Source organism: Neophocaena asiaeorientalis, unplaced genomic scaffold (genome assembly GCF_003031525.2).
Source record: "Neophocaena asiaeorientalis asiaeorientalis breed wild unplaced genomic scaffold, Neophocaena_asiaeorientalis_V1.1 scaffold241, whole genome shotgun sequence".
Classification (NCBI taxonomy): Eukaryota; Metazoa; Chordata; class Mammalia; order Artiodactyla; family Phocoenidae; genus Neophocaena; species Neophocaena asiaeorientalis.
The window spans coordinates 1,770,140-1,914,318 of record NW_020172287.1 but is presented as its reverse complement, the minus strand read 5'-3'; the positions used below and the strand labels follow the sequence as shown (position 1 = coordinate 1,914,318).

At 44.2% G+C, this 144,179-nt stretch overlaps 3 protein-coding genes across 11 annotated transcripts in view; 2 read left to right on the top strand and 1 right to left on the bottom strand.

Annotated features, from left to right (window-relative positions):
• Positions 1 to 42,526: 42,526 nt before the first annotated feature.
• On the bottom strand, positions 42,527 to 107,085 carry SNAP47 (synaptosome associated protein 47). 4 transcript variants are annotated; one of them, XM_024764677.1, is made up of 5 exons: positions 106,579 to 106,951; positions 95,673 to 96,217; positions 71,577 to 72,067; positions 63,978 to 64,102; positions 42,527 to 46,520 (listed from the first exon to the last, which is right to left on the bottom strand). In XM_024764677.1, exons 2-5 carry the CDS (start codon positions 96,170 to 96,172, stop codon positions 46,374 to 46,376), a joined length of 1,263 nt encoding a protein of 420 aa, XP_024620445.1. In that variant the 5' UTR covers positions 96,173 to 96,217; positions 106,579 to 106,951; the 3' UTR covers positions 42,527 to 46,373. The 4 variants fall into 4 exon arrangements, with proteins under 4 accessions (XP_024620445.1, XP_024620471.1, XP_024620464.1 ...); XM_024764703.1 differs by having other exon boundaries at positions 95,673 to 96,017; positions 106,579 to 106,944; XM_024764687.1 differs by lacking the exon at positions 42,527 to 46,520 and adding an exon at positions 60,342 to 61,200 and having other exon boundaries at positions 106,579 to 107,085.
• An 18-nt stretch (positions 107,086 to 107,103) lies between these two features.
• Positions 107,104 to 112,282, top strand: JMJD4 (jumonji domain containing 4). Of its 5 annotated transcripts, none has more exons than XM_024764644.1 (6): positions 107,104 to 107,460; positions 107,716 to 107,881; positions 109,945 to 110,070; positions 110,420 to 110,687; positions 111,265 to 111,411; positions 111,919 to 112,282. In XM_024764644.1, exons 1-6 carry the CDS (start codon positions 107,196 to 107,198, stop codon positions 112,162 to 112,164), a joined length of 1,218 nt encoding a protein of 405 aa, XP_024620412.1. In that variant the 5' UTR covers positions 107,104 to 107,195; the 3' UTR covers positions 112,165 to 112,282. The 5 variants fall into 5 exon arrangements, with proteins under 5 accessions (XP_024620412.1, XP_024620402.1, XP_024620429.1 ...); XM_024764634.1 differs by having other exon boundaries at positions 110,456 to 110,687; positions 111,862 to 112,164; XM_024764625.1 differs by having other exon boundaries at positions 107,196 to 107,460; positions 111,862 to 112,282.
• A 29,810-nt stretch (positions 112,283 to 142,092) lies between these two features.
• Positions 142,093 to 144,179, top strand: part of LOC112412815 (zinc finger protein 354B) — a 31,170-nt gene continuing 29,083 nt past the window's right edge. Inside the window, exons 1-2 of one of the 2 annotated variants that reach the window (XM_024764558.1) lie at positions 142,093 to 142,271; positions 143,314 to 143,401. In XM_024764558.1, the coding sequence (XP_024620326.1) occupies positions 143,369 to 143,401 (33 nt within the window). In that variant the 5' untranslated portion in view covers positions 142,093 to 142,271; positions 143,314 to 143,368. Of the gene's footprint in view, positions 142,272 to 143,188; positions 143,402 to 144,179 lie in introns of both variants that reach the window. The other variant, XM_024764550.1, reaches the window with a different exon arrangement.

Sequence of the window (144,179 nt, the reverse complement as noted above, 5' to 3'; positions counted from 1 at the left end):
GTTGGGAATGTAAATTGATACAGCCACTATGGAGAACAGTATGGAGGTTCCTTAAAAAACTAAAAATAGAACTACCAGATGACTCAGCAATTTGAGATCAGCTCGCTGCTTTGTGACCACCTTAAGGGGTGGGATAGGGAGGGTGGGAGTGAGATGCAAGAGGGAGGAGATATGGGGATATATGTATAGCTGAGTCACTTTGTTATAAAGCAGAAACTAATACACCATTGTAAAGCAATTATACTCCAATAAAGATGTTAAAAAAACAAAAAGATACATGTACCACAGTGTTCAATGCAGGTCTACTTACAATAGCCAGGACATGGAAGCAACCTAAGTGTCCATCAACAGATGACAGGATAAAGAAGATATGGCACATATATACAATGGAATATTACTCAGCCATAAAAAGGAATGAAATTGAGTTATTTGTAATGAGGTGGATGGACCTAGAGTCTGTCGTACAGAGTGAAGTAAGTCAGAAAGAGAAAAACAAATACTGGGTGCTAATGCACATATATGGAATCTAAAAAAACGGTACTGATGAACCTAGTGGCAGGGCAGGAATAAAGTCGCAGATATAGAGAATGGACTTGAGGACACAGTGGGGGAAGGGGAAGCTGGGACTAAGTGAGAGAGTAGCACTGACATATATATGCTACCAAATGTAAAATGGATGGCTAGTGGGAAGCAGCTAGAGATCAGCTCCATGCTTTGTGATGACCTAGAGGGGTGGGATAGGGAGGGTGGGGGGGAGACTCAAGAGCGAGGATATATGTGTACATATAGCTGCTCCACTTTGTTATACAGCAGAAACTAACACAACATTGTAAAGCAATTATACTTCAATAAAGATATAAAAAATTATAAAAGGGTCAATTCATCATGAAGATACCATAATTATAAACATATATGCATCTAAAACAGAGTCCAAAATTCATGTAGCAAGAATTGACAGAATTGAAGGGAGAAATAGACAATTAAACAATGTCAAGATGAATACTTTAATAACACATTTCAATAATAGATAAAACAAAAGTTAAAGATAAACAATGATGAACAGTACTGGAACAATACCATAAACCAACTAGACGTAAGATCTATAGAATGCTTCACCCAACAACAACAAGATACGAATTCTTCTCTGGAACACATGGGATGTTCTCTAGAATAGACTGCATGCGAGGTCAAAAAAAATAACCTCAATAAATTTAAAGGATTAAAATCATACCACTTATGTCCTTTAGCCAAAATGGAATTGTCTGAAATGAATAATAGAATAAAGTCTGAGAAATTCACGAATATATGGGAAGTAAATAACACACCTCTAAATAACCAATGGGTCAAAGAAAATATGACAAGGTACGTTAGAAAATACTATTAGATAAATGAAAATAAAGCACAGCATCATAACACATCAAAACATCAGATGTAGCTAAACCAAGTCTTAAGAGTAACTTTATAGCTTCAAATGCCTACATGAAGAAAAGAAAGTTCTCAAATCAATAACGACCTTAAGTAATAAGACGGAGCAGAAACTAAACCCAAAGCAAACAAAAGGAAGAAGTTGATAAAGATTAGAGTGAATCAATGAAATAAAAAAAATAGAATACAAAATAGAGAAAATCAACAAAACCAAAAATTTTTTCTTTGTAAAGAGCAACAAAATTGATCAACATCTTAATTAGACTGACAATGAAAAAAAGGACTCAAATTACTATAATCAGGAATGATTTACCAAAAAAAAAAGTTTTATGAGGGAATACTATGAACAACTGTATGCCAACAAATGAGATAATTTAGATGAGATGGAGAGGTTCCTAAAAAAGCACAAACAACCTAGACTCAAGTAGAAAGAGAGTATCTGAATAGAGCTATTACAAAGATTGGATTAGTAATTTTTAAAACTTTCCACAAAGAAAAGCCTTGGACTAGATGACTTCAATGGTGAATTCTACCAATAATTTAAAGAATTAATGTCATTCATTCACAAACTCCTCTGAAAATAGAAGAGGGAACACTTCTCAACTCATTCTCTGAGGCCAGTGTTTCCCTGATCCAAAGACAAACAACACCATCACAAGAAAACTACAGACTATTATCTCATATAACGTAGACATAAATATTCTCAGTAAAATACTATCAAACCGAATCTAGCAACAAATGAAAGGAATTATACACCATGACTCAGTGGGATTCATGCCAGAAATGTAAGGTTGGATTAACACCCCAAAATCAATTAATGTAATAAACTACATTAATAGATTAAGAACAAAGTCTACATATCTACATTACCTATTGATAATCTCAATAGATGCAGTAAAAGCATTTGAAAAAATTCAACACCCTTTCACAATAAAACACTCAACAAACTGGGAATATAAAGGACTTCCTTAATGTGATCAAGAGTGTCTGCAAAACCTCCACGGCTAACATCATACTTAATAGTGAATGACTGGATGCTTTCTCCATAAGATGAGGAACAAGACAAAGATGTCTGTTCTCACCACTTCTATTCAGCATTTTGCTGGAGCCAAGGAAATTAGACAAGAAAAGAAATAAAAAGTATCCAAATTGGAAAATAAGAAGTACTGAACAATTGAAATGAAATTAATAAAACAATTCCATTTACATAGCATCAAAAAGAATAAAATACTTAAATAGAAGAAGTGGAAGCTATGTACACTGAAAACCATAAAGCCTTCTAGAAAGAGTTTAAAGAATATCTAAATAAACAGAAAGACATTCAATGTTCATGGATCAGAAGACTTAACACTGTTAAGATGGCAATATTCCCCAGATTGATCTACAGAGTCAATAAAATTCCTATCAAAATTCCAGGTGCCTAGTTTTTTCATAATTCAACAAACTGATCCTAAAATTTATATGAAAATTCAAGGATTCAGAATTGCCAAAACAATTTTGAAAAAAAAAAACAACCCAAAACCCAAAGTTGGAAGACTCATACTTCCTGATTTTAAAGCTGCAAAATTACACAAAGACAGTGTAGTGTTGGCATAAGGATATTACACATAAAAATTAGCTCAAAATGATCATAAAAACCTAAATGTAAGAGCTAAAACTTTTAGATGAGAATGTAAGAGTAAATCTTCATGACTTTGGGTTAGCCAATGTTTTCTTAAATGTGATATAAATCACACCTCATCATGGTATATAATCCTTTTTATATATTTTTCTTTATTAAATGCTCCTTGGGTTGTAGCAAATTTTTGATTAGTTTCCAGAGTACTGAGAAAGTTGGTTTTGACAACTTTTGATGTTGCTTTATGGAGAAGTGGGTTTTCGGGGCAGTGTAAGTCTAAAGGGGCAGTACTAGAGCTCCTCTGTGGTGACAGAGCAGTTCTGTACCTTGATGGTGGTTGTTAATGAGATCCAATTGCAAGGAACTAGACACATGCACACATGCATGCACACACACATGAACGTAGGTTTTTAAAAAGGTGAAAATTGACTAAGGTCTGTAGTCTAGTTCCCTGTATTGTATCAAGGTCAATTTTCTGGTTTTGACATTATGCTACACTTGTAAAAGATGTCAGTCTTGGATGAAAGTTACCTGGGTCACTTTGTACTATAACTGCAGCTTCCTATAAATCTATAATCATTTCACAATAAAAAGTTAAGAAAAGAAACAAATATCTTTCCCAAAGAAGCACTTTTAAAATGCCTGTATTATCAGAAAGCAAGAAAGTAAAAAAGTAAGTAAAAAGGGTAATTTTTAAATTTCCAAAATATTTAAAGCTCATAAAGTGGTGTAAATTAAAGCTCATACTATTCATGGGATTATAATAGGATTTGGATGGACTTCAGAGTAAAAAATAATCTGGGGCTTCCCTGGGGGCGCAGTGGTTGAGAGTCCGCCTGCCGGTGCAGTGGACACGGGTTCGTGCCCCAGTCCGGGAGGGTCCCACGTGCCACGGAGCGGCTGGGCCCGTGAGCCATGGCCGTTGGGCCTGCACGTCCGGAGCCTGTGCTCCGCAACAGAAGAGGCCACAACAGTGAGTGGCCCGCGTACTGCAAAAAATAAAAATAAAAATCTAATCTGTCGTGCCATTACTCAAACCTGCATGTTACCTACATATGTGCAAGCAATACATAAAATGAGCAGTTTTGACTTTGGTTCATAAACACATAGGGGGAAAAGATTAACCTGAAGTGTGTGTAAAAACTTGTGCTTAATTTCAAGAACTAAATTAATCCACAAAACTGGAAAAAATTATTAGGACTGAAGTGCCAATAATAACAGAAATCATGACATGTTGGGGTATAAAGAATGTTGAGCCATAAATGTCATCAGAGATGGAAAATGTTTTTAGCTTTCCTTCCTCTTTAATGTTCAATGTCCCACTGCATGTTTTTCCATAGTTTATTGATTTTTAGTTTACTATTTCGCTACTACAAATAATGTTTTAGTGAATTTTCTTATCATATGTCTTCTTATTATAGTAAAATATACATAACATAATAGTTATCATTTTAACAATTTACGAGCGTACAATTCAGTGGCATCAAGTTGCACATCCACAATGCTGTGCAACTATCACCACCATTTATTTCCAAAACTTTTTCATCACACCAAATAGAAACCGTGTACACGTTAAATTATTTCCTGTTACCCTCCTCCTCCCAATCCCTGGTAACCTCTCTTCTCCTTTCATGTCTATGAATTTGCCACTTCTAGAAACTTCTTGTAAGTGGGATAATACAATATTTGTCCTTTTTGTCTGGCTTATTTCATTTAGCTTAATGTTTTCAAGGACTTTCCACGCTGTAGCATGTATCAGAATTTTATCTCTATTTAAGGCTGAATAATATTCCATCGTATGGATATACCACATTTTGTTTATCCATTCATCCATTGATGGGCACTTAGGTTGTTTCCACCTTTTGGCCTGATTGAGGCCAAGAGTTCTAGGATAGCTTGGGAGAGGCAGGGAGTCCTAGCACAGGCCTGGGGGTGGCAGGGAGCTCTGAACTTGCCTGGGAGGCAGCAAGGGCTTTTATTAGGCTCAAACTCAGAGCTAAGGTAAGAGGTGGGAGAAGTACAGACCACCCAAGCTCACAGACTGGTAGGTCCTCCTTGTACCTGCCATGTGGGGACAACTCGTAAATATCCTTTTACTGGTGAGGGGACCATGTGTGAGCAGGACTGTGGAGGCCTGCACTCTGAACTTTAGGTTAGCACAGAGGTTATGGGAGAATCTGCTGAGAAGCTCTGAGAGCTCAGAGGCCCTAAATGTGGGTCAGCCAGGAGCTGAGTCAGTACAGAGCACCATGTACTGGCGACCAGCTGAGCCAGTGCTGCTCCAACCAGCCCAGCACCTAAATCAAGTCTGCTGCTGGGGCCCCAGTCAGAGGGCTCCTGCAGCACTTCTGTGGGTCAGAGGCCTTCAATCAGAGGCGAGCCCCTGACTCCCCGGCTAATGCGACAAGACCTGGGAGCTGGAAGCAGCAGGGACAGACACACCCAGATCAGCCATCTGCCTTTGAACTTGGGAAAACGGGAGGCAGATTCCTACAGTCAGAAAAGCGTCTGATGGTGGGATAGTGAGGGCTGGTGGCTGGCCACGCTGACCTCTTCCTGGCACTTTCACCACCAGTGTTTGGAGCTTCCATGAGCCCTGGGGGTTGGGACTGAGCTGCAGTGATGAAAAAAAACCATGACCACAGTGTGATTGCAAGGGCATCTCCTACTTTGGGGGCTGGCAGAGGGAGCCGAGAGGCTGTTGCACTTGCTAGGGCCTTAAGGTTGGGTTCTGCGCGCTGTGCTGGCCTGTGCCCTCACCCAGGACACCCGACAGCTGTTCAGGGAGCTGTCAGTGACCACTGTCCCCAGGGGCCGCACAGATATATGCTATCCAGCCGCCCGTGACCCGAAGAGGTTCCTCCCCCTCCCTCCTCTGACCCCTCACCTGGCAGGGTTCCTCCCCGAAGGCGTTCAGAGATGAGCATCGCATCATGAGGAGGGGCCTGGCCAGGTGCACGTTGACAGGAGCTTCGGGCTGCCTTCCTAGGAGGAGCCAGGAGCCGGGTCAGCCAGAGGCCTCAAAAGGCTGCCGCCAGGCAGGCGAGGAAGGCCCGGCAGCGGCATCTGCGGAATGTTCTCTAATCCGCCTCCCGCCCCAGCTAGGGTGGCCACGGGTGAGGCCCCCTCCCCTCTGCTGCTCCAGCTCCACCGCCTCTCAACGAAGACTGTCCCAGCTCCTCCGCGACCAGGGAGAGGCCCCAATCCTCACGACCATCACTAGGGGATAATGTGTAGACACAGGTGGAAATGGATGTGAACCCACTTAACATACAGAAGTATGTTCCATGTAACCAACACATCCTTTCACAGATGTTAACTATCTCAATAACCCCCTAGTAAAAATCACAGTTTTCCAGTCTTACAGATAATGCCACATTCTTGCACTCTCAACATGTATTCCTGTGGGATGGATTTTCTTTTAAATGCAATTGCTGGTTGGAAGGTCAGCATATTTAAAAGTTGGTGGGCACTGTCAAATTCCCCTGAAAAGACTGTACTAGCTTCAACTCCCACCAATACACTGCCAAGGAGTTTCCTAGGAGAATCTGGGCTGCTTGACGGCATTTGCCAGCAGTACCCACAGTTGCCCATCTCCACGGCCAGCTGAGTATTGCATATTATTGTATTTTCATGTTATAATTCTTAAAAGCTTTGCCATTCTAGCTCAACTTAACACTCTGGTTTATACCTGCTTTGGGATTGCCTGCCATCTAAGAGTGATTTTATGTTTTTAAATGAATGGGAAAAAAAAGTAAAATATATCATAACGTGAAAATTATATGAAATTCAAAATTTCAGTGTGCATGAATAAGGTCTTATTGAAACCTAGTCATGCTCAATCATTTATGGGTCATCCTGGCTGCTTTTCTGAGACAGCCACAGAGGTAAGGGATGGGACTGTAGGGCCCAGGCCTCTGGCCCTTCAGAGAAAAAGTTTGCTGACCCCTGACACAGCTCATGAAAACCATGGGAATTCACTGTTGTTTGTGAGTGTGGGTCCCCATGTGAAGGCTGCTCCTGCCATCCCCCATGTCCCCTACTGCAGCTCCTGACTGTCCTTACCACAGGCCTGCTTTTCCACCCCTCATGTCTTCTCTTTCCCTTCCCACTGACTGTTCCCCACAGGCCTATTCCTCCCCACCATCCCAAGTCCCCTCCTGCATCCTTCATGTCTCCTTCTGTCCTCCTGGGGCTGTCCTCCCACAGACCTGCTCCTTCTACGCTCATGTCCCCCTCTATACCTCCGACTGTCCCCCACAGTCCTACTCCTTCCATCCTCCATGTTCCCTCCTGCACCACCCATGTGTCCCCCATAGACCTGCTCCCTCCACCCCAGGCTGTCCACTACTAGTACTTCCCACCCCTGCGATATGGCTCTTCCTCTGTTCATCTTGACCCAGGAGTCCACTGTGGCCCCACAGACCCTCCTGACTGCACTTTCCACTTCATGGGCCTGTTTCTGCAGAGCCATGCTGCCCTCCAGCTGGCATGGATGATGCCCCTGGGTGGGAGGACTCAGGCTATCCCTGGGAACCTGCCCTTGTGGGGGCTTTCTGCTGGGCAACCTCTCCCAGGATCAATTCTGAGGATTCCCCGCCCCACATGTTGGGCCTCATGGGCCTTAGTCAGGGTCAGTGGGGTGGATGAGCTGCAAGATGGGCTCAGACCAGGCTGCCTCTGATTCCCTGGAGTTGCTATCTGAGGCCAGCATAGCAAGAAAATATCAGGAACAATACTGGGCTCCTGCCCGGGGACCAGCCCACCCACACCTTGGTTCATGCCCTCAGTGTTCTCTACCCACTCTTCGCCCCCATGAACTCCATGCCAGACAGACCCAGGACATACCTAGGAGGCCAGGAAGGAGAGGCCTGGCCCTGCAATAGGTCCTGAGTGACTGCGAGTGGCATGGGGTCCTGGGTCCCGGCATCAACCCCAGGTGTGGTCATCATTTATCCTCAGGCCTGACATAGGTCTGATCCATGTCCCTCTGCTCAGAGCCTAGACCCAGAGGCTGGGCCAAGTAGCTCCCACCTGCCTCCTGCCTGGGAGCCTCTGCCAGGCCAAACCAGGCCTTGGGCATCCTCACTCTACCTCTCACCCCACTGCTAGGGAGCCCTTTCCAGGAGGGCTCAACCAAACTGGAAGCCCCAATGAGCTGTAACTCCAGTGCCATCCAGCCTCTGACCCCTGTGGCCCTCCAGACACCTGTGTGAAGACATCATAACACTCAGCTCCAGCCAGCCACCTGGGAAGCCCATAGAATCATGAGAAATGAGACATATCTGTTGTCCTAAGCCAATGGTCTGTTATGCAGCAAAAACTAACTGATACATAGTAAGAGGTAGTAAGAGCTGAATTTTAGGATGTCTAGGGCTGAAGATCATGTGGTGGGGTAAGATCAGGCAGCTGAGATAAGCCTGGATTCTCCTACTGCCAGTGGCAGGCTGCTGGGGTTACACTCCCCACACCATGGCTATTACCCTTCCCAGAAACAACCCTAAGCTGACGGACCTGTGGATTATTCCTAATGTACAAAGCCTGTGTGCCCCCAAGACCTGGTGTGGGAAGAAACGCTCCTCACTCCTGAGTGCCCTAACCTGAGGGGAAGCTGTGAGGGTACTAAAGGGAAGCAAAGCAAACAAGAGCAAGCCAGAACATGCAAGTCTCACCCTGGGGAGCATGGAAACCAGACAGGCAGGTTCTGGTCAAGGAGGGCTGGGTGGGAGGCACACAGACCAGGAGCTGGGCCAACCCTGTTGGGGAGCTTTGCCTGGGCCTGAGGACAGTCCCCCTGGGCAGTGACCTCAAGGAGAAGCCATATGGAGGCCTGGCTCAAGGACCGCCAGCTGCAGTCTGTGTGGAGGAGCCCTGGACATGGGTCTATTGTGGCCCACCTCCCTGGGCCTCAGTTTCCCCAGCTGCAAAAGAAGTGTTATACGAAGTCTTCCCTGGGAGATGACTTGAGCAGGGAGTACGTGGCCTGTGCTCCTTCCAGACACAGCTTCCCCCTCCCACAGCTGGTTCCCATTAGAACAGGGCTCAGATCCCACTGGTTAAGTGAACTTGTCAAGCAAATGAGGAAACCTGATCCTTCTCTCATTCCACATTCCAGCCTTGGGAGCAGGCGGAGCAGCATGCCCCTGTCTCCTCAACCCTGCTCTCCTGGACCTTTATTCTCAACCGGCTACAGAGGGCAGGCAGGGACTCCCAGGAAGAGGAGCCCTGGATGTGGCCCATTCCAACAAGAGAGCTATTTGGAGAGCCGCCTTCTTGTGGCCTAGCTTCTGGGGCCACTGGCTTTTGGCTTGAGTCCTGTTGACCTAAAACAAATAGACTGCCAGCTATTTCTCCAGCGAATATGGGTTTATTCGGGATCAGCAGAGAATTGAAATTCAGGGTCAGCCACCATGGCAAGCCATGTGCAAGCTCTTGCACAGCAAGGAAAGGAGAACTCTTTTATAGAGGGGAAAAGAAAGTTGGGAGGGCTACAGTAAACAAGGAGTCTATGGCTTTTCATTGGCTGAGTCCTTGCCAGAAAAAAAGAGGAGTCTTTCTTCTTCCTATTGGGTTGTGTTATTGACACAGGGAGTGAGAGCTCCCCTTTCTAGTGTCCCAACTCTATTTAATTGAGGTTTCTGTTTATTAGTTTTTAACATTTCTCTCTTTTTGATCTCTGAAAGCATTGCAGATCAAGAGTCAGGTTTTCAGGTTTCAGCAGCTTTTTTTCTCTCAGAGCCAAGAAGGACCTTTCCTGGATGTAGTGTCCTATGTTGGAGGGTAAGTACACAGATTGGAAACCTACTGAAGTTGCATTTCAGTAACAAGGAGGGGTAGGAGGGAGAACTCTCAGGCACTTTTTATCTAAAGTCCATATGTTATCAAGATCATACCAAGGCTTGGTCTGGATATCTTAGGAAAGTTGTCTCATCAGATGTCATCTGCTTTAATTCTAGGAAATCTTTACTTTCAGGTCACCAGATGATGTGCAGGTCCAGTCAGAGTTTGGTGCTTTCTTTAGGTGTGTCATGTGAATCCAAAGGTTTATTCCCTGGAGATTGGTGGCACAACAGTTGGTTAGAAGTATTTGATGGACACTTTTTAGTGAGGTTGAAGAGAGTCTTTCTGGAGGTATCTTTTCCAATAGACAAAGTATCCAGGTTTCAAGGTATGGTGCTTAAGGTCTTCATCTCTTGAGAGTGCACTGTGAAAAGATTGTTCAACCAAAACATGGTAATTTTAAATAGAAGCAATTAGATCTTTGCAATATTGGAGTCTCTCTCCTTTTATCAGTAGTGGGTAAAAAGAGACAGGAGGTAAGTATGTTGGGCATCCTCTGACTATCTCAGTGGGTGAGAGTTTATGAGTTCTGAAATGCTTTTGGTCAAGATATTTGGAGAGTCTCTATGAATTTTGCCAATTGAGTGTTAATAGTGCCATTAGTGCCTTCGACTAACCAGAGTATCGAGAGTGGTAAGTGCAATAAAAGAGTCGTAAAATCAGCCAACCTGTAGAGACGTGTTGAAGTACCTGACCAATAAAATGGGTTCCTTGATCACTATGAATTCAAGAGGAATTCTGCAGATAGGGATAATGTTTTCCAAAAGGGCTTTAGCCGCAAAAGAGGCAGTAGCCTGTCTTCAAGGGAAAGCTTCAGTCCAATGTGAAAACATGCATACCATGACTAAAACATATTTATATCCACTAGATAGAGAAAGTTGTATGAAATCCATTTGCCAGAACTCAAGTGGTCCATTAGGCAGTTTAAAATGTCCAGGAGCAGTTCAAGTAGGCCTCCTTGGGTTGTGATTTGGACCAGCAGGGCAAGTGAGGTAGGAACTTTTTGTAGCCTTGTTAATGTTTCCCCATCAATATTGATTCATGAAGGCTATCTTTTTTCAGTGGACCACTGGATTAAGGCATGTACCGTGGTGAGGAGTGGGAATTTTAGAGTCTCCAGTAGGACTGGGCTGTTATTTGGTCTGAACCAAATTATTTGGTCTGAACCAGAGCTTTCTCTTTTTATGGAACCAACAATTCTTGGATTTCCGATCTTATTTTTCCTTTTCTGAGGCCAGTTGTTGGGCTTCTCTAGCCAGTTTTTCTAAGTTATCCTTTGGGGGAAATATTCCTTTGGACCACGACAGAGGTTTGGCTGCTGTTGGTTCCTTTAAGGGCAGCATTCCTTGCAGAAATGTCAGCAAGGTGAGTTCCCTTAGCTTCCAGAAAGTCAAGTATAGGATGCCCCAGAATCTTACTAATAGCTAAAGCATCAGGTAAAATATCGTATCCAATAATTCCTGAACATAGGGGTCATTTTAAACTTTATTTCTGCTGGAAGTAAGGAAGACACATTGCTTTCACCATATCCCAAAATCGTGAGCTATCTGAAAGCATATTTACTATCAACATAAATATTGTCCGTTTTGTCCTTGGCTAAAGGGTAAGCCTATGTAAGAATGTATCGGGCTGAGGTAGCCACAGGTAAAGATGCTGCCTCAACAACATCAAAAGGGGTTGCAATAGCATTCCCAGCACAATATTTACCATTGTTACCTTTTATTTATTTTCTTATAAATGGCTGCTACATTTTAATCCTGAATTATGTGATTATCCCTAGAAAGGTAAAAGAAAAATACATAAACATGATGACTATCTGGATTATAATATGGTGATATTACTTCTAAGGTGATATTAAACCTCATTTTTAAAATTTCTTTTGTTATTAATTTTTATTGGTGTGTAGTTGCTTTACAATGTTGTGTTAGTTTCTGCTGTACAGCAAAGTGAATCAGCTATACATAAACATATATCCCCTCTTTCCTGAATTTCCTTCAATCTCACTCCTGGACATATACCAGGAGAAAACCATAATTCAAAAAGATACATGTACCCCAATGTTCATTGCAGCACTATTTACAATAGCCAGGACGTGGAAGCAACCTAAATGTCCAGAGGAATGGATAAAGAAGATGTGGTACATATATACAATGGTATATTACTCAGCCATATAAAGGAAAGAAATTGTGCCATTTGCAGAGATGCGGATGGACCTAGAGACTGTCATACAGAGTGAAGTAAATCAGAAAGAGAAAAGCAAATATCGTATAATGTTGCTTATATGTGGAATCTAGAAAAATGGTACAGGTGAACTTATTTGCAAAGCAGAAATAGAGACACAGATGTAGAAAACAAACATATGTATACCAAGGGGAGAAGGGGGTGGTGGAATGAATTGGATGATTGGGATTGGCATATATACACTACTATGTATAAAATAGATAACTAATGAGAACCTACTCTATAGCACAGGGAACTCTACTCAATGCTCTGTGGTGACCATTGTTACCTTTTAAATAAGAACCATCAGTGAACCATGAGACTCAGCATTACGCAGAGGAGCTTCATCACAAGGAGTCAGGAGGTGGTCCATCAGCATTAAGCAGTTGAAGAAGAGTAACAGGGTTAAAGTTACCACAGTGCAAAAGCATTACATGAGGAACAGTTAACAAAAGGACTTCACAGGAGGTGAGGCAGCTGGCTGAGAAATATCGGGTAGGATGAAAATTCAGGAGAGCTTCTACTGCACGAGGTACAAAAATAGTTAAAGAAGATCCCACAGTGATTTTCTCAGTGACCTTCACCAAAAAGACAGTGGCAGTAATGGCCCTAAGGCAAAGTGAGTCATCCACATGCCACAGGGACCAGCTTCTGGTTATAATACTCTGTGGGTTGATGGTGGTTCCCTTGTTTTTGGGTGAGTACCCCAAGGGCATTCCCTTTCTTTTCACATACAAAAAAGAAAAATGGAATCTGATAATTATGATGCCCAAGGGCAGGGGGGTTCATCACACTCTTCTTTAAGGCCTTAAAAGTTATGTTATTCAGTTCTGCCCATAAAATTGGGTTGCGGTTGTTATTCTCTAGTTAAAAAAATAAATAAATACAGAGATTTGGCCATAAGAGATAAATTTGGAATCCAATTTCACCAATAACTGACTAACCTAAGAAAACCTTGCAGTTGACACTTATTCTTGGGTTTTGGGAAACTTAGGTCACAATGAAGCATATCTGGATCTAGATATAGCCCTTGTTCTGATATCAGATGCCCTAAATATCAAACTGGGTTTGGTCAAACTGCAGTTTTTCTTTAGTGACTTTATATTCCTTTAAGGCTAAAAGTTTTAGCAAGTGGAAGGTGCCTTTCCGTGAGGAGGCTTGAGAAGGAGAGCAAAGAAGCAAATTATCCACATACTGCAATAGAGTAGACCCTCTAGGGAACCTAATGTCATCCATATCAGCCTTCAGGATTTGTGAGACTCCCAGTAAAACCCTGAGGCAATACTGTCCAGGTGAATTGTTTTTCTTCCCAAGTGAGGGCAAAAGGTATCGGCTAGCTCTATCAACTGGAGTATGAAGAATGCACTGCACAAAGCAATTCTGGTTGGAATGGATGTTAGTACAAGGGTTAGGAACAACAGGGTGTCGAGGGATAACAATGTTGTTTATTGCTTGGGGGTCCTGGACAAACCTCCACCCTTGGCCCTTAGGGTTTATCATTGATAAAATGGGAGTGCTACAGGGGCTAGTCCAAGGGATAATAAGATCTTGAACTTTGTAATCTTCTATTATGGGCCTTGTGCCTTAAAGGGCTTCTTTACTTATATTACTATATATATACATTCTGGGAAGAGGCTTTGAAGGATATATTTGAATCTTGATGAGATGTACATGTGAATTTTGCCAAAATCAGTTGGAGATTTTGCCCAAAGGAGGATGGTAGCTAATTCAATATGGACAAATTATCAGTGTTTCCAGAATCAGCTCTGCTATCAGAGACAGAGCAAATAAAAGGTGTCAAAAGGTCATTTAATTCACCTGATTGGTTACTTTGATGACTACTGTCAAATTCTAGAATTATTTACTCTTTTTGGAGAAAATTCCAGCATAATACTTCTTTAAGAAATCTTGGCCTAATAAATGGATAGGGGCAGAGGAACTAAAGAGAAAAGGGCGTGGATCTCTCAGAGGGCCTAAGAAAAACAGAATAGGTTCAGAAACAGGAATCTGTTGAGGTTCATTAGAGATCCCCACTATTTAAACATTTTGGTACTAGAGTGTGGCTCTCCTGTCAGTTAGTACTGGAAGAGACCCAACCCTAATCTGGAGAAGTGTTTCTCCAAGATGATTAAGAGGGACTATTGGGAAGAGCCTCTGTTGTTCCTTTGAGCCTCATCATTGAGAACTGGACGGACATTGGAAAAGTTGGTCAAAGGGCTGCAGGTGCCTAAAGCACTTAAATTTGTAACAATCTCTTTTCCAATATCATTGTTTTGCAGTAACAGCAGAAACAAGAAGAGTTTTGGTTTCCCTTAGGGGCCCTCATTTGCTGGAGTTGAAGATTAAGCATTTTAGCAGTCTTCCTTTTAGGTGACTCATTTAGAAAGTTTGTTTGCCAGATTAACTAAATGTGGAGTAGACACAGTTTCCCATTCCATCCTGGTCATTTTTACTAGAAAGGTAAGGCCCTGATTCAGTCCATTAATAAACATAGAGTTAAAATCTACCTTGGTGGAATCAATATCTGAAGGAAGACCAGAATTTTCTTTAAAAATAATCCGAAGTCAATTATAACAGTCATGAACATGTTCTTCAGATTTTTGTGTGCAAGTCTGACTTTTGTCCCAATCGACAACCTTTGGAAAAGCCCTAGGAATTGTCCAATGAAGTTGTGTAGTGATTGCCTGAACCTAATCATATAATAAGTTAGAAGGCTGATCTCCTGGTTGTAATACTAGAGACCTTTCAAGGTTTTCCCAGTTATCAGTTTTCATGCAATGCTGGGCCTGGCCTTCAGTGACAAGCATATGAACTAGCTGATGTAAGTCAGAGAAACCAGGTTGATAAGTTTGAATGACTGTATTAAATTCCTCAGAAAATATCTGAGGATCTTTGGTTATTTTGGGAAATTCCTTGACTGTGACTCATAGTTCAGCTTTAGTGTAGGGCATATAAGGAATTAAAGATTTAGCCTCTGGATCCTTAGAAGACTTAATTTTAAAGGAACAGATTCTAACAAATTCAGAGGAAAGGGGAGTGGAGAGAGTTTCAGAGAAAAGGGAAATATGGTGACAGAAATAAGATAGGGGAATTCAGAGTATAGCCTCAAAATACCAATCAAAATAGGCATTCCATTCAGTTTGGGAAATTTTAGAGCTATGGTAGCCTAATTTGGTTTTAAGAAAATTAAATTTGGGGATTTCAAACTTTCCCAAAATGGTCATTAACGTTCTAAATTGCCTTTGGTTAGGTTGGTCCATTTAGTTAGAATTGTGCATGAGGAAGGACGGTGGTTTTTAAACATAAAATCAGCCAAAGTCCCTGTGTCGGGGGGTAACCTCAAAATATTTAGGTAACTAGGATCCCGTTTATCAGGGTTTCTTCTCTAGAGTGGAAGAATAATTTTCAAATGGCCTAAACAGCTTACAGCTCAAACAGTTTACAGTTCAAACAGTTTAAAGAGCTCAGATAGCTGTGGAGGCTTGAAACTCAAACAGCCTGCAGGCCTAATACCAGCCAGTTCTAAGGAAACAGCTTGGTCCTGGAGGAGCCAGGCCGAAGCCTCAGCTCAGTTCCCACAGGACAACCCCTATTTCAAAGGAATGGGCCAAAGGCTGAACTGGCACAGCTCCAATAAACCAGCCTCCCCCTCACCCCCTACCCCATTCCCAAAGGAATGGGTTGAAGACTAGCCACTTCCAGGAGAAGCAGCCCCTGTTCCAAAGGGAATTTGCTGAAAGCTAACACAGAATGCCAAATGAGTACTCACATACAAAACAAGGCCTTAACCAGAAAGGCTGAAACTTTAAATTGATCCCAAGTAAAACCTGGAGAGCTTCAAAATGCGAAGAGAGCATGAGCTCAGATCCAGGAGAAAGATGTACCTTCAAATCCCAGGGTCAGCAAGAAAAGCAGTGAGTGACAGTGGGGTCTCACATCTGTTTGATTACTAGCTCTGGAGCCTTCTATGACCCCCATGTGGGCCACCAAAATGTTGACCTAAAACAGACTGCCAGTTATTTCTCCAGCAAAAATGTGAAATAACTGGAGACTGCCAGTTATTACTCCAGCAGAGAATTGCATTTTGGGGTCTGCAACCATGGTGAGCCACAGGCAAGTCCCTGTGTGGCTAGGGTAGGAAAACACTTTTACAGAGGGGAAAAGGAAGTTGGGTGGGCTACAGTAAACAAAGAGTCTATGACCTTTCATTGGCTGAGTCCTTGCCAGGAAAGAAGAGGAGTTGCAGGGTGTGAGAGCTCCCCCTTCTGGTCTCCTGACTCCATTTAATTGGGGTTTCTGTTCATTAATTTTTTTTTACATCCCTGAGGGAGGCTGGGCTGCTTGCCCCACTTCCAGGACGAAACACCACCCTGTCCTCTGATGTGAGAGAGATCCCCTTACCCTGCGAGAGCCTACCCAGTGAGAAGGAAGGAAAGAAGCTGCCCCAGGACCCCCAGAAGCCCACCCTGCTTGTGCCTGTGGAGTCATAACTCTGAGCACTGCATATGTTGTGCTGTGGCCCCACATCTCCACCTGCCCCAGCCTGTCTTCTTTCCCCATTCTGTCCGCCTGGCCTATGTCTGCCCCCAGACAGGCCGAGCCATGGGACATTGTCCCTTGTCCAGGAGACCCAAGCTGGAATGACCAGGGTCCAGTGTCCTTGCTTGCTGCAGAGCTCCCTGCCCCACCTGCCTGGAGGTTGCTACGTCCTCCCCACACCACTGCGAGGGCTCCTTGGCATTGTACAGATGAAGGTTAAAGGGACGGGGAAGGCCTGACCCCAGGGAAGCTGATCCTCAGGACATGCCATGCATGCACAGTAGGGATTGTGGCCTTGCTGTGCACACGTGTGGAGCTGTGTGTGGGTGCCATGTGTGGGTACAGGGGTTGTGTCCTGTGCACTTTTCTTGGGGGCACCATGAAGGGGCCATTGGTGCCCCTGGTTCTTAGACCCCAGCCTGGCCCTGGTGACAGGGGACATTCACAGTGGCATGTCCCTCCGGAGAGCAGAGGCCTCAGCCACTGTCCCTGAGGCCCACGAGGGAAGCTGCCATGAGTCTTCATTCTCTAGAACAGGAAATGAGGCTTGCCCCTGGCCAAACATGCTGCCCCTCTTCTCAGACCTTGTCTTATTCCTGACCCTGTGGCCTCTTGGTGGGGCCTGCTGGGAGAAGGGCAGGTGGGGCAGGGGGCACTGAGCTCCTGTTCTAGGCTGGGCCTCATGCCCAGTGTCCACTTCTCCTTATTCCCCACCTGCCCTGGGGCACGTTCCCCTAGGGCTTCTTGACCCCAGGGGCCTCCTGGGGTTTCACTGTGTCTCACTGAGGAGAAAGCTAGAGACTGTTCTAGGTCCTGGGACCCTTTGCCTTCAGGTACCAGGGCTCTCGCAGCTGTAGGGGAGGCCCTGAGGCAGCACCGGTTGGGTAGCTGGTGGTCCTGGGAGATCCTGGTCATGGGGCTCAGGACCCTGGGGACAAGTGCCAGCCAGGCTGTGCTGGAGAAGTGGTCCAAACCTTAGCTGAGACCAACAGGGACTCAGGAGGTGGAGCTGACCCTGCTCCACAGTCTGGGAGCCAGCCAGACCCGTCCTTGAGTGGGACCCTTCAGGTCCATGTCCAACCCAGCTATGGGGGTCTGTGATTCCAGATTACCTGGAATCTGGCAGGACAGGGTCTCTTGCTCTCAAGTCCTGAGACCTCTTTACTCTCAACTGAGGATCACCACTTCCCTTGGGTACCTACCTATCTGTCCATTTCACTTGTGCTCTGGGCTTGTCCCTCTTACTGTTTGGACCATAGCTCTCAGCCTCCATCTGACCCTGGTCCTCACCACCTGGGTTCTAGGAGCCTGTCTGCACCAATCTATAGCAATTCTGCTCCACACCCTAGGAGGCCTCACTGATGCTGCAGGATGTCCACCTGGAGGGTGTTGCTGGAGCCCCTGCCCTTTATCAACCATCTAGGGCATTGGTCCATACTGGACACACAAACAGGTACTCTGGAATGCACACACATACTTGTACATATGCACTGTGCACACACACACACATTTGTACTCACACGGGCAAACACACAGATGAACACTTGCATATGCACACACGTGCACTCGTAGGTGCACTTGCATAACACACTCACACACTTGTATTCACATATGCATGCACTCACACTAGTATACTTGCATGCACGAGCACACTGGCATACACGCAGTCACGTGCACACAATATACACGTACACACGTGAGCATTTTCACACGTGCATTCACATACATGAACACATTGCACACACTCTGGCATGCTTGCACACATGCAATCACAAGTATACATTACACCCACACCCAGGCAGGCACACACACAAACACTTGCATGTGTGCACACTTGTACGTATATGCACACATTTGCACATGCACAGGTACACTTGCACACATGTGATGACACTCATAGGAACTCATAAGAATTCAGGTTCACATGTGCTCTGGTCACACCAGCTGTGCCCACCTTCACCCATACAAGCCATCCTCTTTTCTTCTCTGGACTTTGAGTTTCAGTTGCGCCCCACACCCTCCCTGTTCCCTCTATCTGGTCAGCTTATGGTCCGCCCTCAGGGTCCAGTTCCTACAGGCTTCCACTCTGCAATGCCAAGCCTCTCAGATGGTTATCTATAACCCTATACCTGACCAGTGGTTATCTGTCCCCACATGCTTCTTGAGGGCAGGACTGTTCCAGGAACATAACCCCACCCAGGAAATTCCTGCCTGGTTTAATCAGCAGTGACTCGCCTTGGCTGCAGTCTTCCCAGGGGCTCTGAAGGCTCAGGCCCAAGCAGGGGTAGAAAAGATGGGCTCAGCCCCTCACGGCACTAGGTCACTCTCTACTACAGGGTGGGCGGCCAGTCCAGGTTCAGACCATGGACATGGTCGAGCTGGGAGCTGAGCCCATGGGCGTGGGTGTCAGAACTGGGCCTTTACATGTACATACACAGGATCACCAACAAGTCCTGAATTCCCGGATCTGGGGCTTCCCCATAGCCCTAGGGTTTTGATGGGGCCACACTCCCGAACAGGATGGCTCATGGATGAGGGGTGCTGGACCTCTGCTCTGAGACTTAAACATGGAGCAGGGACCCAGACCCAGCCCCGCTCAGGAGAGGGCCAACTGCATGGAGGTGGAAGGAGGGGAGGAGGGTGAGAATTGGGTGAGAAGGACCCACTGCCCTCCTCATTAGTGGGGCACTACCCAGGATGGACACAGGTAACAGTGGTGGACAAGGGCCAGCACAGATACCCACAGGCCACAGCTGGAGTAGACTTAGTGTGAAGCATGTCTAACCCCCCTTCAGGCAGGGACAGTAAATCAGAGGTAAAGCTGGGAAGAGGCTCAGGACCCAGGTACCCAGGAAGAATGTGAGTCCTGGTGAAGCTGAAGGAACAGTGATGGTTCAAATGCAAGGCAGGTTGTTGCACAGGGATAGACATAGGACCGATGGGATGGAGCTGGGAGTACAGGGACACATCAAGCATCTATGGCCAGTGGATTTCACCAGGAGTACAAAGACCATTTGGGGAAAGAAGAGTCTCATCAACAAATGATGCTGGGACAATTGGATAGCCACACACAAGTGGAGTTGGACCCCTACCTCAAATTAACCCCCCACGTCAATTAATCAAAACGGGTCCTAGATGTAAAACTATAAAACTCATAGAAGAAAACACAGGGACAAATCATGATCTGGGATTTGGCAATGAATTCTTAAATATGACACTACAAGCAATAAAAGAAAAATAGACCATCAAAATTAAAAACTTTTGTGTATCAGAGGACATTATTAATAAAGTGAAAGACAATGTACAGGAGAAAAATTTTGCAAATCATACATCTGGAAAGAGTTTAGTATACAGAATATATAAGGAATTCTTTCAACTCACCAACAAAAGGACAAACAATCCAGTTAAAATGGGCAAAGGACTAATAGACATTTTAAAGACAATATACAAATGGTCAGCAAGCACATGATAAGATGTTCATTATTACCAGTCATTAGGGTCATGCAAATTAAAACCACAACAAAATACTACTTTACACATGCTGAGATACAAGAAAAAGGGTGTGTGTGGGGGGGGGGAATAACAACAAGGATGTGTAGAAATTGGAATCTGTGTACACTGCTGGTGAGAATGTAAAGTGGTACATCCACTGTGGAAAACAGAATGATGGTTTCTCAAATATAGAATTACCATATGACCCAGCAACTTCACTCCTAGGTAATGGAGTCCCTAGGACCGAAAACAGGGACTCGAGCAAATACATGTACACCCATGTTCACAGCAGCACTATTCACAATAGTCAAAAAATGAAAACAGCCCAATATCCACCAATGGATCATTCCGCCATAAAAAGGAATGAAGTACTGACACATGCCACAGCATGTATGAATCTCAAGAATATTGTGCTAAGTTAAAGAAGCCAGACACAAAAGGCCACATTTTATTTGATTCCATTTATATGAAATGTCCAGAGTAGGCAAATTCACAGAGACAGAAAGCAAGTTGGCGGTTGCTAGGGGCCAGGGGGAAAGGAATGGGTAGAAACTGTTTATTGGCATTTTATTTGGGGGTAACAAAATGTTCTGGAACTAGATAAAGATGGTGGCTTCACAACATTGTGAAAGCACCAAATACCACTGAACTTAAAATGGTTACTTAGAGGGCTTCCCTGGTGGCACACTGGTTGGGAGTCCGCCTGCCAATGCAGGGGACACAGGTGCATGCCCCAGTCCGGGAAGATCCCACATGCCGCGGAGCGGCTGGGCCCACGAGCCATGGCCGCTGAGCCTGTGCTACCGGAGCCTGTGCTCCTCAGCGGGAGAGGCCGCAGCAGTGAAAGGCCCGCGTATCACAAAAAAAAAAAAAAGGTTACTTAAAAATGGTTACTTGCATGTTATGCAAATTTCACCTCAATAAAAAGTATAAGGGCAGGTGGGGTAGTTGGGGGTGACCAGGACAGGGTGCACAGAGAGAGAGTGCAGTAGGACTTGAGCAGAGACTCTGTCCTGTAGGGATGAGGGGACCACCAGTGGTGTCTTCTCAGAGACTGTTGACAGCCCGCTCAGTGTGGACTGGGGAGTCCCAGGAAAGGTGGGACCTCTCCCATAGCACCTCAGCCTCATCAACACCTCTGCACCCCAGGCCCCTGTGCTGACTCAAGACAGGCAAGGAAAAGGAGAGTCAGGGCCAAGCCACACCTGCCTAGGGTAGATGGCCATGGGGGGGTCAGCAAACCTGACTATAGTGTTGGCTTCCCCCAGTGGACATCAGACTGCTGCCTGAGGGTGGGGCCCAGGACTTGGAAGACCCTGGCCCATGTACCCAGCATCATAGCCCACCCTGGGCCTGCAGGGAGCCATCTCCCACCCCAGGCAGGCCATCTGGTCCATACAAGTTCAGGGATACCTGTCTTAGTGCCTCTGGGCCACCCCTCAGGGAAAGCTCAGAGGTGTCCACACAGAGGCTCCCTCCCCTCCCAGGGCCCTGGCCACCCTGTGGCCTTCTCAGCAGTCTCCCTTGGCCCCTCTACTGCACCCCCAGGCCCTGGGCCACACCCTCCAGACCCTACCACAGGTGAGTCCTCTAGCCTACTCTACCCTAACCCCAGTCATGGAGTCCACGGCCAGGGCACACTGCCATGATGGGTGACCACTCCCTGGCTCTGTGGGTCATGTGGAACAAGGAGTACTTCCGTCAGACTTTTTTCAGGGGAGGGGTCTTAGTAACGGTACTATCGCTTCTGGAGAAAGGGGTTCACACACCACAGGCTTCAGAGTCATTAGGCTACAAATGCAGATCTCTGGGATCCCTAGGGTTCTGGTCCTGGCCTGTTGTGGGGCTCAGGAATCTGTATTTGTACCTTGAGACCCAGGTGAGGCAGGGAGGGGTCAGAGCCCTACAGACCCTGAAGGAGTGAGCCTCAGGTGCTGGAGGGTGTCACCCCTTCCCCTGCCCAACTCAGCTGCATCCCTGAAGCCCCTTCCCTTGGTGACCCAGCAACTCCACTGATGTGCTGGGTGCTACAGCTGAGGCTCCTCCTTCAACTGGCTCTCTGAGGGGAGGACACCCAGAAAACCAACACGGCCCTCAAGAAGCCCACACTCTGGATGCTAAGACAGGCTAACTCCAGAGAAGGAAGCAGAGATCCCAGCCACTCCTTTTTTTTTTTAAGGAATTCCTTAATTTTTATTGTTTATTTATTCATTTATTTATGGCTGTGTTGGGTCTTCGTTTCTGTGCGAGGGCTTTCTCTAGTTGCAGCGAGCGGGGGCCACTCTTCATCGCGGTGCGCGGGCCTCTCACTATCGCGGCCTCTCTTGTTGCAGAGCACAGGCTCCAGATGCGCAGGCTCAGTAGTTGTGGCTCACGGGCCTAGTTGCTCCGCAGCATGTGGGATCTTCCCAGACCAGGGCTCGAACCCATGTCCCCTGCCTTGGCAGGCAGATTCTCAACCACTGCGTCACCAGGGAAGCCCCACTCCTGTTCTTGAAGTCTGTCGAGTATGTGTGAAATCAGATATTCTGAGTATCTCACCATTCAGGACTTTCCAAAACTTTCAGGAGACAATGCAGGGCCAGAGGCAAGCAGCACTGGGTGAGACCCTGGGCAGCAGCCCACCTCTTTTAGCCCTTCTGAGGGATGACGCTCTGGGGTCCAGCGGGCCAGAAGGCTACGTGGAGGAACAGCCTGTGCTGAGCTCTGAGAGAAGGAACTATACTATCCCGGTAAGCTGGGGTCTTGGCCAAGCTTGTGCAGCAGGAGAGAGCAGGAGCAGGGTGCCGGGAACTGCTGGCAGAGAGAGGTAAAGCCCCTGCCTGGGAGGGGTCTCTGGGGAGTTGGGGCAGGGCCAGGAGGGGACTGATGAGCTTAGCGTCCTTGGGGTGGGGAGCCCAGGCAAGAGTGGGGCGGGGCCTGGGTGGCACATGGTGGCCAAGCTGGGGCTGCAAGACCCACTTGGCCTGAGGACCAGATGGTGGGGGTACCCGGGAGATCCCAGCTCCTAGCTATCCAGGGCAAGTTCGGGCCTCTCTCCTGCCTGTACAGCTCTCTTTCATGCATCACCCTCTCATTCATTCAGGAGGTCCATCCCTACTCAGAGAGTGCAGCCAGCCTGGGGTATAGGGACCCCTCCAAGGGTAATAGGGGGCAGGTTAAAGGAGGTGATGTGTACGTCAGTCCCAGCCAACCCAGGGGTTGCCTAAGCACAAGGAAAACCCTAACTGCAGAGCCCAGGCCTGACTGCCCAGGAGAGAGCATATACCTGTGGGCCTAAGACACCAGAAACTCAAGGCTGGGATTGGCTGTGGGCCTTTGGCCCTCCTGTGAGTCATCTTGGTGGCCCCACTGGTCCTGGCCCACCCCAGGGGACAAGAGGACGGTTCCACCCTTCCTGGAAGCAGCAGGCCAGTCTAGTTCCGGTGATGCCATGAGGATTTTCTAAATTACGTTTCCGGTCCATCACATGGGTCAGAGGCAGCCTCGAGGGACAGGCCAGGAGCTGGTCCCTTCCCTCTCTCCTCCAGACTGCAGCCCAGACATCCCACCCCTACTGCTTTGCCCCACAGAGCCCACCGAGTGTCTCTCCAGCATCTGGGGACCTGAGTCTAGATTCTGCCAAGAGGAACTGGGATTCAGAGCGGCTTCCTGGACCCTGGGCCTGGCCTCCCCTGCTGTCTCTGACTAGGGAAGCTCCAGCGTGTCCTCCTGAGCCAAGGCCCCTCTGCCACCCCCTGCAAACCCCGTTACATCCCAGCAGGTCGTCAACAATCCATGGGCATCCAGGGCTGCACAGTTTGTGAATCAGAGCACCCCTTGGTCAGCACCCAGAGTCCCACTCTGGTCAGGAGACCCCAGGTCTCCCTTTCCTCACTGCAAAAAACCTGACTGTGAGTGTGCATGGAGCTCCCACTCACTGTGGGCCTCTCTACAGTGGTGAGGCCACCCTGTATCCCATTGCTCAGTCCCCTCCCAGGACATCACAGATAGAATTCATAGGTGGTACCCTCCAAGCACCTCACAGGTAGATGTTAAGTATCAATGAGTGGCGGGGACGGGAGCTTGCCTGGAGGGGGAGATTCCCAGCTGGTGGCTGGGGGGCAAGCACAGGGAAGCATTTGGAGTCTCTTGGAGGAGCAGTAAGTGGAGAGGACTGCGGGGATGAGGGGAGGGTGTCTGTTTTAAGATGGTCTTAGAGCGTGAGTGTAAACTGATGAGATGATCTAGAACGGGTTGGTAAACTATGGCCCGTGGGCCAAGTCTGACTACCACCTGTTTCATAAATAACGTTTTATTGGAACAGCCACACCCCTTTGTTTCTATATTGTCGCTGGCTGCTTCTACTCTACAATGGCAGAGTTAAGTACCTAGTTGTAACAGAGACCATAATCAGCTAGATTAAAGCCACTGGGGACCACTGGGGAGGATGGGAAAGATTTACAGGATGTGCTCCTGTCCTCATTAAAGGAAACTGCATGGTTGATGAGGCTTGGACAGAAACAACCAAGTATGACAGCTGAGCACCCTTCAAACTGTCCCCTGGGGGGCTATAGCTGTGACTCAACTCCAGCATGCTGTTGCCTAGAGAGTGAAGTACACATGTGCAGGCCTTGGACCTTCTGCTCTCTTGAGGCCTCTGCCTCAATGCCTGCTCTACTTCACCTGGGCTGCTCCACCTCACTCAGGCTGCCAATGAGGCCCGATGTGCACCTGAGATGGAACCTCCAACTCATCAATAATTTTGGATAAAGTCCCAGGTCTTATGGGTCTTACACCGCAGTTGTTGGGCGGGGACAGATAAGGATTTAAACAAACAGGAGAGCTTCAGACAGTATGAGTGCTACAAAGACTCTGGCAGGGTCCTGATCATGCACCTGCCCCATGAGGATCCTGTTCACTTGGTGGGGTTTTACCTGAGTTTTTGCTTCTCTTCCACTCTAGCTTTTCCAGGCTGCCAGATGGTATCTATCAGTTGAGAATTTGCACCTGTTCTGTTCTGAGGTCCCGCCTGTGGTTTCTATTCCCATCATGTGAGTGCAGAGTGTAGTCTTACCAGAAAAACAAGCTCATTTAAAGGGCCCGAAGGTGGTTTTTCAGAGACACTAGTCTGCCATTTCTTGATCTACCAGCTTTCCGAATAAAGTCGTATTCCTTGCCTCAAAAAATAAATAAATAAAGGGCCCAAGAAGCAGCAGGCCCTTACTGACCAGGTGGCCAAGCTGGAAAGGCCTGGAGAGGGAAGCAAATGCCTGGGACCACATGGCCGTACAGCTGGGACAGGTCTCTTGGCTGCCAATCATTCCTCTGAACAAAAAGGACAGAGATGATGACACAGGGTTTGTCCAAACGTGAGCCCCCCCACCCCTCCTTAAAATATCTTCTCTGACTCCAAACCATATTTGGGTCCAAGAGAACAGCCCACAATGCTCCAGCAATGGCCTTTGTAAATGCCAAAGCCACAGCATTCATCTGGGGCATGAGAGATGCCAGACACAGGCTGTGGGAGCAGAGCACACACACGGAGACCTCAGGAGGGAATCCCGTTCTGTCACCAAGAGGCACCGACCTGTGCGAGGCATTGCCTGGCGCTGGTCACAAACGTGGCTCAGAGGGGTTCCTGATGGATGGTTCTGCGCTTCACATGATGACACCATCGAAAGATGCCAGAAGAGGTGGCTGGACATGCAGCTTCTCACCTGGGAAATGCAGGATAATCACACATGCCTCAGCCCAGGCACATGGTGAGTGATGTAGGAGAGCTAGCTCTCACTGCATTAGCACCGTTATGCTTTCTGTTAGCTTTTATTCCTACCTCCATCTGAAGTCACTATCCTTTTCCCAAATTTTCTTTCTTGTAACTAATCTAGTTTCTGAGATATTTTATGCATCCTTTAGAAGCTGCTCTAAAAACTTTTGGAACAAGGTACATTGAGTATATGCTGTGTGTGTGCCTGTCTGCATGTGCCTGCACGTTTCCATGTGTCTGTGTGTCTGCATGTTTCTGTGTGGGACTGCAGGTCTCCTCGTGCCTGTGTGTCTCCATGTGCATCGCGTGCCTGAGTCTGTCTGCACATATGTGTCTGTGTGTGTGTATGCCTCTGTGTGCGCACACACAGGGACATATGAATAAATAACTGCATAATTACCTCTGAGTTGGTGGGGGATGAAGTCCCAGAACAGCTCCCCCACATTGGTTTTAGTGGATTAGCACATGCTCCAGGAGCCCATGTGATGGAAGGCTTGCTTCCATGGAGTGGCCACCAAAGGTGATGGAGATACAACCTCCTCCTTCTGGGCCCAGTTCCATGGGAAAGAAGTTTGTGTGACAAAATCTTGAATGTATAGAAACATTGCATAACATTACAAATGTACCTGACATCATAGGAAGACATGAAACTTGACAGCAGCTCATGGTTGGCATTGCTCCTCAGGGCATGCGCGGCCAGAAAGTTCTTCTGTTGGCCCTTGGAGCATGGGCTTCCAGAGTCAAACACTCTAGCTGTGTCTGCAAGTCAGAGTTTTACCTGAAAATAACCTCTTTTTCCTTATGTAGATTAAAAAGTAACTAGGAAAGAAAACTATTTTTCCAGCATAAATTTCCCCTCTTCTTTCCTCTCACAAAGAATATCTGTTAAAATAGTTTTGAGAATATCACCACAAGGTGTACTAAAAAGCAACCATCAGTCTGGAGGGGAGATGCACAGGCTCCCACCCTGCAGGGCACCTGGTGAAAATGTGTCTGCACAGTTACTACGGCCAACAGTTCTTCAGGACCAGTTATTATCATAGGAATTAATGTTTAATGGTCAATCCATAAATAAGATGAGAATTGCAATTGAAGAACAATCCCAGAGAGAAGATCATGGATTTAAAGTTTGATCTCACATCAGTCTAATGATACACTTACTACTATGTGTTTAAACTGTGACTTTTACCATGGTAGTCAAGGAAGAGGCTATTTTATGGTCAGTCTCAGCTACAATTTATTTTGTTGGTTTTACAGGAAATTTAATGTTTTGTTTTTAAGTTTGCCTTGCAATGTCAAGACACTGATCCAGAAGCTCCAGGGAAGGCAAACTTGTGTTGCAAAGCTCCACACAGATGCTTGCATTTTTAATCATAAATTAGAAAAGTCAGTAAGAAGCACCCAACACTTGCAAGGACCCTGGAGCCATCCCTAATCTATGCAGACATTTAGTTCCAATGTTTGTGGGTCATGGAAGAACCAGGAGCGTTCCAGAACTGCAGCATGCAGTTAGTACCTTAAAGAAGGACCCTAGACGGCTCTGCATGGAAGGTGGTGTGTGGGAAAAACCTATTTCTGCCGTGAACTCTTCAGCTTGCCCACATTCATCCAGAGATATGACAAAAGTAGGTATTTACATGCCCGTTTGGCCTTGGCCTAGCCTCCCGAGGTGACTCCACCCAGTATCCTGGTTTGTTTCCTCCTCCACAAGCCAGAGTTTCCTAAGCTTTTTTCCAGTTTCAAGCATTCCATATACATGTTTTTATTTTAAGCCAGCATGATCCTTTCTGAGAGAAAGTAAACACAAACCATTAATTAGTTGACCCTCATTATTTGCAGATTCTGTATTTGTGAATTTTTCTACTTTTTAATTTTGATTTCCTTAAAATTTTTGAAACTCATTTGGCCTCTTTCAGTGAAGACCTGAAAATACAGGACTAGAACTGGGGAGAAACACCTGACCTCCTGGGCAGGATGGTTTGGCCCAAAGGGTGGACTCAGAGGTTATCTGCCCTATGCTCCTGTTTCTGGCTCTCACCACAGTGGGGCCCTGAGCTGCCTAGGGGATGGTCCACTCTCCTTCTGCAGAGCCTCAGCTTCCCTTCCCTTTGTCAGGGGGTGGAGATTAAACCGGGAGCCTCTCTTCCTCCTCAACCCTCCTCAGCTGCCTCTCCTTGAGCTCTGTGCAGTATCGTCCATCACTCAAGGAGAAGATGAGCCAGGCTTAGGAAGGGAGGTTGGACAGCAGCCTCCCTTTCCTCAGTGGAAAGTTGGCCCAAAGGCTTCCTTTGGCTGTAACAAGGCACTGCGTACACTGCAGTGGGGAGTGGGACCAACAGCAACTGGGGAGGAACTGACAGCACTCAGGGAGGATGGGGTCCAAGAGATGAGGCCATGAGGGTCCTACTTCCCCTTGGAGTGAGGAGCTGGGTGTGGGCCCACCCGCGGGGGTCACCATCCCTGTCTGGAGCCTGGGCCTAGGTGAGCTGGCGTAGCTGTCTCATGCACATTTCCTTCTCCCATCCTTGGCTCTCAGCTGGCCAGGAGCCAAAGCCTGGCCAGCTAGGAGAGGCACCCCGCCCAGGGGGGCAGGGGGGTGGGGTGATACCAGGGAAGATGATGACACCATTCTCTGCTGGTCTGCAGAGAACTTGGGGTGCCACAACTCCTGTCCTTCCAAGAGAAATTCTATGTCTAACCCAGCTTCCTCAGCCTTCCCAGAGTCCAGAGCTCGACCCAAGTTTCCCTGGGTGGTGCATTAAGAACAGGGCCCTTGGTGTCCGGTGGGGCGTTGCGCCACTCCAAGCCAGCAGCAGATGGGCCGAAGGGAGCCCCGTGGCTGTGCACATCCTGTGCCCTTCCCAGCTAGTCCTTGGAGTGCTCTGATGAGCATATGGTCCCTCTCGCATGGAGGGAGGAAGCAGTGGAGGTGGAGACGGGAGAGCACAGGAAACTAGTGTAGTATGCCCCCACAAAGGATGTGTGTGCCTTGCTTATTTGAGAAACACAGGTGGGAGGCTTTAGCGCTGTGAAGCCACTTTGGCTAATGAATTTCTTTACCGCTGTGCCTTTTCAGAGGGACCATGTGGACCCTGCATTCACTAGGGTTCCTCAGGTCCCAGGACAGGGAAGTGACATCCTAGTGTTCATGCCAAAGTCCCACATCCTGGGAAACTCCTCCCTGGGGTGTGAAAGGTCCAGGGTCTGTGACTGAAGCAGAAGACTGGGAGAAGAGTAAAAAGTTCGTATGGTGGCCCCAAAACTTGACGAAAGCAGTACTGTTTGGTGTCCACCGGATAGGGCACAGATTGCTGGTCTTCCATAGTTACTGGGTGCTGTGACCTGTGACTCACACTGGTGGGCCACTCAGATGGAGTGATGTAGTCCAAGGACTGCTGTGCTCTGTGCTGAGGTGGTACTAGTTAACTGTTGCATGGGGAGTGCACAGAGTATGAAAAACTAGTGCCAGTACAACCTGGCTGTCACCAATAGGAAGGCTTCAACATCAGACGGAAGGACCACACACCTGGATGGGAAGCCAGAGCCCACACACAGCACAGGTATCCCACGCTGGATCTGGAGTGGGCAAGGAGCAAGGGTTGACCACACACGTGGAGACCAAACTCAAGTCCCTCTGAGACGACAACACTTCTGCCCCAGACACAGGTTTCCATCTCCCTAAGGGACACCAATGTGCAGCTGACAGTAGTGGCTGCTAAGTATCTTTGGCACGCCACCCAAACGAGCACCATTCCCTCAACCGCCGAGGCTGAGAATACTCACATTTCCTAATTCAGATGTTGCAACTAATGTACCGTGGGTGGTAGAGGGGAAAGTCTGGAGCAGACAGCCTCAGATCCACCCTTGCCCAGGGCTGTACAGCTTCTTTGGCAGCTACTGCCCGACGACAGAACAGAACATGGCTGACCTCGGCGGTTAGGAAGCAGAATTCCTTGTCCTGCCACAGGGCACCCTGGTCCAGGCTCCCAACCCACCCAGATCCTCTCACACACCCATGCACACACACTCACACCCCAACCCCTTCACGTGCACATAGGTCCCACACCCAAATCCATATACATACTCATGCACACATTCATTCACATCCACACACTCACACAAATCCTAAAACCACATGCACACACATACACACACCCATGCACATACACACTCATGCACACTGAAACCTACACACATACCCATACACACACACCTCTAAATCCACCCACACACCCTCCATCACACACACCTGACCCCACACCCAATACACACACACACACACACACTCACGTACACACACCATTGTCCCGTGATGTGTCTTCACCCAGGCTCAGGAACACTGACAGCAACGGCACCAAGGGAGCCTGGTGGGCTACAGGTCAGAATACTCTCTCCCACTGGCTCCTCTGCCCTAGAGCCAGGCTAGCCCTCTCTCTTCCACCCCACAAGGCTGTTCCTGCTGCACCCTTGGACACCCCAGGCATGCATCCCCTGACCAAGCCTAGCTCTGGAATCGGGAGGGAGAGAGGCCGGCCCTGGGCAGGGCTCCTGGTTAGTATCCTGTGCAAATCCTGGTGACCAAGGCCTGAGGAGCTGAAGGTTAGGAATTGAGGAGGCCAGGGGTCTGGTCAGAAAGTGAGACCCTAAGGATCTATTGTACAGCACAGGAAACTCTGCTCAATGTTATGTAGCAGCCTGGATGGGAGGGGAGTTTGGGGGAGAATGGATCCATGTATACCTACGGCTGAGCTGCCTGGCTGTGCACCTGAAACTATCACAACGCTGTTAATCGGCGATACTCCAATGTAAAATTAAAAGTTTAAAGAAAAACAGGTGGGACGCTCATCAAGGAGCAGGGAGCCTCCCGTGGTCTGCTGATGTCTGCCCAAGCTGAGGGCGGCCTACGTGCAGAAACACTTGTCCAGAAGGCTCCACGGTGTGTGCAGGTACCACTGTATCAGCTCAGTTATTGTTTTCGGAACACCAATCAGGGTTTCACCGTCTCCCTGTCTAGGCGTGGTGCCTGGAGGGTGTGGGTCCTTTACTCCCCTCACCCTGATGCTTTACCAAAGACAAGCAGCTCATCACAGTCCACCCCTTCCCACCTTCCATACACCCCAGATTCCAGCTGCTGGGAGATGCCACCTGAGCTCTGCACCAGCTGCACCCTGCCCCTTCCATCGCCTGTCCCCTCCACTTGGATGCCCTCCCCCTGCCCGTGTCCAAATTCCCTGCCATCTGACCATTGCCCAGCCCACTTCTGCCTCGCTGTGGCTATAAGCTCACTCTCACATCTTCCCAGGGGTCCTGAGGCGGGGGTCCAGGCAAGCCCACACTCAGAGGTGAGTGTGCTCAACAAATGAATGAGCAAAATACTTCCCGCACAAAATTTTATCTTGATCCTTTAGCACGACACAGATAGCAGGACTGTATTAAAATAGGCCTCAATCTGTATCTCATTTTTATCAGACTCTGAACATAAGGAAAGAATTAAGCTTTGAAGGAGGTATCATTTCCAAATCCAAGCAGACTTTTGTTTTGGAACTTTCTCCCTTGAAAATTACTGAAAGCCAATACTGACAGGCATGCTTTACTTCTGAAATTGCAGAGTAATTTATTTATTTATTCAGGCCATGTGCTCGCTGGGATGGCATCTGGAGATAAACATCTGCTTTTGGTGAGAGTCTGCGATTTAGTCATGCCAAGCACACAGCAACTTCAGTCATACAAATGCACAAAATGTCCAGCCCTCTTTCTAAAATAAGAGACTGGTCAGAGGCGGGTGCCAAGTGTGGAGTCCTTCCACAGGGACCGCCGACACCCTCCTGCAGGACTGTGCTTGTCCCAAGCAATGGGGCCTTCTTCTTTACAGGAAGGGGGCCTTAGGAACGCCCACCCCTCCCTCTCCCCAGGACGCTGCCCAGACCCTCTGCTTTCTGCTTCCTCACTCCCATCACCCATGCTCACCACTCCCCTGCTCAGAGACACACCCAAGCTGGAGGCTTGAGGTTTAGGGCAATAAAAATAGCTTTTCCCAGCGGCATACACATCAGGAGCCCTCCCCTATGCCATCCAACTGGACTTCATGTAGCCATGACCCTAAATGGGGTTTGGCGCCAACTGTGTGCCAGGAATGCCCTTATGGGTATAAATGTGCCCACTTGACCCCTGGCAGGCCCCACGGGAAGGGTGGAGGAACCCAGCTGCACGTGGGTATAGCTGATGCACCTAGACCCTAATGGGGGCTCCAGTATCACCTCTGGGCCTGCTTAGGGCTCACCTTGAATGCCAGCATGCTGCAGCCACCTGCCCTATCTCCCCGGGGGGGAGTGGGGGCCAAAACCAGAGAGCACAGACTGGGGCCTTGTCTCTGCTTCCTCTGCCAAGCACCCTCCTACAGGTGGGCCCCTCCCCACAGGGTTCCTGCAGCCCTGGTGCAAAGAGGAGAGAGAAGACGGGAGCCCCAAGGGGCTGCCACCTGGAGAATCTGCATCTCTGTCTCCGAGACTCACTCCATGGCAATTTCCAGAAAGGTTCCCAGGCACTGGACAGGTGAGCTTTGCTCTGTGCAGTCAGTCAATTCATCACAAGATCTGTCAACAGCACTGAGAACTTCACCCAGAACTTCAGACACCCTGGCTAGTTCTCCCCATTCTGTTTCAATCAGAGGGAGCCTCCTAGTGCCCTGGGTGCTATCAGAAGATCTCTGCCCCACTTTGGACCTCGGCCCCTCTCTCCATGGATGCTGAGCCCTTCCAAGGCAGGGACTTCCTCTCTTCCCTCCCAGAAGCTGAGGTGTGTTTGTTGAACAAAGCGCTGATCTCAGTGCCGGCCAGGAGGGCCAGACTTGTCTCAGGCCCAAACACGAGCAATTTGAGTTAGTGACCCTCTTGTAACAAGCAGGTAGGAAGGCGGGTTTTTTAACCACAGCATTACATGATGTTGCATGATGGACAGGTCCCTATGGCAGTTTCTTCAAAAAAAGTACAGTCACTCTTCGAGAGTGCCCTGGTTCCTGGAACACCTCCAGTGATAGGAGCTCACCACCTGTGCTAGATGACTGTCAGAAATGCTTGATGTCTACTGCACTGAAATGCTGTGGGAAGGAACTAAATTCAAGGGGATCCTGCTTTCAAACAGACAAGGTTCAAGCCCCAGAGGGCAGGGTGCTCTGGACTTGCTCTCCAATCAGGCAGAGCCAGTTTCCCATCAGAAACACTGTCTCGCCAATCCATCCACAGCATGCAGAGCGCCGAGGGACCCCACATGGAGCAGAGTGAGCTCCGTAGAGGCCTCACCCCTCAGGTCTGCATCTCTTCCTGCTCTCCCTTTGCACTGCCCTTCTCTTGGTGTGAGCTGTACCCACAAACAGCAGCAAACCACGATGTCCCCTCTCAGACCCTTACTCACACCCCTGGTCACTGGCAACTGGGCAGTGCCGTACTCGTTATATGGGGATCCTGGGCCCACAGTTACCTCCTGTCTCTCCTGACTTTACTGCTGGAAACACTGTGCACCACAATAGAAACCATTAAACTAAAAACATGCCGAACATGTGGAACAAATAGGAACATTTCTGTGGATGGGGCTGGTGTCCAGCTGGCCATTTTCATTGGAAGTCCCCAGCTGTACCTCCCTGGCCCGCTGCAGGTTCTGGTCTGGCTGTCACCCTGAAAATACCCTGCTAGAACCATAGCAAGAGGTTCCTTTTGAGACGACAAAGGCACCTGGTCACCTCACCCTCCAGGCCAAGAGGGTGAGGGGGTTTCTTCCCCACAGCTGCAGCCCTCATGATTGGCTTCATCGTGCTCCTTCCGTCTCCTCAAACGTGTGAAGGAGAGGAAGGGGACTTCTCCCAGGCCCTCGGCACTAACAGCCTCCTGGAACAGGACTGGCTTCATAAAGCCCTTTCTTCACTCTCTCCTAGCTCCTGAAGCCAGTGTGAGGACATCTCACAGCCGTCAGGGGTGGGGGCGTCTCACAGAGAAGCAGAGAGGAAGTAAGCCTGGGCCAGGGGCTCTGCCTGGTTGTGACAGTGGATCTTCAGAATCCACCTATTATAGGTGCAGAAATGAATCTTCAAAGGTGGGAGGTAACTTACTGAAGTCCTACAGTCAGCAAGGAGAGCCAGCACTGGGGGTCGATGCGTCTACTCCTTGTGGGTGAGGAATGAGGGCCGGGCCACAGCTTTCCCGGGTGCTGGAAACAGAGAGGGGCAGGTCCTAAGATACCCTCAAAATTCCTGCCCTGGTGTACACACAGCCTCTCCCAGTTATTTGATCAAACACTAATAAGGTGCTGTTGCAAAGGGATTTTGCAGATGTATAGAATCAAAGTCCCAGATCAGTGGACCTTAAGATAGGAAGATATCCAGGTGGGCCTGACCTAATCACATGACTTCCTTTAAAAGTAGTTTTCTCCAGCTGGTTGCAAAGGGAGAGTCCTAGGCTCACAGCATGAGAAGGATTTGGCCTCTGCTGCTAGTGTGAAGATGGAGGGGCCATGTGGCAAGGAACATGGGTGACCTCCAAGGGCTCAGAGTGGCCCAGCTGACAGCCAGAAAAGAAATGAGGACCTCAGTCTCACTGCTGCAAGGAGCTGAATTCTGCCAACAACCTGGATGAGCTTGGAGCCCCAGATGAGCCCAGATGAGGACGCAGCCCAGCCAACACCCTGATTTCAGAATTCCGGCCTCCGAAACTATGAGAGTAACTTTCTGTTGTTTCAAGCCACCCAGTTCGTAGTACTTTGTTATGGTCCCGGGAAACAAATACAGATTCTATTACCCAGGAGTGGGGTGCCACTGCAACAAATACCTAAAAATAAGGAAGTGGCTTTAGAATTAGGTAATGCCTTGAAAAGTTTTGAGACACGTGATAGAAAAAGCCTAAACTGCCTTGAATAGATTTCGAGAAGGATAGGTGTTAGCTCTTCTCTAAACGTTTGATAGAATTCACCTGTGAAGCCATCTGGTCCTGGGCTTTTGTTTGTTGGAAGATTTTTAATCACAGAGAAATATGGATGTTAAAAACTCTGCCAGTGAGTGCTCAGAAGGAAATGAGTAACATGTTATTGGGAATTGGAGGAAACTTATTATAAAGTGGCAGAGAACTCAGCTGAACTGTATTCTACTGTTGGGTGGAAAGCATAACTTGTAAATGAACATGAAGAGAGAGATTTCTAAGCAAAGTTTTGAAGGTGTAGCCTGGTACCTCCTGGCTGTTTACAGTAACATTTTAGAGGGAAGAGATAAATTGAGGAAGGAACTAACAGAAATGATGAGCACCTGATGATTTGGGAAATTCTCAGCCTGTTCAGATAGCAAAAGAGGCTAAAATTAGGAGATTCATGGTTGGGAATGTGTGCACTGGTGAGAAAGCCAACAGTGTGGCTGAAGAGATTAAGGGTGTGACCTCATGGATGCACTCAACCATCTCAGCAGAAGCCAGGAATAGAGATGGTGTTACCCAGGAAGGATCTATGGAGGATCTTCTTGTCTATGGTGTGGATCCCCATGACAAACACAGGCAACCCACAAGTTTTTTGAGAATGTTAATCAGCAGAAACACTGACAGCTTAAACTGAAAGGGATGGAGCGAAAAAAGGGCTGCTGGACTTCTGAAATTCTACAGGCAGCAAACAGGCTGATAGAACTACTGAGCTGTTGACGTGTTCTATCCTTCAAGAAAAAGGAAGAATGACTCCAAGAGTGGAGTTGGGCCCAGAGGGCAAAGCCTTGAATCACAGAGGATTATTCTCAGGTCTTGAAACTGAAAGGACTTTGCTGGATTTTAGTATTGCTTGGGACTGGAGACTGCTTTCATTCCTTCCTTTACCTCCCTCTCTCCTTCCCTCCTTTCCCTGTTTTTTTTTTTTAAGTAGTCTTTCTTTCTTAGAGCAGATTTATGCAGCAAAATTGAGTGCAAGGTATAGAGATGGTACTCCCTGTCCCTACATACACAGAGTGTCTCCCACTACCAAAATCCCACAACAGAGGGGTACATATGTTATAATCGATAAGCTTACACTGACACTCACCCGAAGTCCATAGTTTACATTAGGGTTCACTCTTGGTGTTGTATTCTATGGGTTTTGACAAATATAACCATTATTATGTTTGTATCATACAGAGTAGTTTCACTGCCCTAAAAACCCTCTGTGCTCTGCCTATCCATCCCTTTCTCCCTGAAATCCCTGGAAACCATTGGTCTTCTTACTGTCTCCACGGTCTCGACTTTTCCAGAACATCATATTGTTGGAATCGTATAGTATGTAGCCTTCTCATATTGTTTTCTTTCACTTAGTAATACACATTTAAGGGTCTTCCATGTCTTTTCATGACTTGATAGCTCATTTCTTTTCAGTGCTAACATTCCATTGTCTAGATGCTCCGCAGTTTGTTCATTCAGTCCTTTGGATAACAGTCCTTATCAGGTATGTCTTTTGCAAATATTTTCTCCCATTCTGTGGCTTGACTTGTCATTCTCTTGACAGTATCTTTCACAGAGCAGACAATTTAAATTTTAATGAAGTCCAACTTATCAGTTATTTCTTCCATGGATCATGACTTTGGTGTCGTATCTAAAAGGCAACACTATACCCAAGGTCATCTAGGTTTTCTCCTATGTTATCTTCTAGGTATAGTTTCATGTTTTACATTTAGGCCTATGATCCATTTTGAGTTAATTTTTGTGAAGGATGTAAGGTATGTGCCTAGATTCATATTTTTTATTTTTTGCATGTGGATGTCCAGTTGTTCCAGCACCATTTGTTGAAAAGACTATATTTGCTCCATTGTATTGTCTTTGCCCTTTTATCAAAGATCCATTGACCATATGCATGTGAGTCTACTTCTGGGCTGTCTATTCTGTTTCACTTATTTGTCTATTTTTTCACCAATACCACACTGTCTTGATTACTATAGCATTATAGTAGTCTTGAAGTCAGGTTATGCTCTGACTCTGTTCTTCTCATTCAATATTAAGTCACCTATTCTGAGTCTTTTGCCTCTCCAGATAAACTTTAGAATCAGTTTGTTGACATCCATGCAATGATTTACTGGGATTTTGATTGGAATTGCATTGAATTTATAGATCTAGTTGGGAAATACTGACATCTTGACAATATTGAGTCTTCCTATCCATGAACATAGAATATCTATTTAGCTCTTCTTTGATTTCTTTCATTAGTATTTTGTAGTTTTTCTCATAGAGATCTTGTACATATTTTGTTAGATTTCTACCTAAATATTTCATTTGGAGGGGTGCTAATGCAAATGACATTAATTTCAAATTACACATGTTCATCAACAGTATATAGGAAAGTGACTTTTGTATATTAACATTGTATCCTGCAAATTTGCTATAACGGTTTATTAGTTCCAGCAGATTGTTTGGGGTTTTTTGGTCAATTCTATCAGATTTTCTACATAGACAATCATATTCTCTGCAAGCATAAAGTTTTATTTTTTCCTTCCCAATCAGTATACTTTTCTTTTTCTTATCTTATTGCATTAGCTTTCAGTACAATGTTGAAAAGGGTGAGAAGGAACACCTTTGTCTTGTTCCTGATTCTAGCAGGAAAACATCTAGTTTTTCACCATTATGATATTTGCTGTAGATTTTTTTGTAGATGTTCCTTATGAAGTTGAGAAATCTCCCCTCTTCCTAGTTTGCTGTTTTTATCATGAATGAGTATTGGATTTTATCATATGCTTTTTCTATATCTATTGATATGATCATGTGATTTTCATTCTTTATAGTCTGTTGATGTGATGGACTATATTGATTGTTTTCTGAATGTTAAACTAGCCTTGCAAACATGGGATAAATCCCACTTGGTCATTGTGTGTAATCATTTTATGCATTGTTGATTTGGTTTGCTAATATTTTGTTGAGGGTTTTTGCATCTATGGTCATGAGAAATATTGGTCTGTAGTTTTCTTGTAATGCCTTTGTCTGGTTTTGTATTAAGGAAATGCTGGCCTCCTAGAATGAGTTAGGAAGTTTGCCCTGTGAACTCACTTCTTTAATGGATCCAAGAAGGGTTGTTCATTTTCTGTCTGTTCAGTTTTTAAATTGTTGTTAGGATGGAGTAGCGACTTCCCAGCTCCTCACATGCCAGACAGGAAACAAGCAACTCTGGTGACCCTTCCTAACTTCCATTCCTCCTCTCCTCCCCCAACCTTTTGGAGTAGGAACAGTCTGTCATGTATCACGTGCTTGTCCCACCACTGTATTTTGGAAGCAGATAATTTGTTTTCTGGTTTCACAGATCAGAGATGGAGAGGAATTTTGCCCCAGATGGACCATACCAAGAGTCTCACCAATACTGGATTTAGATGATTCAGATGATGAGATCAGAGCTGATGATATTTAGATGAGATTTTGGATGAAGAGCTGTTATATAATGGGTTGAGACTCTTGGAGATGTTGGGATGGAGTGAATGTATTTTGTATGTGGGATGAATGTGAATTTAGGAGGAACAGCAGGCAGACTATAATAGGCTGAACTGTTGCCCTCAAAAGATATGTCCAATCCTAATTCCAGGAACCTGTAAATATGACCTACTTGGAAAATGTGTCTCTACATATGCAGTTGGGTTAAGAATCTTAAGATGAGCAGATCATGCGGGATTGCCTGGTGGATGCTAAATCCACTGACAAGTGTCCTTATAGGAAAGAGACAGTGGGAATTTTGAGACAGACACACAGAAGAGGAAGAGGCAATGCGACGATGCAGTGGAAATGGAGAGACGTAGCCTCAGAAGGTGGAAAGGGGAAAGAATTCTCCCCTAGAGCCTCTGAGGAGAGCAGGGCCCTGCCGACACCTTGATTTCAGAATTCTGACCTCCAGAATTGTGAGAGCTTAAATTCTGGTGTTTCAAGACACCCAGTTCATGGTATTTTGTTATAGCAGCCCCAGGAAGATCATACACCTCCATCTGCTCTTTTGCACAGTTTGCAGCCAGGCCAGGTGAGGGGGAGACCCTACTCCATGCTGTAAGGTCTGGTAAGAGTGAAGGGCTGGGTGATGGGGAGAACCCACCCATGCTGAGGTCTGTGGACCCTGAGGGCAGAGTAACAGGGAGACCCCACCCATGATGATGTTCCTGTGCTGGGCAGTGTGACAAGGGAGAGCTAAGCAAGCAAGAGTGGGTGGAGCTGTGAGCAGCCTCAGGCTAGCTTATGATGCCAAGAGGGCAGAGTGCTTACTTCATAGGACCCAGAGGTCAGAGTGGGCTTGAACAAGATGCAATGGTGTCTTTCCTCATGACCACACACTCCAGCAAGCACACGGAGTGAGTGAGGCTCCAGGTTCAGGCACCTCCTGATTTGGGGTTAAGCTGGAGGGATCAGGACAGTGAGTGTCCCAGAGGGCATCTCACCGCCTCCCCAGCTACTGCTTCAACCCCTCTCTGTGACCCTCCTGCACCAAGGCAATGTCCTACATGAACAAGCCAATTGGTAAGAAAGGTGGTCTGAAAGTTTAGCAGGCAGCTACTGCTTCCGAAAAGAAACCAGTTTTCTATGAGATGGGGCATAAATGGGTGGGTTTGGATCTGTAAGTAACCCTGGCTCATCCAGACCACACCCACGACCTGGGACACTTTCCCTTCTCCCCACAGTCCTTCCTGTGGGTTTGCTCCTGTTGGGCAGTCAGGATCTCAGCAGCCCCCAGAGGCTTGAGTGCAGACCCTGGGTGGGAGTTAGGTGTTTGTTTCCTTGCCCATAAGAAAGGTAAACAGAGCTCCCCTCTGGGGAGCTTCTGTAAGCACTCAGAGCAAGGTAAGCACTCAGAGCAAGGCAAGCACACATGAGCAGACTTGAGTGTTTGATTCACAGATGACCCACTTACTGGGCACTTGGGAATGGGATCCCTGGCCTTGCCCTCTGACCCATCCCTATCATCTTCATTCCCATGCTGTGCATCTCAGTGCTGCCATCACATTAGGAGACTGCCCTCTAGAGCGTCATTTCCATTGGAAAATGCAGCGCAAGGTCCAAACAACTACACCCAAGGGACTTCACAAGGCTGTGCATTCTCTGCTTTTCCTCACCTTCCATGGTGTGGGAGCCCAATGGCTGCACCCCACCTCCCACCCCTTTCCAAGGCATCTGCCCTGAGCCTCTAAAAAATGGCCAGCCTCATTAATCTCTCAGCACCAGCTCCATGGGCCAGGTGTGGGAACAGAACAGCCACTGCTGATGGGTGGAAGCAGCCTAAGAGTGTGGAGGAAGAGGCATCCTGGGACACCTGTGAGGCCCTGACCCTCCTTCATGTACAGCTGGGTTTCTGCACCCTGCCCCTTACTCATTCTAGGAAACATGCCCTAGAGCTCCCTAACCCTCCGACTTCCAGAAGGGATAGATGGGGGAAGTGAGTTGCCCATTCCCTAGCTCACACTTGCCTCCCCAGAGTGAGACAAAGGGGCAGAGGTTGTGATAGGTGATAAGAGTAAAATCCAGAGGGCTCTGAGGAACAAGTGCTGCTTCAGACCTGGTGGGAGAACATGTTGGACAGTTAGTACGGCACCAGTGCCCCCCAGGACAGTAGCCACTCGTGATGGGATGGCCTGGACTTGGTTGCCTAACCAGCGAGAGCCCAGGACATGAGTCAGGCCCACAGAACACAGCCTTGACCATGGTCCTGCTCATAGCTCCCCACCCCTGCAGCCTGGGTCTCCTCACCTGGACACTGCATGTGGCCCCTGAATGGCTCTCCTGGGCTGGCGAGCAGCTCCTGCTGTCTCTGAATCTATGCCTTCCCCACTCTGCCCATGCCAGTCTACTTCTCACTGAGGAAGCTGAGGGATGAGACTGAGCAGTCCTTTTGGGAAGCAGGACCACCCTAGCTGAAGGACCAACCCTGTGACTTTTCACTTTCAAAATGAATCAGGGAAAATTACCTCCTGAGCAAACCCACTGCTGTTCTTAGTTTCCAAATGGGTGCCAAAAGCTTGAGATATTATGTGGCTGTGGAAATCAGTTGCAAATGTGAAAACTGATTACAACTTGCAAGTGTTTCAAGTTTTATTCAAATCCATAATAATTAAACTGGGATCAGTGAAAGGGGAGAGGGCTCCTCACAGGTGAGACCAGTGGGGCCTTGGAGGCACCTGCTTGTCGTGTGGTCTCATGCCAGGGCTGAGGCCCCAATCAATACAAGTGTCTCCAAGAGGCCATTTCACCAAACCCAAAACCAAAGCCCCCACCCCAACTGACTGCATATAGTTGAGTTTCCTGTGTTATTTGAAAACGTCTCCGTGTCCCCTGCATCGGCAGGCGGACTCTCAACCACTCCGCCACCAGGGAAGCCCTCAAGGATTGACTTTTGTTTTTTCCTCTCTCCTAAAATTTGTGTGTGTGCTGATTTGGGGCCTCCAGAGAAGATCACTTGTGGAAACCAGTACCCGCCATTTCCCATCTCACTCCCCTCTCTCTACAGTTTCCTGTTTCTGCCTTTAAAAGGAACAGGACTGACTTTGTGCCATCAGTGCAGGCTTTGAGGCTCTGAACAGCTGAGCAGGTGGTAGGGGTCTCCCAGCCTATGACCAGTATGTTTGCTGTAAGCATCTTTGCTGCAAGCATTTCGGTCACACAACTAATTGGCTGTACGGCAACTGTGCCATAAAAGATAAAGTAACTAATTCACAACAGTCTTTGAGAGCATTAATTATCGATTCTTTAGCTAATTTAGATATGGCAGCTTGTTCTCTGCTTTCTTTACCAAACTTATGCAATATTAGAAGTTGGAGGGAAAAGAAGAATCTAGGACCTCCTATTCCTCACAAAAATAAATGGTTACGTGATTCCTGATGAGCATAAGTTTCTTGAAAATGGTGAAACGTTTTTCCTATTTGATAGCGGAGTACATGATGTAACCAGAATTTTGGCATTTGGCACAGATCTTGCTTAGATGATTTGGTTAAATATAAGAACTGGACATGTGATGGAACATTTAAATGTAGTCCAGATATGTACTACCAGTTATACACAAGAAATATATTGATAAGAAATAGCATCCTTCATCTGTTATTTTACTTCCAGAAAAACCTGAAGAGACAACAGATTTTTTTATATCGTGAAGAACTTACAACTGATATTAGATCCTGAATCCCTAATGACTGACTTTGAGAAAGGAAGTATCATCACTTCCTCTAAGTTATACCCAAATACAACTATAACCATGAATCTACACACATTTTAATTGTATTAAAATATTTTTAGTATTTTCATTTTCCCATAATAAAATCTTTTAAAGATTTTGTCATTAATTTTTCATGTTTCATTATGCCATTTTTGTCTTTTTCATTATGCCCTTTTTATTTTTTATGGCAAAAATACCCAGAACCCTCCCAGCCGCAACCCTAGGCTCAGCTTTGGCCACCAGCAGCAGTGGCATGTGAAGAGCTCAGGCCATGCTTGAGTTTGGGGCTGAGGAGGGAAGTAAGTTGCCCTCCAGGACAGACAATGCTGGACAACTTTATGTGAAACCTCAAAAGGAACACACTCACCTGGGCAGGTGACTACAAAGCCCTGCAGTCTGTTCTCCTATGGTCTGCAAGCTAAGGACATGTCTGAATTTTCAAATGGTTGAACGAAGAAAATCAAAACAAGAATAACATTTCAGGACACATGACATATATGAAATTCTAATCTCACAGGTAGTTTTACTGGAACATAGCATGGCCATTTGTTCACAACAGACACCATATGCCTTGAAAGATGAAATATTTTCTACCTGACCCTTATATAGAAACAAAACAAACAAAAGGATCAGCCATTTTTGATGAAATGTCAAAGCAGTTTCATTTCAGCTCAATATTGGTCTCACAGCTGCATCAGACGTGGGTCTTGTATTCTGCCCACCTCTACAGAGTGTAAAACTGAGCTCAAAGTGTTACATGTTTTAGGAAGTACAAACACCTTACGAGGTGACAACAAACTAACATAATCCCCTCATAATCCCCTCAGTCACAGGCTAAACAGCGGCAAATAGAGTTTGGTACTCATGTGGGTGAGCCTGACCCCACACATAAACCCAATGTCAATGTTAGAGGACATACTCCACATCAGGAAAGTAAAAAACAAAACAGGAGACACAATAGGTCCTGATCCAAACACCAGCGATGATGATGCCAACAGGCTCAGCGTGCCCTTCCTGCCACTCTCCAGAGGGTCTACTCACCTGATGGGATCCACTTGGTTCTAACCATCACGGCACTTACCACCTGGGCTGCCTGAGGATGGCAGGAGACATCATCAGCCTACCTGCTCATCTCCTTCCCCTGGTACTGCTTCTAGGAGCATCATAATATCTGTTCCCCCTCGTGTCCTTCCCATGTCTGAAGTGTGGAGGCAGAGTCAGTGCACCATAAGTTGAGGGAGCAATGGGAGGTGGAATTAGTGCACCTGGGGGTGGGGAATCAGTGTGCCGTGGGAATCAATGCCTGGTGTTATACAGTTCCTGGCAATTTTGTTTCAGCCTTGGTGACTAACAGTTTGGCACATGGATTTTCTGCTACTGGAAGGGGTTAAGGTTAAAAAAGTTAACTCTAGGGCCAAGGTTAAAAAAAATAGCATAAAATGGCCCTTGATGGCCTTTTTTTTTTTTTTTTACACTCTATGTCTCCACATAAACAGACCATAGTCTCTATCAATTTAACTATTCATGGGACAGAAAAGGCCTGGAGAATAATCCTCCAGCAGTACAATGTCTTCTGTACCATACACCTTCATGCCCAGAGTGTCTGGGCTTTATGCATCCCCAGGTGATGGATTAGGAGAGCGTGAGGCCCAGAGAGCTCAGGGCTTGCTCCTGGCGAGGGATCACCAAGAGTCCTGGCCCCCTGCTTTCCAGAGGCCTGTTAGCAGCCGAGGTATGTACAGCCCTGATGCCACATGAGTGCTGGGTGGTATCTGTTCTCAGGACAAGCAGAGGCTGGCTGGCGGCTGGAGGCTGCACTGGGAACTCTTGAGCAGTGCCCACCTGGATTCAGAAGAGCATCATGAGTGGGACAGATCCGTTTTCATTTCAGCTGTTCAGGGCTCTCTAGAGCTAGATGTAGAGAGAGAGCAGGTCTAGGGGCAGTAAGTCACCTGGCCTGTGGATCTTCCCCTTCTGCTCATTAGAAACATCTGGGTAATGTATATACCCTCAGAGATTCTGACTGAGGGGCCTGGGGTCAGTGCACGTGTGTGTGCGTGTGTGTTTGTATCTTCTGAGTTCCTGGCATGAGCCCGGTGTGTGGCCACGGTGAGAACCACATACTCTACCTCAGGGGAACTCACTCTTCATGGGCTGCTGTGAGAAGCTACAGTATTTGGGCACAGCCTGCACACCTGCACTTGCCCTGTGCCCAGGGCACGAGCTGCCTTTCCTCCAGCATTCCTCCAAGTTCCCTAGGGACGTGATCCAGCTGCTGCTGCCTCTAGGCATGAGCTCTCAATAACTGTCCTTGCTGACACATCTTCACACCTGCCATGTCCTCCCTGACCTCCCTGTCATCAAGCACTAGAAGGGGCTGCATGGGGCTCAGACCCCCGGGAATGACCATGAGCTCCAAGAGCTCCCTCCATCACTTGATGTGCCAGGAAAGGTCAAGAGCAAACTGCTCACATGCTGCATTAGTGTGAGAAACCTTGACAGAACAGGTCCACCTGTCATTTTGGAAGTTAGTAAGTACTAACCAAGTAAGACAAACGGAGACTAGGAATATAATATACCAAATTGCAAAACAGGAAAGAACTGAAAGACTCCTATGAACATTACTTTCTAAAAGTGCTACATTCCATGTCTTTTTGGAATGGGTCAGCTATGACAAGGCTGGGCATCCCTAGGTGACCCAAAATTCATACTCACTGGGAACCTCTGAATGTGACCTTATCTGGAAATGGGGCCTCTGTAGATGTCATCAAGGTAAGGATCTCAAGATAAGATGATCTTGGATTAGGATGGATCCTTATAAGAGAGAGGAGAGGGAGATTTGAGACACAGAAACACAGGAAGATGGCCACATGACGATGGAGGCAGAGATTGGGGTGATGTGGCCATAAGCTCAGGGATACATGGAGGTACCAGTAACTAGAAGTGGCAGGAATGATCCTCTCCTAGAGCCTCCAGAAGGAGCACAGCCTGCCTACACCTCGATCCTGGACTTCTGGCCTCCGGAAGTACATTCCTATTGTTGTAAGCCTCCTGTTCGTGGTACTTTGTTGGGGCAGCCCCAGAAAACTTACACTGCATCTGTGAATTAATTCTTAAAACGATCCAGGACTTAGTATGCAAGTGGAGTGGTGCAACAGGGCAGCACAGGGCTTGCGAGCGCCATCCCAGGAGGGCTGTAGGAAAGGCGCTTCAAAGTAACATCTCTACAAGGTCTAAATGAGCCTCTCTGTGCTAGGTTCTTTGGGATGCTATTTCAAAGCAGTCTGGAGGTGGCTTGTTGTGAGAATCGGGGGAGGTCACCCACTTCTCTACTTTCCTCTTGTCTCCCCATGAGGGGCTCTCCCAGGGACACACTAAGATACCCAAAACCAAGCAAAAAGCAGCATCAATGCATAGCTTCAAAAAATATTCTAAAGCTAGCATTTCTCTTTTGTTTCTGGGTAGAAATGGGGCAAAAAAGCAAAAATTAACACTTTTTAAAATAGGTGCAGTATGTACTATTTTCATGTTTGACTAAAAACTGAGCAGTGAAAATATTTCAGGTGCTTACAGGATGACCTTGAGGTATACTAGACTCAGCTTTGGTTAGAAATTATAATACAACCAAAAAGAAACTGACCTGTTCACCAAAGAAAAATGGAACAAAGTGAAGGCAGTGGGGTCTGTGCTGAGCAGCCCATGTAGGAGAGGCAGGCTCAGACCTGAATGTGATCCTGGAGAAGAGATTTTGCTGACATAGGATATGCCTAGAGTGTTCAGATAGGCAGAGGGTTAGAAATAAGTAGATTTCTTTCACAGAGACTTAAACCAACCTTTTTATGCTTATTGAGAATGGAAAAAGGATGAAAATGCAGCTAGTTGTGCCACTGGAGACCTGGGATTGTGGCCAAGCAAAGTGGTCCCTGAGTGCTGGGTGCAGCCCACCCTCAGAATGAAGAGCCACCTTGCTGTCGTGGCCACCTCAATAGGGCTCAGCCCATGTTTGAATGCGTGTGTGCTCCTGACTCCACAAGCAGCCCGAGAGGGCCTTGGGAGGAAATGGCTCGCTGTATTTGCAGGCAGAACTCCTCTCCTTCAGCTGCACTTTCAGCTCCCTGCAAGGGAATCCCTTGGTGGAAGCCACAGTCACCCCAAGCTAAGCTGCTCACAGCTGTCAAAAGCAGCCCTTCACCCTGAGGCAGCTGTGCACCTCCTGGGGCAGGGCGCTTGGAATGACTTCCTGGGGTCTTCATCTCAAAGGAAGCATGCAGGAGTTGAGAACAACGTACTCAGAGAAGTGATTCTCAACAAAAGCAGTCACCTCTATGTTTTCTTGTCCTTCTAGGTCAGTTTTTTCACTCGTCGATTATGCTTGTCAATGGTTAAGGTTGTCCGGTCCACAGCTGCAGTGATGCCATCCAAGGCCTCATCCTGTCTCTCCAGCTCTGATTCGGCATCCAACGCGAGATCTTTTAGTTTCCTCAGGATCTGCAAGGGAAGTACAAATGATAGGAGGGGTGCCTTTTCTTATACTCTCAAAAACAGACAATATTTCTTTCCGTTATTTTTACAGTACTTGTAAAATTACAGAAAATTTGTAAGTCAAGGGGAATGATGAACACTCTGAGCAGAGCCAGAGCTTGCAGCTCTGACCCTGGGTTTGGGTCTCAGTTCTGCCACTTTCTGGCACTGACCTTCAGCGAGGTAGAGCTGTTGGAAGATGATGTATTTGCTCTCTGGCCCTGCCCCAAGCCATAAGCAAGGAGACTGACCACACAGCCCCAGGAGATGCACCCCTGCGGCACTGCTGTTTCCAACCCACGGTTTGCTGTTTCACCAACCCTGACAGCCTTGCTGGGAATGTTACCACATCCACGTGGAATTCCTGCAAACAGTAGCAGCACAGGGCAGAACCAGGGATCTGGATCCTACAACTCAGATCTGAGTTCCAGCTCTCACCCAATCATTGTTTTCATTACCTTTCTGCATCCAAGTGCCTAACTGCAGACTGAAGCTGGAAAAACAAAATTTAAGAAGAAAGGCAAAACACTTTTTTGTCTACATGTTTGAAATATTTCACATACAAATACAAAAGGCAGAACAAAACACAGCACAAACAACCCAAGGTGATGAAGCAGTTACACAACATAACCCCGTGGGCCTACTGAGAAAAACTGGGAGACGGCAGGGTTCTGTGGAGAGGCAAAAAGGATATCTGTGGGCGCAGACACGGGGAGGACACTCAGAAATGCCATAAACACACAGTGATGCCACAGGGGAGGATGGCGCCCACAGCGTGGAGGGCTGCTCCAGCGTGGCTAGACCAAGGGAGCCGACCAGGCTGGATGGCAGCTCCTCGTCCCCGTTTCTGTGACTCGTGTCATACTTCGTACAGTTTCATAGACTAGTTAAGAGCAGCACTGTACTGCATTCTATTGGGACTAGTTGCATATTGTGAAATGCACTTTAATTACATACTTACCGAACCTTGGTTTAAAAATTTAATATCCCCACGCCGAAACAAAAAGTAATGGTTTTAAGAGAAATCTTAATGACCAACTACTTGCAATAAATGTTAATACCTCTTTTCTTTTAGGCAAAGTTTCAGATCATTGGTTAGGTCAAGAAAAAGGAACTGCAGAATCTGAATTATTAAGATGAGCCCTTGGTGCCCTGCTTACTAACTCCCAGTGGATGAACCTGCCTACAGATCCATTCAAAGTCCTTTATCACACAGGGATGGATGTTACTAGTGAACAGCCTGGGTGACCACCTCAGAGGACCCCAAGTGCAATCTATTGATAATATATCATACTCCACACTGAAATCCTGCCCCCTGCTCCCAGAGGTCCCACCAGGTGACACAGGCAAGAAAGCTCTAGGTCCCACAGGTGGCCTGGGACAATCCTGAGCAGTGCTACTGCCGGGAAAGGAGGCCACACCTCAAGGAGAGTAAACTGTACCCGTGTGGTGTCTCAGAAGGCATAATAGTACCCGCGCGGTCAAATGGAAGCAGCTCTGTGCTTAGAATCAAAAGGAATGCCTGACCACCTGGCCCAGCACCCACTGCCTGGGAGAACTGCTTCATCTGATTAAAAAGAAACAATAAAGGCAGGGAGATGGCCAGGAGAATAATAAGATCAACTCCTGCCCTAAGAACGATGAGGCTCAAATGAGATCACAAATGTGAACAAGCTGTGAAAACCATAAAGTGCTACGTAAGGTGCCGCCGCCAAGTCTTAGAACACTCAGACTGAAGAAGCCCAGCAAAGCACCCCCACTTTTGGAGGGGGATGTGGAGATGAGGTGAGCTGGGGTCATCCGCAGTCATCCGCAAGTTAGTGACAGAGGTGGGATTCACCCCCACATCTCTCTTTGAACAAAGCATCATCGCTGGGATCTTCGTCATGAGAAAGAATAAATCCAGATCCAAGTTAGCTGTCTCAGACACCACCTTTCTGCACCTTCTGGGAGCTGGTGGAAACTCCATCAGTTGAGTCACTTGAAAAACTGGACGGAGCTCTGGAAAGTACACTGTGGGGTCAGTCAGCTCTGGAGGGGATGGGCTGGATGACCTAATACAGGAGGTCTTTTCCATCTCTCATTTCTATGATCTCATATGGCTGAGGCCCAGAGAGCATAATAAAAAAGTCACCACTCATCACTACGTTAGGCAGGTCCTTCCATGCTGTTCTCTCTGGTCAACTATTCCTTCCTCATTACCTCCATTTTAGTGTGATAATAAGGCCGTTCTACCAGGAACTTGCATAAAATGTCCCCTTTGTCACACACCTGCATCCGATTTGACAGCCTCGAGGAGGGTGTCAAATCTCTCTCCTATGGTGAGTGATCAGCCCGCACAGACCTTGTGGCTCTCTTTGCTACCTCTACATCCTTGTCAATCATATCAAACTGTGGTCGAGTTTATTTGCAATTGAACTGTCTTTCAGGACCACCAGATTCTGAACTGTAAACAATCAGTGTTTGCACGTGCACTGATGGCAGGAGATGGGCTTTCAGCAAGGCAGCCATGTATCCCCTTTAGTGCACGCAGTCAACTGTCCTGTTCCGCTCCGATAATTACAGTGCATATAGAAAACCAGGAGACAGAACTTAGAAGAGAAAATAAAATTCCTCCAAAGTTCAAATGCAAATTACTGCCTATCACATAAGCACTGCTGATAATATTGTGTGGCCTTCTCATCTTGCTTTCTCATCCCAACATCCGTACACTTTCAGAGAAAAGAAAAACTGGCGATTAAAGTATATATATATATATATATGTGTGTGTGTGTATATATATATATATATATATACACACATGGTTTTGTTTTCTGTTTCCTCATCCTCCAGTTATCCTAAATAAGGATAGGAGTTATGAGACCCCTGCAATGTGCCCTAACTATTCCCTGTTGATCCTTGATCTAACTCTGTTTCACAGATGAGGTTGAGAAGGGTGGGTGACTTGCTCAAGCTCTTGGGGTCCAGCTCCCAGAGCAGCCCTGACGTGATCGTTGCGTGGACAATAGATGTCATGGCCATGACTCAGAGGTCACATCACTGAGACACTGAAAGAAATTGCCTAAGACCCTTAAAAAATGGCAAAAGGGCTCCCACCAGGAATAGGCAGTCCATTCACACACCCCAGAACCTGTGCCAGCTCTTAGAGCCCTGAGCAACTGTGGCAAGATGTCCAGTTAGGGGAGAGCCATACCTGTAATTTCAAATTTTCTAATAAAAAGTAAATAGTATAATTAATTTTAATAATATATTTTATTTAAACCCATCAACCCAAAACATTATCATTTCAACATGAAGTCAATATAAACAATTATTAATGAGATATTTTATATTCTTTTTTTATATGAAGTCCTAGCAAGTTAGTATGAACTTGGACCAACTGCTTTTTTTAAATAAATTTATTTTATTTATTTATTTATTTTTGGCTGTGCTGGGTCTTCAATGCTGCACACGGGCTTTCTCTAGTTGCGGCAAGTGGGGACTACTCTTCATTGTGGTGTGCGGGCTTCTCACTGCGGTCGCTTCTCTCGTTGCAGAGCACAGGTTCTAGGTGCGCAGGCTTCAGTAGTTGTGGCAGGCAGGCTCAGTAGTTGTGGCTCACGGGCTCTAGAGTACAGGCTCAGTAGTTGTGGTGCTCTGCAGCATGTGGGATCCTCCCGGACCAGGGCTCGAACCTGTGTCCCCTGCATTAGCAGGCAGATTCTTAACCACTGTGCCACCAGGGAAGTCATGGACCAACTGCTTTTTAAGTGCTCAGTAGCCAGTGGCTACTGTGCCAGGTAGCACAGGACCACATCACCACACGATAGCACTTCCACCAAGGGCCGCTTTGTGTGACTGACCTTATGTGTCCTACGTTTCCATGGCCATCTTTCTCTAGAGAATGAATCAACTGCCTCTTTCCAAAATGAAACAGTGGCAAAAGCAAGAACACCTACGTTCCTGAGTCTACACTTAATAAGCACAGTAATAAAAGGCACATACAACTTATTTTGTAAGAACTGCTGACATGCCTACAAAAGTTGAGCATTTTACTGAGTGTACAGTCCAAATAAAGGCTGGTTCCTGTTGAATTTCATTTGGAAAAAGCTTCACTGAGACGATGGCCTTAAAAATAGCACCCATTCTATGCAGCCTGTTGAGACCCTTGGTTGGTCTGCCAAAACTGCACTTGAAATTAATTAATACCACAAAAATATAAACGAGATCTTTACAGCTACTAAGTCTGCAAAGAAAATTACTGAGTAAACTTTCAAACTACTAGTACCACTGGAATATTGGTCCAGTGTCTTTTTCCTTTAAGAAAGGGACTGAAGTAATTAAATGGCATCGTGTGCATTCCATATAACATGGGATGGAAAGAATGGAGAATATGAAGTCTGGCCAAACCTTAAAAACAGTTGTTACTTCTGTAGCCCAGGATGACAAGCTGTCTAGTCATCAATGTATGATGTTGCCAGCCTCTGGAATATCAACTGGCCTCTCAGATGAGACTTCGCTGGGCTCTGAGTCAAAGACCAGGGTCAAAATGGACTTTTCCCCAAGTTTCTGCTCCACTAATAAATAAACCCAGCAGCCAGCCATCTTTCCAGCCACATTTGTACCTACACAGAAATTACCTGATTAATAGTACATTGAGTTGTAGGAGAAACTAACTCCAAAGAAATACATAATGCACATAACCACAAGTTAAGACATAAAAACATACATGCCAATACCTTTGGGAGCAGTATCTTGGAAATAAAACCCACAGAAACACTCAGTGCTCTTCAGCTCAGGGGTCACAGGCGCTCAACAAAGCCAGAGCAGGAGGCTTGGTTCCCCACAGGCAGGATGCTGGGCTCACTCACAGCGTCAGTAACCGGCAAGGGGGATAGCCGAGATGACTCAGGCAGGAAGTGGGAGGCACCACATGGTCCCCAGGGCAGAGAAGAAGTTATTGTCCTCTCTGGAAGAGGAGGACCTTCTGCTTTGGTCACATGCTACAGTGACCTCCATCTCTGCAATACCACAGACCTCAGAAAGGTGGCACAGACACCGTCTGGGTTGATATAAGAGCTGATATGGAGACATTTTAGCCTTCCAACCATTTCCATTTTGTTTATAAAAACAGAAAATAAATTATGGAAAAATAGCTCATCCAGTAGAGGAGGTTCACTTATCAAAACAGATGTATTTAACTGTATGCCTCATGCCAGCTATCAAGGTGTGCAAGTCTGGGAATCAGAGGCCCCAAGCTCTGCTGTAAGCTGTGCCCCCAAAGGGGTCCTGAAACAACCAAGCTTGTGCTTTCACTGTGTAAGGACATGGTACATACAAGTACAGGCCTTAATATTTCTAAAATGTCTACAATATGCTAGTTGTTGCCTCAACTTATAGTCTGAAAAAAAATGTTTTGCTCTACCTCATGACAGAACTCCAGGATTTAGAGTATTAGTATATTAATATTAAGCACCTAAAGTGAGTTAGTATTAGCTAGACTGTTTGCCTTGATCTTGTTATTAAACTGACCCACTGAAAAACTGAATTTTCTTGCAGTGAGAAACTAGCAACCATTTAAGAATAGAGCTGGGATAAATCAAGTTGTCTGCAATTCTACCAGTTGGGGTAGAACATACTGTAAAGAAGGTAAAGAGGGAAAAATTGGCTCCCTCTCAGCCAAAGCTCTGGAGGCTGTAAAGAATATCCTAAGCTGCAACCTGTCACTTTCAGCACTCACAGACCACCCTCCGCATCCCACCCTGTCCTCTGTGCTGCATTCCTTGAGGACCTGAGGATGCCCTGTGGATGAACAGGGGCAGCACAGGGTTCTCTTTTAAGGAGCTCCCCCACCACGGTGCTCCCTTCCTCACGACCCCCTCTCAGTGCAGAGGGTGGAGGAGCACAAACCTGCCTTAGGCACCACGGCTGTGTCGGTATAGCAAGACTCAGAGCTGAGTCTTCAGGGATCTATTAGCCCTCACTTGAAGTCTGTTGACTGGCCTCCAGTTACAAATGGCCCCAATGGCCCACAGCAAAGATGGCCCCTGTAACTCAAGGTCTGGGCAGGGAAAGCACCTCCCAGGACTAGAGAGGGGTCCTGGGAGCCAAGCTGCTATCAGAGCTTCCCATGATGAGAACCATGTTTTTAAGAGAACAATGGAATCCCTACCAAGTGAAATGCTCAATAAACTGAAGGTTCATCTTACATGCAGAAGTAAATGCCTCAGCAGGGACATTCTCAGAATATGAAACAGACAGAAAATGCATTAAGTTTGGGGCTCTTCAGAGTTGACTAGGTCAAAGACAGTTGGGGTCCCACTGATACATTTATTTAGAACTCAATATGTGCTAGAATTCTGCTCCATATAGTACAGGCCTCATCCTCACTTCAAACCCATGCAAGCCTTAAGGCAGGACCCTGTTGTGTAAAAAGTGAAATGTGAAGCCTGCTGAAGGCCACATGGCTAACATGGCAAAGGTACTTATTGGCTACGAGAAACCATGTTTCTAACAATCAGTCCCCAGCCCTATGCCACAGATGGGATGGACAGACATATGCTGCCCAAGGCCACGCAGCCTACTCAACACTGTGTTCATGCATACAGTCCAATTTCGCATTTAAAAACTGCACAAAACCAACTTCCCAGCCTGAACCCAAAAACCGTCTAATACTTGTTAACTATCTTTAAAAGTTAATAAAAAGATGTTGGTAATGGATAAGGCACCCAGATAGAAGATCAGTAAGGAAACAGAAGACTTGAAGAACACTATAGACCATCTGGACCCAACAGACATACACGAAATACTCCATCCGAATCAGCAGAACCCACATTCTTCTCAAGTGCACACAGAACATCCTCCAGGACAGACCACATGGTAGGCCTCAAAATAAACCTCAAACTTAAGATTGAAGTAATAGAAAGTACCTTCACAGTGAAATGAAACTGGAAATCTAAACAACTAAAAAAGTCACAAGTATGTAGAAATCAAACAACCAGTGGGTCAAAGAGGGAAATTAGTAAATTCTTTGAGACAAATGAAAACAAAACCACAACATACTAAAATCTAGCAAACTGAATCCAAGTAGGATTTATCTCAGAATACAAGGGTGGTTCACTCTTAGAAAATCAATTAATGCAATATACCACATTATTAGAACAAAGAGGAAAAAAACACAATCAACTCAATTGATGGAGAAATGGCAACGACAAACCCAACACCCTTTCACGATAAAAATTCAGAAAACTGGGACTAGAAGAGAACTTCTTCAACATGATAAAAGGCACCTAACCTATCCTTCTGAAACTATTCAAAAAAACTGCAGAGGAAGGAATATCCCCAAACTAATTCTATGAAGCCACCATCACCCTGATACCAAAACCAGACAAAGATACCACAAAAGAAAATTACAGACCAATATCACTGATGAACATAGACGCAAAAATCCTCAACAAAATACTAGCAAACTGAATCCAACAATACATTAAAAGGATCATACACCATGATCAAGTGGAATTTATCCCAGGGATGCAAGGATTTTTCACTGCCTCAAATCAATAAGTGTGATACACCATATCAACAAATTGAAGAATAAAAACCGTATGATCATCTCAACAGATGCAGAAAAAGTTTTTGACAAAATTCAACACGCATTCATGATAAAACTCTCCAGGAAGTGGGCATAGAGGGAACAAACCTCAACATAATAGAGGCCATATATGACAAACCTACAGCTAACATCATACACAACAGTGAAAAGCTGAAAGCATTTTCTCTAAGATCAGGAAAACGACAAAGATGTCCACTCTCGCCACTCTTACTGAACATAGTTTTGGAAGTCCTAGCCACGGCAATCAAAGAAGAAAAGGAAATAGAAGGCATCGGGCTTCCCTGGTGGCGCAGTGGTTGAGAGTCCGCCTGCCAATGCAGGGGATGTGGGTTCGTGCCCTGGTCTGGGAGGATCCCACGTGCCGCGGAGCAGCTGGGCCCGTGAGCCATGGCCGCTGGGCCTGCGTGTCCGGAGCCTGTGCTCCGCAACAGGAGAGGTCACATCAGTGAGAAGCCTGTGTACCGCAAAGAAAAAAAAAAAAGAAATAGAAGGAATCCAAATTAGAAAAGAATAAGTAAAACTGTCACTGTTTGCAGATGAGATAATACTATACATAACAAATCCTAAACAGCTACCAGAAAATTACTAGTGCTCATCAATGAATTTGGTAAAGTTTCAGGTTACAAAATACACGAAAATCTCTCGCATTCCTATACACTAACAACGAAAGATCAGAAAGAGAAATCAAGGAAACAATCCCATTTATCATCACATCAAAAAGAATAAAATACCTAGGAATAAACCTACTTAAGGAGACAAAAGACCTGTACTCTGAAAACTATACGACACTGATGAAAGAAATCAAAGGTGATACAAACAGAAAGATATACCATGTTCTTGGATTGGAAGAATCAATATTGTCAAAATGACTATACTACCCTAGGCAACCTGCAGATTCAATGCAATCCCTATCAAATTACCAACGGCATTTTTCACAGAACTAGAACAAAATATTTTACAATTTGTATGGAAACACAAAAGACCCCAAATAGCCAAAGCAATCCTGAGAAAGAAAAATGGAGCTGGAGGAATCAGGCCCCCTGACTTCAGACTATACTACAAAGCTACAGTCATCAAAACAGTATGGTACTGGCACAAAAAGAGAAATATAGACCGATGCGTGAACAGGATAGAAAACCCAGAACTAAACCCACACACCTATGGTCAATTAATCTATGACAGAGGAAGCAAGACTCTACAATGCAGAGAAGAGCTCTTCAGTAAATGGTGCTGGGAAAACTGGTCAGCTACATGTGAAATTAGAACATTATTTAACACCATACACAAAAATAACTCAGAAAACATAGGCAGAACACTCCTTGACATAAATTGCAGCAGTATCTTTTTTGAGCCGTCTCCTAGAATAATGGGAAAAAAAACAAAAATAAACAAATGGGACCTAGTGAAACTCAAAAGTTTTTGCACAACAAAGGAAACCATAGACAAAACGAAAAAACCCCACAGAATGCGAGAAAATATTTGCAAACAATGTGACTGACAAGGAATTAGTCTCCAAAATTTACAAACAACAGCTCATGTGGCTCAATATCAAAAAAAAATCAACAACCCAATCCAAAAATGGACAGAAGACCTAAGTAGACATTTCCCAAAGAAGACACACAGATGGCCAAGAGGCACATGAAAAGATGCTCAACATCACTAATTATTAGAGAAATGTAAATCAAAACTACAGTGAGGTATCACCTCACACTGGTCAGAATGGCCATCATTAAAAAATCTACAAACAATAATGCTGGAGAGTGTGTGGAGAAAAGGGAACCCTCGTACACTGTTAGTGGGAACATAAATTGCTAAAACCACTATGGAGAACAGTATGGAGGTTCCTTAAAAAACTAAAAATAGAGCTACCATATGATCCAGCAATCTCACTCCTGGGCATATATCCGAAGAAAACCATAATTTAAAAGATACATGCACACCATTCATTGCAGAACTATTTACAATAGTCAGGATGTGGAAGCAACCTAAATGTCCATCGACAGAGGAATGGATAAAGAAGATGCGGTACAATGAAATGAAATATTACTATGAAATAATACGATGAAATATTACTCAGCCATTGCAAAGAATGAGATGATGCCATTTGCAGCAACATGGATGAACCTGGAGATTATCATACTAAGTGAAGTAAGTCAGACAGAGAAAGACAAATAGCATACGATATCGCTTATATGCAGAACCCCCCCCTCAAAATGATAAAAGGAACTTATTTACAAAACAGAAACAGACTCACACACTTAGAGAATGAACTTATAGTTGCCAGAGGGGAAGGGTGGGAGGGAGGGATAGACTGGGAGTTTGGGATTGACATGTACACACTACTATATTTAAAATAGATAACCAACAAACCCCTACTATATAGCACTGGGAACTCTGCTCAAAATTCTCTAATAACCTAAATGGGAAAAGAATTTATAAAAGAATAGATACATGTATATGTATAACTGAATCACTTTGCTGTACACCTGAGACTAACACAATATTATTAATCAACTATGCTCCAGTATAAAATAAAAATTTAAAAAAATAGTAGACATAACTTGAATATATGATAGACAGATGGGAATCATAATGAAATATAAATGGAATACAATGGAGCAGATAAATGAAATGTTGAAAACATTTGTAATGATTAGAAATAGAAAAGCCTGTAATAAAGTAAAAACTTAAAACTTTTTAAAAAAAGGGGGGACTTGTGAAAAATTCAGCTAATAGGATACTCAATGGGGAAAGACTGAAAGCCCTAAGATCAGAAAAAGACAAGAATGCCTACTTTCACCACTGCTACACAGTACTGCTATGCACTGGAAGTCCTAGACAGAGCAAGTAGGCAAGAATAAGAAATAAAAGGTATCCAAACTGGAAAAGAAGAAGTAAAACTATCTCTATTTTCATATGACATGACCCTATATATATAGAATATCCCAAAGAATCCACAAGAAAACTAGAAGAACTAATTAACAAATTTAGCAAAGTTACGGTATACAAGAGCAACACACAAAAATCAGTTGTGTTTCTATACAGCAGCAATGAAGAATCAGAAAAAGAAATTAAGAAAATAATCCCATTTATAATAGCATCCAAAAGAATAAAATACCTAGGAAAAAAGAACCATGCAGGTGAAAGACTAAAAATTATAAAATCATGCTGGAACTACCTAAATAAATAAAAGACATCTTGTGTTCCTAGACTAGAAGACAATATTGGCAAGAGGGCAATACTCCTCAAAGTGATATACAGATTCAATGTAATCCCTATCAAATTTCCAACAGCCCCCCTACTCGGAAATGGAAAAGCTAATCCTCAAATTCATATAGAATTGCAAGGGGCCCTAAATAGTAAAAACAAGTTGAAAAAGAAGAATGAAATTAAACTCACACTTCCCAATTTTAAACCTTACCCAAAGTTATAGTAACAAAAACAGCTTGGTACTGGCATAAGAATAGACTAATGGAATAAAGAGTCCTCAGATCAACAGATTTTTGACAAGGGTGTCAAGTCTACTCAATGGAGAAAGGATAGTCTGTTCAACAAGTGGTGCTGGGACAACCAGACAGCCACATGCAAAAGAATGAAGTTGGACCCTTACCTCCAACACTTACCTCCTTATCTATTCTATTTGATAGTTAGAATAATTTTAAAATTTTAAAAAAAGAAAATAAGTGTTGGCAGGGATGTGGAAAAACTGGAATCCTCATACATTGCTGGTGAGAGTGTAAAATGGTGTAGCTGCTAAGGAGATAATTTGGCAGCTCATCAAAAAGTTAAACATAGAATTATCCTATAACCAAGCAATTCTACTCTTAGGTATATGTCCAAAAGAACTGAAAGGTGGAAATAATCCAAGTGTCCATCGATGATGAATGGATAAACCAAGTATGTTTTAACCATACAACAGAATATTATTCACCTATAAAAAGGAAAGAAGTACCAATTCATGCTACAAGATGGATCAGCCTTGAAAACATTATGCGAAGTGAAAAAAGCCAGATGCAAAAGGATTACACTTATAGGAGGTTCCCAGAATAGGCAAATTCATAGAGACAGAGAGAAGATTAGAGGTTACCAGGGACTGGGGGGAGGCAAAATGTGGAGCTACTGCTTCATGGTAACAGAGTTTCTGTTGGGGTGATAAACGAGCTTTGGAAATAAAATAGATAGTGGTGATGGTTGCACAATATTTTGAATGTAATTAATGATATTAAATAATACACTTAAAATAGTTAAAATGGCAACATTTTATTCTATATATTTTACCACAATAAAAAACATGGTTAAAATATATGAAACCTTCCATAGCCAAGCACTCAATAACAATATAATCAAACACTTGATTTTAAGACTTGAGGTTCATTTGAAAGCTGACCAAGAGCACAGGAAAATGTTCCAAAGGGGGAACAAGTCATCCTCCCAGTCTAAATGCCTGAGCATCTGTTTCTTGCTCCTTGGCATTCTACCTTCTGCACAGCCAAGCAGCTGCTCTAGAATTTGTTCGCTGAGATGCTGGTACATTCTGGAATCCTGCCCTTGGCACAATATCTTAGAGTTCCTTATTTGGCAGCTTCCTCCCTGTCCACAGTTCCCAGGGGCAGTGGAAGGGACAGAATACACCCCCAAGATTCATCTGCATGGGTATTTGGACCTGAAGGGCAGATGCCACCTCCATGCAGCTCAGGTTTACACCATGGCCTCTATGTGAGGGAGGTCCGGTGTGCCCACATAGCCTTCTCTGTCAACTGCAGAGGACACACAGCCACACGCTTTGACAGGTCCTCCCACTCCGAACAACCACTGCCACAGACAACATGGGCCTCTGCTAGAGTGGTGACCACATCCAACATAATGGGAGTTCTGAAGGCTGCTGTGGAGAAGAGCTGGTTGTCCCAGGCAATTACAGAAGGCAGCAGTGGGAGGCACATGAAACCACAGCAGGCAGGGCTGGGCTAGCGGTGGGGGCACCGTGTGTCTGTCTCCTGTCTGTCAAAGTAATGCTCATCGTTACCAGTGACCTAGTTAACCAACAGAGCAGACAGGAAAACCATGAACGAATATTTAAAAGTAAGGCATGACATTTTTCTGTAACTCAGCTTTCATTTCATTGCGGTGGATTCTACATTAGACGGTAGATACTGGAATACGCTACAAGTCAGTGCCCTTTTCAGAGCTGGGGACTGAGGACAGGGAAGCACACCAGCCTTCCCAGGACTACAGAGCTGACAGGGAGGGGCTGGGACCAGCGCCAGGATGCCAGGTTCCTAGGCCAGGGCTCATCCTAAGACATATGACCTCTTATTGAAATGTCCACTGTGTGTGGACATCAAAAGTTACTAGGTATGTTTTCCGGGTTACCAAGGCTCTTCTTATGGTTTAACGTTTAGAAGTGACATAGGATATGATGTCAGAAACATTTATTAATAATTCACAATTAGAGTAACACATATTTAAGTAAACGGCCTAGCTCATTGCTAATATCCAGGCTGGTATCAAAGCCACAAATAAAAACACTAACCATCTAACTGTGCCCCATAATTAACTAATGAAATGATACAGTCTGAAAGATTCAGAAGGCAGCAGAGGACAATAGGAGAACCTGAGGAGAATGGGTAAAAATCTGAAATTATCTCATGACTCCTTGCTTAAAAATCTTCAATGATTCCAAACTGCTTACAGGACAAAACCCAGACTAAATGAAGGTACTGATAAGTGAGTGGACATGTCCAGCTCTCTGTCCCCAGACCCCTCCACAGAGCTCACTCCAACAAAGGTGTCTGCACACCGTCCCAGCACTGTTTGGTGGTCCTATAGCTGGAGTGCATTGCCCTTGCCTTTCTACTTTTGAGGGCCCACCAGTTTAGCCATCCCCTCCTTCCTAAGAAGTATCAGTTCTGGAATCTGCATTCCTGAAGTGTGGTCTAGTCCATTGCCACAACTGATGAGAAGCATCATGGATTATCACCCCTTGCTCATTATCTCATGACTTTGTCCTGACAATTATCCAAGGAAACCCAGATCTGTTGTCTTCTCCAAATAACTCACTGAAGCCACAGCTAAATAATTCACTGATTCAGACATTTAGTTTAGGCTGAAGAACACTTGCTAAACACAATTCTTTTTTTTGAAGATGAAACCCTTTTATTTTTTATTTATTTATTTTTTTTAACATCTTTATTGGGGTATAATTGCTTTACAATGGTGTGTTAGTTTCTGCTTTATAACACAATTCTTTTACATAGATTCGGTATGCAAGAAATGACAGATATTTTTTTTTTTTCCCTGACTAGTAGGAGAGGAGACAGATGAATTGGGACAAATTTAAATAACTGGGAACAAAGTACAGGGGAAAAGACCAGAATGGTGGAGTTACTGAAGATGAAATGTATTCTACAATTTCTAAAAAAAGAAAATAAGATTACTTTATAATAAATCATAATGGAAAAGAATGTGAAAATGAATATATGTATCTGTTAAAAAAAAAAAAAAAGAAAAGAAGGACATTAATTTCTTAAGATAGTTTCACAGCAAGTAGAGAACCACAGCATCCTTTCCGGCCTAGAATTATTTCAGGAAAGATCCAGTGAATTGCCAGTGCAGATACATGTGGAACTTGGCTCTGCTAAGCAACACAGAGACAAAAGCCCTGGGCCTCACTCATCTCCCCAGCACAGGCATCTGCAGGGCTGCCTTTTCAATAAACTCTTCTCCTCACGCCAGCTGACTAGCTAGGTTTTCCAGTAAACGAACTTTCTGACTGAACTGAATTAATCACCTCCGTTTTTAATTTTTGTGTTTTGCATTTACTGTTTATAAAGGTACCACATACAGTAGGCAGACTAAATGCCGAATATAATTAAACAGAAAGTTCAAAACTATGACCTAAAAACTTGCCATGAATCCACACTCTGTGCATCCCTCTTTATTGGAAATGATGAGAACATCCAGTGCAAGTCTTCCTTCATTGCTGTTCCCAGTGCCAGGGCTGTTGCAGAGGCTGATAAACCATGAGACCAGACCTGGGTCAGCTTTTCATTCTGATTCCTTCTTGGTGAAAGAGGGAGGCGGGATGAAAAAACACCAAACGCAGGACAAGACAGAGAAGTGCGGATTAAGAAGTTATGAAGAAACTTTATGTAAAACTGCAATGTCCTCAGGACAGAGCCATGCTGCTTTTTGTTTTATCACTTCCAAATGTTGTATCAAATATATGGTAGCCACAGACTTAGTAACGAAAGAGCAGGAGTTCTGAGGCAGGAAAGGTTAGCACATCAGACACTGGAAATGATTTGAGGGACTCTGCCAAACCCATCCGAGGGACTCTGATTCCTCTCCCAGCCTCCTCCACCACATGCCCTCCCACAGCGGATGGTGGACAGCCACAGCTACGCAGCAGATGGGGCCTAACCGCAGCCCACATGCCCGCTCCAGGGGCCCAGCACAGAGGGAGCTGGCACACTGCACTAAGCACGGCTGCTCCCTGAGGAAATCACGGCAAATCTTCTCTCTAGCACCCCAACTGCAGTTTAAGTCACCAAAACCCATTTCCACGTAATGACTTTAATAGCATCTGCAACAGAAACCACAGATGAATGGAGGGAGATTTTCTTGCATTTTCGTTTTCCCCAGAAATTTAACTCATTCCTACCTATGCTTGAGCTTCAACTACACAGCTCAGAGTTCTTCTCTAAATATGAAACATGTGTGTTACCTCAAAAGGACAATCTCTTATGAAATTAGGTTCTCCCTGCAGGGAAGGAGAATGAGGCAGCTAACTAGCACAAAGCCCTGCCCCTCCTGTGGGTGGGTCTTCCCAGCCTAACTGCTCAGGGATCACCGTGTCCTCTGCCCCCAAGCCAGCCTCCTGATTCATGACCATGGCATCTGCTGTTCCCAGCATGGACGGCACAGGGCTCACTAAGACTTGTTGATGACAGTCAGGACCAACCACATAAGAAACACACTTTCATGGGAAAGAATGGTGACCTCAGTGGTCACTGAGGAATTTTATTCTACTCAAAGCTGTTGGTGCATTCATCCTGACCTCTCCCATTCTATCACAGCTTTTAGGGGAAGGGCACGTTGTATATACATGGTAGTAGCGATTGGTTATTTGAAATTGCAAGGGCCCTCTCAAACTACATGGCCACCACTAGAATTAACAGATAAAATTCCTACATTTCCCATGTCCTACAAAACCCATGTTCTTGCTTCAGCCTCAACACAACTGTGGGACATAGAAGAGCTCATCTCAGCCACAGACACCTTCATTGGAGGATGGGAGAGGAGGGTCTCAGATCCTACCAGCCTGAGGCCTATATGCAATCTTACCCACTTTCATGAAAACAGGTTAAGTTTGCCTTTATAGTATGAGGGTTTCTCAAGCCCCAAGGCAGACAAGATCTGCAGTGTTCTGGAGTCACTAAGCCTATCAAAAGAAGTGATTAGTAACCTGCAGAATTTCCTAGTTGCAGCTAGAAAGTGGCATGTCTCTGTGTCATTACTTAAAGTGATTAAAAGTTAGACCAGAAGGAAAACGTGACAAATCATGTATATTTAAAATATCCCATAGCAAAAGATGAACACTTTTTTCCCAAAATGGAAAAGGCTGAGCTTAAAGGAGTCTATGCCTATGTAGACACACAGAATAAAATTATTTAAAAACAGGTTTAAAAGACATACAGTCTCTTGTATGCCTTGATGTTAAGTGTGGGTTGCCACCAATGAAACAGTCTCTCCAAAATGGAGCCTGAATCTGATGGAGCCTCTAGAGGTACAAACCGACCTACAAGAGTACCAGGGCAGAGAGCAGGCAGCTCACCACCTGCTGGGAGATGGGGAAACCAAGTCAGGAAGATACAAGCTGCAAAATCTTGACAGAGGAACAATTTAGTTTTTTCATCAAATAAACTTCAGAGGAAAAAGATGACAGAGGAAAGAGAGCTATGCATTAAAGGCACTTCACTAAATGCAACACACGGGCCTCATGAGGATCCTGATCTGAATAAACATGTAACACATTTTCCTAAATGAGGTAACTAGGGAAATGTGAGCACTGGCTTGATGTCTGATGATACCAAGGAATTTACTTTTTACTTTTTTAAGGTGAGTATGGTATTGTGCTGATTTTTTAAAATGGTTCTTATCTTTTAAAGCTACATACTGAAATATTTATGAATGAAATGATATAACGTCTAGGTATTTGCTACATAATTATTAAAAAAGGAAAAAGAAAAGGCCACTGTGTTGTCCAGCATTAACATAGGAAGATAAGTTGCAAGTATTTCTATCAAATATTGTTTAAGTTTCAACTTCCTGGACAAAAAGTGGCAAGCCTCCGCAAGAACCTGTGTCGAGCACTTGAGAGCAAGTGCCCTCAACTGTACATGCCCAGGTAGTGCACACACAGATGGCACACACATACAGGTCTGCACACGTGTGCACACAGTACGCACGCCACACATGCATACATGTACGTGTACAGAGCCCAGCTGGACACACACATCGTGCACATACACAGCCTACATGTGCATCTGAGCCCACATGTACAGACATACACACACATACAACAGACATAGGCAGCTGCCAAGACCACTGTGTGTGCACAGGAATGCTATGTGTGTCTGCATGCCACAAAACGCAAGGACTCAGAATGGGCACCGCCCTTCCTCAAGCTATAGCGAGCTGAGCAAATCAGGTGGATGTCCCAGCATTTCCGTGCAGGTGACAGACAAGCATAAATCAGTGGAGAGTTGTTTTTAGACAAGAAAGAGAAGTGAGTTGCCTGCAGGGGAGGACATGACACTACGAATGCATGTTACCTGTCTCAGTTCCTGGCTGTCCCCCTCGGAAATTAACGGTTCGCTCATCTGTAGCTGAAGTGGCCTCCCTTCCTGGTTCCCTGAGGAGGGCTCACAGTGCATGGCTCGGTCCAAAAGCCCAGATGCTGAAATGGAAAGTCAAACAGAGTGGCATCTTCTAGAAGGTGTGAACAACGCAAGGGCATTCAGGACTTTACAAAAAGTGTTTAAGACCGTCAGAGCTCTTTGGGTTGATGAAGTGTTTTCCCAGGCATTTACTGGTTTAGAGCTTCTGTGTTTGCGGGCGGTGAGTCCACCTCTCTGAACCTCTGCTGAGCTGACTGAATGTGGGACCGCCTGATCCTTGCCTTCTACCCCAGTCCAGGGCTGCTTCCTTACCCCACACTGATCAGAGTGTGCAACACTGCAAATACTCAGGATCTAGTTCTATAACTGGCTTTTAGAAGAAAGATGCTTTATCCAGGAGTGATTTTTTTCTTTTTGAGAGGACAATAGATTGGAGTATGAAACATAATACTTGTTGAGCCCTGGTGAAATGTACATGAAATACACTACTAGGAACTGCATTACCATCTGATTGCCCCACAAAACACTGTGGTTCTAGAGAGGACATGAAATGGTCAGCTAGTCAGGTCAAGCAAAGTTGAATGTGGAGCTGTACTGAGGTAGGGGTGAGCCAGACTGCTGCACGTGGCAAGGCATTGCTCAGGGGTGTTTCCACTCACATATCTATGCCTGGGTAGTCTTGCTAAGAAGCGGAAGAGCAGCTTGGCAAGGAACAGTGAAAATCCTTTATTTAAAGAGCTGCCTCCATCTGCAACCCTGGCACTGTAAGGCCCAGATAAGAGCATAGCTTAGAGTCTGTCACCTGCTTTTCTCCATAATACAGACCACCTCAGATGTGTCAATATAGCCATGTTTATTTATTAGGATGCTGGAAAGCATTCTGGGGTGAGAACCAGCAGTGTGGATTCCAGCACCAATTCCTTTGAGCAGATTTCTCTGCTTCAGCAAAATGGGAGGGCAAAAGCAGGACACCCCACTTCCTTCCTAGGACCCTAGTGGCAGTCAGCAGAGCTGCCTTTCATCTGAGCAGCCTGGAGCAACTGATAAATGCATTGTTAGGAAAGGAAATCCATCTTGGGGTAAAGGTCTTGCTGGGCCTGAAAAGCAGGAACCCAGGTGGTGAATCCAGGACACACCAACTGCACAAGCCCCTCCTCCCCAGGGAGAGACCAGCCACCTCCAACAGGTACACAAACATCCCCTTATTCTTATTTCTCAAAAAATTTCTTACAAATTAACACTCCCTGAGATTACCTAGCTGAGCAAAGAAGACATGATGACAAGAAAGCATGTCTCTTGGGATCCTAGAGAGGAAAAGGGTCTTGGCCAGATGGAGAGAGTTCAGGAACCAGTTGATGCGAAGCAAAACCTGCATGGAGGCAAGACCCGAGGGTTCCACACTGCGGGCCTGAGCCCTCCCAGGCCCATCTCCACTAGGAAGGAGGCCCTTTGTGAGAGTCTTCGTGCCCTTTAACTGTGCACCACTGTGCGAAGTGCTTCCTACACAGAACTGCTACACCCGTACAGGCACCTTGGAGGTCTGAAAAAGTTTCACAAGACAAAATCCTTAGTACACACCATGTACTCAGATGTGCTTTTCTATTCTACTCTTTATGTAAAAGCTGGTTGCAACCAACCAAATTGATTTTACAACCTGTGTCCTGGAATCTCCAAAGTGCCACTACTTCAACATCCTAAGGGCTTATTAATTAGCACAGAACTTTCCATAGCATACAACTCACTGTCGGTTGGTCTTACATGATCTAAATGTCACTAACATGTTACATAATGAAAAGCACTTTTCTAAAACAGCAATAGAACACCATCAGAGCTAAACTAGACAACAGAGGACATGTTTTACTAGATATTATTAGCCTAAAGGAAAGGCCAACTAACATACCTGACGTTAAAACATTATCAGTGATAACATGATGGCAAAGCGCACTTCACTTGTCTATGTTAACAGGGGTTCTATGGCCTAATGGGTGAAAGCAAACTCCCCATTCAGCCTACACCCTCCTCCTTCCTAGTCTGCTCTTGATCCTGTAGACTCCTGTTCCAGCCACCCCGGCACCCTGGCCCCAGCATGCTATTCCTGCCCACCTTGCCCCCGCTCTGCACATGTCATGCAGACAGATGTCCCCTAGCCCAAGTTTGGAGACATGCTCTCCACTCAGCCCTTCCATTAGCAGCAATCTTCCCTCATCTGTCCTGGTACCATTCAGTTTACACACCTTTGACAGTCACTTGCTTGGTACTGCACTGCTATTTATCTTTTTCAGCATCTTTTCAAACTGGGATCTCCCCAGCTAGCTTCTCTGAGAGCATGGCCCATGTCTAATTCACACTTGTGCCCAGAACTGTGCTCCTGCACTGTCACTCTGGTTTCCATTTCAACACCTACAGCTATATTACAGTTAGAGACATACTATTTTTGAATGTTTAACAAATGGGATTACTTAAACAACCAGAAAACCAAAACTGAGGATTCTGCTTCCTGGAACATACTAATAAGAGATGTTTTTCACAACGAGCTGTGGGACCAGCAGGATCCTGCCTAATACAAAACTCGGCCACCCCCGTGAACTTTGTGTTGAGACTTGGGTTGCTGACTCAGTTACTTCAATGCTTTGAAATATCTTCTGAAAAAATTAATTTAGTTCAGTATAAGATGGTTTTTGTCTCAAAAGTCATTAGTTATCTCAGTTAAACAAAATAATCACAAATTGTTCAAGCTACATGCTACCTTACAGATGATTCCACTTTCCAAGAACAAGGAGGCATCGAGGGAAACCCTGAGTAAGGACTACGCTGGCAGGGGCAGCACTGGGACGCCAGTCTCCTTTGTGCATCAGACATAGACTCCTGACCTCATTGCAAGTTCAGACCAAAGACCACCAGGGCCTGACCTGGGAGCAGAAAAACCGCTCCAAGCCTGTCCAGCCTTGAGCAAATCTTTCTCCCTGTCTCTGGGCCCCGTACGCCTCACTGATGACACAGGAAAATGCCTACTCTACCCAGGGATGGATCCAGCAGCTTATATAACTGGGGTGGGAAGCCCTTTCAGAAAAAAAACACAAAACGGCCCATGTCCTCAATACAACAGGAAGTGTAACAGAGAGAAAACTGAAATGGAGAGAGACAGCAGTCTCAACTGACTCATGGGTCCTTGGAAGGGATCAAGTGGGTGAGGGCCAAGCAGCTCTCCAGGGGTCTGTTGATAGTCAGGGGGTCACCATGTCCTAATAAACTAATAACATGGGGCTTGTCTGAAGTCAGTGCAGTGCTTGTGTCCTAGTGACCACATGGAGGGGTCTGTTGGTGGTCAACCTGATACCCATATCCTAGTGACCACATGGAGTCTGTTGGTGGTCAGCATGGTGCTGTGTCCCAGGGTCAGAACTTTACTATTTCAAAGATGATCTTAAATTAATGACCCTATGCAGAGACTTCAATGCCTCAGAAGTTTATTTATCATTACACAGAGATGCGCGTGCCTTCTGGTTACCTGGGCCTGTCCTGGGTGCTGGAGATGGGGTGAGAAAAGACAGACTTGTGTCTGATTCTGGAGCACACATCCCAGTGTGGGAAGTTGAACAGCAAACCAGAGGGTACCAGCACCAGAGGGCAAGTGCTAGGCAAGATTTCTATAGGATCAGTGAATGGGAAACTAGTCCTCTTAAATTAGGTGGTCAGAGAAGGCCCCTCTCAGAAGGTGACAGTTCGCAAACAGTGAAAACAAAAATCAGTACCAAAAAAACTCTTTAAAAATGCTATGCACGGACCTTGCTCTTACATGATAAGAGCTTTGTGGGCTTCCTCCCAAAACCCATCACCCCAGTGGATCATGAGACAACATGACACAAAGTCCAACTAGGGGAGTCTACAAAAACCTGACCACTACTCCTGAAGACCATCAAGATCATCAAAGCAAAGAGAGTCTGAGAAACTGTAACAGTCAAGAAGAGTCCAAGGAGATGAAATGCTGAAATATCATGTGGGGTCCTGGATGGGATTCTGGAACAGTAAAACATAAGGAAATCTGAATAAAATATGGACTTTAGTGAATAAAGATGCATCAGTACAGGCTCATTAGTAGTGACAATGAACGATACTAATGTAAGATGACAAGAATAGGGAAAACTGGGTGTGGGAGACATGGGAACTCTCTGTACCATCCTCACAACTTTTTCTCAAGTCTGACACTATTCTAAAATTTAAAAGATTATTTTAAAGATACTATGCAGAAAAACAGCAATTTGCAACTGCTCTTCCTTAAGGTGAGATCTGCCCACTTGTATCATTTCCAGCCCTTGAAGCCCAGGAGACTCTCTTCCTCCCCCAGTCCTGGCCTGGCCACCCCAGGCCCTCAACCTGTCTACTCTATACATTACTACAGAGGTCTCTGGAAAGTTCTTCTAGGACACTGGTCCCCTGTTACTAGACCGCCACCTTCTGGCCACACACAATTTACCAAAATAGCTCATCAAGGAGAGAAATATGTTTCTGAGAGGTCAAAGTCATGGTTTCTACCTCCACTGTTTCTGTAGTTTCCAGTGCAGAACAGTAAAAACAGAGGTGCTGACAGATGCAACAACGAGAGGTAACAATGAGAAGTAAGTTCTCATTGCTGGGCTTATGCAGGATTCCTGTGAAGTTCCAAGCAAATGAGATACCGTCTTGCTTATTGAACTCAGCATGCCGGCTTCTTCCAAACATAACTCCTTGTCATCTGTACCTCTCCAAATCCACAGCTGTAAGGTACACCTGCCTCGCCTACGCAGGGAGGCTTCACCAGGGGAGGATGGCACTTCATGCTCAGTCCAGACTCAGACACACTGTAGGGATCCTACCCACAGGCTAAAGTTAGCACTGAGATGAAAACCCATCTGTCACCGTGGATGTGGCTCAGCTCATTCCATACATATACAATCCGTTACTGTGATGGGTGAGGCCATAGTCCCCAGTTATTCAAGCCAACCCTAATCTAGGTGTTACTGGGAAGGTATTTGTAGACGTGGTGAAGGTTCTCAGCCAGTTGACTTTAGTGAAGGGAGCCTGTCCTAGACAATCTGGTGGGCCTGGTTCAATCAGCTGAAAAACCTTAAAAGTATATCTGCAGCTTCCTTGAGGAGAAAGACGTTCAGCCTCTGGTCAGCAGCCTCAGCTTGTGCACAAGAGGTTCATTTTCTCCTTCCTGATGGGTGGCCCTGCAGAATTTGCACTCACTCAGCTTCCTGCAGTCTGATTATGGCTGCAGAGGCCCTGGCACTCACTCCCTCCTCTCTAGGCCCATCTGCCACCTGTATGCTTGGAGTCAGAGCTTACCATCCCATCTTCCTTGGGACCCACCCTCCATGACAGCAAGGCACAGCAAGCTTGCACCCTTCTCACTTGTACAGTGTGACTTTCTGTGACACACGTGACATGCTCGCATCTGCCATCTCATTTGTAACATTCTATGTCGTGTTCTCTCTCTGAAACCACCATGCCTAACATAAAACCCACGAATATGGTAGAGCTCCATAAGAAGAAGGATTGTTTTCAGGACTGTAGGTACCTGGCACCATGCCTGGCACAGAGGGATTCTCCAACAGCACTGTCAGAACCAACAGCCCACGGTGCTCTGCATCTGGTCCCACCAGCCAGGGCCTCCTCCCTCCTCTCACTGCTGAGGCTCCTCCCAGAGGAAAACAGCAGTGAGGGGGACTCAGAGATTTGGGGTATCAGAGAGGCTACCCAGCTGAGCTTGCAAATGGCCTTTCCTGAAGGGCCCTTCTGGTCAGGATCTTATGTTGGCTGGTACAGTGTACCCTTCTTGGCCCTTTTATGGGCCAGCTTCTGAGCCCTGCCTTGAATGAGGGGCCAAAGAAAAATCTGGAAATGTAAGTTTCTAAATTAAGAAAGTAAGTTTCTAAATTAAGTTTTTACATTAAGATTTGCAACATTTTGATATTTATGGGACCAGATCTATTATCAAGCAGTTTCTTTTTGAAACTTGAAGTCATCTAGAATAACATCAAAATATTCATATGTTAGGGAAACAGATTACATATTGGAATTGAAATCAATCACTTAAGAGGAAAAAAGAAAAGGAACTGCAATAGTAACAAACATATCTCTTACTTTATTTTTTGTTTTTGTTTTCGGTTTTTTTTTTGTGGTATGCGGGCCTCTCACTGCTGTGGCCTCTCCTGCTGCAGAGCACAGGCTCCGGACGCACGGGCCCTGGCGCTCCGCGGCATGTGGGATCTTCCCGGACTGGGGCACGAACCCGTGTCCCCTGCATTGGCAGGCGGACTCTCAACCACTGTGCCACCAGGGAAGCCCATATCTCTTACTTTAAACAAACTCTAGCAATTGAAGTTAATAAGAAAAGACTATTACTTGTTAGAAAAATCACTATAACATAGAAGTAATGTCACCTATAATGCTAGTATTAGAATATTTTATGACTTTGGGATTCCTTAAGCAGGGCTCAAAAATAAACTTAAGGGGAAAAATGGTAAATCTGACCATAGAAAAATTAAAGATTTCTGTAATGGAAGCTGACAATCTAAGAGAAGTATTGGTAGCTTCTAAAGTCAACAAGGGATGAATATCTAGAATGAATAATGAACTCCTGCAAATCAGAGAGGAAAAAAAAAAAAAGCCCAGTAGGAAAAAAAAAAAAAAACCAGAACAAGCAACCCACAGAGCAAAATCTGTGGGACCAAAAAGCAACTAAAAGGCGTCAGATGCTCCACCTCACAATCAATCAAAAAAATAAAAATACCTTTAAGATACCACTTGACATCAGTCAGAATGGCAAAACCGAGAAGTCAGATACCACCAAGTTATTCTATGCTAGCGAGGAGGCTGGGACCTGGGGACATATCCACATGTCCTGCCACCCACACTAGAACCTCAGGCCAAACTCAGCTATACCCTCTATGCCCCATAGAGACCTAAAAGAGGATACTGCAGCCATAATGCCAAGAAAAGCAAGGGTTTCACAATACTTCTGAGATGCTAAAAAAAAAAACACACAGAAACTATGTTGTGTAATTTTCAAAAATTCTGATATCCACATGCCCATCTGGAAGGTGGGCTGGGAATACCTCAATTAAGTGCCAAGAAAACCGGGTGTGATGCTGGGTCAGGGGAAGGGACTGGAGACACACCAGCGCAGGTGGGGATGATGTTAGTTAAGACCCTAAAGTGTTGGTTCTCAAATCAAACGGAGGAAAGAGGTGAAAACATCTAACTTGGAGCTTTCCTTTGTTCTGAAAGCATCACCAAAACCATTTCTGACCTATTTGAAAAGGCACAGCTCTCAAGTACATGATAAACCTGAGTGATTTGAGATTCAGGGGGCAAGTACTAAGGAAAACTGTCTGAAATTATTTTTATTTACAAACAAATAGGTAGTCACTAGTGAGCTGAAACTGGCAGTTGCTCTACGTGATGCATCACGGCAACGCACCATGGGTGTGTTGAGTTTGACTGTGACTTTAGAGGCCTTGCGCACAGATTGTTTTGATGATCACTCACCTGCATGCCAGACTGAGTAGCCCTTCTCTGCTAGGGGAGAGGTTCTAGTGCTTCTGAGCATCAAGGCATCTTCTAAAAACTCGATCTTCTTGCTGAACTGCACTTCCAAAATGGGGATAACCTCTGGCATCTTGGCAGATATCAAACGATAAGCTATATCTGGCTTCCCAATGAACCGCTGGCGGATGCTAATTTCATAAGGTGTATGAACCTTGATGTCATCTACTTCTTCTCTTTCAAATCTGTGCATGAGCAAAGAATCTGAGTTGTGGATTTCCAACCCAGAAACAAAGACGGTGAGCCTTCCTGGTTTAACATGAGATTCTGTTTTTTGGGAAATAACAGCAGGAATTTTGATCACTATCCCTTCTTTTCCCAAAGCTTTGGAACTAGCCATTGAGGCGTCCCACTTGGGCTTTGTTTCTGATGGCAACTTCCAAAGCTTGAAGCTAAAGGGCCACCAAGAAGGAGACTCCAGTTCTGTCAGCAGCCTAAAAAAGCAAACACAACACAGAAAGTAGTCAATGAGTTAATTTTTTTTTTGAAAATTGTTTTGACTTTTATAAAGAATGTTACCATTTTATAGTTTTCTTTTCCACAAGCACTCCATGAAGCAGAAAAAGCAGGCATTATTATCCCCACATTTTAGAAAAGAAAACTGAGGCTAAGAGCAGTGGGACATTTGCCTACAGATACAAAACTAACCAGAAGTAGACACACAACAAAAACACACATCTTGCGACTAGAATATTGCTCTTTTCACACTTGACCTGGTGTAATTTTGACCAAAATAAATCCTGATCATAATCTCTAGAGAGCTGTCTAATAGAACTTTCTTCAGTAATCTGTATTGCCTAATCCAGTAATGGGGACATGTGGCTACTGGGCACCTGAAATGCAGCTAATGCAATGATGAATTGAATTTTAAACTTAATTTTTTTTTTTTTTTTTTTGCGGTACGCGGGCCTCTCACTGTTGTGGCCTCTCCCATTGCGGAGCACAGGGTCCGGACGCACAGGCTCAGCAGCCATGGCTTACGGGCCCAGCCGCTCCGCGGCATGTGGGATCTTCCCGGACCGGGACACGAACCTGTGTCCCCTGCATCGGCAGGCGGACTCTCAACCACTAAGCCACCAGGGAAGCCCTAAACTTAATTTTAATGTGGCTAGTGGCTACCATATTGGACAACTCTAAATTAACCACTTATAATATCCAGAGATATATCTAAAAAGACAATAAGAGAGGAAAACGGTGGAAGCAGGAAAGGAAAAGCAAAGGAACAAAGATCAAATGGAATAAACAGAAAACAAATAACAAGATGGTGGAATTATCACAACCATATTAGTAATCATACTAAATGTAAGTGGACTAAATTCTCTAATCAAAAGGCAGATTGTCAGCCTTTAAAGGCAGATGGTCAGTCTACAACAAGACAAAGTTATATCTTGTCGACAAGAAGCAATGTGAAATATAAAGATACAGATACACTGAAAGTAAAGGGATTGGAAAAGTAAAGTAAGAAGATATCATGCCAAAAGTAAACTTTAAGACAAGGAGTGTTACTGGGGAAAAAGAGGGGCAATGCATAATAATAAGAGGATCAATCCAAAAGAGAGACTTAATGATAGTAAATATGCGTGCATCTAATAACAGAACTTCAAAATTCATTAAGCAAAAACTGGCAAAACTAAAAGAAGAAATAGACAATCATACCTGTAGTTGTAGATTTTAACAAACTGCTCTCCACAACTGATACAGCAAGAAGACAAAAGTAATTAATAAGAATATAGACATTTTGAACAACACTATTCAACCATCTCAAACATGACTGATATTTACAGAAACATCATCCAAATGCTGAATGCACTCTGTTAAGTCCCAGAGTGTTAAGTCCCTGAACTGTTATTGTTCAGAATATAAACAATAACAACAAAAAGATTATATATAACAGAGTGGTCAACATGGCAGAGAAGAAACACCTGGAGCTCACCTCCTCCCACAGGTACACCAAACTTACAACTACTTACAGAGGAACTAACGATGAGAAGGACCTGAAGACTAGAAGAAAAAGTTTTCCACAACTAAAGTTATCAAGAAGGAACTACAGTGAGATGGGTAGAAGGGGCAGAGACACAGTATAGTTAAGACCCACATCCCCAGGTAGGTGACATACAAAAGGGAGGACAATCACAATTGCAGAGGTTCTCTCCAAGGAGTGATGGGTCCAAGCCTCACACTGAGCTCCCCAGCCCAGTATTACACAGAAGATAAGCCTCCATAACATCTGACTTTGAAGGCCAGTGGGACTTACATAAGACAGAGCTAGAGGGCTGTAGGAAACAGAAACTCTGCTCTTAAACAACATAAGCAGGCTTCCCTGGTGGCACAGTGGTTGAGTGTCCACCTGCCGATGCAGGGGACGCGGGTTTGTGCCCCAGTCCGGGAAGATCCCACATGCCGCAGAGCAGCTGGGCCCGTGAGCCATGGCCACTGAGCCTGCGTGTCCAGAGCCTGTGCTCCACAACAGGAGAGGCCGCAACAGTGAGGGGTCCGCGTACTGCAAAAAAAAAAAACCACAAACAAAATCTCACATGCTCTTAGACCCAGCACAGAGGGAGTAATCTGAAAGAAGCCTAGGTCAGTCCCACTTGTTGAACTTGGAGAAGGCTGCCAGAGAGGGAGGAGGCCACCAGAACTCCCCTGGGGACATAGATGCTGGTGGCAGCCATTTATGGGGGCCATTTAGGTTCTACCACGAGGACACTGGTGCTGGCAAGGGCCATTTTGGTGTCTAGACTATCTGCACCAGGACACGGTCCCACCCACCAGCAGGTTGGCCACAGTCCTGGGACCTCCCACACTGACAAGCCAGTTACATGAGGAAATGACCCTGACTACCAGCAGGCTGAGACCAGTCCTGGACCCACGGCCCTGTAGTCAGCCACACAAGGACCTGGCACCACCCACCAATGGACTGGAGCCAGCCCCAGGACCTCAGGCCCTATAGCCGACCATACTGGGATACAGCTCTGCCCACAAGCAGGCTGGCACCAGCCCCAGGAGTTTCAAGGCCCTTGCTCCACATACTAGCAAGCCAGTACCAGTACCGGGACTTGTCAGCACCTGCAGACAGCAGTCCAAGGCCCCCCAGGCCCCAAAGTCAACTGCACTGGGACCAGGCACCACCCACCAGCAGGCTGAGATAAGCCTCAGGAAACCCCAGGGCCACTCAGTTGGCCGCTCTGGGACCTAGCCTTGCCCACCAGTGGCCAACAGCCTCTGCATGAGGCAAGGCCTGGTAGCCAACTGGGACAGGGACAGCCCTGCCTACCAACGTGCCCACAGGGGCATCCCTAGATCATATAACTCTGGTGCTGCTGGGCACCATAGGATGTCTCCTACACAAGCCTACTTCTCCAACATCAAAAACATAACCAACCTACCTAATTCATAGAAATAAACACAGAAAATTAGGTAAACAAAAGGAGGTGACAAAGGAGCATGTTCCAAACGAAGGAAAAGATAAAATCCCAGGAGAAGAACTAAGTGAAGTGGAGATAAGCAACGTACCCAGTAAACAGTTCAAGGTAATGATCGTAAAGAAGCTCAACAAACTCAGGGAAAGAATGAATGGCCACAGTGAGAAGTTTAAGAAGAGACAGAAAATATAAAGAAGAACCAAATAGTAACTGAAACTAAAAAATACACTAGAAGGAATCAATAGATTAGATGATACAGAGGAACAGACAGGTGATCTGAAGACAGAGTAGTGGAAATCACCCAAGTTGAACAGAAAAAAGAAAGAGAAATTTTAAAAAATGAGGATAGTTTAAGATAACTCTAGTCTCATATCACAGTACTATGAGACAAGAAATCAACTATAAGAAAAAAACTGCAAAAAACACAAACACATGGAGGCTAAACAATATGCTAGTAAAACCCAATGGGGTCATAGAAGAAATCAAAGAGGAAATAAAAAAATACTTGGAGACAAAAGAAAATGGAAACATACAATCCCAAATCTGTAAGACACAGCAAAAGCAGTGCTAAGAAGGAAATTTATAGTGATATATGTCTACCTCAGGAAACAAGAAAAATCTCAAATAAACAACCTAACCTTACACCTGAAGGAAGTAGAAAATGAAAAACAAACAAAACCCAAAGTTAGAAGGAAAGAAGTCATAAAGATCAGAGTGGAAATTAATGAAATAGAGACTAAAAAAACAATAGAAAAGATCAATGAAACTTAGAGCTGGTTCTTTGAAAAGATAAATCTTTAGCCAGACTCATCAAGGAAAAAAAGAGAGAGGACCCAAATACACAAAATCAGAAATGAAAAGGAAGTTACAAATGAAACCTCAGAAATACAGAGGACTGTAAGAGATTACTACAAACAATTACATGCCAATAAGACGGACAATCTAGAAGAAATGGATAAATTCCTAGAAATGTATAATCTTTCAAGATTGAGTCAGGAAGAAATACGAACAGACTAATTATAATTATTAATTTAAAAACTCCCAACAAACAAAATTCCAGGACTAGTGGGCTTCACAGGTGAATTCCACAGAACATTTAAAAAGGAACTAATGCCTATCCTTCTCAAAGTATTCCAAAAAATTAAACAGGAAAGAATGCTTCCCAACTCATTCTACAAGGCCAGCATCACCTTGATACCAAACCAGACAGACACTACAAAAAAAGAAAATTACAGGCAAACATCACTGATGAACATAGAAGCAAAAATCCTCCAAAAATATCTGCAAAGCAAATTCAACAATACATTAAAAGGACCACACACCATGATCAGGTGGGATCTATCCCAGGGATGCAAGAATGGCTCAATATCTGCATAGCAATCAATGTGATACACCACATTAACAAACTGAAGAATAAGAATTATATGATCTCAAAAGATGCAGAAAAAGCTTCTGATAAAATTCATCATCGATTTATGATAAAAATGTTCAACATTGGGTCTAGAGGGAACATACCTCAACATAATAAACACCACATATGACAAACCTACAGCCAACATCATACTCAACAGTGAAAAGCTGAAAGCATTTTCTTTAAGATCAGGAATAAGACAAAAATGCCCACTCTTACCACTTTTATGCAACATAGTATTGGAAGTCCAACTCATAGCAATTAGACAAGAAAGAGAAATAAGAGGAATCCAGATTGGAAAGGAAAAATTAAAACTGTCACTGTTTGTAAATGTCACGATACTATACGTAGAAAATCCAAAAGATGCCACCAAAAAACTACTAGAACTCATCAATGAATTCAGTAAAATTTCAGGATACATTGCATTAATTGTTAATGGGATTCTTCTTAAATTTCTCTGATAGTTTGTTATTAGTGTATAGAAATGTTGCATTTCTATACACTAATAACAAACTATCAGAGAAATTAAAAAAGAATCCCATTAACAATTACATCAAAAAGAATGAAATACCTAGGAATAAATCTAAGTAAGGCAGTTAAAGACCTATATTTGGAAAACTATAAGACACTGATGAAAGAAATCAAAGGTGACAAAAACAAATGGAAAGATACCATGCTTATGGATTGGAAGAATTAATATTATTAAAATGACCATACTATCCAAGGCAATCTACAGATTCAAAGCAATTCTTATCAAAATACCAATGGCATTTTTCATAAAACTAGAAAAAAAATCCTAAAATTTGTATGGAAACACAAAAGGCGCAGAAATAGCCAAAGCAATCCTGAGAAAGAAGAACAAAGTAGGAGGTATCATGCTCTGATTTCAAACTATACTACAAAGCTACAGTAATCAAAAAAGTAAGGTACTGGCACAAAAACAGACACAAAGATCAATGGAACAGAACAGATAGCCCAGAAATGAAGTCACACTTATATGGTCCATTAATCTACAATAAAGAAGGCAAGAATATACAACCTGGTAAAGACAGCCTCTTCAATAAATAGTGTTGGGAAAACTGGACAGCTACATGCAAAAGAGTCAAACTGGACTACTTTCTCACACCATACACAAAAATAGACGCAAAATGGATTAAAGAGTTAAATTTAAGATCTGAAACCATAAAACTCCTATAAGAAAACATAGGCAGTACACCCTTTGACATCAGTCTTAGCAATATTTTTTGGATATGTCTCCGCAGGCAAGGGAAACATAAGAAAAATAAGACACTTGCAAACAATATACATGCACGGGGTTACTATCTAAAATATACAAAGACCTCATACAACTCAACATCAAAAAAAACTAAACAACCCAATCAAAAAAATGGGCAGAGGACCTGAACAGGCATTTTTTCCAAAGAAGACATACAGATGGCCAACATACACAAGAAAAGATGCTCAATATCACTAATTATCAGGGAAATGCAAATCAAAATTACAATGAGATATCACTTCACATCTGTCAGTTGGCTGTTATCAAAAAGACAACAAATAAGAAATGTTGGCAAAGAAATGGATAAAGGGGAACTCTGGAACACTGTTGGCGGGAATGTAAATTGGTACAGCTACAGAAAACTATGGAAAACATTATGGAAATTCCTCAAAAAATTAAAACTAGAACTACCATGCGTTCCAGCAATTCCACTCCTGGGTATTTTTCTGAGGAAAACAAAAACACTAATTCAAAAAGATATATGTACCCCTATTTTCAATGAAGCATTAATCACAACAGCCAAATTACAGAAGCAACCTAAGTGCCCATTGACAGATGAATGCATAAATATGTAGTATATATATAGAATGGAAACCGTAAAAAAAGATTGAAATCTTGCCATTTGCAACAACATGGATGGACTTGAAGGGTACTATGCAATGTGAAATAAGTCAGAGAAAGACAAATACTGTATGATTTCACTTATATGTGGAATCTAAAACAAAACAAATGAACAAACATAACAAACCAGAAACAGAGTCAAAGATACAGAGAACAAGCAGGTGGTTGCCAGAAGGGAGAGGAGGATGAGTAAAACAGGTGAGGAAGATTAAGAGGTACAAAGTTCCAGGCACAAAATAAATGAGTCAAAGGGATGAAATTCAGCATGGGGAATATAGTCAATAATAATATAATATCTTTGAATGGTGACAGACAGTAACTAGACTTATCATGGTGATTCTTTTGTAATGTACAGAAATTTCAAAACACTTATGTTGTGCACCTGGAACTAATATAGTGCTGTGGGTAAATTACACTTCAAAAAATGATACAGATGAACTTATTTACAAAACAGAAACAGCATCACAGACAAAAGAGAACAAATTTATGGTTACCTAAGGGGAAGGTGGGGCGGACAGATTAAGAATTTGGGATTAAAAGATACACACTACCATATATAAAACAGATAACCAACAAGGACCTACTGTATAGCACAGGGAACTATATTCAGTATCTTGTAATAACCTGTAATGGAAAAGAATCTGAAAAAGAATATACATACACATATATATGTATAACTGAATCACTTTGCTGTACACCTGAAACATCGTAAATCAATTATACTTCAATTAAAATAAATAAAAATCTTTAAAAAGAAAAAAACAAAGAAACAAACTAATAAAAAAGGAGATCAGTTTTGTGGTTACTGGAGGTGGAGACTGGGGGAAGGGGAAATTGGATGAAGGTAGTCAAAAGGTACAAACTTCCAATAATAAGATTAAGTACTAGGGATGTAATGTATACAACATGATTAATTTAATTAACACTGATGTATGTTATACATGAAAGTTGATAAGAGAGTAAATCCTGTAAGTTCTTATCCCAAGGAAAAAAAAAATTTCTGTTCTATTTTGTATCTATCAGAGACAATGGATGTTCATTAAACTTACTGTGGTAATCATTTCATAATGTATGTAAGTCAAATCATTATACTGGACATCAAACTTACACAATATGGTAGGGCAGTTATATCTCAATAACACTGTAAGAAAAAAAGAGTATAACAAGTCTCAATAAATTTCAAGTATTGAAATTATATAGAGCACATCCTTTGTCCTCAAAGAAATGAAACTAGAAATCAATAACAAAAAGCTAACTAGAAAATCCTCAAATATTTGGAAACTAAACACAATTCTAAAATAAAGGAAATTAGAAAATATTTGAAGTGAACGAAACTAAAAACATGATACACAAAAAAACAGGGGGATGCAAATAGAGCAGTCATAAGAGGGAAATTCATATCTCTCAATGCATATATTTGAAAACTTCTTAGGAAGGTTTAAAATCAGTGATCTAAGTCTCTACCTCAAAAAGTTACAGATTATACCCAGAGTAAGTAGAAGAAAGGAAAAGTAGGAATCAATGAAATGGGGGCTTCCCTGGTGGCACAGTGGTTAAGAATCTGCCTGCCAAGGCAGGGGACACGGGTTTGAACCCTGGTCTGGGAAGATCCCACATGCCGCGGAGCAACTATGCCTGCGTGCGCCACAACTACTGAGCCTGCGCTCTGGAGCCCATGAGCCACAACTATTGAGCCCATGTGCCACAACTACTGAAGCCCACGCACCTAGGGCCCATGCTCCGCAACAAGATAAGCCACCACAATGAGAAGCCCACACACCGCAATGAAGAGTAGCTCCTGTTCGCTGCAACTAGAGAAAGCCCGTGTGCAGCAACAAAGACCCAGTGCAGCCAAAAATAAATAAATAAATAAATTTATTTTTTAAAAACTCAATGAAATGGAAAACAGAAGAAATACAAAATATTAACAAAGCCAGAAGTTGCTTCTTTGAAGTAATTTTTAAAATTAAACACCTAGCAAGAAATAATAAAGAAAAAATAAAGAAAATGCAAATTACCAATATCAGGAATAAAAAAAGGGGCATCACCACAGATCATTTAGCCTTTGAAAGGTTTATGGGGAATTTTATACTCAACTCTATACCTATAAATGGGACAATTTACATGAAATACACAAAACACTGGAAAAACCCAAAATTTCAAAACTGAGGCAAGAAATAGTTTAATAATAAGAATAGCCTCACAAGGAAATTGAATCTGTAATTTAAAATCTTGCCATAGAGAAAACTGTGGTCCAAGTGGCTTCACTGATGAATTCTGCCAAATATATAGAGAGGAAATCATCATAACTGTATACCAACTCTTTCAAAGAATAGAACAAGAGTGAATGTTTTGCCCATTTAGTTCACAAGACCAGTATAACTCCTATACGTAAACCTGATGAGGACATTACAAGGAAATACGTACATTAACAATATCCTTCAGTAACACAGATATAGAGTTCCATGAAAATATTAAGTCAAATCTAATAATATATAAAAAAAGAATATAATATCATGATTAAGTGATATTAATCCCAGGAAACTGAAGTTGGTTTAACATTTGAAAATTAATCACCGCAACTTATTTCATTGGTAGAAAAACAAAAGGAAAACTGTATGATCATCACAAAAGATGCAAAAACAGATTCTGATGAAATTCAGTACTCATTCATGTTAAAACCCCAGCAAGCTAGAAGGAAATTTCTTCAATCTGATAAAGGATATCTATAAAAGCATACATGTATGTATGTATAAAAAACGTACATGTAACTGTATGCCTCATGTTGAAAAAGTCAATGTCTTCTGTTTAAGATCAGAAACAAATTTAAAAAAATGGGCAGACTTCTAAAGTATCTGAATTTTGAAAGTATTCCCCAAGTCTACACAGAGATCCAATGGCAAAGGGTAGAGCCTTGTCAGCACAAGGCACTTAAACATAACCTCTGACTAATCAATGGCTGACCACTAAGCTATGCTGATGCAGGGACAACCACCAGGAACCAAGCCATGCTTAAAAATTAAAACATAAAAAAAAACAAAAATAAAAAAGCTGCACATGACAGTGGAAACACACTCCACAGAGTTAGTTCAGGCAAATTACTAAAATGAGTAAACAAATAAAAACAACCACAAACACCACCATCCTGTGGCAAGGGAGATCAGAATCCAGAGTTGCAACAATGTATTATTTAAAATGCCAAGTTTTCTACAAAGAAGTATTAGATATGCAAGGAAACAGAAAAATGTGACTCATACACAGGAGTAGAAAAAAAAGTCAACAGAATCCATTTCTGAGAGCACTCATATACTGGACTTAAGAGGTGAAGATGTCAAAGAAGTAATTATAAATGTTCAAGAGTTAAAGAAAACCATGTTAAGAAGAGTAAAGAAAAGTATCGTGACAATGATTCATCAGAGACTATCAAATCAGAGAGAGAAATTATATAAAAAAGAACCAAATGGAATTTCTTAAATTAAAACAATAGTAAGATACATCCTAGTTAAACCACTGAAAGCCAAAGACAGAGAGAAAACTGTGAAAGCAGCAACAGAAAAATGATTTATCATGAATAAGGAAATCATAATAATATTAACGGTTGACCTCTATCATAAACAATGAGCACCAGAAGGTAATGGGATGACAAAAACCAAGTTCTGAGAGAAATAAAACTGCCAGTAGAGAATTCTACACCAGCAAAACTAGCAGGGAAAATACATTACCAAACACATAAATGCTGAGAAACTTCACTGCTAGCAAGCCTGTTTCCTGAAAAAAAGACTAAAGGATGTTCCTTGGGCTGAAAAGAAATGACACCTCCAGAAGGAAACTCAAATCCACACAAAGAAACAAAAAGCACTGGTAATGAGATCATGCAGGTAATTAGAGAATATAAGTATTTTGTTTACTTTTCCTAACTGATTTAAAAGGTAATTGCATAAAATAATAATTTTAAATTATACTGAGGCTTATAACATATAAAGATATAATATATATGACAAATAATGGCATAAAAGGGGGTTAGGAGTGTGATAACAGATTGTAACTCAAGTCCACAGGTAGAAATGATGTGTACTGAAAGCAGTATCTGGATTAGAATAAAATATTCTATATTTTTCTTTCTTCTCTTAATTTCTTTAAAATATACAAGACTGTACAAAGTAATAATTATAGTACTGTTTTATTGCGTTTAAAATATATATAGATGTACTATATATGACAATGGCACAAAGGTAGGGGAGGAAATGAAGCTATAATGGAGTACATTAAATTGGCATTAATCTGAAATAGATCATAAGATGTACATTGTAATATCTAACATAACAATTAAGAAAATAATTTTTAAAATACTAATGAAATAATTTAAATAGTACACTAGAAAAAAAGCTAATGCACACACAGAGGTGGTAAAGGAGAAATAGAAAGAAAAAAGCTACAGACATATAGAAAACACACAGCAAAGTCACAGAAGTAAATCCAACCATACCAATAATTAGAATAAATGTAAATGAATAACACTGTAATCAAAAGGCAGAAGTTGTCACTCTGGATTAAAAAAAAAGATCAGACTATATGTTGTTCATAAGTGACACATTTTAAATTCAAAGCTATAGACTGCAAGTAAAAAGAGAAAAGATACACCACACAAACAGTGATCCTAAGGGAGGTATAGAGTTATTCTATTGTTATTAGACAAAATAAAAATTTTTTAAAAATTAACACAGGTGAAGAGAGTCATTTTATAATGATAAAAGGGTCAATTCATTATGAAGAAACAATAATTATGAATATATACACACCTAACAATAGAATCACAAAATACATTACGAAAACATTGACAAAATTGAAGGAGAAATAGACAATTCAACAATAATAGTTGGAGACTTCAATGCCCTACTCTCAAAATGGACTGAAAAAACCATCAAAGATACAGAACACTTGAACATTATCAACCAATTCCATCTAACTGGTATCTAAATAACGCTGCATCCGACAACACTGGGATGTACACTCTTCTCAAGTATAAATGGAACATTCTCCCACATAGATGCTATGCTAGACCATGGGTCAGAAAACTTTTTATACAAAGGGCCAAACAATAAATATTTTAGGCTTTGAGGACCAACTGTCTCTGTTACAAATATTCAACTCTTCCATTAGACCAGGAAAACAACCACAAATGAATGGGCATGGCTGTGTCCCAATAAAACTTCATTTGTAAAAATAGGAGGTGAGATGAATTTAGTCTGCTGTCATTTGCCAGCTCCTTGCTAAGTCATAAAACAGGTCTCAATAAATTCAAAAAGATTTAGATAATGCAAAGTATCTTTGTTCACTGACCATGATGGAATGAAATAGAAATCAACAGAACGGAATTTCAGAAGACCACAAATATTTGGAAATTAACCCACTTCCAAATAACCAATAGGTTAAAGAAAGAATCCTGAGGACAATTAGAAAATGGTCTGAGCTACATAAAAATAAAAATACTGCATACCAAAGTTTATGGGATGCAGCTAAAGCAGTAATTAGAGGGAAATTTATAACCATAAAACCTGTATTACAGAAGATCTCAAATCAAAAACATAAGCTTTCACATTAAGAAACAAGAAAATAGAAGAGCAAATTAAAGAGGGGAGGAAATCAATGACATAGAAAAGAGAAATATAAAAGAAAAGTCATTGAAAACAAAAATTAATTATTAGAAAATATCAACAAAATTGACAAACTGTTCAATTGGACCAACCAAGAAGAAAGAACACAAAAATTACTAAAATCAGGACTTCCCTGGTGGTCCTGTAGGTAAGACTCCACGCTCCCAATGCAGAGGCCCCAGGTTCGACCCCTGGTTGGGGGACTAGATCCCACATGCATGCCACAACTAAGAGTTCACATGTGGCAACTAAGAAGCCCTCATGCCGCAACTAAAAGACCCCACACGCCACAATGAAGATCCTGCATGCCACAACTAAGACCCAGCACAGCCAAAATAAATAAATAATCTTTTTTAAAAATTACTAAAATTGGGAATGAAAGCAGAACATTAATACAGACCTTACATAAATGAAAAGGATTATAAAGGAAGTCACAAGCAACTTTACGCTACAACATTAGACAATTTAGATAACATTTTTAAATTCCTAGAACACCACAAACTACTAAACTGACTCAAGAAGAAAAGGAAAATTTGAATATACCTATTCAAGTAAAGAGATGAATTGGTAATTATATTCCACACACATAAAAAACTCAGGCCCAGTTGGCATCAGTGGTAAATTCTATTAAGATTTAAAGAAGAAATAATACCAATCCTTCACAAATTTCTCCAGAAACTACAGATGAGGGACAGTATTACCCAAACCAAATTTAGATAAACACATCACAAGAAAGAGAACTACAGACCAATAAACCTCATGACTACAGACACAAAATCCCCAACAAAGTTACCAAACCAAACCCAAAAGGACTATGTACCATGACCAAGTGGGACTTATCACAAGAACAAAAATATCTGAAATGTTTAGTATCTGAAAATCTATTAAGATACTACACTGTATTAACAGAATCAAGGACAAAAACCACATGACCATCTCAATAGATGGTGAAAATGCTTTTGATAAAACCCAATATTCATTCTTAATAAAAACACTAAATGAACCAGATATAGAAGTGAACTTCCTCAATCTGATATCAGAAACCTACAGGCAACATCAAACTTAACAGTGAAAGACTGAATGTCTTCTCCCCTAATACTGGGAACAAGTAAAGGATGTCTGCACTCACCACTTCCAGCCAACACTGTATTACAAATTCTAGATAGTACAATTAGGTAAGAAATAGAAATAAAAGGCATCAAGATTAGAAGCAAAAAAGTAAAACAATCTTTATTCACAGAAGACATGATTCTGCAGGTGGAAAATCCTACAGATCCACACAGAAGCCACTAGGACTAATAAACGAATTCAGAAAGTTGGCTGGATACAAGACAAGATCAATTGAAGGCCTTCCAATTCTAGGACTAGATAGAGTAGATACGCTTCTCCCTGTTCTCCCCACTAAATACAGCTTAAAACCCTGGATATTATATATGAAACACACATAAGATTATGGAGAGTGGAGAGAAAAAGTCAGGCTGGTAGGTCTCAGGACTTCAGAAACTCTGAGGAAGCGAGTTCTCTTTTTATTTACTATATTCTGAACTGAGTCCTGAAGAAGCCAGAAACCTGGATAAACAGACAATAAATAAATAAATAAAAGAAAGCCTACTCTCCCTACCCTGTAGAAAAGGGGAAGCTGACAAGACAGAGAACTTTTAGTCAATAACAGCTCTACTCCAGCCAAACTCCCCAGAAAGAAGTGCAGCCCACTCCCACCCTCATCAGCAAACACCACATGAGGAGCCTAGACATGGACCCTCTCCTACCTGCACTGAGGGGTACTTCTTCCTAACTGGGGTAGTGTCAGAGAAGGACATGTGAGGAGCCAGCAGTAATGAGGGAAACCTTACAGGTCAACATAGGCCAGGAGGGGGTAACAAGACAGCCCTCATTCTCCCAATCAGGGTGGTATTAGCAGAGGCCTATGGGGAAACCTGAAATTCCACCCCCAGTCAGTAGCAACAGGTGTCCTTTTCCATCCCAAGGCATAAACTAGGGCCAAGAGAAGAATCTGGACTCTCATCCCCACATGGCAGTAAGAAGAATCAGCTCCTTGCTCCCCGGGGCAATGTGTCAAAGAAAGATCTGCTAAAACAGAATATAATGTCCAGAGTCCCATAAGATAATACCCTATACAATAGAGAAAAGAGAATAGATAGATTAGTGGTGACCTGGGCTAGGGTGAGAACAGAGAGTGACAGCAAATGGGCTTGAGGCAACCTTTGGGGGTGATGGAAATGTCCTAAAATTGAACTATAGTGATGTTTGTCCAACTCTGTACATTTATTAAAAATCATTATTCATATAAAATGAGTGAATTTTGTGGTATATAAATTAGAAAGCTGTTCTAAAATATCTACACAGACACAATGGAGTAAAAAAACATCTAAAATAGGGGGAAAAAAACATTAGCCACAAAGAAACAGTAAATTCTCTTTAGCAATAACATACGCAAAGAGGACAATGGAAAAACATCTTCAAAACGTTGAGCTAAATTTGGCTCAACTGTGAAGAGCCAAATTATCATTCAGAGTGTCAGTAAAATAAAGGCATTTTCCAACATATAAAGACTGAGACAATACTACTTACTCACAGACCCCAGTGAAAACAGAATCAGACCAATTATTTCACCAAGTAGATTCCAGCAAACTGCGATCAAGTCTGCATTACTAACACGTCCTCGTTTCATTTAAAGAGACATGTGTGAACCTGTGTGCTTAACTGAACAGAACAGACTGCATTTTGGATTTGACCTCCACCTTATGCTGATATAGCATGAACCAAATTTTACTCTTGTACTGGGCAAAGGCAGATGGCTGACCACATGACTGCTATGGCCACATTTCCAAGATAAAATCTGGACACTCCAACAATAGATTTCCTAGTATCCTATGCAAAGTGCTTAGAAACCCAATGAAACGTAAATTGTAATTATATCTTCCAATCACAATTCTTGACAAACAACTGAGGTAATGGTTCTAAGACACCAAATAAATTCTTTTGTTTATTTTAGCTGTGCCTCTTTTCTCGGTTGACATACATAATACCAAAAAGTAGGAAGTGTCTAATCCAGAATTTTAATATATGTAAATAAACTTTGTTTTCTAAAAATTCACTATGTAGTCCTTATTTTACCATAGAATGTGAGGAAGTGGTGAAGATCTGATTAAAGAATGGCATGGCTGTTGAATGAGCATTAGGGAACCAGGGCTCTTAACTCCCTCCCAAGAGGCAGCTGCAAATAAAGCCTCTGGATGCCAACCTCACTGACAAGACTTGCTCCAGTAACTCTGACGTTCTGCGCCATCCCTTGCTACTGCTCTGTAATGTGGACTTTATCTGGTATTTGTCTGACCATTCACCCAACATAGTTATATTTAAAGTGTAAAAAATGGTCACAGGAACTGTCCAGGAACCCATGATATTATATAATTTAAGGTTTACAATCCTAGACATTACTCCTTGCTAAATTATTGGATCAAAAATGTCACAACATGCTCAAAGATGGAAGTTTAAAGTTCAATAAGATACTAATTGCAACGGATTGAAACTCAAATATTTTTAAATCCAGGGATTCAAAAGGATTTTAAAAATAATAACTGAACATCTTTTGAGGATAAAGAACAAAGTCATTACCTTGAAAACTGCTAAATACAGAAAAACAGCAAACCTCCATGAAATCTGCCCCAGAATGAAATGGTACATGAAGGGCAGCATCTATTCATAAAAGCCATATAGTTAGTGGCAGCAGGGAAGATGGTGGAATAGGAAGCTGCAGGAATCTGTCCCTCCAGCAAAATGAAGGAACTGGCAGAACTGTCTGAAGCAACTATTTTGGAACTCTAGGTCAAGGAGAACATCTGCAGCATCCAGCAGTGAGTTTGATGGAGAGACCAATAAATTTCAATCAACTTCTGCTTTCAAGCAGTAGCAACTACCAACCCCCATCCCACAAATCCATAACTGGCAGCTGTGGGACGGCCGCAAGTATTCTTAGTATGGCCTGTTGAAGTCAGGGTGGGCAATAAAGACCCTTCCTCCAAAAACTGGGACTGTGAGTCTGATTGGGGCTTCTGATTGCTGAGAGGTTGGCACAGAGTTTTCTACCACCATGAGCTGAAGTGGCTTCCCAGCCAGGAGGGAATTGAGAGAAACAAGACCTATTTACTTTTTCCTTCTTCGGAAATTCAGTGACCACACTTAACAAGGAATATACACTTTGAAAAAATAATTTGGAAAAGTCACAAAAAGTCAGTTCCAACCCTCAGCAAGCAAAACCCAGCAACCCCTGAGGCATAGGAGAATTAGATTTCCAGAGTATTATCAGTTAACTTGGGCTGCCACAGACTGGGTAGCTTAAGCAACAAATATTTATTTCTTACAGTTCTGGAAGATGAAAAAGTCCAAAGTGTTCAGTCTCTACTAAGGCCTAGTAGCAGGCCAAGAACTGTTTCTCAAAAGGACAGTAGTTATCTGCAGAGGATAGCAGGGCTTTGCTCCAAAGTCCTAAGGGTGAGCACTGTGATTCCCTATAGAGGTCTGCAAAAGGCTCCAAAGAGCACCCCTATCTGCCACTGACCCATCATATACCACTGGATCATATGGCCCAAGTGACAGAGCAGCTCTGTGGCAATCTGGACCTGTTTCAGAGCCTTCTCTTGCTCTAGGCCCTACTCAAAACTGGCAGTTTTCGAGTCACTTGGTAAATGTGCCAGAGTAACACACCCAAATGAGGAATATGTTGCTTCCAAAACACTAAGAAGCATTGTGCCTCCTTTCTGGTTGTAGGAAGCGCCAGATGCAACAACTTAACCTTCACCATAGAAGAGATACTCCAATAAGCCATACACCATTGGACTTCCAAAAATTTCACTGAAGTAGAAGGCCCTTGAATTTGTCAGATTTCCCATCCTCTGACATGCACATGTCTTATGAGTCTAGAGTATTTGCTACTTCTTACTCAGTCCAATCAGCATTAATAGCATGCTATCTTGTGGAAGAGAAAGGCATCAAGATCTTTGTGAACTATATTATGACATAGGGCTGAAAAGTTGGTATACCCTTGAAGTAGGACAGTGAAGGTGTATTGCTGGCCTTGTCAGCTGATAGAAACTGCTTCTGGTGGTCTTTACTAACAGGGATGGAAAAAAAGCATTTACCAGAGCAGGTGCTGCATACCAGGTACCAGAGGATGTGTTAATTTGCTCAAGCAGTAGTTACATCTGGAATAGCAACTGCAATTATAGTCACCACCTGGTTAAGTTTAAGATAATCCACTGTCCTGAAAGATCCATCTTTTTTCTGCACAAATAGGTGACCTGAATGGAGATGGGGTAGGACTCACTATCCATGCATCCTTCAAGTCCTTGAAGGTGGTACTAATCTCTGTAATCCCTCCAGGAATGCAAAATTGCTTTTGGTATACTATTTTTCTAGGTAGAAGCAGTTCTAGTGACTTTTACTTGGTCTTTCCCACCAGAATCTCTCTCATTCCAGAGGTCAGGGAACCAGTGTGGGGATTCTGCCAGTTACTGAGTATGTCTATTCCAATTATATACTCCAGAACTAGGAAAAATTACCATAGGATGGGTTCAGGGGCCATCTCACTGTGAGATGAACCTGAGCTAAAACTCTACTGATCACGACCTCCATAAGCCCCTAGGTGAGCCACAGTGATCTTTTGGGTCTCCTAGAATCAGTGTCAGTTTGGAGCCAGTGTCCAGTAGTCCCTGAAAAATCTGATTTCCTTTTCCCCAATGCACAGTCACCCTGGTAAAATGCCATATGTCTCTCTGGGAAAGGCTGGGAGAAAGATTAACAGTACAAAATTTGGTAGCATACTGGGGTCCTTCCACAAGGGGACCCACCTTCCCCGTCATTCAAGGGGTTCTGGGTGTGTAAACCGGGTCAAATCTAGAAATCAATTAAGGAGCCGTGACTTTTTTTTTTTAATTCAGGTTAGATGCTTGTTCACATGACCTAGAACTCTTCTGCTTAACAGATCACGTAAGAATTGAGCAGACTGCCCAACTGTTTCTCTTCTAGGGGCACATGACCAACTAGCTAATGCCATAGGTCTCTGGGAGTCAGACTATTCTGATTGCTGCTTTGACTCTGCTGTCCATTATGGTAACCAACCCAGTTGTCTTTGGTGATTAAGTGCTACCACTTAGCCTTGCCACCTCAGGATCCAATTATCCCTGCTACATTTAAGGATCCCAGCTCAGCGGCTTCCCAGCTCAGATCCCAGCCACTTCCCACTGTAATTTCTGGCCTACAGAGAAGAGCAACCACACAGCTCAAGGATGCTGGGGCTCCCCTTAAAAATTTATTTCTCACAGTCATGGTAAAAAGTGTGTCTTCTTGGACCCTGCCAGGATGGGTGAGGAGATCTCACATAATAAATCTATTCTACCATTCCAATCTTCCTCAGTCTTGGATCCTTCCTCTGGAGTATACCAAGGCAGTTCTGACATTTCAGACTCCATTTAGAGTAAGCCACCTTTTAGTCCACATCTCAGCCAACCAACCAAACTGTTAGAGCCTTTCTAACTCCTCGAGCCATGGTACCAAATCCAGGATCTCTGCTTAGTGAGTCCATTTCAGTAAAGTCAGCCCCATCCAACTTCATATTCCTCTCACCATCATCCCACACCCGAGATATCCATTCCCACAGGATTTCTGTCTGTATAAACTGGAAAACTCATGCAGTTCTTTCAGAGTGCAGTGCACCTCTTCATGGGCCACACTTTATGCCTCATCTTCTGGGCTGTGCTGAGACTTAACTCTAACTCTAATATACCTGGAAGCAAAGGGGGGGGTGTGGGGGGGGTCTTGAAAGAAATCTGCACCGTCTTGCAAAGCAATTATCTTGGGGGAGGCCATTACAGCTTCCTCAGGCAAAGTGTGGTTAATCGCCTCAGACAGGGGAGGAAGCGCTGCTTCTACTGGCAAAGAAGATTCATCAGAATTTAGGGGTTCTATTTTCTCAGTTTCATTAGGATCTTCCCATATGTCTACATTCCAATTTTCAGGATCCCATTTCTCCCCTATCAATACCCTCAGTTTAACAGCAGACACCATGCAAAGTTGAGATTTCAATTTACATTGTAATTTAGTCACTCACAGGATGACACTCCGGATCTGAATTTCAAAAATCTCAGTGCTGCAGCTACGGGACCTAAGGTTTTCCTTCAAGGCAGATATAGAAATGTTCAGGTCATTATGGGGCACTCTGAACTCACCCTTTCCTTTCCACACTTTGTCCAGTAGAGTTAGAGCAGCCAGCCAATCTCATTACTCATTAGTTTGACAAAAATGTTATTAGGTATCAAATACATGGTCACTCAGAGCCTTTTTAAAATATTTGATTACGAGTATCCCATAACAATTATTTTACATATCACCATTGCCACATCATCAGTGCCTTCTACACCACTTGAAATAAGAGTTATTAGTCGCTTTAAATCTAATCAGATTAGAGATTCCAAAAACCTTAGAATTCATAAAACTCACCCTTCACTCTCAGTACAGAAAGAGAAAGAGGGAGGGGGCCAGGGAGACAGAAAGGGAGACAGAGAGGGAAGGAGGGACAGAGGGACAGAGAAACAGAGAGAGAGAGAGAGAGAAGAGACCACATTTTGTGAAGACTACTGAAAACACTATAACTGCATAAATCTAGGACTGTCATGGGAAGAGAGACCAGATATTCTCAGACCACAGAGCACTGCTCTCAAACACTGTGACCACACCCCTTTTCAGCAGAACCAAAAATTTCACAGTCCACGCAGGCCTTCCCATACAAGACATAACATACCAAGACAAGGCTATCCATAACAACCCAAGAGATAAGAGAATAGGGCATCCATGAAACAATAATAGGCTGCTGTTCAAAAGGAACATTGGAAAACAAAAAATAAGTCTTGGAAATTAAAAACATGATAACAGAAATAGAAGGTAGGAAGATAAAATTCAAGAAATAAAACCAGAACAAAAGGATGAGGAGAAAGAAAAATGAGAACAATATTAGAAGATCAGTTCAGGAAGTCAGATAACAAAAAAAGGAGGAGTTCCAAAAGGAACACATTTTAAAAACTGAGGGGGAAAAATTATCAAAGAAATAATACAGGAAATTTCCCCAGCTCTGATGGACAAATTAGAGAGCTCACTTTGGGCCTACCACAATCGACTTGAAAGGACCCACGCCAAAGAGCATGATGAACCACAAGACCACTCCAGGAACATCAGTCAGCTGCTCTCTGGATAACTCACCACAGAGCTACACGGTGTGGTGCCCTGCATGCACCCTTCCTGTTCAGGTTTTCATATTTTAACTCAATGTTTTTCCTATAGTATTATTTGGCATATTAAAAAAAAAAAACTTTATAGGGCTTCCCTGGTGGCGCAGTGGTTGAGGGTCCGCCTGCCGATGTAGGGGAAACGGGTTCGTGCCCCGGTCCGGGAAGATCCCACATGCCGCGGAGCGGCTGGGCCCGTGAGCCATGGCTGCTGAGCCTGCGCGTCCGGAGCCTGTGCTCCGCAGCGGGAGAGGCCACAACAGTGAGAGGCCCGCGTACCGCAAAAAAAAAAAAAAAAAGCCTTATAAATGGTATCCTGCTGTACACATCTCTTTGCAACCTGCTTTGTTTTTTTCATACTGCTTTGGGATTTATTCAAGCTGATATGTATAGATCTAACATATAACAGTTACCGTGAAAGAATTAGTCTATTTTGTGACTAAAACATAGCTTATATACCCAATCCCCCTTGAGAAGCAACTGACTGCAATCGCTCGCTACCATCCACAATCCTTTAATGAAAGTCATGTCCACACATGCTGTGCACAAGTGCCAGTTTCCCTAAGATACACATCTGAAAGAGCAAGGTCACAGTCATGGGTTCTGTGCACCTCTGGCTTCACTAGGTATTGACAATTGCTCTCCTAAGTGGCTGAACCATTTCATATTACCGACAAAAACATTAGAGTTCTTATCACCCCACATCTTAACCAACAGCTGGTGTTACCCAACTAATACATGTGTTGGTTTAATTTACCTTTCCCTAATCACTAGGGATGCTAAACTCCCTTTTCATTGGTCTTTTGGGATTTCTCATTTGTGAGACACTGTGGCAGAGACAACTAATGATCCCTAGTATCCATTTTCCTGTTCTTCCTTCCATAATGGAATACCTGAGTAATCTCTCACAACTACCCCACTTCTTTGTTCCTAGGTGTAACTATGAGATTAAGTCCTACCAGTAGGATATGAGCAGAAGTAATATGTGCAACTTTGGGGTCACCTTCTTAAAGACAAGGCTGTGTTCCCTGACCTCCCTCTTTGTTCCCCTTTCCCACTGGCTGCGAATGAGTGATACCAGCAACTTTTGATGTAGTGATGGTTCCATGTGATAAGACAGGAGACCTTCTAGCCAACATGCAGCCAGAGGTGAAGGCCTAAAGCAGAGCTTTCTATCTGCCTGGGATAACTACCTTCCTCTGGATCATTATATGGAGGTCTAGCTTATTTCAACCACAATATTTTTGGATCTCTGTTATAGTAGCTTCTTAGCCTAAACTCCAGTCAACGGCCTTTACTAACTTTTCTGCTGAATTGCCTTTTTCTCATTTTGTCTTTAACTAGCTGGGTGTTAACCCTGTGTTGGGATATGGGTAGGTATCACAAATACTTTCTCCCAGCCTCAGGTTCATCCTTTCACTTTGTTGTTTGTCAAAAGAAGATTTACAAATCACCCAATTGTTCTCCAAAAGGATTATACCAATTGTCATTCCTAATAAGCAGTCCATGAAAATGATTATTCACTATCCTCAGTTGGTATTGTGTATTCTTACTTTTAATTGTTACTAATTTGATCATTAAAACCTAGATTTCCATTATTTTAGTGTGCATTTCTTAGATTTCCAGTGCAAATGAACATTCTTCTAAATCTCTGGTCTCTATGTCCTGTTATGTATTGAAGATATTTAATAGATGTCTCAATTTCCTACAGGAATGTTGTGTTATTCTGTGAGGGCTGACTGCTATAACAAACAACTCCTGAAATCTTAAGGGCCTAGCCCCAATAGAGGATTATTTCTTGCTCACACTGTAGTCCAATTGAGGGCTGGGGTCAGCGTTCTGCTCTGGGAAGACATTTGAGGCCCTAAACTCTGTCTAACTAATGCTTCTGTCCTAGGGCCTTCGAGTCCTGGAGGATTCCAGCAGGTAAAGGGGAAGACAGTACTAGAGACTGGGTAGCAGGGCTTTTAGAGACTAGGCCTGCAAGTGACCTACATCACTTCTGCCACAACTCAGTCATATAAACCCCAAATTGCAAGGGAGGGTGGAAAAATGTCTAGCCATGTTCCCATGAGGAAAACTCACAAAGGTCTGGTGATCTTACATCTCAACCACCATAAGCACCCCCTCTAAGAATAAGATGCAGGGCCCTGTTCCCTGTAGCTCTAGCACGATGCCCTTTACCACATAGTGCTTAGAAATAGCAACAGATGGTAACTGCAGAGTGGAGTCACTCAGAGGCAAGGGGTCTCACAAACAGCAGCCATGCAGCCCTGGTCTGAGACAGGGGGCCCACACTCAGGGCCCATCACTGAGAGGCTGCCACCTCATCCTGAGCTCTCAAGCAACCATTCCAGACATGGGGGAGAGGTTATTCCTACTAGACTCTAAGATCCCTGACTTACCTTATATGTCTTATAGTCAGTGCAGCGCTTCTCAAAGTGTGGTCTTTGAGACCCTCCAAAGGAGTCTGGGAGGTCAAAGTCACCTCATACAATACCACAACACTATTTGGCTATTTGGCTTTTTACTCTCATTCTCTCATGAGTGTAGAGTGGAGTTTCCAGAGACCATGTGACCTGTGATAATCACAGCACACTGACTGCAGAAGCAGGCATGAGAATCCAGCTGTTTTCTGCTAAGCTTTACTTTAAAGAGAGGTACAAAAATCTCAAACAGTGCCACTCTTCTCACTACACGTTTTGCTTTATAAAAGTTATTTTTCATTAAAAAAATGTTATTTATGTTACTAGGTCATGGATTTATCATTGTACTTTTTAAATAAATAATTATTTAATTTCTTAGTTTAATGGTACATATCAGTATATATAACCCACATCAACAAAAGTTCTTTGGGTCCTCAGTTTTTAAGGTGGGTGGAGTGGCCCCCAAGACTGAAGGTTTGAGAGTGGCTAGTGCAGTGGCTAAGATGGCAGCTTCTGAAGCCAAAATGCTTTGGCTCAAACCTTGCTGCTCTACAGCTATGGAAAAGAAATTAAGATAAACTACGCTAACGAACTTAGTGTGTGTGATCTTGAACAAATTACCCGGCCTCTCAGCCTCAGTTTCCCCATGGGTAAAATGAAGAAGAACACACTCTTCTTGACTTGTCTGCTGATTCAGTGAGGCAATCCCCCTTCAACACTTAAAACTGTCCTTGGCACATACTGCACACTTAGCGAACGCTGGCCCTCATCACTTGCACGCCCACAGCAGTCAGCCCAGTGTAACTGTCCACAACAGGGGCACAGCTTGTGTTTTCAGAAGGCTGAATGTGTAATAAATACGGGATGATGGAAAAGATACCATACCTCAGCCATCCAAAGGTCAGGTTATGATTACAGTGTTTGTTTACCTGTCAGCCACATCCAGGTCAGATTCCATCTTGTCCAGGCCTCTCGAGATACTGTCAAGCTGCTCGCCCTGATGGTGAAGGACTCTGGCTGTGTCTTCCAGACGCTTCTGGGTACAGGCCATCAGACCAGTCAACTCCTTCCCCTTGGTCATGGGGGAGGATGATTCCTCAACAGCAGCTCCTGACTGGGACAACAGCATCTCTCTCCAGAAATGCTCGATGATGCTGAAAACGACATTTCGACTAGGCTGCAAGGAACTGAACCAGTGCTTGTTGTGGTCCTTTTCCAGGATGGTAATAGAACTGAAGATAAAATAAGAAGCTTCTTTCTTGATCTCAATTATACTAGAAAGAGGAAAGTTGACAAGAATTTCTCTAGTTTTATCAGTCATAAATTTTAGTGAGAGAGAAGTTAATGAAAGTTTGCCAGGGACCCATTGCTTCTCAAGTTCTAAATAATAGGAGCATGGCCAGGTGTGGACACAGACGTCTCTGCTCATCTGGTTCCTAGGTCGGTTTGTACTACGGCCAAGGTCACTCTGCCTCTGAAGGAGAGGGGGACAAATTAGTGGATAGATGAGGCTAAAATAGGACATCACACTTGGATTAGAGATACTAGGACACTGACAGCAAGGATATGGTCTGGATTCCAAGCACACTGGAGACTCCAGCACATGGCCAAGTTCTCACCTAGCAAGGACTCTCACACCACCTGTGATAGGCAGGATGAAGACCTTGCCCTACTCAGCAGAGAGGTAAGGGCTGGGGCCAGACTTGTGCTTGACCCAAAGCATCAAGGTCCCCAGGGGCTCTTCACTCACTAGAGCACCCACATTGGGACCAAGGTCCACAGCTGATGTGACCAAAAGAAGAAAATCACTGGAAAAGACCGCCCAAGGATTCTTCATAGGAACACCATCAGCTGTGATGACCCCTATCAACTACACACTCTACAAAGTTTCCAAACTAACATTCTCCTTTTGAAATTTTTATAAATTTACTTAGTTTCATATAGAAAATAATCTTACAGACAACCTTTTCCATTCTTGTAATCCCAACTAACTTTATAGGGTTCTACATAATTATATAATTATATGTATATATTTTATATATAGTTATACATAACAAAGGTGTACTATTCACCATTTGCACTTATCAATGCATTTTTTTTTTTTTTTGACACGCTGCACGGCTTGTGTGATCTTAGTTCCCTGACCAGGGACTGAACCCAGGCCCTCGGCAGTGAGAGTGTGGAGTCCTAACCACTGGACTGCCATGGAATTCCCTATGGATGCATTTTAAAGTCATGAATCACAGATTTGAAACAACCATTGTAGAACACTTAGTTCAACCTTCTCATTGTACAGATAAAGAATATAAGGCCAAGAAAAGATGAGGACTTTGTACAAGGTCAAACCACAAGTTCATGATATTAACATGGCTAGAATTAGGCAGGGTAATGCCTAGTCCAATGCTCTTCCAATTAGAGGTCCACCTGTAATATGGCGTTTCTTCTTTCCTTTCTCCTCCTTCTTTCCTTCTTTCTTTCCTTCCTTCCCTCCTTCCTCAAATCCTCGTTCTCTCTCTCTTGCATGCACGCACGCACGCACACGCGTGCGCACACACACACACACACACGAGTTTAATTATGACATGATTTCACTTATAAAAACAGGAGAAGACATAATATTATCCCTAAAAATGTTGAAACGTGTGGACTTTCACAGAATGGGTACAGGGATTCTCTGCATTTGGTTAACAAGTTTTAAGCCCCCACCATGCCATGCTGGGCTGCAAGTACAAAAGAAACAACAATGACATAGTCCTTGGCTCATGGAGCTTAGAGTCCACTGGAATTCTATAAACTTCCTCACTGAGTTATATTCTAAAGACTCAGACTCTTCAATGTAATTACTGTACTAGATGCCACATCAAGCAGCACAAGCCTGGACAGCAAAAGAAAAAGGCAGTACCTACACCTGAAGAACCTGAATTGAATTGAGATTCCTAATTATGAAGAAACAAAGTGATTTGAGATTAGGCAATGTATCATCAAATATGAAATATGTTAATGTAAACAAAACCCCAAAGCTCATAGGGTTGTAGGCATGATATGGAATGTAAGGAAGTCTTAAGTGGACTACAGTGGCAGTCTAACTGGTCTCCTGCCTTTGGTACTCCAAAATACGCCCCCCCCCCCACTGCCACTAAAATCTTCTTTCCAGAGTAAGAGAGGCCCCATCCAGCCCTCGGCCTCTCCCACCCTCTCTCTCCCTTGTGGGGCTGTATGGAACTTATGCACACTTACTGTACCTGTTAAATGGTAGGATGACCACTTGTTATTTGACTGCAAGCTCTCAAAGGGCAATGACCATATTTTATTCATAATCCTAACTCAGGAAACACTTCGTGACTGAATAAATGGAACAGACACTCGTGGTTTATGGTATCTGTCCATCTGTGACTCTCAGCATAGCTGAGGTCAATGCTCAGGCTGGTCTCATCCTACTGCTTAATTAAATACTGCACATACAAGGTATGGACATTATGGAGGCAATTCTTCACAGTGCTTCTCCTCATTTTATGTCAAAAACTGACATAAAATTTTATGTACCAAAAACTGTCCCAGGCTATCTTCCTTGTAACTGTGGACAGTGTCTCCCTCCTGGTTGAAAGAAGATCTGTTTCCTGACCAGGATAATAGGTCAGTGTCCCCTTGGAGGCAAGTGTTGGGCAGATTTGCTAGCAGCCCCCTCATAAGCTGTGACACAAACCCATGGTATATGCAGCATCCACCTGTGCCCTCAGAATGTAGGGGGCAAGGGGAACAGATGCACACATGATTCCTGCTGTACCATGCATAACAGGCCCTTTCTGCCAGAGGGCCTCCTCTCTTCTGCCACATCTACAAAACTATGGCAGGCTCACTCTTCAACCCGCAATAAAGTCTCAGACCCTTCACAATCCCCAACAGTGAGGTGCAACACAAAGATCATTCTACTTTGGGTATGGGTTCTTCATATGAGAATCTCTATTAAGCTAAATATTTAGGAAGCAAACTTTACAAATCGACTCTCGATTCATAACACCCTAGGATGTTTTTATTTGACTTATGGGAATTAAAACTTTCCCCAAACTTTAATTCATTTTAAAAATAAGTACATGAAAAGTTCAGAAACAGGAGTCAGAATGGTGGTTATAACTGGGGAGAAAGGAGGCCTTGACTCTGTATGCTGGTTAATGTGCTATTTCTTGCCCTGGGTGTATTAATTTTCTGATAATTCAAGATTTGTGCGTTTTCAGTTCTTATGATTTGTTCACTTTTCTTCATTAATACTTCAATGAAGGATTTACTAAATATTTAGTAATAATATAAAATTTTATTAAAAATTAATAATAAATGTACATATGAAAGGTATACCAAAACTAAATTTCAGCTGGGCATTACAATTTCAAAAACATCTGAAATCACTGCCTTAGGTAGCAGCACAGCTGGAAGACTACAGCACAAACCTTTGGACAATGGCAGGTATTCCCACTCATCTGTGTGTGACCCCTGGCTACTCAGCCCCGCTGCCTCCACTTCCTGATCTGTCAATGGGATAATAATTGTACCTATCCCACACTGCAGCTGTAAGGCTTAACTGAACTGTTAATGTGAAAGGTGCTTAGAAGAGTACCTGGCACCTAATATATGCTATAGGTGTTATTACAATCATTGTGAATACTACAAAGTATCTACAGAACTAACTCAGCTCATCTATTAGGAATGTGAAGAGTCTACTCTTGATTCCATTTCTTTAACGACTGCTAAAACATCACCATACCCAGAATCTGTTATTTGGTCTCATTAGTTTTCACCACCTGATCAGAGTTGGCTATCGACAGCACCTGGCCACAAAAACAAACATGACAGTGAAAAGGAGGAGAAAGAAAGAAGGAAGAATGTGCCTAGTGTACACAAAATTAAAGTGCCAAACAACTTGATTCCATTATAAGAGAAATAAATTTAACTCCTATGTTAATCAGATTGAAGTACTTCCCAAGTACACTCTAGAACTTCTCTTAATCACAGTAGCAAGGGCTGACCCAAACTTCCCAGATATGCGTATGTGCCAATCAACCCCTGTTACTCAGTACTACACATCAGTCCAGTCTACCAGCTCTGCTAATTACTAATACCTGAAATTAGGACAAACCTAAAAGAAAGCTGCCATATTAAGCATGAGAATTTTGTCATCACGACAAAATGATGTCAGGGCTGGAGGGACCACAGAGATCATCTCCAACTCACTTCATTCAACAAATGAATGAGCACAACTCTATCATGGCAGAAGCTCTAAAAGTCCACTGATAGCTTGGCTAATACTCTTTCAGGAGTATTAGCATCTTTAAGTGTTTTCTCCGAGTGTCAATTCTGAAAAAGCAATAGCCTCAGGACCTACATATTTAAGGAGATACAATACAGTGCAGGGACCAGAGGGTACAGGGCTAAGGAGACAGAACATATACAGTTAAAGATAAGCAACAATTAGACTGCAGGTACTTGCACCAAACTGCAAAAACAGTAAGTGGTAAAGAACATTGTAGAAGAGACTACTGCAGATTAAGACTATAAGGAAGGCAAGCCTCCTACTTGAAGAATGTAGCAGGGCTGGAGCAGGAAGAAGCAGAGACTTTCCACTCTCAGGTCTGGTGCCACCTTCTTGTGCGTCAGTAGGAATGACCATTCTGAGTCACAGAGGAGCCTGAGGCTTATGGGGTCAGAAACTTCCCCAAGGAGACACAAACCCAAGAATCCATCTTCTTAGGCAACATGATGATGAATGCCAGACCAAGGGGAATCTCAACACTACAAACAAACAATCTCATACTCCCAACTCAGCAGGGCTCTGTAAAGGATCCAGGAAACCCATGCTCTTATGTCGCTGGAAAGCTAACAAAGATCTCAGGTGTTTAAAACTCCTGACCTCCTGTACAGAAGACTGGTGTCTTCTTTAGGGGCTTTATCTGTGAGCTCCCTGCACACAGTGGGACTGTGTGGAAGCTCCCTGCGTGGGGCAGAGCAGCTGGGAGGGTGCCTTTCCTCTTTAACAATGGTTCACTCTGGACAAAAGGAACTGTAAAGCCAAAGTGTCTTCATCAGACCTTTCTCCCTAGTAAGAAGGACACTCACCTGAGCACTCTGAAACAGGCATAAAACAGACTACAGAGTGTCGCTGGACTAGGGATTCTCACAGGACAGGGAAGCAAGGATGTGTAGACCTTCAGCTTTTATGACTCACACACCTACAGTTCCCCATGAGCTGTGAGGTCCCCGGCGAGCCACTGGCACAACCTGCTAGCGCTGTCCTGCCATGAGGCCACTCGGCAGTTATTCAGATGTGAATAATAGAAAAGTTTTTACTCTCAGCATTAGGGACTACTAACCCCATCAACCATGGTTTTCAGTGTTTCCACGTCCAAAACAAATGTCAGAGGCAAGGTACCTCTGGCCTCAGTCACTGCAATGTGCTCACAGCTCGGGTCAGCCCCTGAAACCAGCTAGACTCTGGTCCTCCTGGCTGAAAAGAGCCTCCTGCCACTTGGCCACCCCCTGTCTGCCATAAACCACCCCCAAGAGAGTCGAGGAGGGGCCATATCTTGTTTACCGCTATTCCCCATACTTTGAGACATTGATTTAGCATGAAAATTGAATTTATATTAACAATTGCCTGACCCGAGCTGTCGTTCCTGAGTGTGTACTCTGAGAGGTATTCCCTAAGCACTGAGTGAGATTATGCACAAATTCCCCAAAGAATTACTGAGTCTGGCATTGCAGCATCCAAGGAACCATGCTGTATTTCCAACTCCAGCTCTGCCACAAACTTTATGACTGTGGAAAAGCTATTTCATCTTCTGGGCCTCTGTTTAACCATGAAAATAACTAAAAGACCTAAGGACAATATCAGCTCTAAATTATTCTAAAATTCAAAAAGAGAGAAAAGTTAGAGGAAAGAAAATTTAAGAGAAGAACGAAAACACTTCTCGTGATTGTACTAATACAAGAAATATGAGAAAAGTACTCAGGTTTGACAAATACCAAGGAAAAAGCAAAAGGAAAAACCTGTGGCCACAACTTTTCCTACCACAGATTTCCATGGCAGCTTTCCCAACAGACCAAAATAAATGAGGATTAAGTGGAAGGGCCAAAGTGAGAACAACATTCCCGTGTGCATTAGAATGACCCCACCCACACCCTCCCTCTCCCTCAGCTGAGGACTCTGATACCACACCTGTTCCTGGGTGTCCTGCCTTTCCTCTGGTCTCTGTGCACAGTTTGCGGGAAGCAGTGTCCCCGCTCCCTCCCTCAAAGACCAGATTCTAGTCTGGTCTCCATCCCTTCAACACTAGGAAAGGGCATACTTTTTTTCCCCTAAGGGCCAGGTAGTAAATATTTTAGGCTTTGTGAGCACGTGGTCTCCCTTAAACTATTCTGCCATTGTAGAGTAGAAGCAGCCAGCGACAATACAGAAACAAAAGGGTGTGACTGTTCCAATAAAACTTCACTTATAAAACAGGTGGCAGCCAGAATTGGCCCATGGGCCATAGTTTACCAACCCGTCCTAGATCATCTCATCAGTTTACACTCACGCTCTAAGACCATCTTAAAACAGACACCCTCCCCACATCCCCGCAGTCCTCTCCACTTACTGCTCCTCCAAGAGATTCCAAATGCTTCCCTGTGCTTGCCCCCCAACCACCAGCCAGGAATCTCCCCCTCCAGACAGGCTCCTGTCCCCGCCACTCACTGACACTTCTCTGTCCAGGCCTCCAGGTGGCCAAATCCAATGCCCACATCTGTTCTAACCTCTGTCCAACACACCTGCCCATCTCCTGAGACACATCACGTCTTGGTTGCCTGGATACCATGCTCCCCTGGTCTCCCACCCCCTAGGGCCTGTCTTCAGTCTCCTCTGCTGATTCTTCCTCTTCCACCTGACTGCTAAATGCTGGAATGACCAGGTCACAACCTTGGTCCTCTTAATCAATACTCTCTAAGTGAGTTAACACAGTTTCACAGCATTAAATATCACCTTCCAGCTGTTGCCTGGTCTGCCAAACTTTCCTCTCCAGCCCAGACTCTCTGAGACTTGAGTATTGCCTGGGCATCTCCACATGACCATCTAACAGGCATCTGGAATTTAGCAAGCCCCTCCTTCTGCTCCTGCATTTCAGTGAAGGCACTGCCAGGTGAGTTCTCCTGGATCCCCTCTTCCTCATCCCTCTCAATCTGTCAGCAAGTTTTGGCACTTGTATCTCACATCTGCCGTCTACACCGCCCCCCATCCCCACAGTCACACGACTATGCAACACTGTCATTACTCTCCTGGACAACTTCCCACCTGACCTCCTTGTTTCACTCTGCCTCCCACTACCCGTTCTCTAGCCAGCAGCCAATATGACAGTCATAAAACAAAATTAGAAAATATCATTCTTCTGCTGAAACCCTTCCCCATGTACCTCGAGTAAAGTCCAAAGTCGCCACCCAAGTCATGTAGGCTTTACTAACTACAGCCTCACCGACCAGCCCGTACCCTCTCTGCTCTGCTCTGTTCCTGTCTCAGGCTCCCCACCTGCTGCTCCTGGGACTCTGAACAGCCAACTCTACCTCACTCTCCAGGTCTCTGCTCCAGTGGCATCCTTGCCCCTTCACCAACCACAGCACTCACCAACCACAGTACTCACCATAATTCCAAAAAGCCTGTGAATGTGCTTACATGTTGACCAACTCAGTCAAAACAATGGAGAAGGCAAACATTACAAGGAGGGTGCCTTGTGCACAATGCTGGTGCACCATAGGAACCCATTAAATATGTGTTGAGTGAACCACAAATCATATGATGTGAAAACATTAAGTGTGTCCACTGTGGACAGTTCTCTTCCATCTATCTGCTGAACTAGGTCTTCACTCTATGCTAAGTTCACAGAGTCCTTATTTGGTCCTCACCTCCTGTAAACTGGAACCCACATCTTCCAGTGAAAACACAACATGCCTGCTGAATTAGGGAGAAGAGGTCATGGCAAGGTACCTCAAGAGTCTTTGAGACTAATCCACACAGTGATGCTCCTGGGGAAGAAATGAATGGTCACAGGGACTGAACTTATTAACACACTGCAATTAGTATAATGGATCTCTCTTAGCACTTCCATCAGACCTGTGTCCTGGAGAAGACTCAGTATCAAGTAAACATCCTATTTTTAGTTAATTTCCAAAGTAACAGACCAAGCAACATTTTATACACCTTCCAGTAACTCCTGACCACAAGAAGGCTTAGAGTCAGAACACTGGGAGCAGTGTCTCCAGGCATCAGTGGCCAGTCTTTTCCATTACCTTCACCTCCTGCTCCTCAGAGGCTCTCACTTTCAACCGGGGAGGTTTGCGGGTGTTTGTTTCATTGCAATAACACAGCCTATTCACATGGTACGCGCTATCTTTCTAACCTCTCAGAGCAGACAACTAGGATTTTATGTTATTCCCACTGCATCTCCTACAAAATGCTAACTTTTAAACTCCACTCCTGCCATTTTTCTTTCTGGCCCTCTGTGGGGTGTGTCACTGAGATGTGACAAGGCTTAGAGCAGTACCCTGCTCCCAGATTCTGAGTCAGGTCTGGGTGGGGCCCAAGAATGTGCATTTCCCACCAGTTCCCAGGTGATGCCAGGGCTGCCGTCTAGTGGCCTTGGAGGGACACAGACCTGTGTTCCAGTCCCCTGTTCTCACTAGTTATGTCAGGGCCTCATGTGTACAGTTGTGATAATACTGTCAACACCAGCGAGCCATCATGTGAACTAGGGCAAATACAGGACAAAATGCCTGGCCCAGGGCAAATGCTCAAGAAAGGAGACCCTCTTTCCTACCCTGAGTTACTGGTTTAGTTGCCCCAACAATCCTGGGGAGCATGTGGACCTGCTGGCCTAAAGCGTCCCCTTTCTTATGAAACTTAGTCTCACCCACAGAGCTTCAGAAGCTAGAATCCTGGGATTCTTCCCAGGCAATGTCTATCTGAATTTCATATTTCCCCTGTGAGGCAAGCTTTGAGCCATATTTCCCAGTTCTTTAGACAATTATGAACATTCTGCTTCCCACACTTTTTCTATTTGCCTTCCATGATCTGTACTCACCACAACTAAAACCAAATAATTAAGGAACATCTGGTCAATATGTGGCAAGAAATTGACATTTGTTAATCTTTTTTAAAAAGTTAAAAGCAGCAAAAGTTTATGTATATAAACTTACATACATATAAAATAGAAAGAGAGACTGTGTCTTTGTGTGTGTGTGTGCGTGTGTGTGTGTGTGTGTGTGTGTGTGTGTGTGTGTGTGTACAGGGAGGGACAAAGAGAAAAAAAATGAATGAATGAGTGCATGCCTGGAAGGATAACTCTATATCAAGAAACAAAAACTGCTCATCTCTGGATGGAATTAAGGGTGACTCTTTTTCTCCATTTTAACTTCCCAGTGCATTCTAACTTTCTGCCCAACACTGGCCCAATGAAGAATTCCACAGCTTGACCATGTGAGGTACAATGAGACAGACTGGGAAGGGAGCACAGTGCACACAGAATCACACAACCCCTCACACTGCTCTGCTTGCAACAAACTCTCCACTCCAACATCTTGCCCATGTTCTCAGCTCCCACTTTAGACCCCTCCTATACCTGGACTTCAGGCTCTCCCTAACTCACTTTTTCCTAGTCCTCCCCTCCTCTGCCTTTCCCCACTTCTGGTCCTTGCTGTTCACCTTCTGCATAAGCTTCATAACCCTTGGAAAGAGTCCCCCCTCAAGCCCCGCTCCAAAGCTCAGAGCCCTCATATCCCCAGAATCTCACTTATGCCATCTATAAGGGTAAATAAGATTACATCTTCACTGTTTAACAAAGGGGAAGAAGTTGCCCCTTCCCTGCCCTTCGAGTGTTTCCTTTCGTCAGGAATGAAACAAACTCAGTGTTCAGATTTTACACGGCACAGTCACCACCTGCTGACTCAGAGCAGTAAACACGGACCTCCAGAACTGAGGCAGGAGTCTCTCATCAGCTGCAGACTACACTGGTGCATCTATTTTTCCCTCAAGGAGATGAGAGAGGTCTTAACAGTTCATTCTTCTACTTCCTTGTGTATAAAATGTGTGACGTTCTGCCCAGCTCTGTACTCTCTTGAAGATGCCTTACATGCATGTAATCTGCTCATACAGTAATGAAACTGCTTTCTTCCTTTCCATATTGATATGGGTAGGAAGGACATCTATTTCTCCAACATGCTGAGGCCCTGACGTGTCACCCCCACCCAAGTTCCTCTTTGATGTCCCCCATTTCAGGTCTGCTGGTGTGCACAGCCTCATATCCCCACCCTTGATGCCCCCACACCTTCACTTCAGACCCACCCTATTCCCCCAGCATGCCCTCCGGGTCCCCACCATCGCCCTAGTCCCCCAGCATGCCTCCAGGTCCCCACCATGCCCTTCAGGTCCCACCATCCTCTCCTAGTCCACAGCATTTCCTCCGGGTCCCCAGCATCGCCCTAGGCCCTCAGAACCTCCCTAGTCTCCCAGCATTCCCACCAGGTCCCACCATCACCGGCAAGTTGCAGCATTCCTTCCAAGTCCTCATCAGCCCCCTAGGCCTCCATCATCGCCCTAGTCCCCCAGCATCCCCTCCAGGTTCCCAGCATCCCCTTAGACACTCAGCATCCCTCAGAACACTACCTTTGGCCCTTGTGCCTCTCTGGTAGCCCAGCCCACATCCCACCACCTTCCGTAGTCCTTGGAGCATTGGAAAGAGGAGGAGTCCTCACTTCGGCGGTAGCGTTAGGAGGGACCCTGACGGAAGAGCACAAGCCCAGCTGCAGACTGGAGCCACGCCTTACCTGAGTCGCGGGAGAGGCGCGAAGTCGACAAGACTGGAGGCCGACACCGCTCAACAATCTCTGAAGCCGCGGGGGGCGGGGGAACCCGGAGCTGGGAGGACTGTGCTGTGGGCCGCTCCTGTGCCTGCGCCGGGTGAGGGCCGTAGAATGCCGCGAGCATGCGCCCAAGAACTGGCTCACCGTGTTTCAGGCTCGGCCAGGAACTTAGACCGCGGGCTCTAGGTTCCGGTCGAGTGCTCCGGGACGACCGCGGCCTATGAGTGTCTGTACCTCGCCGCTTTCGCTCTGGCCGGCGCGGGGCTGTGAGCCGCGGGTGCTCAGAGCGTGTGCTCCGGAAGCAGGTTTAACAAATACTTCCTTTTTCACCTCCCTGTTTAAAGAGCAGAGAAGTGGGAATCCGGAAGCCGGATTCTGGGCCTCCAGGAGCACTCCGTCCCCAGCAGCTCCTCCGACTCCGCGCAGCCTCTGTGACCGCCCCGCAGCCCTCCTTGTGCCCTGCAGCTCCTCCGACTCCCCCCCCCCCGAGCCCCGCCCTGTTCCCGGCAGCCCTCCAGATCCCCCAGGCAAACTCCCACCCCACGCACCCCGCACGCCAGGGACGCCGAACCTGGCCCGGGATGGACAGGGAGGCACGCGTGTTCGCCGAGAGCCACTTCCGAAGCCTCGAGGGGTGTCTCCCCCGCAGGGTCTGCCCGAAACTGGACCGCGTGGACTTCATCGAGAAGCCGGACTCCTTTTCCTACGCCGACTTTTTCAAGGGTTACCTGCTCCCTAACTTACCCTGTGTTTTCTCCAGCGCCTTCACCGAGGGCTGGGGCAGCAGGAGGCTCTGGGTGACACCCAGCGGAAAGCCCAACTTCGATTATCTGCTTCAGAACTATGGTAAGGACTGAGCGCGAGTGACCCGGGCAAGAACAGCATGGAGTGCAAACACAGGACTAGACTCTTAGGTCGGATTGTGAGGGAGGGCGCAAATGAGGACAGCCACAGAGGGCTTGAGGGAGGCAAGGCATGAGTCACTCCCCAGAAGAATTCACCTGGAGACCGTGTAGCAATGAGTTGGAGGGCAGACAGGGTCAGGGAGGATTGACAGGCTGGAGGACTCTCAGAATCTTGTCCCTGACCCTTTCCTTTCAGGAGACGTGGTTGTACCTGTTGCAAATTGTGGGGTCCGGGAATACAACTCCAACCCCAAAGAACACATGACCCTCAGAGACTACATCAGCTACTGGAAAGAGTACATTCAGGGAAACTACTCCTCTTCACGGGGCTGTCTCTATCTCAAAGACTGGCATCTGTGCAGGTAAAGGAGCCTGGAGCACTGGCCACAGCACTGTTTTTCAGTTCTGAGTGAGCCCTGGCTGCACACGGAGGAACTCATCTTTTCCCCAGTTCGGAATTTAACCCATTTTCCTCGGCCTGGTTGGAAGTGTCATTCTCTCCAATCATGGCCATCTCACCATGCCTGCACAGGCTTGGTTGCTATGGGGAATGTGGGCCTGGCAGAGGCACAGATGGGCTATGGTTACCCACCTCTTCTTTGTCACATTTGCCCAGAACCATGCTTGTCAGCTTCACCTCCATCTAACTGGCAGCATCCAGCCTTTGCCTGTCCTCTCAGATGGCCCTGGGACCAGCCTCCCCTGTCCAGACCTACTTCTCCAAGTCAGGCCTGTTATCATCCACCTTGGCTGTTGCCAGTCTCCAGACTAGCTGCCCCGCCTCAAGTCCTGCACCCCACTGCTAAAGTCCAAGTGAGCTTTCAAGCAGGACTGTGCCCCACCCATTTAAAATCTCCATCACTAACAAGCAATGCCAACTCTTTAACAAGGCCTTCCAAGATCTGTTGCCACTCACCATATGCTTCTTCCACCTGGGGAGCTCAAAGGATGTGCTCTGAGAAACGCCTCGCTCTTGAAGGCAGCCCCACCCCTTCTGCTGGCCTTCCCACTCTCTGAGGTGGTCCTTAGGTTTTGTAGCCATTTCCCCTGCCAGGGGTGTGCTTTTCACAAGCAGAGAGGAGGTCCTAGTCAGACCCCCGCCATCTAGCACAGGGCCCTGGCACAGATCAGGTGTTCATTTAATGAATGAGTGAACAGTGGAATTCTTGTTTTGCTGATGCAGGAACTAAGACTCAAAAAAAAAAAAAAAAAATTCAGGCCCTTGTGAGTCCCAAGAGCAATCCAAGAGTACATGAAGTTTGCTCAAAGTTTGCCCTTGGTACTGTCTGCCACACAGCTTCTTACTTGTCAGAGAGACCTGGCCCGGCAGATAGTCACTAAGATGCAACCAGACTCTGGTCCTAGACTTCACGGACTCATATTCCAACAGCACAGATGGACTCATAGATTCAGACACTCGTGCACTGTGAATTTGTGCTTCAGATAAGCAGCGAGTAGTTTTTTGGGTATAAGTATGTCCCAGGTATTACAAGGGGCATACTTATTCTAGAAACTTGTTCACTGTTTATTTGAAATTCAGTCTTGAGGAAGTGTCTTGCGTTTTCCTTGGCAACCCACAAATAAAAAGAACAAAGGAAGGCCTGGATCAGGCACGCAGGGGTAGCCACAGGGGAGGTGATATCTGAGCAGGGTTTTGAACGATAAGCAGGAGTCTGTCACTGTACAAAGGCATGGCAGCGGAGGGACCTGCATGGTGTTTTGGGGAACTACTGGTGGTTTGGTACTACTAAGGCTCTCCCCTGTCATGGCCTCTGACCGAGAGTGTTGTGTGACCATGTTGCTGGTAGAACTGCACTCTCCCTTGGGCTGGTTTAGAATGCTCCTCTGTTTGGGAGCCCATTGGTTGGGTTGTGGGGATGGATCCAGGGAAATGAGGGGTTGAAAAGGACCTCCGTGTACCTGGGCTGTCCTCATGCCTGGGCCTGTGGCTTTGAATCTGCTTGGCAGAATCAAGGTCACTGGTGTGGTTAAAAAAGTGGAGGAGGCCCCCAAATTCGGGAAACCAGCATGATGCAGATGATGTATTTAAACCCCAGCTCAGCCCGAAGCTGAAATCCTGGAATGGGTGTGGGAGTGGCCAGGAACATCTAGGTCACTGCCTGTACAAGTTGTCTAGGCTGTGTCACAGCACCCCCAAAGCCATTTCATCTGCTTACAATTCTGGTTCAGTCATTTGGGCAGGGATCAGCTAGGGCTACTTGGGGCTGTGGTCATCTGGTGACTGGACTATGGCTGGGTGGTCTGAGGTGGCCCCACTTCTGGTGGTTGGTGCTGACTCCAGAAGGCAGGTCAGGGTCATTCACATAATTTCAAAGCTCTCATGATATTTCATGCACTCAGGACGTGGGTGCTGGGAGGTTGGCTTGTAGCCACTTCTGCTGTAGCTTCATGCCGCTTTCTAAAGGGACTCCTCAGCAGAGGGCGTGTTCACCCTGCCCATATACTTCTCATCTGACTGGCTCAACGAGTACTGGGATGCCCTGGACGTGGATGACTACCGCTTCATCTACATGGGGCCCACCGGCACCTGGTAACCGCCTGTCTGCTCCCACCCACCATCCTACACCCCATCCCTGGTCACTCTCCTGAACCTTCCTGCTGGTGTGTCAGCTCTTGCCCAGAGCCTCTCAGAGATTCCTGTTAGCCAGGTAATGGAGTCGGCTGCCAGGTCTGGCATTTCTAAGCCCACTTACCTCTTTCGTCTGTGGAAAGAGCTCATGCACCTCCTGTGTGATGTTCTGGGGTGGGGGAGGTTTGGCCCTCCCACCTGGCTCACAGACCAGGTGTGAGAGCTGGGGACCACTGAGCCTGGTCAGTCTACTCAGAAGAAGCAAAGCCCACATCCAAGCCACACAGCACCAACAGAAGGTCTCGCACAGGTCGCCGTTCCATGCTGACATTTTCCGCTCCTTCAGCTGGTCCGTCAACATCTGCGGGAGGAAAAAGTGGATCTTCTTCCCACCGGGGCAAGAAGAAGCCCTGCGGGATTGCCACGGTAGCCTGCCCTACGACGTGACCTCCCCCACACTCCTGGATAGCCGCCTACACCCCATGCGAGATCACTGTAGCCCACCACTGGAGGTCACACAGGAGGCAGGCGAGATGGTGTTTGTGCCCAGTGGGTGGCACCATCAAGTCCACAACCTGGTATGCTGGGTATTCCCTACCCCATGTGCTGTGGCCCAGATGTGTCAGGGAGACAGGCCACAGGGCTCCACTGAGCTGACTCTTAACCCTGTTCACCTGTGCCCCTTGGCCTGCTCAGCAGCTCTTCTTGCCCTCGGCACCTTCCTAAATGCGTTCCTACAGAGAGAGGGCCGAGCCCACCCGCCCTGATCCCATAGAGTGGGCAGGCTGTCCCTCTGGGAGAGCCTGGGTATGGGATGGGGCAGGCCATGGGCAAGGCTGGTACTGCATGTGGCTATATTGGTTCCCTGCACGCAGCGCTGCTGAGGGCCCCCAGCCTCTTTCCCTTCCTCCCATGTTGCTTTCCTGGGCAACAGTGGGCAAGGGGTCCACACACTGTGGTGTCCCAGCCCTTATGGAGCCCCATTCTGGGCTAATTGTGGATTCAAATGATCCCAGCTCCCTCTTCTCTGCTGGCTCCCATTGGGAGATGGAAGCAGCTCCTCCCAGCTGAGGAAAGCTGAGAGGACCTCAGGACGGGGAGGGGACGGTGCCCCCTGTGGGCTCACGGGGACAGCCTGTGCCCTACCCCTTCCAGGAGGACACCATCTCCATCAACCACAACTGGGTCAACGGCTGTAACCTGGCCAACATGTGGCACTTCCTGCAGCAGGAGCTCTGTGCCGTGCAGCAGGAGATCATTGAGTGGAGGGACAGCATGCCCGACTGGCACCACCACTGCCAGGTGGGACAACTGGTCTGAGCAGGAGGGGGGCACAGGATGAGGCTCACCAGGGCTATCTATAGTGGGAGGATTGGTAGGGGGCTCACCTGAACCAGGACCACAGTCAAGGGCAAGAGGGTGCTCACCTGGCCCAGGGCGTCAGTGGGGGGAGGGTATGGAAAAGCCCCAGGACAGCCTGCAGTCTTAAGGGAGGGTGTGGTCTCTAAGGTCAGATCTGTAGTCTTGGGGGCCTGGTGGCAACCAGGCCTACCTATTTGAGTGAGGGTTCTGGGGCTTCCAGGCTGCAGGACTCAGACCCATTTGATCACTGGCTGTCCCCCAGGTGTCTCCATCCTCGAGGACTGGACTGTGTCTCAGGGCCCTTTGTAGCCTAGACTCGATGCAGGGTCAGCAGAACTTGCCTAGAGCTGTGAGTGAGCAGCAGCTCACTGGTTGTTCTTTCTGGCCCAGGTCATCATGAAGTCCTGCTCCGGGATTAATTTCGAGGAATTTTATCACTTCCTCAAGGTCGTTGCTGAAAGGAGGCTTCTCCTCCTGGCGAAGGGGATGGGTCCTGGCAAGGTGGAGGGCGGCAAGGGCACCAGGCTGGGCCCCCAGCAGGCCGCTTTTGACATTTGCCGCATAGCTGAGGTGCTGGAGTCCGTGGTGGCCCACCCTGACTTCCAGAGAGTGGACACCAGTGCATTCTCACCACGGCCAGAGGAGCTCCTACAGCAGCTGGAGGAGGCTGTGGCCGCCACCACATCCCTTTAGTGCATGCTACAAGGATCGGGTGCAGCACATCCTTGGGGGACCCTCGAGGCACCAGTGTGGAAGGCAGTCACCCTGTGCAAGGGTCCCTTCTGGAAATAAAGCTCTTTCCTCCTTTGTGGCCTGGGATGTGTCACCTCCCTGTTGAACTGTCACCTCGGCGTCCCAGGCACAATTCCTGCTCTTTGGGGTCTGATAGGTCCTGGCTGTCTCTTGGCATCCCTGGGGCCCCAATGCCTGTCCAGAGGGTCCAGGCTCCTTGTCCTCGTGAGGCCCAGCCAGGACTGGGAACTGGATCCGGTGAGGGGGTGGTGCATGGGGAGGTGTTGGTCATTTGGACCCACAGCAAGGAGGCTGGAAATGTGCTGGGGACTCAGGAGTGGGGGTGGCGTGTGTTTAGGTTTTCTTCTCCCCCATCCCCCCAGCCTTCCCTCAGCAAAGGCCAGCATCCAAGCTGACAGGCCTCCCATCCTCAGCAGTGCAGGGCAGCTGGCTCGTCTGGCAGGGCCCCCTCTGCAGTAGCACCACATCCCTGCATGAGTCCACACATCTCCCACTGGAGCAAGACCCTCAGTGTAGGGTGGAGACACTGGGCCCCAAGGCAGCCCCGAGACCAAAGGCCTGTGTCTCTATCCCACACTAGAACCACCTGTGCCCACCTCCTCCCCAGCAGGATCCTGAGCCAAAGATGTCTGTTGGTCAGGGCTCTAGGCCTCATGTGCTGTCCTTCATGCAAGCCCCTCAAGTGTCATAGATACATCATTGACGTGCCACTTGGGCCCTGCTGGCAGTAGGGCAAGGCAAAGCACCAGTGAGTTTATCCCCCTCCTGCTTGCTACAGCACCACCTTTCCCCTTCAGAGACTAAGCCCACCCTAGCAGCTGCATACCCAGTGAGGGAGAGGGCCTTGCCCAAGGTCTCCCTGCAGGCCAGGTAGGGCCCAAAAGGCCAGCTGGAACCTGGGCCTCTTCCACACTTCATACACCTGTTCTGCACCATACTACTTCAACTCATTGAACACCCACTATCCGCCATCTAAAGTCACTTTGCAAACAGTGTTTGATTCAACAACGACTCTTTGTGCACTCATTCTGCCCTGCCCAGAATTTTTTGTCATTGCAGACTCTTTACGCTTGTATGTACTATCCAGTTTCCACTTCTTGCACACCTATATTACACCCAATAGTCAGAGTTTCAGGATTCTCCAGAGAAATGGAACCAATAGAGTATGTGTAGAAAGAGAGGTGTTAAGGGCTGTTGATTGTTAAATCTGCAGGATAGGCTGGAGACCCAGGGAAGAGTTGACCTTGCGGTCTTGAGTCTGAAGGCTGGAAACTCAGGCAGGGTTTCTGTGTTGCAGTCTAGAGGCAGAAGTGCTTCTTCGGGAAACCTAGGTCCTCTGCTCTTAAGATCTTCAACTGATTCGATGAGGCCCACCCACATTATGGAAGGTAATCTGCTTGGCTAAATGCCAGACGCTGGCATTTAGCCAAACAACTGTGCACCATGACCTGACCACACTGGCACATAAAATGCACCATTGTAATCACTCCCCGCATATTCACTGGTCACTCTGCTTCATCCGGTGCCCACTTCTTATGATATTGACCAGTGTCTCCTTGCTCACTCACTGTGCAATTCAAAAGCCAATGACTGTATTTCCATTTGACTTAACACTTTGCACACCTCTTTACACACTCGCCATGTGCAGTTCAACAGCCAATCTATGCATGTGCATCCCACTTTCACTCCAGCACGCTCTTGCAGCATTTAACAATTGCTCCTCCCATGCTCCCATCAAATTTTCTATTCTCACACACCCACTGTGTGCTATTCAACAAAGTCTTGTTGCACCCACTGCAAGTCACTGCATACTCCCGGGGGCCATGTTGTCAACTGCTCTTAACTATTCCAGCTTCCCCTCCTATACAGCCACTGTGTGCCATTTAACAGTCAGTGCTTGCGCACTCACTGCAAAACAACTACTCTTTTGCACGTTTCTGTCAACTTATCAGTCTTTCCTTGCACATTCTGCACCATCCAAATTCCACTAAGCCATCAATAATCAACTCCTTTGCAATCGCTATCTGTAGTTCAACAATCATTTGCTCCATTTTGCTCTATTCTGTGTCTGCTTCTTGCACTCCCATTTGCATTCAACAGTCACTTGCACAAATCACTTAGGGCCTGGCAGAGGTGAGCCCTGCTCTGTGTCTGAGTGACAGAGCCATCACGGAGGAAAGGGTAACTCAGAATTGCCCTGTATTTCATCTGTCTCTTGCCTTTATAGGCTGTATATTTAGGGGATGTTACTGAAAATAGGTGACAGGGTGCAGGCTGAAGGCTGTATAGGGTCCCAGGGGCTCCTTCCCTGTGGCTGGCATTAGCCCTTTAGCTTCCAATCCTGGGAGAAGCCCCAGGAGGGCACTCAGGTGAGTGCAGGGCAGTGTGTGTTTCCCACCCAGATTGGAAGCACTCTAGTGTTTAATTGGTAGAGCTGTGTCTGTGCTGCCCATGGATTGTTGGTCCTGGTGGTACACCTCCTCCCCTGCTTATCAGGCTGCATCTTTTAGCCCTTCCGACATGAAAGGTTGACATCCCCTTGACATAACCAAAGTACATTCATCAGGCCCCAGCCAGAGAGGAGTGACTTGATGTACCTGATCAGTGTACCTGATGGTGGACTGGGGGCCATCTAGGGCATTTCTGGGTTAAAACAATTATACAGGGCATTGCAGGGATGCTTATAGAATGACACCCAGCTATAGGCCTAAACTCTGCATCACAAATCTTTCCCCTGGATAAGAAATAAGCAGGAAAAGGAATTCTGAAGTCAGAGGAGTATTCAAATTTAGGTAGAGTGTTGACCTTGGTGGGGAGGGATGATGAAAAATCCTGCCTGCCCTCAGTCTGTTTGCAAATAATCTTCCTCTGGCTTTTTCCTTTCCATGTTGGTTTTTTTTTTTTTTTTTTTTAACCATTTTCCCCACTTAGGGCCTATAGAATTCCAGAGTTTGACCTACAGTTTCCTAATTGGTGGTCAAAAGATACCTCAGCGAGAGAAGCAAAAAGCTCTCGCCAGAGTGTAGAAAAGCAGCCATTGTCCTGGGGTGGGAAATGGTCCTGGCAAGAGTTACTTTTAAAGATGCCCAGTTTTCAGTGGTTGTTGCTATGCCTGTGAAAGTACCTTCAACCTCCCTCCAAGCACCCTGAGTTCTGAGGGGCTTTCTCAGCTCCTTGCCCAGTTTAATGATACTGAAACAAACATCTCTGTGAAAGATGGACTTGGGCATGTCCTTCAGAGAAGGGTAGCTGGCCCTTCCTACTTCTCCCACATACAATAAACTGATGGCCTTAAAGACTTATTGAATGAAGAGTGAGAGTGTCTATCTCTTTTTAAACACAAGAAATGAAAGAACAAAACCACAACTCCCAGGCTATAGTAGAAATGGGATTTTAATATAATATTCCAGTACAGCTTTTGCTATTTACAACTATAGTAAACCTTTTTTTAATCTTTTATACAAAAAAATCAATCACCCTCTCACCTCCTCTGAACTTTTCCCTTCCCACTGACCCCATCTCCTGTGGTCTCATAAAGTCCTTGGTGTCTGGCACTTGCAGTGGCACCAGACAACATCAGTGGGACTCAGCTGCCCCTCACCTGGTGAAGAGCAAGGTATGTGAAGTGGGGTCTCTCCTCTACTGGGGGAGGGGGGTAGGTAAGTCCATCACTCTCAGTTGGCCTTGATGGAATCTAGCCTGAGAACACGGTGGGAGGCAGGGCCAGGACCCCTGGGAGGGTAACAGGCAGGTGCTGTAAGTCATGAAGATAGAACTGAAGTTGTCAGACCCATTGGGTGGGTGAGTGCTCTGGGATGCCTGTGGGCACAGATGACAACGACTGGTACCTGTGAAGGAATGAGAGAAGTGTACAGAGGGCAATATCTGGCAGCAGGCAGGGCACTGTGCCCATTGGTAGTGCTCCTCAGCTAAACTTAACTAGCCTTCTGGTTCCCAGAGAGCACAAGGCAACTAAGGCAGTAAGAAGGTCCACAGGAGTCCAGGTCAGCCTGTCAACTGTTAGGTGTCATACCCAGCCAGAAGAGGTTCAGTGGTGAAACAAGCCTGGAGGTGGCCTGGGCTGTCACGTTGGGAGCACGGTGCCTGTCTGGCCTGGGCCACTCCAGTCTGTAAGTTTTTAGCTCACCCTGGAGAGGGTGATCCTGAGGCTAGCTATTGCCAGGAGTCAGTTAGAAGATGCCCTTTGTGAACCAGAAAAAGAGCAAAGTAAACCTAAAAAATAAATATTAGAGCCGAGATGAATAGAATAGGGAACAACACAGCAATAGAGAAAATCAACAAACTAAAAGTTGTTCCTCTGAAAAAATGAAAAAATTGATGAACCTTTAGCTAGATTGATTAAGAAAAAAGTAGAGAAGACTCAAGTAACTAAAGTCAGAAACAAAGTTGGGACAACACTACCAACCCCACAGGAATAAAAGGGTTTATAAGAAACTGTGAAAAATTATACACCTACAAATTGCATACTCTAGATGAAATGGGAAAATTCTAACAAGCACACAAATTACAAAACAGGTGAATCCTACCAAACATTTAAAGAAAAACTAACACCAATTCTTAAACTCTTCCAATAAGTAGAAGAGGAGGGAACACTTAGGATTTCTGTGAGAGCAACATTACACTAATACAAAAGCTAGACAAAGATCTCACAAGAAAAATCTAGAGACCAATATCCCCCATGAGTATAGATGCAAAAATCCTTGATAAATACTAGCAAACAGAATCCAGCAGCATATTAAAGGATTATGCATCATGGTCAAGTGGGATTTATCTCAGGGGTTAAAGTACTGCTCGATATATGAAATGCAAACTATACCACATTAGTCAAATGAAGGGGGGAAAAATCCACACGATCATCTCAACTGATGAAGAAAAGGCATTTGACAAAAGCCAACACTCTTTCAGAATAAGAGAACTCAATAAGTAGAAATAAAAGGGAACATCCTCAACAAGATAGAGGACACGTATAAAACCCCACAACTAGCATCACGTTCAGCTTTGGAAGACTGAAAGCTTTCTTCCTAAGATCAGAACACAAGACAAAGACATCCACCTTTACCACTTCTATTCAACATTCATTTCATTGGAGGCTCTGGCCAGAGCAATTAGGCAAGCAAAGCAAAAAGCATCCAAATTGGAAAGTAGGAGGTAAGATTATTTACAGATGACAAAAGTTTATATGTAGAAAATCCTAAAAAATTCACACACATACACACAACTGTTAGAGCTAGCAAACGAATTCAGTCAAGCTGCAGGATCAATGGAATAGAAATTGAGACTTAAAAATTAAACCCATGCCAGTGGATTTTTCAACAAAGGCATTAAGACCATCCAAGGAAGGAAAAACAGTCTCTACAAATAGCGTTGGGAAAACTGGATATCCCAGTTTTCAACATGCAAACAAGTGGAGTTGGAACCTTATCTCACACCATATGCAAAAATTAACTCAAAATGGATCCAAGAGCTAAAATTCCAAAACCCTTAGGGGAAAGAAAACAAACAAACAAACATAGAGGCCAATCTTTATGTCCTTTGATTTAGCAATGGTTTCTTAAATATGACACCAAAGGTACAAGGAACAAAATATAAAACAAATGGACTTCATCAGAATTGGACTGCAATTGGACTGATAAACAGCTAGTCAACCCAGCAGACCAGTGCCCAAGGCCAAGTCCAGGATGCCCAAGACACCCAAGACAAACAGCTGATTGACCTGGCAGCCCAGTGCCTGAGGCCAGGTCTTGGATGCTCAGGAGCCCACGTCAGACTGCTGGTCACTTGGAAACCTGGCACCCAGGGCCGAGCTCAGGATGGATAACTCGCCAACCCAGCAGCCTAGTGCCCAAGACCAAGTCTGGGAAAACTGGTACAAACAACTGATTGACCCAGCAGCCCAGCACCCTAGGTGGGATCCTCTGGGTGGACAGCTGGCTGACCCAGCACTCTGAAGTCTAAGGCCAACTCTTGGACACCCAGGAGGCTCAGAATGAATAGCCCAGTCTATTCAGCAGCCTGGAATCTCTGGCCAAGTCCAGGATACCCAGAACAAACAGCTGGTAGACCTGGCAGCCTGGCACTTGACATAAAGTTCAGAAGGACCAGGCTGGACAGCTGGTTGACTTGGTTACCCAGAGCCCCAGGCCAAGTATGGAATGTCTAAAACAAACTACTAGTTGACATGGCAACCTGAATCCAGAGGCTAAGTTTGGGATGCCCAAGATTGATGGTTAGACAGGTCAGTATCCTGGTGCCCAAGGCCAAGTCCAGGATGCCCAAATGGACAGGTGTTCAACCCAGCAGTCCAGCACCTGAGGTCAATTTTAGGATGCCCAGGATGAGCAGCTGGTTAACCCAGCAACCTGTCTTGTGAGGCCAATTCCAGGATGACTAGGATGACTGTTGGCCCCCCAGTCTGGTGCCAGTGCCAAGACAGGGACACTCAGAACAGGCAACTGGCCAACCCAGTGCCCGAGGCCAAGTCCAAGATCAGAATGAATGGCTGGTCCATCTGGTATCTCAGTGCCTGAGGCCAGTTCGTGACTCCTGGGACCAGAAAGGGGGTCTACCCAGCAGACAGGCACCCAAGGAAAGTTTTGAATGACCAGGATACATATCTGTTTGACTGGGCAGCCCCGTGCCTGAGGCTAAGTCCAAGATATCCAGAATGCCTGGGACAGACAGCTGTTTGATTCAGCAGCCTGTTACCTAAGGCAAGTTCAGGGTGCCAGGCAGCTGGTTGACCTGGATGCTCATCACCTGATGCCAAATATGGGATGCCTGGGACAAACTACTGGTCAAAACAGCAGCCTGATTCCAGAGGGCAAGTCTGGGACAAAAAGTTGGTTGAGCAGGCAGCCCAGGGCCAAGGCCAAGGCTGGGACACCTTGGAAAGATGGGTGATTGACCTGGCAGCCAGGTGCTAGAGGCCAAATCTAGGATGATTGGGTCAGACAAGTCAACACGACAGCTTAAAGCCTGAGGCCAACTCCAGGATTCCCAGAAGGGACAGTGGTCTCCTCACACATTGGCACTAGAGGTCAAGTCCAGGATGCCTGGGACAGACAGCTGGTTGACATGGCAGCCTGGCACAAAAGGCCAAGTCTGGGACACCCTGGAAAGACAGCTGGCCAACCCAGCAACGTGGTGACCAGGGTCAAGTCTGGGATGCCCAGGACAAACAGCTCTTCAACCCAGAAGACCAACGCCCAAGTCCAAGTCTGGGAGGCCTAGGGAAAACAGCTGGTAGACACAGCAGCTCAGTGCCCAAGGCCAAGTCTAGGACATATGGGACAAAGAGCTGGATGATTCAGTATCCCAGCACCCAAGATTAAGTCTGGGAGGCCCAAGACATACAGGTGGTCAACTAAAGTCGGGCAGTAGAGGCCAAGTCCAGGACACTTGCGATGGACGGCTGGTTGACCCAGTAGTACAGTATCCAAGGCCAAGTTCAGGAAGCCTGAGATGCCAGTGATAACTCGACCTGGCAGCTCAGTGCCCAAGGCCAAGTCTGGGACCCTCCAAGACACACAGGACACCCAAGTCAACCCAGCAGCCCAGTGCCTGATGCCAATTCTAGGACTCCTAGGATTGTCAGCTGGTTTACCTGACAGTCTAGCACCCAAGGCCAAGTCAGGGATACAAGGGATGCCCAGGATTGACATGTGGTTGATCCAGAAACTTGACACTTAAAGCCAAATCCAGTATGCCCAAACAGGACAGCTAGTTACCTGGCAGACCAGCACCTGAGGCCAAGTTTGGGATGCCCAGGTCAAAGAGCTGGTGAACCTGCCAACCAAATCCAGGACACTAGGGTGCTCAGGAAGGACAGCTTGTTGACCTGGCAGCCTAACACTGGAGGCCAAGTCTGGGATGCTTCAAATTGACAGCTGGTCAACTCTTCACAACATCTGAGGCCACGTCTGAGACACCCCAGATAGATACCGGGTTGACCCAGCAGCCCAACACTGTATCACGTGTGTGATGCTTGGGACAAACAACTGGTTTCACCTGGTAGCTGGGTGTCTGAGAGCAAGTTCCCTATGCCACAGAATTCACAGTTGGTCAACCCCACAGAACAGCACCAGAGGCCCAGTCCGGGGCACCTCAGACTACTGGTCAATGCAGCTCGATACAGGAGTCCAAGACTGTGATGCTTCTGAGGGACAGCTGGTCAACTTGGCAGCCCAGGGTCTGAGGCCAAGTCTGGAATGCCATGGGATGCACAGATGATCAACCTGGCAGCTCAGCATTCAAGGCCAAGTCTGGGACTCTCAAACAGTCCAGGACATCCTGAAAGGACAGCTGGTCAATCCAGTAGCCTGACCTGATGCCAAGTCTCAGACATTCAGGATACCCAGTATTGTGTGCTTGCTGACCCAGTAGCTCAGTGCCAGAGGCCAAGTCTGGGAGGCCCGGGAAAGATATCTGGTCATGCTGGCACTCTGGCACCTAAGGCCCACTCAGGGTTGTCCAGGATGCCCAGGATAGACAGCTGTCCAACCCAGCAGCCTGACGGCAGAGGCCAAGTCTAGGACCACCAGAATGGACAGCTCATTGGCCTGGCAGCCTGGTGCTTGAGGCAAAGTTTGGGATTTCCAAAATGCATGAGACAAATTGCTGGTCAACCCAAGCTTGTCACCAAAGGCCAAGCCGGGGATGTTTGAGACACATAGCTGGAGAGCTTAGCTGCCTGGCACTATAGACCAAGTCCAAGACTTCCAGGAAGGCTGGGACAGACAGTTGGTTTACCTGGTAACCTGGTGGTGAGGTCAACTATGGAATGCCCAAGCTGGGCAACCTCAGACCTGGCACCTGAGGCCAAGTTCAGGATGCCTGAAAAAAAGCTGAACTACCCAGCAGCTTGGTGCCCAAAGTGGTCCCAGTATCCTGGCACCCAAGGCCAAGTCTGGGATGCCCAGGACACCTGAGATTGACAGCAGGTCAACCCAGCATCCCATCACTGAGACCAGATGTGAGATGAACAAAAAGCTGGTTGACTTGGAAGCATGATGTCTGAGGCCAGGATTTTGACAGCTGGGACAAACAGCTTGTTAACCCAGAAGCATGGTTCCTGAGGCCAAGACCAGGAAACAGGATGGATAACTGGTCAACCCAGCAGCTTGGCACTTAAGGAAGGCCAATTCTGGGGCAGAGAGGAAGGACAGCTCCTTAACCCAGAAAGCCAGTGCACAAGGCCAAATTAGAATGCATCAGACAAAGAGTTGGTTGACCTGGAAGCCTGGCTTACATGGCCAAAACCAGGACACTTGGGATAGACAGTTGGTTGACTTACCAGCCCAACACCTGAAACCAAGTTTGGGACATCCAAGATGGACAATCCAGCAGCCTAGCATATTAGGCCAAGTCTAGCATGTACCAGAATGACAGCTGGTCAACCTGGAAACAGGCACCTAAGACCAAGTCCAGGATTCCAGGATGGACAGCTGGTTGATCCAAAAGTCCAGAGCTCAAGACCAAGTGTTGGATGCCTGGGAAGCCTGGGAAAGATAGCTATTTGACATTGCAGCCTGACACTGGAGGCCAATTCCAGGACACCTAAGATGGATAGCTGGTTGGCCTGACTTCCTGGCTTCTGAGGCCAAGCTCAGGATGCCTCAGATAGACAGCTGGTCAACTCATTAGCCTGAATCTGGAGGCCAAGTCTAGGACACCCTGTCGACCTGGCAGCCCAACACTGGAGGTCAAGTCCAAGATGGACAAGTGGTCTACTCGGCAGCGTGGTGCCACAGCTCAAGTCCAGGATGCTAGGGATGGACACTTGTCAATCCAGCAGCACTCCCTGAGGCCAAATCCAGGACACCCCAAATGGTAGTCTGGTCAACACAGCAGCCTGGCAACTGAGGCCAACTCAGGGATGCCCAAGATTGACATCTGGTTGAATTGGTGATCCTACATCGAAGGCCAAGGCTGGGATGGACAACTGGTCGACTCAAAAGCATAGCATCCGAGGCCAAGTACATGACACCAGGGACAGACAGCTGGTCAACTCTAAGTCTGGGATGCTTGGGAAGAACTGCTGGTCATCTGGCACCCTGGAGTCCATGGTTAACTTTGGGATGCCCTGGAAGAAAAGCTGGTCAGCCAGGCAGCCTGGCACTCAAGGCAAATAATTTGGTGATCTGGAAGCTTCAGATGGACAACTGGTTTACCAGTCCAGTGCTGAGGGAAAGTCCAAATGCCTAGGGCAAAGAGCTGGTTAACCAAACAGCCCATGCCTGTAAAGTTAAAAACTTTACTACACTTATTACAGAATGGTTATCAGTCTTATTCACTGAAAGAGCAATCTGCAGTATGCAGCTTGTAAGTGGTGTTTTAGAAAATAATTTCTTACAAGTCTCTTATACATATTACAACATGCATTACACATGGGGTATCACTTTCATTCACTGAAGAACACTACTGAAAACATCTTGCTGTTAGAAAAATGCCTTTATACAAGACTTGAAACATTTCATTACATGCATTACAGAATGGGTATCACATCAATTCACTGAATAATGTGCTAAATATAGCTTGCATGAAGCTTGTTAGAAACCACAAATTTCTTAAACACTTTGCTACATGCATTACAGAATAGTATCACTTCCTTTCTCTGAGAGAACACTTGCTGAATGCAGTTTTCAAGTGGCTTATTAGAAACACTGTTATTAGTCTCTTAAGCACTTTACAATATACAGTAAAGAATGGGATTCACTTCCATTCACTGAAAGAAAACTAAACTGAACACATCTTGCAAGTAGCTTGCTAGAAACACGTTTGTTACAGTTTCTTAAACACTTTAGTACATGCATTACAGAAAGGACATCATTTCCATTCATTGAGAGAACATTATGCAGAACACATATTGCAAGTGGCTTTTAAGAAACACTGTTGTTACAAGTCCTTGTTAGAAACAATTTTATTACAAGTCACATAAATACTTCACTACATGCACTACAGTATCTATTTCCATCCCTGAAAGAATACCATGCTGAAAGCAGCTTGCAAATAGTTTGTTAGAAAAACTTGCATTACTAGTCGCTTAAACACCTCACTAAATGCATCACAGAATAAATATCACTCATATCCAATGAATAAACTCTGTGATAAACATGGTTTGCAAGTGTCTTGTTAGAAACACCTTTCTTACAAGAACTTAAAACACACACAGCATGCCTTAGTGAATGGGTATCACTTCCATTCACTGAAAGAAACTGCTGAACAAAGCTTGCTAGTAGGCTGAAAGGAACATCTTTATTACTTTCAAAATTAAACACATCACTACATGCATTACAGAATAAGTATCACGTCCATTCAGTGAAAGAAACTGCACTGAACACAGCTTGCAAGTGTTTTCAGAAACAGTTTTATTGTACGTCCTCTAAACAGTTCTCAAATGCAATACACAACAGGTATCAGTTTCATTCACTGAAATAACACCGTAGCAAATGCATTTTGCAAGCAGCTTGTTAGAAACTCCTTGACTACAAGTTTCTTAAACACTTCACTCCATGCATTATGGAAGAATATCAATTTATTCAATGAATGAATACTGTGCTGAATATCGCATGCAAATATCTTTTTAGGAACACTTTTATTATGTCTCTTAAACAATCATGATATGCATTACAGAATGAGTATCACTTCCATGAACCGAAAAACAAATTGTGCTTGTGGTGCAACTTGCAAGTGGCTTGTTATAACCATCTTTACTTCAAGAATTGTAAACAATTCAGTATATGCGTTACAGAATGACTATCACTTCCAATCATGGAAAGAACACTGTATCAAACACATCTTGCAATTAACTTGTTAGAAACTATGACAAGTCTTGGTAACACTATACTACATGAATTAAAGAATGGATTTCACTTGCATATACTGAAAGAGTACCATGGTTAACACACCTGTGAACACCTCTATAGAAAAATCTTTAGTTCAATTTTTGACACAATTCTTTACAGTCATTATATAGTGGGTTTCACTTTCTTTCACTGAAAGAACTCTGTACTTAATGCATAATGCAAAGTAGCTTGTTAGAAATACCTTTATTACAAGATTCTAATCATATCACTACATGCCTTAGTGAACAGGAATCATTTCCATTCACTGAAAGAATACTCTACTGAATGCATCTGGCAAGCAGGTTGTTAGAAACACCTTTTATTACCAGTATCTTACCATTTCACTTAAGTTTTTAAAATTGAAGTGTATGTTCATGTAAAATACTATATTAGTTTCAGGTGTACAACACAGTGATTCAATATTTTTATAGATTATGAACCATACAAAATTATTATAAAATATTGACTATAGTCCCTGTGCTGTACATTACATTCCACTGACTTATTTATTTTATAACTTGTAGTTTGTACTTCTTAATTCCCTTCACCTATTTTACCTCTTCCCCCACTCCTCCTCTCTGGCAACCAGTAGTTTATTATCTGTATCTGAGTAATTTTCTCTCTTGTTATATTTGTTCATTTGCTTTGGTTTTTTAAAATTCCACATATAAGTGAAAATATACAGTATTTGTCTTTGATTTATTTCGCTAAGACTTATACCCTCCAGGTTCATCCATGTTGTCACAAACGGCAAGATTTCATTCTTTTTTAAGGCTGAGTAATATTCCATTGTGTATACATACCACATTTTCTTTATCCATTTATCTGTTGATGAACACTTAGGATGCTTCCACATCTTGAGTATTGTACTCCTGTAAACATTCAGGTTGAGGGGGAAGGGTGAGTTTTGACAGGGCGAGAGAGAGTCATGGACATATACACACTAACAAACGTAGTAAGGTAGATAGCTGGGGGGAAGCAGCCGCAAGGCACAGGGATATTAGCTCGGTGCTTTGTGACAGCCTGGAAGGGTGGGATGGGGAGAGTGGGAGGGAGGGAGACGCAAGAGGGAAGACATATGGGATCATATGTATATGTATAGCTGATTCACTTTGTTATAAAGCAGAAACTAACACACCATTGTAAAGCAATTATACCCCAATAAAGATGTTTAAAAAAATTCAGGTGCATATATCTTTTTGAAATAGTGTTTTCATTTTCTTCAAATAAATACCCAGGAGTGTAATTGCTGGATTGTATGGTAGTTCTCTTTTTAATTTTTTGAGGAACTGCCATAAAGTTTTCCATATTGGCTGTACCAATTTACATTCCCATCACAGTGTACTGGGGTGCCTTTTCTCCACATCCACTTCAACACTTGTTATTTGTAGCTTTTGTTTTGTTTTGTTGTTGTTGTTGTTGTTGTTTTGCAGTACGCGGGCCTCTCACTGTTGTGGCCTCTCCCGTTGTGGAGCACAGGCTTCAGATGCGCAGGCTCAGCGGCCATGGCTCACGGGTCCAGCCACTCCCCGGCATGTGGGATCCTCCCAGACTGGGGCACGAACCCGTGTCCCCTGCATTGGCAGGCGGACTCTCAACCACTGCGCCACCAGGGAAGCCCTTGTAGTTTTTTTGACAATAACATTCTACCAGGTATGAGGTGCTATCCCATGGTTTTGATTTGCATTTCCCTAATGAGTAGTGATATTTGTTACTGAACCTGGACTTGGGTCCACTCACCTGACACTCAGCAAAGTCAGTCTTATGACACTGGGTTGTGGTTAAGGAAAGTAAAGCATTTATTGCAGGGAACCAAGCAAGGAGAATCAGCAGCTCATGCTCAAAAAAGACCTGAACTCCTTGCTTGGCACCTTACAATAAAAGCTGTACCTTCCTTTAATACAACTCAGTGTCAGCAGACTGGCTTTGCTGTGCATTTGGTGAGCAGACCCAATCTAAGTTCAGTAAAATGTTGATCATCTTTTCATGTGCCTGTTGGCCATCTGTAGGTCTTCTTTGAAAATATGCCTATTCAGGTCATCTTCCCAATTTTTTAATCAGATATTTTTATATTGAGTTGTATGAGTTCTTTATATATTTTGGGATATTAATTCCTCATCTGACATACCATTTGCAAATATCTTCTCCCATTCAATAGGTTGACTTTTCAAATGGTTGATTGTTTTCTTCACTGTGCAAAACATTTTTAGTTAGATTTGGTCCCACCTGTTTTTTTGCTTTTGTTGTCCTAGCCTGAGGAGACATATCCAAAAAATGTTGCTAAGACCAGTGTCAAAGAGATTATTGCTCATGTTTTTTACTTGGAGCTTCAGGTCATACATTTAAGTCTTCCATTCATTTTGAGTTTATTTTTGTGTATGATGTGAGAAAGTAGTCCAGTTTGATTCTTTTACATGTAGCTGTCTGGTTTTCCCAACAACATTTATTGAAGAGGCTGTCTCTTCCTCACTATATATTTTTGCCTCCTTTGTCATAGATTAACTGACAATATATGCATGGGTTTATTTCTAGGTTGTTTATTTTGTTTCACTGATCTGTGCGTGTGCTGTGTGTGTGTCTGTGTGTGTGTGTGTCTGTGTGTGTGTGCAAGTACCATACTATTTTGATTACTTAGCTTTGTAGTATAGTTTGAAGCCAGGAAGCATTCTTTTTTCAAGATTGCTTTGGTTATCTGGTGTCTTTTGTATTTATATACAAATTTTTGGATTGTTCTTTCTAGTTCTGAGAAAAATGTCATGGGTATTTTGATAGGAAATGCATTAAATTTGTAGATTGCTTTGGATAGTATGGACATTTTAACTATGTTAATTCTTACAATCCATGAACACAGATATCTTTCCATTTATTTGTATCATCTTCAATTTGCTTCAGTGTCTTCTATTTTTCAGAGAACAGTACTTTCACCTCCTTGGTTAAATTTATTCCTATGCATTTTATTCTTTTCCTATGCATCTGCGAACAGTAACATTTTTACTTCTTCCCTTCCTACTTGGATGCCTTTTATTTCTTTTTCTTGTCTGATTGCTGTGGCTAGGTCTTCCAATACTATGTTAAATAGGAGTGGCAAGAGTGGACATCCTTGTCTTGTTCCTGACATTACAGGATATTTTTCAGATTTTCACTATTGAGTATAATGTTGGCTCTGGGTTTGCCATAAATGGCCCTGATTATGTTCCCTCTATACCCATTTTGTTGATAGGTTTTACCATAAATGGATATTGAATTTTATCAAATAGTTTTCTGCTTCTATTTAGATGATGAGATGATTTTCATGCTTCAGGGTGCTAATGTGGTGTATCACAGTGATTGATTTGAGGATATTGCACCTTCCTTGCATCCTGAAATAAATCCCACTTAATCATGATATAAGATCCATTTAATATATTGTTGAATTCAGATCGTTAATATTTTGTCGAGGATTTTTATATTTACGTTTGACCTGTAACTTTCTTTTTTTGAAGTGTTTTGGGTTTTGATATCAGCGTAATGTTGGCCTCATAGAATGAGTTTGGAAATGTTCTTTCCAATTTTTTAAGAATAGTTTGAGAAGGACAGGTATTGACTCTTTATTAATCCTTTTTTTTTTTAGTTTTTATTATTAGCTTAATAGTTATTGAAATATAGTTGATTTACAATATTGTGTTAGTTTCAGGTGTACAGCAAAGTGATTCAGTTACACACACACATTTTTTTTACATTCTCTTCCACTGTAGGTTATTACACCTATTGACGTATACACATAGAGCTGAGCAAAACTTTAAAGTACATCTCAAAAGAGCAGTATTATAGATCTCTTAAACAATATAATTCATACGTCACACTTCAAAAACATCTTCCACTCAATAAAAGAATGCAATGCACAGAAGTTCCTTCCTATGGTAAGAAACATTGGCTACATTCCTTCTGTGAGAATCACGTTTAATTCTGCCCTCTGAAAGCCTTTACCTTCCAATCACATTGAGCACACTTAGTTGAGGTCAACAGGACTTAGCAAATAAAGTTGCTAGATTTACAAGTTTAGGGAACACATCTCTGCCTCTATCACATACAAGGTATAACGTTCCTTCATGAAAAGAACACTGTCGGGCTTCCCTGGTGGCGCGGTGGTTGGGAGTCCGCCTGCCGATGCAGGGGATGAGGGTTCGCGCCCCGGTGTGGGAAGATCCCTAAAAAAAAAAAAAAAAAAAAAAAAAAAAAAAAAGAACACTGTCGGAGAAATTTTATACTGGTAGCCAGGTACAAAGTTCTTCTGGTTGTGATGGGAGGCTCTTCACTGTATGCATGTTGACAAGGCCATTAATTATATTCTCAGTTAGTAACCTGTATTGAGAAAAGACTCAAATTACCTGTAAAACAATAGTGTTAGACAGCTATGAAATAAAACACTACCTACTTCAGTCACTTGGGGTCAGCTCCCAACACTGAAAGAACACTGTGCCTAAGAGTTCTTTCCTCTATCTTGTGAAAAACACATACTTTTACTATGGGGGAAAGAGGCCTTGGCATACAGTCTCACTCTCATTTGGCCTCTGAACATGGAGCATCTCGCAGCTTTTGATGCCAATTTTCAAAGGGTTGGTTTACAGGTCTCTCAAACATTTAACTAGCTATTCCAAATCCTGAGAACAATTTCCAAACACTGAAAGAACAATCTGTATAAAACCTCGTCCTTCTACTCAGTATGATACGTATATTTTCTATAGAAACCAGGCCTGTTCCACAGTGTGAAAGACCTTCACACCAATTGCCACAGCTTTAAAGTACCTCTCCAAAGACCAGTATCACAGATCTCTTAAACAATATACTTCATGCATGACAATTCACATATATCTTCCATACAATGAAAGAACCGAGGGCATAGGATTTCTTTCTTATGGTAAAGAAACAGTTGGCTACATTCCTTCCTTGAGAATCATGTTTAACTATGGCTTCTGAAGAAAGGCTTTACCTTCCAATCGCATTGAGCACACTTAGTTGAGCTCAACCTCACTTAGCAACTACAGTTGCTAGATTTACAGGTTTAGGGAACACATCTCTGCCTCTATCACATACAAGGTATAACTTTACTTTAGAGAAAGAACACTGTTGGAGAAACTCTGTATTGGTAGCCTGGCACAAAATGCTTCTGGTCGCAACTGGAGACTCTTCATTGTATTAGGGTTGCCGAGGCCCTTGATCACATTCTCATTTAGTAGCCTGTTGTGAGGAAAGATTCAAAGTAGCCTGTAAAACCATAGTGTTAAAGACAGCTGTGAAATAAAACACTACCTGATTCGGGCACTTGGGGTAAGGTGCAAACACTGAAAGGGCACTGTGCCTAAAAGTTCTTTCACCTATCTTGTGAAAAACACATATTTTACAATGAGAGAAACAAGACTTGGCATGCAGTCTGCAAGGATTTCACTCTCATTTTGCCTCTGAACCCTGAGCTTCTTGCAGTTTTTGATGCCACTTTTCATAGGGGTGGTTTGAGGTCTCTCAAACATTTCACTCCAAATCCTGGGTACATGTTCCATACACTGAAAGATCAATGTGTATAAAACTTCATCCTTCTACACTGTAGGACACGTATATTTTCTCTATGGGAAACAGTCCTTTTCCTTACGTGGGAAAGGCCTTCACAGCTACTGGCATAAAAACAAAGCTGAATGCAGCTTTAAATTACCCCTTGAAAGACCTGTATTACATCTCTTAAACAATATAATTCATGCATCACACTTCAAATACATCTTCTACTCTATTAAAAAAAAAAAAAAACCACAGCGCATAGAAGTTTAACAGAAACAATTGGCTACATTCCTTCCGTGAGAATCATGTTTATGCCATCTGAAAGGCCTGACCTTCCAATCGCATTGAGCACACTTAGTTGAGCTCAACCTCACTTAGCAATTACAGTTGCCAATTTACAAGTTCAGGGAACACACCTCTGCCCGTATCACATACCAGGTATAATTTTCCTTCATGGAAACAACACTGTTGGAGAAACTTTGTACTGGTACGGTAGCCTGGTGCAAAGCGGTTCTGGTTGTGATGGGAGACTCTTCATTGCATGTGGGTTGACAAGGCCAGTGATTATATTCTAAGTTAGTAACCTGTTTTGAGGAAAGACTCAAAGTGCCCTGGAAAACACTTGTTATATATGTCTGAGAATTAAATTACCACCATCTTCAGTCACTTGCAGTAAGTTCCATACAGTGTAAGAACAGTGTACCAAAAATTCCTTAGTCCATCTTGTGAAAATCACACAGTTTTTTTGAAGGGGGAAGAAGCCTTGACATGTAATCTGCAAGAATTTCACTCTCATTTCGCCTCTGAACACAGAGCTTCTCTCAGCTTTCCATGCAACTATACAAAGGATTGGTTTGTCAGTCTCTGAAACATTTCACTAGCTACTCCAAATCATGGGTAAAAATTCCATACACTGGAAGAAAAATATGTATAAAACTTAGTCCTCATACGTGTATGACAAGTAGATTTTCTTATGGAAATCTGGACAATTCCACAGTGTGAAAGGACTTCACACCTATTGGGGTTTACACAGAGAGCTGAGAGCAGCTTTAAAGTACCTCTCCAAAGAGAAGTATTACAACTCTTAACAACATACTTCATGCATCATAAACAAATATAACTTCCACTCAATAAAAAAAACACAGTGCATTCTTATCTGTGAAATAAAACACTACCTGCTTCAGTCACTCGAGGTCAGTTATGAACAATGAAAGAACACTGTGCCTAAAAATTCTTTCGTCTAACTTGTGAAAAACACATACTTTTACTATGGAGGAAACAAGCCCTCATATGAAGTCTGGAAGAATTTCACTCTCATTTTGCCTCTGAACACAGAGCCTCTAGCAGCTCCTTTTACTCTGTATGATATGTACATTATCCCTGTGGGAAACAGGACTTTCCTTACTTCACACTTATGTGCTTTACACTCAGAGCTGAGCACAGTTTTAAAGGATATCTCAAAAAGAAGTATTATAGTTACCATGGGAAACTCTTCATCGGCTGCAGGTTGAGGATGCCATTGCTTATATTCTCAGGTAGTAAACCTGTTTTGAGGAAGACTCAAAGTAGTCTGTAAAAAACACTCATCTTGTAAGTCTGTGAAATAAATCACTACCTTCTTCAGTCACTTCGGTTACCTTCCATACACCAAAAGACCACTGTCCCTAAAAATTCTTGCATCTATCTTGTGAAAACAAATGCTTTTACTACAGGTGAAACAAGCCTAGGCAGGCAGTCTGCAAGGATTTCACTCTCATTCCGCCTAGGACCACTGAGCATCTTGCAGCTTTAGAAGCCACCTTCTAAACTGAGCGCAACCTCACTTAGCAATTACAGTTGCTAGATTTACAAGTTCCAGGGACACATGTCTGCCTCTATCATGTACAAGGTAGAACTCTCCTTGATGGGAAAACACTGCTGGAAAAACTCTCTGCTGGTAGCCTGATCCAAAAGGCTTCCGGTTGCTCAGGAGCCTCTTCTTGGTTTGCAGCTTGACAAGGCCATTGATTACATTCTCACACCTGTTTTGCAGAGACTCAAAGTAGCCTGGAAACAGTGGTGATAGACAACTGTGAAATAAATCACTACCCACTTCACTCACTTGATGTACATTCCACATCCTGAAAAAGCACTGTGCCCTAAAAATTTTTTCCATCCGTCTTTTAAAACAAATACTCTTACTAAGGGTTAAGCAGGCCTTGGCATGCAATCGGCAAAGATTTCACTCTTATTTTGCCTACAATCTCAGACCATCTCACCACTTTTGATGCCATGTTTCAAAATGTTGGTTTTCAGGTGTCTCAAACATGGCCCTAGCTACTCCAAATCCTATGGACGTGTTCCGTACCGTGAAAGTACAATCTGTATAAACTTTTGTCTTACCACTCTGTAAGACGAATACATTTTCTCTATGGGAAACAGTCTTTACCCTTCTGTGGGAAGAAGCTTTCACATCAACCAGCTTTTACAAATAGAGCTGAGCCCCTGCAACTTTTATGGTGAAAAAACACCTTACCTAGAGGAACAAAGAATACATACAGCATATTTTCAGAAACCGTGCAGGCAAAAAGAGAGAAGAGTGAAATATTTAGAGTGTTGAGGAAAAAACCCACCAACCTAGAATTCTGTGCCCTGCAAACTATCCTTAAGAAGTGAAAGAGAAATAAAGACTTTATCAGACAAACAAAACTAAGAGAATTTGCTGTCAGGACACCTGTCTTTCAAGAAATGTTAAAAGAACTTCTTTAGAGAGAAGGAAAATAATATAAGTCAAAAACTCAGATCTACATAAAGAAAGGAAAAGCATTGAAGAAGGATTAAGCAAAGATAAAACTAAAACTTTTGTTTTTTTAATTCTTAATTGATCTAATAGATAACAGCTTTTTCAAAACAATAATATTAACAATGTATTTGATTTTGTATGCTTGTGTACATAATATAGATAGGTAGATAAAAAGACAGATAGATGCTTCTGTATGCTTATATATAAGTGAAATGAATGACAGCAATGATACATGGAACAGGAGGGAGGAATTAGAATTATTTTGCTATTGTTATAAGGTACTCACACAACCTATGAAGTGGTACAGTGTTATTTGAAAGTGGACATGTATTAGTTGTAAATGTATATTGCAAACTCCAGGGCAACCACTAAAGAAAATAATAAAAGAAGTATTACTGGGCTTCCCTGGTGGCGCAGTGGTTGAGAGTCCGCCTGCCGATGCAGGGAACACAGGTTCGTGCCCCGGTCCAGGAAGATGCCACAACAGTGAGAGGCCCCGGGAACGCAAAAAAAAAAAAAAAAAAGAAGTATTACTGAAATGCTATGAAACGAGAAAATGAAACCATATATAATGCTCAATTACCCACACACCTATGGTCAATTAATCTTCGACAAAGGAGGCAAAAATATAAAAGAAGAAAAGTCTCTTCAGCAAGTGGTGCTGGGAAAGCTGGAGAGCCACATGTAAATCAATGAAGGTAGAACACTCCCTAACACCATATACAAAAATAAATTCAAAATGGCTTAAAGACTTAAATATAAGACATGACATCATAAAACTCCTAGATGAGAACACAGGCAAAACATTCTCTGACATAAATAGTACAAATAGTTTCTTGGGTCAGTCTCCCAAGGCAATAGAAATAAAATAAAAAATAAACAAATGGGACTTAATCAAACTTACAAGCTTTTACACAGCAAAGGAAATCATAAACAAAATGAAAAGACAACCTACAGAATGGGAGAAAATATTAGCAAACAATGCAACCAACAAGGGCTTAATTTCCAAAATATGCAAACAGCTCATACATCTCAATAACAACAACAGCAAAAACAAACAACGCAATCAAAAAATGGGCAAAAGACCTAAACAGACATTTCTCCAAACAAGATATACAGATGACCAATAGGCTCATGAAAAGATGCTCAACATCACTAATTATTAGAGAAATGCAAATCAAAAGTACAATGAGGCATCACCTCACACCAGTCAGAATGGCCATCATTAAAAAGTCTACAAATAACAAATGCTGGAGAGGGTGTGCAGAAAATGGACTCCTCCTACACTGTTGGTGGAAATGTAAACTGGTGCAGCCACTGTGGAAAACAGTATAGAGGTTCCTCAAAAAACTGAAAATAGAGTTGCCGTATGATCTAGCAATCCCACTCCTGGGCATATATCTGGAGAAAACTATAATTCCAAAAGATACATGTACCCCAATGTTCATATCAGCACTATTTCCAATAGCCAAGACAAGGAAACAACCTAAACATTCATTAACAGATGAATGGATAAAGAAGATGTGGTATATATACACAATGGAATACTACTTAACCATAAAAAAGAATGAAATAATGCCATTTACCACAACATGGGTGGACCTAGAGATTATAATACTAAGTCAAGTAAGTCATAAAGAGAAAGACAAATACCATGATTATCACTTACACATGGAACCTAAAATATGACACAAATGAGCTGATTTATGAAACAGAAACAGACTCACAGACATAGAAAACAAACTTATGGTTACCAAAGGGGAAATGGGGTGGGGGAAGGATAAATTAGGAGTTTGGGATTAGCAGATACAAACTACTATATATAAAATAGATAAACAACAAGGTCCTACTGTATAGACCAGGGAACTATATTCAATATCCAGTAATAGACCATAATAGAAAAGAATATGAAAAGAATATATATATATAAATAACCAAATCACTTTGCTGCACACCAGAAACTAACACAACATTGTAAATCCACTATACTTCAATTGAAAAAATTAAAACTTTAAAAAAAAACAGTAAACAGTATGTAAAATTAAAAGAAAAACTTTTAACTAAATAAAACACTCAATTAAAATCTCAAAGGCAGAAAGAGGGTGGAAGACAAAAACAGGAACAAAGAACATAAGCAACAAATAGAAAACAATAACAAATATGATAATATTAATCTACAACAATTTGAATGTTAGTGGTCTAAATGCACCAAGACAGAGATTGTCAGATGGATCAAACATGATCAAAAACATGATTCAACTGTATGTTGTCTGTAAGATATGTTGTTTTCATTTTAAATATAAAGACACACAAAGTAAAAGTAAATAAATGGAGGAAAACATAATATGTTAACACTAATCAAAAGAAAGTTGGAGTAACTATTAATTTCAGACAGAGGAAATGTCAAAGTGAAGAACATTATCAGGGATAAAGAAAGGGAATTACATAATGATAAAGGGGTTAATTCTCCAAGAAGACATAACAATCCTTAACATGAATGCACATAACAATGTATCATCAAACTACATGAGGTAAAAACTGATCAAACTTCAAGGAGAAGTAGATGAATCAACTATCATAATTGGAGACTTCCACACTCCTCTATCAGAAATGGACAGAAACAGCAGGCAGAAAATCAGTAAGGATATATCTGAACTCAGTAACACCACGGATCAACTGGATATAATGGGCATCTACAGAACACTTCATCCAACAACAGCAGAATATACTTTTTTCTCAAACTAACCTGGAACATTCACCAAGATAGACCACATTCTGGGCGATAAAACACACTTAATAAATTTAAAATAACACCAATGTCTGCTCTCAGATCACAATGGAATTAAACCAGAAATGAGTAACAGAAGATAGCTGAAAAAAATCTCCCAAGTTCTTGGAGATTAAATGATACACTTTTATATATCACATGGGTCAAAGAAGAAATCTCAAGAGAAATTCTTAAATATTTTGAATGAAATGAAAATGAAAACACAACTTATCAAAATCTGTGGGGTATAAGGAAAGCAGTGCTTAGAGAGAAATTTATAGCACTGAATACATCTATGAGGAGATGAAAGATCTAAAATTAATAATCCAAGCTTCCACCTTAGAAAACTAGAAAAAGAACAGCAAATTAAATCCAAAGTAAGCAAAAGAAAAGAAATCATAAAAAAGCAGAATGAAGTTGAAAACAGGAAATCAATAGTTAAAATCAATGAAACCAACAGCTGGTTCTTTGAGAAGATCAATATCAAAAAGTCTCCAGCTGTGCCAACTAAGAAAAAAAGAGCTAGGACATGAATTACTAATATGAGATGTGAAATAGGGGACATCACTACAGAACACATTGAAAGTATAATAAAGGAATACTATGAACAACTATATGCCAACTAATTTGATAATCTAGATAAAATGGACTAACTCCTTTTGAAAGTCACAATCTGCCAAAACTCATGCAAGAAGAAATAGACAATCTGAATATGCCTATATTAAAGAAATTGAGTCAATAATTAATAACCCTCTAGAATGAAAAGCACCAGGCCCAGATGGGTTCTACCATAGTTAAGGAGAAACTATACCAATTCTCTACAATATCTTTCACAATATAGGATTAGAAGGGTATACTTCTATTTCTCATAAAATGGTAACTCATTTTATGAGGCTACCATTACCCCAATACCAAAACTTGACAAAGAAAATACAGGATAAAAGAAAACAAGACCAATGTCTCTCATGAAGATTCTCATACCAGGCAAAATCCTCAACAAAATATTAGCAAATCAAATATAACAATGTGTGAAAAGAATTACACACCAGTACCAGGTGGGATTTATCCCAGGTATACAAGGTTGGTTGGCTCAACACTTGAAAATCAATTAATGTAATACATCATATTAACAAGCTAAAGAAGAAAATCACATGAGCATATCAATAGATGCAGAAAAACCATTTGACAAAAAACAATACCCACTCATAATAAAAACTATCATAAAAACCCTATAGCTAACTCACTTAATGGTCAGAAACTCAGAGCTTTCCATTAAGATCAGGAACAAGACAAGGATGTCTCCTCTCACCATTGCTTTTCAACATCATACTGGAAGTTCTACCTAATACAATAAGACATGAAAAGGAAATAAAAGGCATGCAGATTAGGAAGGGAAAAAAACTATATTTGTTCACAGATGACTGTTCATTTGCAAAGTCAGGACTTCACTGGTTGAAATTGAAAACTGGCCCCATACACAGAGGGCAAGGAGAGACTGAAGAAAGAGGCAGACCACTCCAGGCTAGTAGGTGGCAGTTTTAATAAACAACAGAACTTACATATGAGGCTTATGTTCGTCAGTTGCAAGACAAGTAGATCCTTGCATCCTCCCGCCAGAATCTTAAAAGTTTATAAAGAGGCTTTAACGGGATTCATCACACATCCAGTCCAGATGGTCTCAACAACACATTACTCTCTCAAGGCTGCATCCTCAAAACGGCTGCTGGTATGGAAATAGTAGGTGGAATATAAATTCCAAGGACGGGGGAGAGGTTAAGGAGCCTCTGATTGCCTGGGTCAACTAGCAGTCACATCTTCTTGATGACTTCCTCCAACAATGACATGATCATCTATGTAGAAAATCCAAAAAACTCCTAGAATAAGCAACTATAGCAAGGTTGCAGGACGCATGGTTAATATACAAAAATCAATTGCTTTCCTCTATACCATCAATGAACATGTAGAATTTGAGATTAAAAATATAATACCATTATACTGACACCCCCCAAATGAAATACTAAGGTATAAATCTAACGAAATATGTGTAAGATCTATGTGAAGAAAACTATTAAACTCTGATGAACAAAATCAGGGAAGAACTAAATAAATGGAGAAATATTCCTTTTTCATGGATAGGAAGACTCAGTACTGTCAAGATGTCAGCTCTTCCCAAATTGATCTATAGATTCAGTGCAATCCCAATTAAAATGCCTGTAAATTATTTTGTGCATATTGACAAGCTGAGTATGAAGTTTATATGGAAAGGTGTAAGATCCAGAAGAGCTAATACAATACTGAAGGAGAAGAACAAAGTTGCAAGACTGATGCTACCTGACGTCAAGACTTACTACAGGCATATCTCAGAGATATTGCAGGTTTGGTTTCAGACCACAGCAATAAACTGAATATCAAAATAAAGTCACATGAATGTTTTTGTTTCCCAGTGCATATAAAAGTTATGTTTACACTATACTGTAGTCTATTAAGTGTGCAACAGCATTATGTCTAAAAGAACAATGTACATACCTTAACTAAAAAATAGTTTTTAATATCTTTATTGGAGTATAATTGCTTTACAATGTTGTGTTAGTTTCTGCTGTACAACAAAGTGAATCAGCTATAAGTATACATATATCCCCATACCCCCTCCCTCTTGAGCCTCCCTCCCACGCTCCCTATCCCACCCCTCTAGGTTGTCACAAAGCATTGAGCTGATCTCCTTGTGCTATGCAGCAGCTTCCCACTAGCCGTCCATTTTACATTTGGTAGTGTATATATGTCCATGCTACTCTCTCACTTCGTCCCAGCTTCCCCTTCCCCCACTGTGTCCTCAAGTCCATTCTCTACGTCTGTGTCTTTATTTCTGCCCTGTCACTAGGTTCATCAGTACCAGTTTTTTAGATTCCATATATATGCGTTAGCAACTGGTATTTGTTTTTCTCTTTCTGACTTACTTCACTCTGTATGACAGACTCTAGGTCCATCCACATCATTACAAATAATTCAATTTTGTTTCTTTTTATGGCTGAGTAATATTCCATTGTATATGTGTGCCACATCTTCTTTATCCATTCATCCGTTGATGGACACTTAGGATGCTTCCATGTCCTGGCTATTGTAAATAGTGCTGCAATGAACATTGTGGTACATGACTCTTTTTGAATTATGGTTTTCTCAGGGTATATGCCCAGTAGTGGGATTACTGGGTCATATGGTAGTTCTATTTTTAGGTTTAAAAAATACTTTATTGCTAAAAAATGCTAACCCATCTGGGCCTCCAATAAGTCATAATCTTTTTGCAATAGTAACATTAAATATCACTGATCAGAGATCTCCATAACAAATATAATCGTAATGAATATGACTGTGCATTCATAATGAATTGAAATATTGTGGGAATTACCAAAATGTGACACAGAGACACAAGGTGAGCAAATGCTGTCGGAAAAATGCCGCTGATAGACTTGCTCCAGGCACAATGCTACAAACCTTCAATTTGTAAAAAATGTAATATCTGCAAAGTGCAATAAAGCAAAGCACAATAAAACGAGATATGCCTGTATAGAGCTACAGTAATCAAGATAGCATGATCTTGGTGAAAGAATAGATCAGTGAAACACAATAGAAATCACACATAACTATAGCCAATAGATCTTTGACAAGGTGCAAGGGCAATACAATGGAGCAATGATAGTCTCTTCAACAAACAGTGCTGGAACAACTGGACATCCACATGCAAAAAACATGACTCTAGACACAGACCTTACACCCTTCACAAAAATCAACTCAAAATGGACCAAAGAACTAAATGTAAAGCACAAAATGTAAAACTTTAAAAGATAACGTAGGAGAAAATCTAGATGACCGTTGGTATGGTAATGACTTTAGATACAATACCAAAAACATGATTGATGAAAGAAATAATTGTTAAGTTGGACTTCATTAAAATTTAAAATGTCTGCTCTGTGAAAGGCACTGTCAACATAATGAGAAGACAAGCCATAGACTGGGAGAAAATATCTGCAAAAGAATATATCTGATAAAGGACCTATCAGATGTTATCCAAAATATACAAAGAACACTTAAAACTCAATAAGAAAATAAACAACCAGATTAAAAAATGGGCCAAAGACCTTTATGGACACCTCACTAAAGAAGATACATGGCAAATAAGCATATGAAAAGATCGTCATATACCCTACATTGTATGTCATTAGGGAAATGCAAATTAGAACAACAATGAGATACCTCTACATGCCTATTAGAATGGCCAAAATCCAGAACACTGACAAATGCTGTGGAGGATGTGGGGCAACAGGAAGTCTCATACTTTGCTGAAGGGAATGCAAAATGGTACAGCCACTTTGGAAAAGAGTTTGGCAGTTTGTTACAAAACTAAACATATTCTTATCATATGATTCAGAAGTCATGCTCAAAAGAGTTGAAAGCTATGTCCACAAAAAAACTTGCACATGGCTGTTTATAGCAGCTTTATTCATAATTGCCCAAATTTGGAAGCAACCTAGATGTCCTTCAGTAGGTGAACAGATAAATAAAATGTGGTACATTCAGACAATGGAATATTATTTTGCTCTAAAAAGAAACGAGCTATCAAGCCATGAAAAGACGCAGAGGAAATTTAAATGCATATTACAGAGTGAAAGAAGCCAATCTGAAAAGGCTGCATACTTTATGATACCAACTATATGACATTCTGAAAAAGGCAAAACTATGGAGACAGTAAAAATATCAGTGGTTGCCAGTTAGGGAACAGGGAGGGATGAATAGGCAGAGCACAGAGGATTTAAGGCAGTGAAACTACCCTGTAATGGCAGACATGTCATTCATTATACATTTTTTCAAACCTATAGAATGTACAACACCAAGGGTGAGCCCTAAACTATGGATTTTGGGTAACTGGGATATGTCAGTGTAGGTTCATCAATTGTAACAAATGTGCCACTGTGGTGAGTAATGTTGATAATGCGGGAGGCTATGATGTGCTGGGGTAGAGAATAAATGAGAAATCGCTATACCTTCCTCTCAATTTTGCTGTGAACCTAAAACTGCTCTTTAATACTTTTTTGTCTTTTCTTAAAAAACAGAACAAAATGAGAAACTAGTCACCTCTCCCAGTCTTTGAAGACTGGTTCTCTGCTACAGCAGTCCTTTACTAATTAGCTGGCTTGTTCTCAGCCTAGGGATCAGATGGAGGTGAAAACTTAAGAGCTCCTTAGGTCTTTTGTGGTTGGGCTTTATGTTGGTTTTTCAGCTGCTTTTAAGTCTTGATTTCCCAAAGCTTAACCATAGTCTCTCCTCAGGGTTTTAGATGGTCTATCTTATGTTTCTACCCTCACTGTCTTGCCCCAGGTGTCTGTGGGACTGTAGTCCACCCACAACTTTTAGGAGCAGTGCCTACTGCTTCTCCCCATCTCAGTTCCGAGATAGACAAGATAGAGCCCAGTACTTCTGGCAGCCCTCAGACAGGGTAGAACTTTACAAATAAAAGCTCCTCTGTTCCCTCTCTGTTGGAGCAAGGGAACTGGGAACTTAGCTTTGGCCACTCCAGACAAAGATTTTGCTACACTGAGGAAGGGATGGGGCAAGGGCAAGTAAAAACATCACAGTATTACCATGATTTCAAATGTGGTTTTTTCCTTGATTGAGTTTTCGGGGGTTTTTTGCTGTAGATATTTTACTGTTTTCCAGAGCTTTCATATGGTTATTTTAGCCAGTTTCTAGTTGCTTTTTATGTTTCCAAGGGGGGCTGTGGGCTTGGAGTTCCGTGCTAAGCCATTTTGCTGACGTGCCTCTACTTTGACTTCATATTAACATTGTACTAGAAATCACAGCCCACTCAATATGGCGATTAAAAGAAATAAAATATAAAAGAAGCAAAAGTTTCGCAAAAGAAACAAAACTGTCATTCACATAGTATATTACATAGAAAATCCAAAACACACAATAAATTCATTATTGGAATTTATGAGACTTCAGGCAGTAAGCTATACACAAAACCGGTACTTTACAAATGAAATTCAAAAAGAGATACCACTTACAATAGCTTCAAAAAGTATGAAACATACTCAAATAAAACTCAAAAAATATGTAATATTGCTATGGAGAAAATATGTGGAGACCTAAATAAAAAGATTGCTGTACCATAGTAATGGACTGTTAAAGTCCATATTGTTAGATATTAATTTTCCTCAGGTTGATTTATGGATTCAAAGAATCCAGTCAAAGTCTCAGCATTTTTATTTACAAGTTGACACGATGATGATTATTCATATGAGTTGATTATAGCCTAGGCAGTTGAACAAGAACTTATGGAAGGATACTCATTCTACTTTATCGAGATTGTTTCCTAATATGTTAACAAAGAGCAGTATCCGTGACCCTATTCCGTGCTGCAACTTGCCTCCGTACCTACCCCAGACACTTCCAACCCTGCTTTCCTTTCGCTTTTTCCGTTAATGCTTATTTTCTAAAATGCTATATAATTATGTTCATGGTAAAGTTCTCCAGAGCAATGATCTCTGTTTTGCTCACTGAGGTATTTCAAATCCTTTACAATAGGGCTTGGCGCGTAGCAGGTGCCCAATATACTTGTTCAAAGACTGAAGAGGAAATAGGTTTGTTTTTTGAAGGTTGTCTACTTGCCTTACTATCAATTACGCAGATGCAGAGCTACAATACACTGTCCTCGGCGAAACTCCGTTTCCTCTGGGAAGAACCGGGAACCCAGGAGCCGGCAACTCATGGAGCGCGGCCACTAGCCCAGAATGAGTACCTGGGCACGTGACAGGCTCAGCCGGGCCTCTCCACGCAGCAAGCGCGGAGAACTACACTTCCCAGAATCCTTGTGTTCTCGCGTGGACTACATTTCCCAGAGGGGTTAGCGACCGTTCCCCCGCCTCCACCGCACTACCCAGCTCCGGACCTGCACAGGGAGTTGGGCGTTTGTCGCTGGCGTGAGCGGCGTTCTGGGCTGAGGTCGGCACAGACAGCACCCCGGGGAGTCCCGACCCGAAGTTGCTGTTCGGCCGTGGCAGTTCCGGAGCCTCCCGCCTGCGGCCCGCGGAAGACCCGAGGCCTGGGTGAGGTGAGCGGCGGAGGCTCGGCAGGATGCGGGAGGGAGGACCGAGCTTCGGGAGGATGCGGCGCCGGGGTATGGGACAAAGGCCCAGGAGGCGCGAGCCGGGCCTTTGTGGGCGCCGGCGGGCCGAGGGCCGGGCACCCCGGCTCTGTCCGCCTGCCGCCACCAGCCATCCCACAGTACCCCTGAACGAGACAGGTCGGGCACTTCGTCCCGATTGGCTGGACCCAGCCACCCTTCTGCTTCCTCCCGACCCGTTCCCAGTGCGCTACCTGCCCAGCGCCTTATGGCATTTGAATTTGTTTCGGGCCGGCTGTGAACGTGAGAAATTTTCTCCCCTAACCATCACTCCTGCACTCCCGAGTGACAGGCTTGTTTTGCGCGAGAAGTGAGTCGCCGGCTTCACCCAGTGGCAGAGCCAGGACTGGAACCCAGGTTTTTGGTTTTCTGTGCCCTTTCCTCAAGACAGCAGCCCCCTCCCCGCCATAGGAGAGCTGATGTTTTCCCTTTCCGAAGCAGCTTTCTCTAGAAATCTGGAAATTGTTTACTTGACAGGAGGGGGAGGAATTGGGTGGGAAGGCTTGAGTTGGAGAAAAGTTGTCACATGCACGCAGGGAGGTTAGAGCAGGTGCTCTGGAGCCCGTGGTGCTTGGAATCCTGGTGCCACCCTCCCTGGCTGTGTGGACTGGGGCAAGTTGCTCCCACTCTGCCCTCAGTTTCCTGATCTATAAAATGGGGTGCTGACAGTGCCAACTGTGCTGTGGGACTCGATGATGTATTGATAGGTAGTGCCTGGCACGCGGTGAGGCTCAGGGAGTTGCTGCTACTGCTGATGGAGTCCTAGGACCTTTTCCTCTGAGCCAGGGAAAGAGCTGGGCCTGGACCAGGACCCAGCCCTTCTCTCTGGTCCTGTCTACTCCTAGCTCCTGACTTCCTTCCTGAGGGCACATGGCATCATTCTCAGGTGGTGTAAAGGTTTCAGAGCTGCTGATTCTGAGGGGTGCAAAGCAGAAGGGGCTTCCTCCTGGCTCCCATTTTCTTCTCTCAGATTTGGCTTCTGGAGACTTCTCCCATCCTAAGGGGAAACTGCCCAGAAAGAGGACATGGCTACTGAACAGAGGGAAGCAAGGTCTCAGGTGAGTGCATTACCATCTCAAGTGTTACGGACAAATAGTTTTGTTTTTTAATCCTCAAACTGAAATTCTGTCCCCAGTACAGTCTTTGCCAGGATTTGGAGCCCATGTCCTTCTCCCTTTGAAGAGTTGGTCCATCCTGGTAGATGGTGAATTGCATAGGGATTGCTTGCCTCCAACCCCCCAATCCATGTGTTGTGTTTCTTTTTTTTTTTTTCTGATAGACACTCTTTTATTCATTAATCTCAATTCACTGTATGATTACTGAGTTGACAGGTAAGATGCCACATGTTTTATACCACTTGGGGTCAGAACAAACAAACGTGCGCACTTGGCAGAGTTCCTTTCTGGCCTGCCTCCTTTGCTCAGTCATGTCCCCCTCCCTACCCTTGGCCAGAATGCTTTTCTTTTTCTTTCCACCCCTGAGAATCTTCATGATACCTTACCCAGGCTTTTCCCAGTCCAGAGTTTTTAGTTTTTTCTCCCTCTTAACTTTCTGGATCATGTGCCTTGCTTCTATCACTCTCTTGAAAACTGATCTTGACCTGCCATTGTCATCTTTATTCTGTGGGAATGAGGGTGGGACCCCATCCAGGTGAGGTGGTGTGTGAACAAAGGATAGCCATTTTGGTGGGGACACAGATGGAGAGGTCTCTTGACTTTAAGAGCTGAGAGAAGATTCCTCTGGAAGTGGCAGGGAGGGTGTTGTGGGATATCAGTAGTGGAGAAGCAAGGTATACAGGGTGTACAGTTAGAAGTGGGGCTCTCAAGCCAGACAGCC

Bases quoted from the DNA above. Each gene is read 5' to 3' on its own strand.
- SNAP47 (XM_024764677.1), bottom strand. From the start codon at position 96,172: ATGAGCAGAGACGTCTGTGTCCACACCTGGCCATGCTCCTATTATTTA. The intron at 64,103-71,576 runs GTGAGTGATCAT...TTTCCATTTCAG, and splicing joins CTACTCAGTCTGGCATGCAG to CATCTGGGCTTTTGGACCGA. The intron at 46,521-63,977 runs GTAACATGCATT...CTTCCCTTGCAG, and splicing joins ACAGCCAGGAACTGAGACAG to ATCCTGAGGAAACTAAAAGA.
- JMJD4 (XM_024764625.1), top strand. From the start codon at position 107,196: ATGGACAGGGAGGCACGCGTGTTCGCCGAGAGCCACTTCCGAAGCCTC. The intron at 107,461-107,715 runs GTAAGGACTGAG...CTTTCCTTTCAG, and splicing joins TTATCTGCTTCAGAACTATG to GAGACGTGGTTGTACCTGTT. The intron at 107,882-109,944 runs GTAAAGGAGCCT...CGCTTTCTAAAG, and splicing joins AAAGACTGGCATCTGTGCAG to GGACTCCTCAGCAGAGGGCG.